Source organism: Oncorhynchus tshawytscha, linkage group LG05, assembly GCF_018296145.1.
Source record: "Oncorhynchus tshawytscha isolate Ot180627B linkage group LG05, Otsh_v2.0, whole genome shotgun sequence".
Taxonomy (NCBI): domain Eukaryota; kingdom Metazoa; phylum Chordata; class Actinopteri; order Salmoniformes; family Salmonidae; genus Oncorhynchus; species Oncorhynchus tshawytscha.
In genome coordinates this window covers 42,560,603-42,704,781 of record NC_056433.1, presented here as the reverse complement: position 1 = coordinate 42,704,781, position 144,179 = coordinate 42,560,603, and the positions used below count along the sequence as shown (strand labels likewise).

Sequence of the window (144,179 nt, the reverse complement as noted above, 5' to 3'; positions counted from 1 at the left end):
GAACTAGAAGCACAAGCATTTCGCTACACTCGCATTAACATCTGCTAACCATGTGTATGTGACAAATAACATTTGATTTGATTTGATTTGATTTGAATGCGTCAATGCTCTGACTGCTCTGACTGCTTTAAATAAGACACTCACTGTCTGTAGGAGTGAACCATTTTCATGAACGGGGTGGTGTAATAAACTGGCCACGGAGTATATAAAACACAAGAAAATCATGTTGAGTGCACTGGACATTTAAATTGGACAACTTTGAATAAAAGTTTGACAACCCTATTTGTACGTTTTCAAATGATAAACTGTTGATAAATGGTTGTATAATGGTATAGTGGGTTATGCAAAATGGGTCAACTTCGAGCACCTCCATCTCCTGAATGTTTTGTCATTCAGTTCCAAAAAGTAACTTTCTCAACCCTTCTAGCATGGTGAAACATGTATGGAAGGTTTCGATCAAGTCAAAAGGGGCAGCAGTCAAAAAGTGATAGATTAAGGGTTGTTCATTTGATTGCTAAGATTTCCCTTTCAGAAGAGGCCAGACAGAACAATTCTGGTTTAGAAGCAACAGCACATTTAACCTAATAGCGCTTATTGCAGAATGAAAAAGCAAGAATACAGGCAAGAATTGAGAAATAAACTGTCTCTGTGTTTAGTGCAGTTTGGGTGTGAGTGAGAAGCTATATTCAGACTTTTGTGTGGTATGAGGGAGACTGAAACAGGCCCATGAATACACATTTCAGACAGGCCTGGGAAAACTGGCACGTAATCATCCTTACAGTACATTCTATAGGAGGCTGGTGGGATGAGCTATAGGAGGACAGGGTCACTGTAATGGCTGGAATGGAATAAATGGAACAATATCAAATATATAGAAACCACATTTGACTCCGTTCCATTAATTCCATTCCAGCAATTACAATGAGCACGTCCTCCAATAGATCCTCCAACCAGCCGCCACTGGTGAGTTTGGAAGTATTCAGACCCCTTCACTTTTTCACCATTTTGTTACGTTACAGCCTTATTCTAAACTGGATTAGAATGTTATTTTTTTCCTCATCTACACACAATACCCCATAATGACAAAGGAAAAACAGGTTTAGAAATTATTGCGATAAAAAAATAAAAAATAACATTTAAATAAGTATTCAGACCGTTTACTCAGTAATTTGTTGAAGCCGCCTTGGCAGCAATTAAAGCTTTGAGTATTCTTGGGTGTGACGCTCTACAAGCTTGGCACACTTGTATTTGGAGAGTTTCTCCCATCCTTCTCTGCAAGCAGTCCATGCTCTGTCAAGTTGCTGCACAGCTATTTGCAGGTCTCTCCAGAGATGTTTGATCGGGTTCAAGTCCGGGCTCTGGCTGGGCCACTCGAGGACATTCAGAGAGTTGTCCTGAAGCCCCTCCTGTGTTGTCTTGGCTGTGTGCTTAGGGTAGTTGTCTTGTTGGAAGGTGAACCATCGCCCCAGTCTGAGGTCCTGAGCGCTCTAGACAGGTTTTCATCAAGGATCTCTGTACTTTGTTCTGTTCACCTTTCCCTCAATCCTGACTAGTCTCCCGGTCCCTGCTGCTGAAAAACATCCTCACAGCATGATGCTGCCACCACCATGCTTCATCGTAGGGATGGTATTGGCTTAAAAGAGGCCTTCAGGTGCCTTTTGGCAAAACTCCAAGTGGGCTGTCATGTGCATTTTACTGAGGAGTGGCTTCCATCTGGCCCTTCTACCATAAAGACCTGATTGGTGGAGTGCTGCAGAAATGGTTGTCCTTCTGGAAGGTTCTTCCATCTCCACAGGGGAACTCTGGAGCTCTGTTAGAGTGCCCATCGGTTTCTTGGTCACCTCCCTCACCAAGGCCCTTCTCCCTGATTGCTCAGTTTGGCCAAGCGGCCAGCTCTATGAAGAGTCTTGGTGGTTCCACATTTCTTCCATTTAAGAATGGAGGCCACTGTGTTCTTGGAAACCTTCAATGCTGTATAAATGTTTTGTACACTTGCTCTACGGACTATTCCTTCAACCTCATGGCTTGGTTTTTGTTCTGACATGCACTGTCAACTGTGGGACCTTATATAGACAGATGTGTCTTTCCAAATCATGTCCAAAGTATTGAATTTACCACAGGTGGACTACAATCCAGTTGTAGAATCATCAAGGATGATCAATGGAAACAGGATGCATCAGAGCTCAATTTCAAGTCTCATAGCAAAGGGTATGAATACATAAGGTAAATAAGGTATCAGTTTATGAATTTGCTTACATTTCTAAAAACCCATTTTTGATTTGTCATTAGTGTGTAGATTAAAATTGATTAAATAAAAATAATTCTCAGAGTAAGGCTGTAACGCAACAAAATGTGGATAAAGTCAAGGGGTCGGAATACTCCAAATGCACTGTATATACGTATAGCTTGAAATTGGACACCTGTTACAGTGCTATTTGGGCTAATTGGATTATTTCTGGCATTAGATTTTTTTTATTGATTATTTGTGTACTTGTTTGACATTTTACTGCATTGTTAGGAGCCAGTAACAAACATTTTGTTGCACCCGCTAGAACATCTGCTAAACTGTGTACACAACCAATAAACATCGGTTTGATAGTCATGATGAATAGCCTACTGGATAGACTGTTTACATTCGGCCATCCTACTTTCCTATGTCCACACCACAAAGACTCGGACTGAATCAAATGGCCATAATGAAGGTAGACCTACAACGAGTGTACAAACCATTAGGAACACTGACTCATTGAGGGTTTCCAGAGAAAGGCTCTGGCTATTTAACTTACTTTGAGTTTTGTTGGCTATTTGCCAAGAGGGAGTTGTGTGTTATCCTTAGAGTGAGGTAGTTCAAAAGTTTAGGCCTAGTCACACACACACACACACAATGGCCTCCCATGTGGGGACCGGCACAGTGAATCTGAGGCACCAATCTGAGTAGTACTTCAAAACATCTCCCAAATCAAATGCCGTGTTGCACAGCCTCTGCCTGACAACTTGTAAGGACATCAATTTTCTGCAGGATCTTACGAGCCGAGAGTGGGGTTTAAGGGGAAAATTATGATATTCATACTTCTCGATGACGCTCAATAGAAAAGTGCAGAACTAGGCCGAGCCCCTGTGCCGTGGCGTATTTCCTGTCATTGTTAGAGTGGGGATGTGTTGATAGGGGGGGGGTCCCACAAGGGTAAAAAAAAAAAACATTAACAGTACCAGTCAAATGTTTGGACACACCTACTCAATCAAGGGTTGTTGTTTTTTATAGTAGAATAATAGTGAAGATATCAAAAATATGAAAACAAATATGGAATCATGTAGTGATGAAAAAAGTGTTAAACAAATCAAAATATATTTTATACTTGAGATTCTTCAAAGTAGCCACCCATTGACTTGATGACAGCTTTGCAAACTCTTGGCATTCTCTCAACCAGCTTCATGAGGTAGTCACCTGGAATGCATTTCAATTAACATGTGCCTTCTTACCTTCTTAATGTGCTTGAGCCAATCAGTTGTGTTGTGACAAGGTAGGGGTGGTATACAGAGGATAGCCCTATTTGGAAAAAGACCAAGTCCATATTATGCCAAGAACAGCTCAAATAAGCCAAGAGAAATGACAGTCCATCATTACTTTAAGACATGAAGGTCAGTCAATCAGGAAAATGTCAAGAACTTTGAAAGTGTCTTCAAGTGCAGTCACAAAAACCATCAAGCGCTATGATGAACCTGCTTTCATGAAGACCGCCACAGGAAAGGAAGACCCAGAGTTACCTCTACTGCAGAGGATAAGTTAATTAGTTACCAGCCTCAGAAATGTCAGCCCAAATAAATGCTTCACAGAGTAACAGACTCATCAACATCAACTGTTCAGAAGAGACTGCGTGAAATCAGGCCTTCATGGTACAATTGCTGCAAAGAAACCACTACTAAAGGACACCAATAAGAGACTTGCTTAGGCCAAGAAACACAAGAAATTGACTTTTGGTCCTTTGGTTTGATGAGTTAAAATTTGAGATTTTTGGTTCTAACCGGTGTCTTTGTGAGACACAGGGTAGGTGAACGGATGATCTTCACATGTGTGGCTCCCACCATGAAGCATGGAGGACTTGGTGTGATGGTGCTTTGCTGGTGACGGAGTTATCGCGAGTCTATTTGTAATGCGTTTACACATTGGGAAATGCATTAGTATTTTCTTTTCACTATGATCAACTTTTTTTAGGATATGTTGCTTTGTTAACATGACAGCTCATTTTGGGGGGGGGGGATTGAGGAGCCATTTAGGTTAGGCTATTTGATCTGAGAAACCTGCATGATGTAAAAAGTGTCTGTGTCATTACATTGCCATTCATTTTATCTCCAGCCTGTATGCTACAGAAAAGACTACATACTCTTTCTACCATTTCCTATATCTGCTACATGATAGATAATTTTTTATTGAACGTTGGTGGATTGCTGCAGAGATGCATCTCTCCAACAGCACCCTGGAGAGGCATGCAGGGAACGGACAAGCAAAATATTTTGCACCCCTGCCTTTGACAAAGTGGGCACTGCTTATCAATGGGTGGCATCAGCACTCACCTAAAAAGCCCATATGCCACTGGTTGAGAGAAATTGTCATTGTTTTTGGGCAGATTTACGTGAGGTTGTGTGTGTTGGAGGTGCGCCTTGGTCAATTTAGCTCAGAAAATGCCACCCTTGTCAATCGCCTAATCATGCCTAATAAGCGGGCAAGCCGTGCTTATAGCATATCATATTCACATTAATAAATTGGTTATAAACTCTAAACACTAACACGTGACAGCAAAATGGATGCAGAGGACGTGACAAAAAAAACTGGAAACAGAGGAATATTTATAGGTCACTCAGGAGGTAATGGGAAAGTCAAATGTGCAGAATAAATGTGACTAGTTGTGGAAAATACTGGAGATCGAGAAAAAGGTAAGGAGCAAGTGCTGAGTGCATACTATGTGTGCCAAACAGGTGCTGTATTTTTTTTGTACCTTTATTTAACTAGGCAAGTCAGTTAAGAACAAATTCTTATTTTCAATAATGGCCTGTTCAGGGGCAGAACGACAGATTTGTACCTTGTCAACCTTCCGGTTACTAGTCCAACGCTCTAACCACTAGGCTACCCTGCCACCCTAGGATTACAATATAATTTTTCTGACCGTTTGGAACAATGTAAACCTTAAGTAAAGTATAAGCGTACCAGAAAGTCTTGTAAATAAAGGCTTAAAAAATGTTTTTACATCAAAGACTAAAAACAGTCACGCTCATTTGTGAATGCAACTCCCAAAATTAAACAGTTATTATATTGTTTCAGCAAATTATTCAAGGCGAGCTGTGCCATCCCCACAGCCTCCACAATGGATCAGGCCACTCAGCGCAAATCAGACAAGTGTCAGACAAATTCCGATCGACCAAACAATCGACCAGTCGACGTAATTGGGAACACCACAAGCGTGATTCAGTTACAGTAACTAGGGAGCCAGTTCAAGAGTGAAACAATGTGTATGTTAGTGCTTCACAATGGACCATAATAGATGCTCAATGCACATAGGGTAGAAAACAAAACAATTCTGCATCAAAAAAAAATCACAATACTTCAAGCCAATACAAAATAGTTTAAGCAGATCAAACATTCAAAGATCGCTTGAATAGACTACCATGTCCTCTGACCCCACCCAGAACTCTCCGATGAGGATTCCACCTCTTGTAATAGTGTAATAGGCTGACAGACAGCAATGTCTCAAGAAATCTGCTCAACTGTAGGCTATATCCAGAGGCACACCCAAAAGTCAGTCATATCCACATAAACCGCCACCTTGATAACACCCTTTTTAAAAAGGTTAGTGAAAGATGAATAAGCTACTGTACTCAGTAGTGTCCCAGCTGCTAAGTCTTAAAAAATATGTTGTGTGTGTTCATTGAACTAAGATGGAATTATCTGGCACTGTCCTCTGCATTATCAAGGCTAGTGATGAGGTGCCAGCTGTGGGGTCGTCAATGAGGCAGAACAAATTGCTACCACTATCGAGTGGCCTATGACATCATGTAGGTGGCGCACTGCCAAGCTTGGTTTCTGAATGACTTTCAATTACACCGCATGTTAACAGGGTAAAGAGGAGAGAGAGAACATAAAAGGACAATCCATAATTGCTAAATGAAAGACAACCTCAAGTGCTTGATATAGGCCGAAATGAATGGGTGCAAAACCAAACAGTCACAAAAATTACTTAAATTCTCAACCATTTTTACTGTGCTTTTAATTTCTTTAAAGCCTTAAATGTGGTTCAAAGTCAGTCATAACTGACACATTGTCTAGTCTAGGCCCAACTAGGGGGCGGCAGGGTAGCCTAGTGGTTAGAGTGTTGGACTAGTAACCGGAAGGTTGCAAGTTCAAATCCCCGAGCTGACATGGTACAAATCTGTCGTTCTGCCCCTGAACAGGCAGTTAACCCACTGTTCCTAGGCCGTCATTGAAAATAAGAATTTGTTCTGAACTGACTTGCCTAGTAAAATAAAGGTAACAAAAAAAAAAAAACTGTCATTGCCACTGTACTGTGGGTGAAGGGGCACAACTTTAATAATGACTTCGTAGGAAAGTTACGTTGTGTTTAGCTTAATCTGTAAAGCAGATAAGAACCAAATTCCACAGTTCAGAGAAAAGATGACTTAGGCCTACTCTTCAGGGAATAACAAGTTGCATATTTGAAGAGGAGCCAGTATAACTGCAGTGAAAAGCTTTCAGTGAGCAATAGGCTGCTAGAGTTGATATTTCAGCAATCTCATAGCGTAATGCAAATTACAGTAGGTCTACAGAATCAGCAGAATTTGCATCCGAGTCCCAGACCAGTCGTTGAAAACAGGTTTCAGGGCTACATGATAACTTTTGCTACATCTAAAAAGAGACCTTAGAGAGAGGGAATATGGGGTGTAGCCTACCGACTTGGGGGAAAAAAACATCCCACATTTGGGGGCTCCACATTCACTGGCAGAGTTGAAAGCACACACACAAATGGAAACAGATGTCAAGAGACAGAGTTATTCCTCGCTGGTCTGCATCCGTTTTCATCTATTACTCTCCAGCTCTCTCTGTGTCCTCTTCTCTGCCAATTCAAAGACAATGGAAAAATGAGAGTGATGCAATGGTGGTCAAAGTGGAAAGAATGTATGTTGTTTAAGGATCTATGGTAAATCCTTAACCACAATGAACCCCAGCGGTGCTGAGGTTAAGGGCTTATGGAAACGATAACCCTCAGTAGAAACCTGGTGGAAAGAGAATCACTGTAGGTAATGATTGTTTGTGGGTCAGTGAGGGAGTGTAGGCATCATTCACAGATGATTCACAGTCATATTATATAGCCTAGTTTGCCTAAGAGAAAGATAGGGCAAGGATTTTAAATCACAAGTCTTGTGAAGGAGCCAAACGAAAGCACAGGTGCCACCACCACGACAAGTGCCAACCAGAGTTTGTGCCAGTCATCGTTCCACGCTCAGCTGATTGGAAGGCTTTTGTTCATCCCACAAGCTGATCCTTGATGAAAAAAGAAAGCCTCTTTCCAAGTTTATTGCAAACAACTGGTTAACATCTGCTCCTCATTTTGTTAGAATAATGTTCAGCGCAGAGGGAGGGAGAGGGGACAGAGGGGAGGGTTGACCCTTTCCCAAAGCTTGGAAAGCCCAACCTTGACTGAATAGGATGAAATAACACTTAATTTGAGCAAAGTTTACATTAGGCAATAGGGCAAGAGTATGCATTGGGAAAAAAGCAAAAAAATTAGACTACATCAGGTGTCAATCCCTTTAATAGCTGCATGGCAGGCAAGGCACACATGTACATCTCCTTCGAAGCAAGCACAGTGCATTAGCCTATATCAATTGTCAACTGCCTATATCTTTCAAGAACAATGAGATCAATGACAACACTGTTGAAAACCTAGAACCAAGCTGCAATGTTAGCTAAAACGTTCTACTTTATTGTGGCCAGTTGAGGCATCTCTCTGAATGTTTATCTTGATATTGCCTTGTTGGCACTTGGCATGACAACATCCCATCCCATGACCCAAGTCAAAGAAAATACGGGCTTGTGATACTGAGGTGACAATGCAGGTACAACTGGGAGTTGACCCTGACAGTGGAAATTAATAGGACAATCATTTTCACTTAGCCCTACGAAGCTTGCTGTCACGTATACAGTTAACATTAAGTACAGTTATCTTAACAGTAGGCCGTTACATTGAAGCTTGCAAGATTAGTACTCGGCCAGTGATTGTACCGGTTATAGCAGCACATGTCCTGCGTTGGACGGTATCCATAATCGGTAGATTGTTCTGGTGGAAAGGCAATGCCAAAGAATGTATTCAATCCAATTGTTTGATGTTACCACACCCCTCCAAATCAAAACCAAAAATAGATTTCAATGTTTGCGCGAACACGCTCGGTCAGTGCCGTCCGGAATCCTTAGAAAGTCCCTACCCTAAAATCTTTCCTCAAAAAGCTAAACAATTGTACATACATTTTTACAATATAGACAATTTTGCTTTTGTGGCTGTGCAACATAGTGGAAACCCAATTGACCTTTCACTAAGCCCCGCCACAGAATTTTGAGAAATCAATTGCAGCGCTCCAATGGATAGCAATTGTCTTCGAGTCCGACATCTCAGATAAGCTCATGTTTAAAATCACATGAAAGCCAGTGAGTGCTATGACAAAAACTGAATTCCTTGTCTGAAAATAAATGTTTAAAATTGTCTTCGAGTTCGACATCTCGGATAAGCTCATGTTTAAAATCACATGAAAGCCAGTGAGTGCTATGACAAAAACTGAATTCCTTGTCTGAAAATAAATGTTTAAATGGCTAAATAATTTAACTTGCTTCTGTGATTGCTGAAATGTAGAGCCTGTTGAGAGTATTTTACAAATCCTAAATTATACTTGTTATATTGTTTGCTAGCTCAGGTGGTTAGCTAGCCCTCAGACTCATTGACTACCAAACGTTGCTAACGCTAACTAGCCACTTAATATAACTTGCATGTATGTTAGCTAGCATTATTATGAATACAACTCCCATCTGCTGTTAACATCAGGATACAGTGGGGCAAAAAAGTATTTAGTCAGCCACCAATTGTGCAAGTTCTCCCACTTAAAAAGATGAGGCCTGTAATAGAGAAAATGTTGTTATTGACCCAATACTTGTTTTCCACCATAATTGGCAAATAAATTCATAAAAAATCCTACAATGTGATTTTCTGGATTTATTTTTTTCTAATTTTGTCTCAGGTCAGACTTGGCCATTCTAACACCTGGATATGTTTATTTTGAACCATTCCATTGTAGATTTTTGCTTTTATGTTTTTGGATCATTGTCTTGTTGGAAGACAGGTCTTTTTGCAGACTTAGTTGAAGTGTACCTATGATGAAAATTACAGGCCTCTCTTCTTTTTAAGTGGGAGAACTTGCCACCACCAATTGGTGGCTGACTAAATACAATTTTTTTAAAAGCTTTTAAGCTTTCTTCTTGCCACTCTTCCATAAAGGCCAGATTTGTGCAATATACGACTGATTGTTGTCCTATGGACAGAGTCTCCCACCTCAGCTGTAGATCTCTGCAGTTCATCCAGAGTGATCATGGGCCTCTTGGCTGCATCTCTGATCAGTCTTCTCCTTGTATGAGCTGAAAGTTTAGAGGGACGGCCAGGTCTTGGTAGATTTGCAGTAGTCTGATACTCCTTCCATTTCAATATTATCGCTTGCACAGTGCTCCTTGGGATGTTTAAAGCTTGGGAAATCTTTTTGTATCCAAATCCGGCTTTAAACTTCTTCACAACAGTATCTCGGACCTGCCTGGTGTGTTCCTTGTTCTTCATGATGCTCTCTGCGCTTTTAACGGACCTCTGAGACTATCACAGTGCAGGTGCATTTATACGGAGACTTGATTACACACAGGTGGATTGTATTTATCATCATTAGTCATTTAGGTCAACATTGGATCATTCAGAGATCCTCACTGAACTTCTGGAGAGAGTTTGCTGCACTGAAAGTAAAGGGGCTGAATAATTTTGCACGCCCAATTTTTCAGTTTTTGATTTGTTAAAAAAGTTTGAAATATCCAATAAATGTCGTTCCACTTCATGATTGTGTCCCACTTGTTGATTCTTCACCAAAAAATACAGAATACTTTCGCAAGGCACTGTATATTAAGTGGCTAGTTAGCGTTAGCAACGTTTGGTAGTCAATAAGTCTGAGGGCTAGCTAACCACCTGAGCTAGCAAACAATAACAAAAGTATAATTTAGGATTTGTAAAATACTCTCAACAGGCTCTACATTTCAGCAATCACAGAAGCAAGTTAAATTATTTAGCCATTTTAACATTTATTTTCAGACAAGGAATTCAGTTTTTGTCATAGCACTCACTGGCTTTCATGTGATTTTAAACATGAGCTTATCCGAGTTGTCAGACTCGACGACAATTGCTATCCATTGGAGCGCTGCAATTGATTTCCCAAAAATCTGTGGCGGGGCTTAGTGAAAGGTCAATTGGTTTTCCACTATGTTGCACAGCCACAAAAGCAAAATTGTCTATATTGTAAAAATGTATGTACAATTGTTTAGCTTTTTGAGGAAAGATTTTAGGGCTGACTAAATACTTTTTTAGCCCCACTGTATGATTGAGAGAACTAGTTAGTTCCAAAGATGGTTAGAGCTAAAGCCTCGACTGCATGCTGATTGGCCTCAGAATTCACTGTCAACATTCAGAAGTTACACTAAAAACAATTTTACCAGGTTCCTGTGAAGGAATTGACAGTTCACCACAACATACCCAAGAGTTTCCTTTTTAGCAAGGGGTAGTCTGTGTTCAATTTCATTGTGTATTAGAAACACCGTTTGAGATCTTTGTGAGGGGATTTCGCTAGTGGTTGAATAGGGCTTCCCTATTCAAAAAAAAATTTGTCCAAGGTTGCAACAGTAACCAAGGGGGGCGGGGCTTAGCGGAAGGTCAATTGTGAGGCCGATAAGCGTGAAACTCCTGAAAAAGTATACTGGAATTCTAAACATTAAAACCTCTTAAGGATCTAACCCCTTTTTTCAATTTTCACCTAACATCATACACCCAAATCTAACTGCCGGTAGATCAGGACCTGAAGCCAAGGATGTGCCTATTCTTGACACCATTTGAAAAGAAACACTTCGAAGTTTGTGGAAACATGAAATTAATGCAGGAGAATTTGGCACATTAGAACTGGTAATAGACAATCCAAAGAAAAAAAAAGAAAAATTGTACCATCTTTGAAACGCAAGAGAAAGGCCATAATGTATTATTCCAGCCTAGGCACAATTTAGATTTTGGCCACTACATGGCAGCAGTGTATGTGCAAAGTTTTAGACTGATCCAATGAACCATTGCATTTCTGTTCAAAATGCAATATCAAGACTGCCTAAATGTGCCTAATTGGTTTATTAAATAACTTTAAATTCATAACTGTGCACTCTCAAACAATAGCATGGTATTCTTTCACTGTAACAGCTACTGTAAATTGGACAGTGCAGTTAGATTACCAAGAATTTAAGCTTTCTGCCAATATCAGATGTGTCGACGTCCTGGGAAATGTTCTTGTTACTTAGAACCTCACACTAATCCCCATTAGCTCAACCGTCCCGGCGGGGGACCCACGTAACCTGTAGAGGTTTTAACATTAATTTGAATGCTGAATGGGATTGAAAAATAAAAGAATTGTCACTAACAAAGTCTGAAGTGTTAATTATTATTCAGTTAACCAGGCAGGTACTGTCAAGATTCAAAATAGATGTGTGTTGTCAAATTGAAAAATAAACTAGTAATTTATTGTATTTGCACCAAGATAGTTTCAGACAGATCTTGGGACCGCATTTTTTTATAATTATTCATTTTTTTTAAATACCGTACATTGAACAGAATTAACCAGAACATAGAACAGAACAGAAGTCTCTTAGACTTGCTTTCACTGACAATAAATGTGTTTAAATTTGGTGGGTTTGCTCAAAGTTACTTATTGCAGCTTTAATATTGGTGAATGCATACATTTGAAAATGGTTGTCCAAAGCTAATCCTAAAATGCCTGTGAAGCCTTAAAAAGCTACGCATTTTGGTTTAAATGTGTATAAACTTCGGTTTTGTATACTGTGTAAGAATACAAAAAAATATGACCAGGTGTTCGCGACATGCGAGACTAGATGGAATCCATGTGTAAGATTTTTTTTTTTTTTACCTTTAACTAGGCGAGTCAGTTAAATTATTATTTTCAATGACGGCCTAGGAACAGTGAGTTAACTGCCTTGTTCAGGGGCAGAACGACAGATTTTTACCTTGAGGTGAGGTGGTAGCGTCAAACGATTACGGGGGTCGTTTTGGACTGGGAACACATGCTGCTAGCAGGTACCGTCATAAAACCATGACTTGTCGTGTGGGAACAAAGATGAGGTCACTTCGCCTACCTGAATCTTGGAGAGTCTTTGAGACATTCCTCGAATTCAACCGTTATCTTCATTTTCTTTAACAAGTAAAAACAGGGGTTAAAAGCAGTTGCTGTATACCCTGGACTTGGCTACCCGCTACCAGCTAACGCTAGCTGGGCTATCAATCTACAAGACCTCGGCTATCTAGCCTGTATGGCTGGCTAGCTAATAATTGGCTCGCGACAAATGTAACCATAAACAAGTAAAATAAATACTTAAATATAAAACGTTAGACCAAAAATGTAATATTTTAGTCAAATTCAAAATGAAAAAAATGAAAAACACTTCACTAGCTAGGTGATAGAAACGCCTCCCACTGGCTCTTTTCACACAAAACAATACAAACTGAATCGACATATTATATAATCGTGTCAAGACAAGTGCTACTGCTTCCCGGTCCATGAAAAACGCACGTGAGTGATACTTGAAACAACCAATGAGAACGCTTTCTTCAGGATTAGAGGCTGGACTTTGTTTTTTTTCCCGCACGTTCTCTACTCCTACTCCTTTGACAACTTGATTTAGCCAATATAGAAAAATGTAACAATTAGTGATGAGGATTAGTGGTACACACACAGTGCATATTTAGCTTTCAATTAAATATATGTATTCTACCCTTAATTGCTGTATCTGCAAATATATTATGCAAATGACAAACTAGAGAATATGAAGCCAGAGAACTAGAAACCTTTACACTCAGCAGTTCCCCTTATATTATTACAGTCAACATGAAAGTTAGATTTATTGTAGACTACTGCCATCTAGTGGCCACACAGAAGTACTGGGCATTTCTGCAAAAGGTACCTGGTTCAAAAACAGAGTAAATAATAAACAAAGGGCCAAAGTTCCACATTAAACAAGACAAAAAAAAGCAAATGGGTCCATAAAACAACATTTTAATGTGAGACAAAAATAAAACACTTAAGAACATGCCCATTTAAGAGCTAAACAAAAAAAACAAGTCCCCATTATTTGGGGACAGATAAATGATCATGTGAGACAGAATCTTAGTCCACTGTCCCTAGTAAAGAAAGGGAAAGCGGCTGGGATACCTAGTCAGTTCAACTGAATGCATTCAACTGAAATGTGTCAAGAAAACATGGTAAAAATTAAGCTAAACAACAAATAGGCAGGGGAATCCAAGCCGTTGAACTGCACAGGTAAAATTGAGTGTAGCCTATTCACTTAGACATGTACATAAATACATTATATAGGCACATATGCCTTGTAATATCGACCAATAGTTAGTATCATACAAGTTGTTTTTTACAAAAAGCTAGTCATAAGTTAAGATAATTACTCAAATTAACTTGTTGGTTTTTGTCAATAAATCTTCCCTTAACATAGACATGATAAAAAATATCTAAAAAACAAAGTGGGAACAGTCATGCAGTGTATCAGTCAGTATTTCCTGTGGGTGTTGTATTTTCCAAAAGGATCCAGTAGTTAGCTTTTGAGATTGTAAGGACAGAATCCAATGGATAGCCTCTTATGGCCATTTAGACAGGTGAAACGAAAGGGCTCAAGTCTAGTTCTGAGAAGAAAATGAGTCTGTACCAAATCCTACAGTGGGCGTAAATATGTGTAGGACTGAGTCGAATGCTGGTCACCTTAGATATCGAGATGCCCCGTGGGCTGGTTAAAAATGCAGTCTGACGTTCCTATATCCATTCCAGATAACACCAAATCCAAGATTGGAACGGAGGAGGAAATTGTGAAGAAAAAGAAAACAGCAGCTAGCTCATCAAGGTTTCAGATTTCTCCAATGAAGGTTCTGGTGATAGTTAAAACAAATTAAAAAATTAAACAAAAACAGGTATGGGGACAGAAGGAACAAGACAAAAATCAAGAGACCAAAACCCTCCTACCTCCCTACCACCAGCAGAAAAAGATTCTACTACTTTCATTCAATGAGAAATCCAATGGGTGCTGCTGTTCTTTCTGACAGCATTCGACCAGATGCTCAGGAGTAGCCGGGACAAAGAGATGGACAGAGAGCGAGCAAGGCAGGAGTCCTCACTGATAATAACAGTCTTTAGGTCTCAGTTCCTTGAGGTCTGGTTCCTTTGAGGCAATGACAACTTTTTGTGAGGGACTCTTGGCAATGAAGAGAAGCAACCAGCAGGGTCAAAATGCTTTGCATTTCAGTGTTACTGGGAAATATACACACGCATGAACAGGGGTTGTTTGAGGGAAGATTGTGAAGCGGTGTCCGTCTGCTCTATGGCCCGGCACTGTGTGGGCAAGTTTCTCTTAAATGTGTCAGAAGCCGAGACAGGCTGGGGACAGGAGAGGTGGCGCGTCCTCCTCTAGGAATCCAGAGCTGTAAATCCAAAGAGAGCTATGTGAGTGAAATCACCTTAAGTGTTAATTAATACAACATCAAATCTATCAGAGGAACAGGTGAAACGCTAATATTTTAGTAGTCTTATAGGAGTGGGAACAGCTCTCATTTCAGACTGTTCTATCAACAACTTTGCTGAGTCCAGTATTAAGACTTTCAACATTATCCACAGTTTACCACACCAATCCCTAGCTGAGGACTGTTTGACCTCTGACATTTTGATGGCCTACTAAATCAGGGCCCAGTAACCTTCTGTGTGGAGCTTACACTTATCTAACCCTCCAAGTATCAACTTGACTTTATGCTTAAATGTCTTCTTAAGCCATTTACGTTGTTTTTATTCTTATCTTATATTTCTTATTGTTGCATTGTCAAGAAGGAACCTGCAAGTAAGCATTTAGTTGGAGTGTATCCTGTACATACAACTAGTAAAAACTTGAAAGCTGAACATTAAATAAGGGAAATACCTAGTTAGTTGTGCAGCTGAATGCATTCAACTGAAATGTGTCTTCCGCATTTAACCCAACCCCTCTGAATCAGGGAGGTGCAGAGGGCTGCCTTAATTGACATCCACGTCTTCGGCGCCCAGGGAACAGTTGGTTAACTGCCTTGCTCAGGGGTAGAACGACAGATTTTTAACTTGTCAGCTCTGGGATTTGATCCAGCCATTGTGCACATGCTTGGCGATATGATGGGGCGAATGGCCAATTGAGGCTCGCTATAGCTTCCAGCCCGTGCCGAATTGGCTGTTGATACCCATCAATACCTTGCATGCGGTCGGCTTGCTGCTCAAAAAAAAAAACACACAAAAAAAAACACAAAAAAAACTCAGTGTCGATGACCAACCGTTGGTGAATCAAGCATTTTATCGGCATCAATGGATTTAACTGGTGAGAGCTCCTGATTTGTCACCATGGGAAATGCCCTGCCATTATAAGATTTCTGAGTACCCCCATTTCTCTTACCGTCTTGCGGCGAGTCTACGTTGATGTCCTCCGTTTCGTCTCTCATCTCTTCGTCCTCGCCTTCCGCCAATTCGTTAGCTATGAGTTGCCTGGCCATCCTGATGTTGAGGCCCTCGTTGTAATGCATCTTCCTCATCATTTGAAACTGCTTCTTTTTCGCTGAGGGGGAGATAGTAAGTATGAGGGGGAGAGAGAGAGAAAGCTAGAGAAAGACAGAGAGAAGACAGAGGGTATGTGGTGCAGAGGGAGGCTAGGAGAGCCACAACTCAGATGTGTAAACATCACGATTCCTCCGTGTGGAGGAAATAGAGCGATAGAGCTACATTAGGGGAGGCTCAGATGGAGCGTTCAAAAGCTAAAAGGGGGGTTTCAGATTAAAGAGAAGGGAGAGAGTTAACACGCTCATCCTCAAATGGTGCTTCAAGGACGAATACATCAAACTATTTTTATGAGGATCCTGGCTGAACAGTTCCAGTAGAATCTAATCTACTTTCAAGGACATGGTTCAGAAATTAAAAACTTAAAAAATATATATTAATAATAATTGCTTTCCAATTCAAGGGAATATAGCATCAAACTACTACACAGAGATTTTCAAAGCGGACTTGAAGACGCACACAGTGCTGTAAGAGGCGGGCAAGGCCTATTTTTTAGTAAACAATTACTACTAGACATCAAGGTCACTGCAATCAATTCCCCAGTTTGTTCCAAGCACACATTTTATCCAACTAATTTTAAAGTAAAGTTATGTCTGATCAAAACTAAAAGCAACACCATTCAGGTAGAATTCTAAACCAACTCCATTCCAGTGCTTGCAGCATAAATAAAATATGGGTCTGTGCTTATTTACTGAGAGTTGGTCAACTGGAAAAAGGATTGAAGCAAAGGGTCTGTCCTGCGTGCTAGCCTGTAAGGGCACCACTATACTGGAAGATTCACACTGGAGGGAATAACTACTTCAAATTCAGGTCACTCATGCTTTTACAAATCTTTTAAAAAATGATCTAATATTAAATACATTTTATATAAGTTGATGGCCCATCTAACGCTAATGAATAGTATGGGGGAGTGCTTTTTACCATGTCTCATACCCTATACACACACAAAAGTATGTGGACACCCCTTCAAATTAGAGGATTTATCCATTTCAGCCACACTCGTTGCTGACAGATGTATAAAATCAAGCACACAGCCATGCAATCTCCATAGCAAAAACATTGGCAGTAGAATGGTTTTATAGGATGCCACCTTCCCAACAAGTCAGTTTGTCTAATTTCTGCCCTGCTAGGCTGACCCAGTCAACTGAAGTGGAAACATTTGGAGCAACAACAGCTCAGCTGCGAAGTGGTAGGCCACACAAGCTCACAAAACAACTGCCGAGTGCTGAAGCGCATAAAAATTCTGTCTGTCCTCAGTTGCAACACCCACTACTGAGTTCAAAACTGCCTCTGGAAGCAACGTCAGAACTGTTCTTCAGGAGCTTCATGAAATGAGTTTCCATGGCTGAGCAGCCACACACAAACCTAAGATCACCATGCACAATGCTAAGCATCGGCTGGAGAGGTAAAGCTCGCCGCCGTTGGACTCTGGAGCAGTGGAAACGCGTGCTCTGTAGTTATGAAACAAGCTTCACCATCTGGCAGTCAGAGGGACGAATGTGGGTTTGGCGGATTCCAGAAGAACGCTACCTGCCCAAATGCATAAAGTTTGGTGAAGGAAGGAATAATGTTCTGGAGCTGTTTTTCAAGGTTCAGGCTAGGCCCCTTAGTTCCAGTGAAGGGAAATGTTAACGCTACAGCATACAATGACATTCTAGACAATTCTGTGTTTCCAACTTTGTGGCAACAGTTTGAGGAAGGTCCTTTCCTGTTTCAGCATGACAATGCCCCCATGCACAAAGCGAGGTCCATACAAAAATGGTTTGTCGAGATCGATGTGGAAGAACTTGACTAGTCTGCACAGATCCCTGACCTCAACCTCATCGAACACCTTTGGGATGAATTGGAACAGACTGCGAGCCAGACCTAATCGCCCAACATCAGTGCCCAACCTCACTAATGCTCATGGCTGAATGGAAGCAAGTCCCTGCAGCAATGTTCCAACATCTAGTGTAAAGCCTTCCCAGAAGAGTGGAGGCTGTTATAGCAGCAAAGAGGGGAGCAACTCCATATTAATGCCCATGATTTTGTAATGAGATGTATGTGGACAACTGCTCATCGAACTTTTGGTAATGTAGTGTATACAAGGTTGCTATTACAGGTGCAAAAAAGCACCATATTTGCAATGTTCTATGGTATTGAACGTCCTATTAAAGTTATGACGTGTCTGTCTGGACACCTAGTGAAGCACTATAACCTACATGGTGATGACATCGACATCAACGTACCACACACACATTTCAGTATTTTGGGAGAATTTATATTTTCGGCTCTTGCTTTTCCCTGTACTGCAGAGATAAAAATGTGGGAAAGGGCAGAGGGAGACGTGTGGGTCTGGAGCCAAAATGGACCAGAGTCAACTGGAACAGTCTCCGGGAGTGAGCTCCGTTTGGACCATTGGCCGTGCTCGTGGCCACTGAGCTGTGAGAATCCATTATTAGAGCACACAGGGCTTGACATGACAACACATGGAGATGTCAGGGAAATGTCAGGGCCAGACACCCAATGGGAATAGAGACATGGTGGGGATGAGAGGAAGTCAACAAAGAGGGAGACAGCCCACCTTGATCCTCTGGGGTTAGTTCATCTTCTTCACTACTCTCCTCCTCCTCCTCTCTCATGAAGCGCGGTTCCTTTCCCTCTGCTGCTGCCAATCTGGGGGGGAAGAGAGGAGAGAGAAAGTGAACCGAGCGAAGGAGCAATAGAAAGTGAGTGATTCAGTTTACATCTCTACTGTAAACTCAACTGGTTCGAAGGTCAACAGAGGGCTCCTTAGAGTGAAATTCCATCTAGGCCTATACTCCATGTTAACGGCGGGAGATCAAATGCCCTTTACCTCAAATAGTTCAAATCCAGATAATATACAAAGAGTACATTCTGTTATACAGTATATCCAAGCCATAAACCATAGTGAGAGTCCCCACCTTCAGTCTCATAAGGCCCAGATCACTGCATAACTTCCCTCCTCCTATAGCAGGGGTGGGAAACATAGGCATTCAATCTGACCCAGGGGAGGTTTGAGTAAAAAACTAGATAGAAATTATAATGGACCTATAAGTTTAAAAATAACTGCCCTTTCTCTGGTGGGAAAATTTCTTTTGACAAACAAATTATCCAGAAAATCTCTCGGCCCTCCGCTTAAATTTGAAATTCTGATGTGGCTCTCGATAAGTGTCAGAACCTTCCAAACCTTTGAGGAAGAATATCCTCCTCTCTCCCAGACCTATCCAGTCAGTGATGTTGACTTACTTCGAGGCCAGGTCGTCCACGTTGGGCACGTTGCCCTCTGAGTCGCTGTGCGCCCCTTCGTCCTCCACCATCCTGAAGAAGAGGGAGAGAGAAAAAAAGAGAATGAGTGAGGTAAAGTGAGAGGGGGAGGGAGAGAAGGACAGGACAGTGTCACAGGGGTGACCTATGCAGCAGCCTTGGCAGATTGCAGCGGGGGCTCATAACCCAGACAGGGCTAGGGCCCTATGAAACCTTAATATTTTCACCCAAATTCCATTTCTGAATTCTGCGATTTCCGATTCACACTAATTTTATCAGAAAGTGTGTCTAATAATGTGAATTAATAAAAAGTCAGCCATTTAATAAGATATAACAGTACATTTATAATGAAGCAACACATTGCACTTTTTTATAAAGGCAAGTGTTTCATTATAAATTAAATCTATAGTATGTTGACAGAATTTGCAAAACAGCTTATCGCCTGACTCATAATAGTCCCTTGGGTATTGCTCTGCTCTGAATTTTGGGGTTCGGGTAAAAATATAAAAAAATTGAGGACTTGGCCCTCTCAGACAGCCTCTTCGACATGTTTCTCAAAGTGACAGCCAAGTTGTGAGGAAAGGTATGGGTCCCACGCACGACCGACCCCCTCTCAAAATACCCCAATCGAAAACGGAATTATTTCTTTAGGCCTACTTCTGTGTAATTTTACAATTATGAAATCATTTAGGTTCCTACAATAATTACGACTACATATACACATATCTTTCAGACAAAATATGGACAAATCTGCAATATTCCACGCTTTACAGTTCATTCCATTTTTATTACCAAATTCTGCGATTCCATCCACGTTTTCCACATCACGGAAAAACTGAGAAGTAGCCTCTATTTACTATTTTACACCTGGGGTTGCTATATATTACTTATACCCATTTTATAAAGAGACTCACCAAAATTGAAAAAAATCAAATAAAATTATAAATAAAATAAAATTCAGTCTTACTTTATCAAAGGCCTTTTTTTAAATCCGCTATAAATTTTATTTTTTATTTAACCTTTATTTAACTAGGCAAGTCAGTTAAGAACAAATTCTTATTTTCAATGACGGCCTAGGAACAGTGGGTTAACTGCCTGTTCAAGGGCAGAACGACAGATTTTGTACCTTGTCAGCTCGGGGATTCGAACTTGCAACCTTTCGGTTACTAGTCCAACGCCAGGCCTGGCTTTTTAGATGTTTTGTTCTGTTCTATATTATCTCCAATGTATCGTCCATGTAAAAAAAAAACTTCCGATCAGGATGAACAATAACTGGTAAAAACCTTTTTAATTCTGAGTGCTATGCAGCTTGTATTTTTCGCTAGCCAATACTCCCGGTCGGTATTCAAGAGCATGTTGTGTCTTAACCAATGGTGGGCACAACACTAAAACCTCAGATGCTGTAAAATAGAGTCGAAGCTACAACATATGAGAATCCAGAGACAGCAGCAGGGTCAAACTGTTCGAACTCAGTTCCTACATTTGAATTTTTTTTTTAATTAAAAATTCCAAACAAACTACACATTTTATCTCTGGGATCCTCAGGATGACAAATCAGAGAAATATTACTGAATGAGAGTGCATTATTTACCTTCAGAGTTGAATGTATCAAACCAGTTGCCATGATAAGTGTTTTGTTGTTGTGCACTATCCTCAAACAATAGCAAAGTCTTTTTGTTGTAACAGCTACTGTAAATTGGACAATAATAATAATTTAAGCTTTCTGCCCACATAAGACATGTCTATGTCCCGGGAATTGGCTGTTTACAACGTCATTCTAGTCACATTATCGCAATTTGAGCAACACCTGCCCCGGTTTAGGGACACTGAGCCATAGAGCTAAAAAAAAATGTCAATTTGTTTTATTAGAAAAACAGTTGGAAAAAAGTTATCTTTTCCAGTGATTAGGACAAAGATTTCTCATGGTATGGTGGTATATGCAAAACAGGTGAACACCTTTATCTCTTGAATGGTTTTGGCATTCAGGTCCAAAAAGTAACCTTGAGTACTTCTACAATGGGCAAATATTTATGGAAGGTTTCGTTCAAAGGGGTGCTGTCAAAAAGTGATTGAATTCAAATGGATTTACCCGCTAACATGAATCCAAAACACTTTTCGGTAACTATGTCCTTACCTGTTCATGAGAATGAATGGAGCAACTCACCTGTTGTAGGGTGTGCTAGGCTCATCGATCTTCATCATCCCGTAGTCCTTGTCTGCTGGGTGGTACGTTGCCAGTATGTTCATCTCGTCCCATTTCTGTGACTTCTTCCTGAAAGAATGGGACCAGAGAGGAGAGCTCAGGGTGGCATTTAAAACCAACCAAAGATATTACACTAGAGACCTGTCACATTTAATATAGGACTCCACTGTGCCCCAGTTCTCACTCCCGTTGTGTATTTTGGAAACAAACAAACATGGCAATTAAATAAAAAGGGTCTTATTCTCTGCAATTTAATTAGTAATTGTTCGGAAATTTACGATGGCCTTGTACAGAGGAGGTTCACATCACCTTCAGGATAATGCTGAGGGTGACTGAATGAGTGGGTTTGTGGGGGAAGTGCTTTTCCTTCAGGTGCGAATGAGGTCAGGAGACTAGTCTATTCTGACACTGAACTCAAGGTACATTTTTGGGGAAAGGACAAGAAGAAGTTGTGGCCCTAGGAGAAGGTAGAAGTTGGCACTACCCGAACATACAGGGTCAGACATTTAATGGTTAAGGTTAGGACTAAGCAACTAAGGGTAGTGTATTCTGACCCTAGATCTGTGGTTAAAGGTAACTTCTTCCTCGTGTGCACCTAGCTGTCCTGCTAAGGAATGTACTTTCCGAGGTACAAATTGTAGGGCTCTCTGGGATTCTGGTTGGGGTCCTCTTTATCATCACAGTCTGGACTCAGAGACTGTGCCAAATACAGCCGTTAAACTGTCTCTGCTGGCGCTCCCCTCTTCTGTCATAAAGTAGCCTCACGGGCATGTTTATGGAGGGAGAGGCCTTCCATCATGAGAGAGAAAGGCAGGGGGGAGAGGGCAATAATTCTACTACCTGCTGCAGTAATCCTGTAGAGCTTCCCCTAGCTGCTAACTCACACAGACACCTCTCCCACATGCGCACACAGGTTCTCAATAAGTCAGGCGCACAGCAGGCAGTTTGACTGTGTCGATGGCACTGGGGACATGCCCTGTCCTGCTGTGTCTCAGACTAACATGTCAAATCATTGGATATGGCACATATACATACTGCTCAGTTAGGCTATTGTACCTCAGCAAGCCTGACTCTAAAAGGGGATACCTAGTCAGTTGTACAACAACGCATTCAACTGAAATGTGTCTTCCACATTTAACCCAACCCCTCTGAATCAGAGGTGCTGGGGCCTGCTATAATCAACATTCATGTCTTCAGCGCCCGGGGAACAGTGGGTTGCTCAGGGGCAGGGCGACAGATTTTTACTTTGTCAGCTCGGTGATTCAATCCAGCAACCTTTCGGTTACTAGTCCAACACTCTAACCACTAGGCTAAGCAATGTTTCATATGTAGGCCTATATCCCATGGGATGCATGACAGGAAAAACACTTTCACTACACAATAGATTGTCAGACTTATCAGATCTATATCTGGGCGATTACAGCAGTATGGGTGTTACATTTGCACTCAAAATCACAACTTTGACATACAAAATAGAAACAAAACGTTTGATGTGTATTGTACCACTTGGGGGGGGGGAGGTGTATACCCCAAAAAGGGGACTTCTACATATGGGCATGTTGGAGAAATAAAGCTTAAATGGACAGATGTTTCATGACATGGGCAAGCTTTTTGGGGGAAACTGAACATGTGACTCGTTTCAGGAAAACAGGCATATGTCGTGCGTCATTGCTTCACAGGAGCACCATTTGAAAGTAAACTTTTTTTAAATTTAAATGCATTTTTGGGCAGAAATGCCTTCTGGAAAATGTGAACATGTGCCTTGAGAACAAACTTGTATGCCGTCTGTAAATATGAATAAAATTGTTAAATGACGAGCCTAGTTGGTTTAGCCATGGAAAAAGTCAGCAACCTTCTCGCTAACCATGATTGGCTGAGATAATGAGTGGGCTGGATATGCCGAGAGAGGAGTTCGGATTCATCTGCCATGTAGCACACGTCGGTCTATAATAGGAGCTGGTCAGTATGTTTAGGTAATCCTCTCTAAGGCTGCTTTTTTGAAAGATTTCACCATAGTAGAACTGCATAAGTGTTGCGCTCCACTTTCAGGAGGACCGAGTTTTGAAATCAGTGGAATTAGAGTATAAGAGTATGATAATTCTGCCGTTTGATTGCAAATATGCAGACAGAGTCGAAAAGAGAACACTGGTGTTGTATAAAACACTTTTATCCAGATTATATCTTCAAACTAAGGGCAATCATGAAATCTGTGACAGAGGGAGAAGCATCCATCCAAGTAAAACAGGTAAGAGAGTCTAGCTAGCTACATTTTCAGATATTACATGTTTCTAAACGTCAGTTAGTATACCGTTAGCTAGCTAACGTTAGCTGGGTGACTAGCTAACATTAGGTGTATGATCTGTGTAGTAATATTATTCGTATCTCAGCGCTATTTGCATTGCTAGTTATAGCCTAATGTTAGCTAGCTAACATTGAACCTGGTTGGTTAGCTGCCTGCAGATTCAGGCAAGGTATTAACAATATGAGTTGTGATTAATTATTTTGCTAGACGTATATAGACGTAGCTGGTAAATTCGCTCTGGCTAGCTACTCCGATTTCAGAGCCCTCTCGTCTGAGCGTGCCCGAGCGCAGAATAACTAACGAATTTACAAATGCTCAACACCCATTGAATATGGCCAGTGTCAGTAAACGTTGCCCAAAAAAAAGGGTCATTATTAAAAATTGTTGCCAGCAGCACAGTTGCAGTCACCAACACTCTGGTTAATATAAAAACAGCCTAACCAGCTCTGCTAGGGCAAGTAAAATGGTCAGTGTGAGCGGTTCTCTCATTTGTGTCTGGATGTAGCTATCAAGTTAGCCAATGTTAGCTTGGGTGCTTGACTGTTGTTAGGTCAGAGCGCTCGGATCAACCCTATGTTTCAGCCAGAGCATCCAGTGTGCACTTCGAGAGCGAAACGCTCTGAATTTACTAACAGACAATCTGACAACGCTCTGATTTTACAAAACGCCCAGAGCACACTCTGGCATTCCAGATTAAAAATGTACGAACACAACCGTAGTATAAACCAGCCTTTAGTCTTGGAATCTGTGGTTGTTTAGTACATAGCCTCACATGTAAAGCCTTAAAGAGATTGGTGGGGCTAAAGCTTAGGAGGGTGTGAACGAAGCTGAATGGGTGTTGACAAAGAGCTCTCCAGTAGGTACCAAAACATTCTAGGGCCATTTTCTCAAACATTTACATGTAACAAATATGAAATACAAAACAATTGTGAAATTGAATTAAACAATGTTGATGCTAATATGATATACAATATTAAATGATGTTTCTATATGAAAACCTAATATATTTAATATGCCATAAAAAAAAAGTTTCACAAATTCATTTTAATTAACTTAATCATTATGACACACCTCACTATTGTCATTGGTTGCACTAATTGCACTGTTTGTCTTCATAACCTGGTTCAAGTAATCATGACATTACCCTGGGAAAGGCACAGTGATGCCGAAACATTGGTATATACCCATTCAATTGATGGGAGTTTATACATGATGTGCAACTTTATTTTGACATTTTATTTATCTATCACAAGCAGGGTTCCAGACCGCGACCATTTCGTCACATTTTGCAACCCTTTAACTTGGCTGTGCGATTTACATGTTTTACCAGTTGCACATGTGCAAGCTGCACATTCTACCTGGTCAATTCCAGCAATGTGACAACTAATAAAAAAATACAGGCACAGCTCAAAAACCACATGGAATCTGGCAAAAATTACTTTATCACTCTTTGAGGACAACTCATAGAAGACAGCCAGCTACATTTAAGTGTTGCATTTTCATTAAAGCTGGTCGCCAATGCAGTAAGTGTAATTCACTAGAGGTCGACCGATTATGATTTTAACGCCGATACCGATTACTGGAGGACCCCAAAAAAAAAAAAAAGATACCGATTAATCATATATATATTATATATATATTATATATATATATAAATAACAAAGACAACAATACTGAATGAACACTTATTTTAACTTAATATAATAAATGTACTTTTAAATAAATAATGAAACCTGTTCAATTTGGTTTAAATAATGCAAAAACAAAGTGTTGGAGAACAAAGTAAAAGTGCAATATTTGCCAGGTAAAAAAGCTAACGTTTAAGTTCCTTGCTCAGAACATATGAAAGCTGGTGGTTCCTTTTAACACGAGTCTTCAATATTCCCAGGTAAGACATTTTAGGTTGTAGTTATTATAGGACTCTCTCTCTCTATGCCATGTGTATTTCATATACCTTTGACTATTGGATGTTCTTATAGGCACTATAGTATTCAGCCTAATCTTAGGAGTTGATAGGCTTGAAGTCAAACAGTGCAATGCTTGAAGCACAGCGAAGAGCTGCTGGCAAATGCAGGAAAGTGCTGTTTGAATGAATGCTTACGAGCCTACAGCTGCCATCCACCGCTCAGTAAGAACGCTCTATCAAATATAATCTCCTTTAGTCATTGTCAATTTAGCACAAGGTTCATTGGGCTGTAACAACGAAAAAACAGCATTCAGCATGAATTTTCGTAGTGTGACCTGATAACTATTATGAACATTTTACCGAAACCGATTGTGAACACAAATATGTAACTGATACTAGTGGGGGGATAACACATTGAAAAATATTTTTTTTTGTCTTCAGGAGACTATTTAAATCGGGTCTTTCACAATAGCTGATAGGCCTAGTCATTAGAACAATTCCCATCTCCTACAATGGGCAAAAAAAAATTTGACTAATGCATCTTACCTCAAATTTTCTGTTATGTCATTTTAGCATTGTGCACAAGCTGCTACGCATAAATGCCTTGTCTAAGATGATAGCCACGTTTTGCAAATCAGCCTCAACCACCTATAGATTGATATTAATTTGATTATTCTTGAATGTGGGGTAATTTGCCACATTAACATATTCAAACCACCAGTAGTTGAGAAAAACAGACCAGGGGTTGGTGGCCAAAACGCTTGAAGAACCACCTCTAGGCAGAATTTTCTACAGTCTTAATTTATAGGGATAGTTCACCCAAATAAAGTACATATTTACAACCATTAATATTACCATATTCTAACCAAAAAAACGATGTAATTCAATGTCCCCCATTGAACATACTCTAAATGTCATGCCCAAATAGTAAACACAAAACAAGTCGAGTTGAGTGTGTATAGACAGACGGGTTGGTTGTTTAACAACAATACCAACCCATGCTCAACTATGGGGCAAAACCGACAGGGTTGGCTTAGATTGTAAATTAAATATAGTATACATGTCAACAATGTTTATTGAAAACAAATACATTTGCACAATGAGCACTTGTCTCAAATACATAGTTACAGTTAGAGATTTAAAAAAAAAAAAAGTTTTTAAAAAATCAAGAACAAGTTTTTTTTTTTTTAACTAGCTGAGTCAAACCACCTACGATTCCCCACATGGCAGCTTCTTGTCATTGTTGCTAGCTATCTGGCCATCAAGAAACACAACACATGGGCTTCTGCACCATTGAAGCGTGCGCATCGTTTGTGACATTGTCAGCTAACCCATCTATTCAACTTTAAAAGAATCCTGCTGACCTGTGATTTTAAAAATATGGAATATGCCACCCTGGACATAAGCCATGTGAAAATTAGCTTTAAAAACAGTTTAATAACCGGTCGCTCTAGAAAGAGCTCCTGCAGCAGCCCATTCATTCGACTCCCCCATTCTAAATTAGGGACGTAGTTTTTTTTGCTGGTAAAATGGCTGTACCAAATGCCAACTGCAGGTCAACCAGCCCATTCACCAACCTTTAACAAGTTGCCTGATGACACAGACACATTTACACTTGTTTACAGGTCAGAAGCCGGATAAGATTTTAGATACTTTAGCATTTTCTCAGCTGATAAGCAGACATTGTGCTTGTTGCTAACTATCTAACGTATTGGGCAAAATAACTAGTAAATTGGTTAGCAAATATTAACTGGCACGGTAACGTTATAACAGCCATAGAAAGAACGAGACGAGGAAATCAGAAAAGCAAGCATGACAACTTACTAGCTAACTAGCTAATTATGTGCAACCCCTGGAACATTGCTGACGACGTTAACAAGTCTATACCGTTTTTAGTCAGGGCAGCACCCAAGCCTAACAAACTGGAATAGCTAACTTAGCTAGCCTTAGATACCTAGCCTGACTGTCCGTGTCAAGACTGTAAGCTAGCTAACTGACTATATACTCACTGTGGGTCATCCTCCAGAAGTCCACGCGCCGCTTGTTCTGAAGTCTCTACTGGTACTTCTTCGGACGGGCCCACTTTGATGCCTGTCCCGCTGTTCTTGTTCTTCAGAATACCTTTTACCAGCCGGGAAGCTGCCATTCCACATGCACTAGGTCACTGGCGTGGTTGTCAATGTTCAAAACTGGCTGGTACGCGCAGCACCTCTATTTAGTAAACTTTGCCTTTATGATTCAAAAAGCAGAACCCGACAAAAGCTGCAACTCCGCCTGCACTTCAAACTCCTGGTTAACTTGTAAACACAAGCTATAGCTGTGATAGCTGAAACTACTGGCATGTCCCAGACGCCGCCGGTGCGCTTTTTTGTCTGTGTGTGGCCACTGGCGGTAAAAAAAATATATATATATACAATTGGTGGCTGACTAAATACTTTTTTTGCCCCACTGTATGTATATAATATTTTAGCAAACAAGTTTCATTATTTTTTCTGACATGCTGAAAATGCAGACACTTTGCAGCCATCAGAGTTTGACATGTGACTACAGTTTGCATTGATTTGTGGGTCATATCAACTCCGCAAGTGACCATAGTCGTTCACTCGCTCTCTCAAGCTAAATCAAGGGTTGTATTGGTGTTTACATACTGGAGAGGGAATGCAAAACAACGACGCTGGACAGAGTGGAATCAGGTGTATCAAAAGGCAATTTATTGAGTCAAAGATATTTTGTTATCGTGCACGGACCTAAGGAATGTGACTCTGTTGAGGAGTCAGAATAATTAGGCTCCTCAGCCAGAGTTTACAGCAGAATGTATACACAGAATAATGTAGGTGGAGTCTCTCGTGTTGATCTTCTGACTGGTCCTGAAGAGTTGGAGGCGGGCCTTGCTCTAGCCAGAGCGGGCCCCATTGATGCACAGCAAAGTCCTTTGCTCTTGGCACCCGACCAGTAGGGGGGGGTAGAGTGTGAGTGTACGGTGCTTTATGAGATGTTTGTGTGTCTAGGAACGAAAGATAGGGGAAACTAGCAGTGTCTGCTTTAGGCGCAGGTGTTTCCTGTTTATGCAGGAGTGCATGAAAGGGTCAATGTCAGTGAGATAGCTTGGCACTTCTAAGCTCGTTATTGTTGCAGGCTGCTCTTTGTAGTTTTACAGGGAGTGTATTTGCGTGATGGCAGCTGTGTGTCCTTCGGATAATCATGTTATTGCACACAGGCTCTAGACTTGACTGAGGACACTGGGCCCAGAGTTGTCTGAGGGCATCCGGTTTAACCAGAGTGTTGGTCTACTAGTAACGCTTTATATTAGATTATTTATATAACAGTTGAGGGGGCAATGTTTGTGATTTGGACCGTCCCTTAAGTTGGCAATCAAACTGCATCTGGTTTCGGGACTGGGATTCCCCCGAATCCCCAAGGGAAAGTGGCTAGCACAAGGGCTGAGGGGGTACAAATAACCTGTTTGGACTGCAGTCCGATTTTCTGCCTGCCTCTCTCTTCCTCTCTGGCAGTATGAAGATAAGCAGAAACTGCGGGCCTGTTTGAGTGGTAATGCTGAAAGTAGAGGAGTGAAGTCAGGGAGGTCCATCTACTAGGCTACAGCCGAAAGTCGGACGCAGGTGATTTTTTTTTAACAGCAAGGCACAGTGCAACATGTCAGTGTTGCCATTGTTTATAGACGTTTTTTCTTTGTAATGTCGAAATAAACATGTCTCCAACCCCCATATCACGCACTCAAACTTTAAATATGTGTGTACATTACTTTACTATCAATTTGGGAGAGAGAGACTCAAATTTCACATTCATTTGTACATAATACATATCCACTGTACAGGACCATGCCTCAGGATTACTTGGCCTGACAACTCCTGGCTGTCCTTGTCTCCAGTCCAACTGGTCGTGCTGCTGATCCAGTTTCTGCTGCTCTGCCTTCGGCAAAATGGAACCCTCACCTGTTCATCAGTCATGCTACCCTGTCCCAGACCTGCTGTTTTGACTGACTCTCTCTCTCTCTCTCTCTCTCTCTCTCTCTCTCTCTCTCTATCTCTCTCTCTCTCTCTCTACCGCACCTGCTGTCGCGACCTCTGAATGCTCGGCTATGAAAAGCCAATGGACATTTACTCCTGAGGTGCTGACCTTTTTCACCATCTATAACCACTGTTGTTGTTATTAGCCCTGCTGGTTATCTATGAACGTTTGAACATCTTGAAGAACGTTCTGGCCTATTCTTATAATCTCCACCCGGCACAGACAGAAGAAGATTGGCCACCCCTCAGAGCCTGGTTCCTCTCTAGGTTTCTTCCTAGGTTCCAGCCTTTCTAGGGAGTTTTTCCTAGCCACTGTGCTTCTATGTCTGCATTGCCCAAAACTGATGTCTCTCAAACACAGTATTCCACTGTGGTGCGCAGTAGTTTTCAAATGCTTTCATTGCCTCTGCCAGTTTCTTGTTTTCCGAATCGGCATATGAAATCTCCATCATGTTGTCGATCTCCAGCGCGTCCTCTCCAATGCAGTGTAGCAAAACTGCTATTTACCTATCCTCCGACTTGTAATTTAGCCCACTGACTAAGTAGTACAGGTTCAGTCTTTGTTCCCATTTCTGCCAATTTTCTGAACGGTTTCCATTCAATAACAACGGTGATGGTGATGTAAACGACTGCACTGCTGCTAATCCCAAACTCGATTGCTAATGACATGAAAGTATTTTCATTCACTCATGTCCAAAAGCGTTAGCACTTAGTACGCTAACTAGCCACTTGTCATAGTAGTCTGATGGGAAGGTCAATGTCCTCACTCATGCAGCTAACCTTAGCACTGGAATTTTCTCTCTTTGTTCTTTGATAGATGATAATGTCTGATTACAGCCACTCTTCTGCCACTTCTGACACCATGTTGTGCTCTTAAAAGCAAATGTATTTGCCAATAGAGACTGAACTGATATAGACAGATTAGCTGACAACGTGATGAAAACAATGTGCATGCTTCAATGGGGCAGAAGTATGTGTGTTGCTGTGATTCTGGATGCCCAGATAGCTAGCAACAATGACAGGAAGCTGCCATGTTGGGAATCATAGGTGGCTCGTTTCAGCTACTTTTATCTCGTTCTTGATACCATATCTTGTTTTGAGTTGTTTTGACTGATGTCACTTCTAATGTTAATATGCCTAAAATTTGCTAGCTAGCTAACCAACAACTGTAACAATGTATTTAAGAGACAACAAGTGCTCATTGTGCAAATGCATGTTTTCAATAAACAAACATTGGAGAGGAAATGTAGTTTACATGTTGTCAACAATCTAAGCCAACCCCATCTGTTTTGCCCCATAGTTGCATTTATGCATTTGCCAAATAACAGCCTATTTACAAAAGGGTTTGGTTTGTGAGACTGCTTTGAAATAAATATGAATTACTAAAGCATTACTAAAAGATCATGTTTGGGAGCAGAAAAATAGAGAGTGGACATCCCCTTTTTATCATTATTTTAGCCAGCTCCCATTAATATTTTGGATGTGGGTAAAAGCTTCTATAGTCTACCTTAATATTATATGCCCACGGGAAGCAATTATGGTGCCTTTTAACTGTATTTAGACATAGCCTATTTATCTGTTTTGAGCCATAGTTGCACACGTTAACTCTTTATATCAATACGGAAGCATGGTAAAATAACAGGGTGCATGCAGGCACACTACAAACTACAAGACAGCTGCTATGTTGCTCAATTGCATATCTACTTGATCTTCAACCTCGAGTGATACTGATCAGCTGTTAAACATAAGGGAGTTATGGACTAACATTAAAGTTGTATAGCTCCATATACTACAGACATAGTCCCTTTTAAAACAGTCCTAATAGAAATCTGCTCGTCTAACGTGAACGACGCCATGTGATGAGCGTTCTGAGCAACCTCCACTTCTTCACCCCCAATTGACCTCCTCCTAGAAGAAAACAATTCAAATGTGACCGGTAGGGATTCGTGAACCCCCGTGTCCTGCTTCTCGCCACAAGATGGGATTTGAACACTAATACTTGCCCCACTGAATAAAAGCTGGCAAAGTTATCACACATATATGATCATGTCTTGAAGGAGATAGCCAAGGGAGAATTTAGCTTAATTAATTGTATTTCATGACAGAAAACATGACCATGCTAGTTTAAAGGTGGGATATGTGCGTATGGTCAAATGTGGTAGACATACATCTTCTGAATTTAGGTCACATAGGCTATGTACATAAAACAGAGAACAAAACTGAACACATAGGCCTATAGCCCTGTTGCAGGCTTCTGACTTGAGGTGAAGTGTGGCTGTGATCTAACATGCATAGAAAACAATATGGAAACATGTTTATTGAAAATAGCTTTGTTTTGTTTTAGACTTTGTTTTGAATGTGATACTCACACCTTTATGATTGCATAAATAATGACATGCATACTTTGAGGCAGACTTTATGATACATTTTAATTGGCCTACAAATGCATGTGTGTGTGTGTGTGTGTGTGTATTTGCTCTTAACATGATATTGCCAGAAGGAAGAAAATAATAAGGTATGGGTAAACTGTAACAAGTAGACCGTATAGACTTCTTCAGTGTATTTGGGGAATCCATAGGGAACTCTGGATTCACATTACCATACATTTCCGTTTTTTATTTTTAATACATTTGCAAAAATTCCAAAAACCTGTTTTTGCTTTGTCATTATGGGGTATTGTGTGTAGATTGATGAGGGGAAAAAACTATGTAATCCATTTTAGAATAAGGCTGTAACGTAACAAAATGTAGAAAAGTGAAGGGGTCTGAATACTTTCCTAATGCATTGTATACAGTACCTTCAGAAAGTATTCACACCTCTTGACTTTTTCCACATATTGTTGTGCTACAGCCTAATTTTGTGTCAGTTGCCTACACACAATACCCCATAATGTCAAAGTGGAATTATGTTTTTAGAGTCTTTTACAAATTAATTAAGAATGAAAAGCTGAAATGTAATCAATAAGTCAGTAAGTATTTAACACCTTTGTTATGGCACACCTAAATAAGTTCTCATCTCTGTACCACACATTATCTGTAAGGTAACTAAGGTACCTCAGTCGAGCAGTGAATTTCAAACACAGATTCAACCACAAAGACCAAGGAGGTTTTCCAATGCCTAGCAAAGGGCACCTATTGGTAGATGGGTAAAAATATAAAAAACAGACATTGAATATCCCTTTGAGCATGGTGAAGTTATTAATTACACGTTGGATGGTGTATCAATGCACCCAGTCACAACAAAGATACAGGTGTCCTTCACAACTCAGTTGCCAGAGAGGAAGGAAATCGCTTAGGGATTTCACCATGAGGCCAATGATGAGTTTACAACAGTTACAGAGTTTAATGGCTGTGATAGGAGAGAACTGAGGATGGATCAACAACGTTGTAGTTACTCCACAATACTAACCTAAATGAAAAGAGGGAAGCCTGTCCAGAATACAAATATTCCAAAACATGCATCCTGTTTGCAATAAGGGACTAAAGTAAAACTGTAAATAAAATGTGACAAGTAAATGAACTTTATGTCCTGAATATGAAGTGTTATGTTTGGGGCAAATCTGACACAACACTTCGCTGACTACCATTCTTCATATTTTCAAGCATGCTATCATATTATGGGTATGCTTGTCATCGGCAAAGACTAGGGAGTTGTTAAGGATTAAAGTTTACAGAATAGAGCTAAGCACAGGTAAAATCCTAGAGGAAAACCTGGTTCAGTCTGCTTTTCAACAGACACTGGGAGACAAATTAATCTTTCAGCAGGCCAAATATACACTGGAGTTGCTTTCCAAGACGACATTGAATGATCCTGGGTGGCCTGGTTAGAGTTTTGATTTAAATTGGCTTGAAAATCTATGGTAAGACTTACAAATGTCTGTCTAACAATGATCAACAACCAACTTGACAGAACTAGAATACTTTTTTAAATAACAATGTGCAAATATTGTATGATCTAGGTGTACAAAGCGCTTAGATACTTACCCAGAAAGACTCGGCTGTAATCGCTGCCAAAGTTGATTGTAACATGTATTGACTCAGGAGTGTGAATAATCATGTTTTTCGCTTTGTCATTATGGCGTATTGTGTTTAGATGGGTGAGAATCTATTTAATCCATTTTGAATTCAGGGTGTAACGTGGAATAAGTCAAAGGGTATGAAACATTTCTGATGGCACTGTAGATCTTGAACCCCCCATCCTATTGGGGTAAAACAATAGAGACTAAGCAGGAGGCGTGCATGTGCTTTGCAGATATGTCTGGGTTCTAAACTGGTATATTTGGGGCAACATTTTTAGGAAGCCTGGGTTTTTAAATCCTGGTGAAAGTATAGTTTGTATGTAAAGAGGTTCTATGTATGATAAGGTAGATGTCATGGTTCCCCGGCCCCCTATGTTGACAGAAAATAGGAAATGGAGCTGCTTCTCTTATTAAAAGATTTAGGGGGAAAACATGGTAATGCTCGTGGGTGCATGCATATTAGTCAAACGTAACATCTCCTGAATTAGGGGCTTTCCTTTTTTGGGTGTTAGCCTTGACGACTGCTATAGGGCTTCTGTTTTTTGGGGGGTCAGGGGCTGAGTGGTTGTTGACACTGTTTTGAAACTCAAAACTAAGGATGTTTGCTGCCTTTGGGGCGCTGGATACACAAAAAGCCCCACACAGAGCCCCACACAGTGCTCCGAGATGAGTTTTGTGCTACGGACAATTTTGTCTTGCACATGTCCCGTTACACCGTCGTGGCTCTAAGGAGAAGCAGGGGGGCTACCGTGGCGGCACAGTGGCACCTTTGGTTGACTTTGTCACAGGTTCCGAAGAGAGACGGGCAGTTGTGCTTGAACGAGCCGATTTCTCCTCCAGGGTTGTTCGGCCATGGAGTCTGTGCAGTCTTGTTTTGAGGAGAAAAGAAGCAGGAGGCGACGCTGCACATTGTCCTTCTCGGGAGGAGCTTTGCTGCTGCAGGGGCATTGTCTTATAGAGGGTCTGCAGACAGAGGCCCAGCGGTAAGTGGGCTGTCCCAGCTTCCGGGTCCATCCCCAAATTTGCTCCTGCTTGTCCTGTTCCACAAGATCAGCGCCAGTCTGTTTGGCACAAAACTACCTCTGAATGCTTGGCTATAAAAAGCCAACTGACAATTTCTCCTATAGTGTAAAAAGAAAAGGTTCCTGGAGTATCCTTTAGGGGTTCTTCAAATTGAAACTATGGGGGAACCCCTATAAGATATTCGAAGAAGCACCTCTTATAATGGTTCCTTGAAGAACGTTTTGGGGCTCATTTTTTAAAACTCCCTGTCCACCCTACCTCCATTATTAAAAAATATTTTTATAATAATAATAAAGATATTGACAATATTGATTAAAATAATTCATTGTTTATTTAGAGGCACCACAAATGTGAATTCATATTTACAAAACAATTTACCAAAGAAAACACATTACAAAACTTTTTTTTTTTAAATTACAACAAAAAAAAACTAGGCAAATTAAGAACAAATTCTTATTTACAATGACGGTTTAACCCGGCATATATATATATATATGTATACAGTGGGGAGAACAAGTATTTGATACACTGCCGAATTTGCAGGTTTTCCTACTTACAAAGCATGTAGAGGTCTGTATTTTTTTATCATAGGTACACTTCAACTGTGAGAGACGGAATCTAAAACAAAAATCCAGAAAATCACATTGTATGATTTTTAAGTAATTAATTAGCATTTTATTGCATGACATAAGTATTTGATCTACCAACCAGTAAGGTTTCCGGCTCTCACAGACCTGTTAGTTTTTCTTTAAGAAGCCCCCCTGTTCTCCACTCATTACCTGTATTAACTGCACCTGTTTGAACTCGTTACCTGTATAAAAGACACCTGTCCATACACTCAATCAAACAGACTCCAACCTCTCCATAATGGCCAAGACCAGAGAGCTGTGTAAGGACATCAGGGATACAATTGTAGACCTGCACAAGGCTGGGATGGGCTACAGGACAATAGGCAAGCAGGTTGGTGAGACGGCAACAACTGTTGGCACAATTATTAGAAAATGGAAGAAGTTCAAGATGACGGTCAATCACCCTCGGTCTGGGGCTCCATGCAAGATCTCACGTCGTGGGGCATCAATGATCATGAGGAAGGTGAGGGATCAGCCCAGAACCACACGGCAGGACCTGGTCAATGACCTGAAGAGAGCTGGGACCACAGTCTCAAAGAAAACCATTAGTAACACACTACACCGTCATGGATTAAAATCCTGCAGCACACGCAAGGTCCCCCTGCTCAAGCCAGCGCATGTCCAGGCCCGTCTGAAGTTTGCCAATGACCATCTGGATGATCCAGAGGAGAAATGGGAGAAGGTCATGTGTTCTGATGAGACAAAAATAGAGCTTTTTGGTCTAAACTCCACTCGCCGTGTTTGGAGGAAGAAGAAGGATGAGTACAACCCCAAGAATACCATCCCAACCGTGAAGCATGGAGGTGGAAACATCATTCTCTGGGGATGCTTTTCTGCAAAGGGGACAGGACGACTGCACCGTAATGAGGGGAGGATGGATGGGGCCATGTATCGCGAGATCATGGCCAACAACCTCCTTCCCTCAGTAAGAGCATTGAAGATGGGTCGTGGCTGGGTCTTCCAGCATGACAACGACCCGAAACACACAGCCAGGGCAACTAAAGGGTGGCTCCGTAAGAAGCATCTCAAGGTCCTGGAGTGGCCTAGCCAGTCTCCAGACCTGAACCCAATAGAAAATCTTTGGAGGGAGCTGAAAGTCCGTATTGCCCAGCGACAGCCCCGAAACCCGAAGGATCTGGAGAAGGTCTGTAAGGAGGAGTGGGCCAAAATCCCTGCTGCAGTGTGTGCAAACCTGGTCAAGAACTACAGGAAACGTGTGATCTCTGCAATTGCAAACAAAGGTTTCTGTACCAAATATTAAGTTCTGCTTGTCTGATGTATCAAATACTTATGTTGTGCAATAAAATGCAAATGAATTACTTAAAAATCATACAATGTGATTTTCTGGATTTTTGTTTTAGATTCTCTCTCACAGTTGAAGTGTACCTATGATAAAAAATGACAGACCTCTACATGCTGTAGGAAAAACTGCTAAATTGTCAGTGTATCAAATACTTGTTCTCCCCACGGTATATAATGGTATTATAGTATTTATAGTATTTTTATCGTTACTTTATTGACGAATGCATAAAGATATTGATGAAGAAGCCACATTTGCCTCAGGATCCATCCCAGTAGGTATTCTGTGGAACCATTCGTTTTTTTTGGTGCGGCCCTTTGTCCAGCTCTGTAACGATTCTCGTTGGTGGAAGGAGAGGAGGACCAAAATGCAGCGTGGTAAGTGTTCGTCATATTTTAATTTGAAAAAATTAACACTACACAAAATAACAACGAAGAGAAAACAAAACAGTTCTGCCAGGTGAACAGACACTAAACAGAAATTAAACACCCACAACCAAAATGGGGAAAACAGGCTACCTAAGTATGATTCTCAATCAGAGACCACGAACGACACCTGCCTCTGATTGAGAACCATACTAAGCCAAACACATAGAAATATAACAACATAGAAAAAGAACATAGACTACCCACCTCAACTCACGCCCTGATCAACCTAACACAAAGACATAAAAATGGAACTAAGGTCAGAACGTGACAGTACCCACCCCCAAAGGTGCGGACTCCGGCCGCAAAACCTGAACCGATAGGGGAGGGTCTGGATGGGCGTCTGTCCACGGTGGCGGCTCTGGCACTCCACCATAGTCTTTGCCTGCTTAAGTGGCGCCTTTGGAGAGGCGACCCTCGCCGCCGACCTTGGACTGGGGACCCTTGCAGCGGGCCCCGAATAGATGGGAGACTCCGGCAGCGCTGGACAGGCGGGAGACTCCGGAAGTGCCGTAGTGAAGGGCGACTCCGGAAGCACCGTAGTGAAGGGCGACTCCGGCAGCTCCTGACTGACGGGCGGCTCTGGCAGCTCCTGGCTGAAGGGGGGCTCTGGCAGCTCCTGACTGTCGGGCGGCTCTGGCAGCTCAGGACAGACGGGTGGCTCTGGCAGCTCAGGACAGACAGACGGCTCTGGCAGCTCAGGACAGATGGGCGGCTCTGGCAGCTCAGGACAGACGGGCGGCTCTGGCAGCTCAGGACAGAAGGGCGGCTCTGGCAGCTTAGGACAGACGTGGGAACCTGAAGGGAGGAGACGGATAGACAGCCCAGTGCGTGGGGCTGCCACAGGACCCACCAGGCTGGGGAGACCTGCAGGTGGCCTGGTGCGTGGAGGAGGCACCGGATGGACCGGGCTGTGAGGGACCACTGGAGCTCTGGTGCGCAGCCTTGGCACCACTCCTCCAGGCTGGATGACCACTTTAGCCCGGATCATCCAGAGTGCAGGCACAGCTTGAACCGAGCTGTGGGTGAGCACTGGAGATCTGGTGTATACTACTCGCACCTCTCCCTTAGGCTCAATGCCCACATTCGCCCACACGGGCGGAGCGCAGGCATAGGACGCACTGCACCTTCCCAGCGCCCTGGAGACACAGCATGCAGATCCGGCGCAGGATACCCTGGACCGAAACGGCGTACTGGAGACCAGACACGCTCAGCTGGCAGAACACGCCCTGGCTAGATGCCCACTCTCGCATGGCACTTGCAGGGGGCTGGCCTATAGCGCTCTGGGCTATGAGCACGTACCGGCGACACCGTGCGCTCCCCCGCATAACACGGTGCCTGACCAGTACAACCGCTGCCTTCGGTAAGCACGAGGAGTGGGCTCAGGTCTCCAACCTGACTCTGCCAAACTCCCCGTGTGCTCCCCCCAAAAGTTTTTTTGGGGCTGCCTCTCGTGCCTGTCACACTGCTGTGCTACCTCCTCATATCGCCGCCGCTCAGCTTTCACTGCCTCCAGTTCTTCCTTGGGGAGGCGATATTCCCCAGCCTGTGCCCAAGTTCCCTTGCACTTCAAACGCTCCTCCCAAGTCCAGGAGTCCAGAACCCTCTGCTCCAGGTTACCACGCTTGGTCCTTTTTTGGTGGGTGTTTCTGTAGCGATTCTCGTTGGTGGAAGGAGAGGAGGACCAAAATGCAGCGTGATTAGTGTCCCACTCCGTGAATTAAAAAAACAACAAAATGGTGCCGTCTTTATCGACATAACCTGAAAGGCCGCTCAGCAAGGAAGAAGCCACTGCTCCAAAACTGCCATAAAAAAAGCCAGACTATGGTTTGCAACTGCACATGGGGACAAAGATCGTACTTTTTGGAGAAATGTCCTCTGGTTTGATGAAACAAAAATAGAACTGTTTGGCCATAATGACCATCGTTATGTTTGGAGGAAAAAGGGGGAGGCTTGCAAGCCGAAGAACTCCATCCCAATCGTGAAGAACGGGGGTGGCAGCATCATGTTGTGGGGGTGTTTTGCTGCAGGAGGGACTGGTGCACTTCACAAAATAGATGGCATCATGAGGAGGACAATCATGTGGATATATTGAAGCAACATCTCAAGACATCATTTAGGAAGTTAAAGCTTGGTCACAAATGGGTCTTCCAAATGGACAATGACCCCAAGCATACTTCCAAAGTGGCAAAATGGCTTAAGGACAACAAAGTCAAGGTATTGGAGTGGCCATCACAAAGCCCTGACCTCAATCCTATAGAAAATTTGTGGGCAGAACTTAAAGAAGCGTGTGTGAGCAAGGAGGCCTACAAACCTGACTCAGTTACAGCAGCTCTGTCAGGAGGAATGGGCCAAAATTCACCCAACTTATTGTGGGAAGCTTGTGGAAGGCTACCCAAGTCGTTTGATCCAAGTTAAACAATTTAAAGGCAATGCTACCAAATACTAATTGAGTGTATGTATCTTCTGACCCACTGGGAATGTGATGAAAGAAATAAAAGATGAAATAAATAATTCTCTCTACTAATATTCGGACATTTCACATTCTTCAAATAAAGTGGTGATCTAAACTGACCTTAGACAGGGAATTGTTATTAGAATTAAATGTCAGGAATTGTGAAAAACTGAGTTTAAATGTATTTGGATAAGGTGTATGTAAACTTCCGACCTCAAATGTAGGTCTTCTGGAATATAGGGCCCAGGAAACATAGGTTGAGGGATTATAGCGCCCAGGGAACATAGGGCTGAGGAATATCCTCTCCTTCCATTCTATAGGTAACTGCCAAAATAAAGAAAACACTTGAGTAAATGAGGGATACAAAGTATATTGAAAGCATGCAGTGCTTCCACACAGGAAGTTCCAGACACTTGAAGAATCTATGCCGAGGCAGCTTGTGGTGGTCCAATACCCTATTAAGACACTTTATGTTGGTATTTTCTTTATTTTGGCAGTTACCTGTAGCAGCAGGCTACACAAAGAATGGAAGAGTTGGATAGGTGAAAAAGGAATATAACGTTAACGGATAAAGTCTGGAATAACTCAATTTCATGTGTACAACATCTAAAGAACTGCATCACTATACTGAGAGCTTTGCCATTTCAAAAATACGTATTTGGTTGTAGGATTACAAGTTTGGATCTGGAAAGAATAAACTGATCCTTGATCTGTGCCTATGGGCAATTTCTACCTAGTGCCCCTATTACCAAAGAAGAGATAATGTTTGCAATTGAGAATCTGCTAAATGGTACAGCCCCAGGATGTCGATTTTTTTTTTTTTTAAAGGGTCAGATCCTTGACGCTAGAAACAAATCAGAGGTCCGTGCTATATGAGTTTGTGATCTCCCCCATCTTGTGGCTCAAGCTTGTAACAACATTTTCAAATTCATATCACTGTTGTGCTGTATTGAGCTTTACTCATTCAAATTGAACCGGGTGCTAACTACTCTGGGCGCCAAGATTAAATTGTAAAAAACTGTAAAAAAATTAAATAAATAAAAAACTGAAAACAAATGAATATGTATTTCAAGGAGCCAATAGGGTATACGGCCTCTTTTACAACTACTGTTCAGCGAACACCAGACTGAGGTAAAAGCAGTTACATGGGGAAAGGTCTTATGACTATATGGGTGTTGGGTACAAGGACAATGCTGCATTGGGCCACATTCCAGCTCTATCCCTGGGCAACCATACCCAACTATAGACTTCTACTCTTCTACAACCAGCAAGTGAGAGAGACAGACAGAAGGTCTGGCATTGACTCTTTCAATGACGGGATGTGAACGTAAGGAGTAAAGCACAGAGCACGGAGTCCAACATAGAGGCATAATAATGAAAGAGGGGTGTTAAAAGTGTAATTCGCTACATGCTAACTATAGTTTTGTTACAATTTACAGTTTGAACTAAAAATATAAACAAAAGCCCATGATGGTTAAATTTGCACTTTGTTATGTAACCACTCTCATCTGTTTGAAAACCTTTCACAGATCTTTGTGTAACAGAGTAAGTTCTGTTCCCGAACTGTCCCGAACAATGTTACTTCAAGTCTCAAGGTTGACTTTGACAGCAAGTGAAGCATATAGTATGGTAAGGTCACTGTCTAAAGCAATAACCAGTACACTATTTGTAGTTGTATTTATTAAGGATCCCTATTAGCTGTTGCCAAGACAGCAGCTACTCTTCCTGGGGTCCAGCAACATTAAGGCAGTTATGTGCAATTTTAAATATTACATGACATTACATTTCATAACATTTTTCACAACACATTACATGTGTTCCCTCAGGCCACTACTCAGGCCACTACCACATATTGACAATACAAAATCCATGTGTACGTGTGTGTAGAGTGCGTGTCTTATCATGTGTATGTGAGGGCATGCAAGAACCCTTTTCACAGAGGGTTCTACCTGGAACCCTAATGGCTTTGTCAAAGGGTTCTTCCATGGGCAAGCTGAAGAACTCTTTGGAACCCTTTTTTCTAAGAGTGTACAATTCATGTGACTTAACAAATTGAATCAATTATGGGGTGAATGATTGATCAAATACACCTTTCTCATTCATTAGTGGCCATTTACAAGGATTTATATGTATATCTGTCTGTTGTAATGTGGCTAGAGTTATATGCCTGGCTGGTATCTTTAGTAGGCAGCGGATGGCACTGCCAGGGGTGATGCCCATGTCGGTCAGGGTCCAGCTGTCCTGAGGGATGGCATCCGTTCCAGGAAGTGCCTCGCCTGCTTGTCATCTGACAGTTGTACATGGAAGTAAACTTGCCAGAGAAGGATGGAGTGTCCCGTACAATCAGAGAAAGAGGGCTCAATACTGATGGAATAGTAATGGAGGGTGTCCCACACATACAGAGCCATTATGGAGGGTGTTCCACTCAGACACAGGTCAATGGATGGTATGCCATACAGAGAGAGCCATAATTGGAAAAGATTACACTGGTGTACAATAGTAAAATAGACAACTAAATCTACATAAACATCATTGATCATCATCATTTCAATCCCCATCACATAACCATGCCTCCTACTGTAAGTACTACTCACATAGGGCCTGATTCCGACTTAGGAAACTATGCCTTTCTTACGTACGCCTTTCATACGTACTTCTCAGTAGTTGGTATTCAGACTTACCTTATGAAGGTGTGTAACTGGCTTTACAGATGTGGTTCCCTTGTGTGAGCTGAATAAATGTAATTCAACCTTTGAAAACCCTTCCACTTTCTGGCCAACAGATTTTCTCGTGGAGTTTTCATTCAATAGGGTTTTCAGTACATTTATCTTAAGCCATCCCTCTAAATACGGTGTACCTCTAATTAGAATTTTGTTGACAGACTAGAAGACATCGAAAGAACGGGTTCAGAAAATAGAGATCAATGAAAAAAAGACATCTAAATATATGCATATTCTTCTCAGTTTCAACACCAACTGGTAGATTTAAAAATATTACTACCCTGCCACCCCATAGTAAAATATTACTACCCTGCCACCCCATAGTAAATACTACGCATGATCAAGGGATACTACAGTGTGGAGTATAGTATTATACAGTACACTACAGTTTGCTACAGTTCCCTACATAATTCTATAATGACATCATGGCACAACGCTTCCCCCTTATTTGACCTAGATAGTTTGTATGTATGTACTGACATGTAGGCTACGTGTGCCATTTTTAAATTGATGTAGTTTTGATCTTGGGCTGTTCTTGTCTATTAATGTTCTTTATTATGTCATGTTTCATGTGGACCCCAGGAAGAGTAGCTGCTGCTTTCGCAACAGCTAATGGGCATCCTAATAAAATACCAAATATAGTAAGTACTCTAATATTCTATAGAAAGCTGTTGTATTTTCTTCATGTGGGACGCAAAAACGGTCCCTGGTTAAATATAGTGCTCTACGTAGGGAACAAGGTGTCATTCGGCATGTACATATACAGTTGTTCTTCCTTTAAAATTGTGTTGTACTGCAGCACACCTTGCAGGCTGCCGCAGAATTCTATGGCACGCTATTTAAGTGTCAGCCATTGTTGCAATTAATGCTAGTTAGTGCTAGTTTGACCACCATAGGGCATCTTTGAGAAGCATTTGACTGTTTTTAATATTGGCTGTACTAGAGATTTTTAAACTTTTTTTTGTAAGAACATAGTATATGGGATTGATTTTAAGAAATGTAGCTTAATTAATTAGATTAATATTATGGTGTTTCTATTCCGTTAGGAAAAAATGGTGCTGTACAACGTGACCGGTCGGGAGTAGGCTACTAAGTGATTGCGTGAAGAGCTAACATCCTAACATCCAATCCTAGCATTTCCACACCCTAATTGTAGGCTAACCAATACCCAAATGGAGATTCACTGAAAATAAAAATCTCATTGATTTATCAGGACCCATGCTTATCTCAGAGCAGGTCAAAATGGTGCTGAAATAGTTGATCACACGCGAGTAGGCTTGTCACGTGTGCTCCCTCTCCAACCTCTAGGTCACCAGGCTGCTTGTTATGGCTCAAACCTGTCACCATCTTTACACGCACCTGTGTGTCGTCAGACTCACCTGGACTCCATCACTTCCCTGATTACCTTCCCTATATATGTCACTCCCTTTGGTTCCTTCCCCAGGCATCATTGTTTCTGTTTCTTGTCTGTGTGCTGTTAGTGTTTCTTGTTTTGTACTCACTCCCTGAACTTGCTTCCCGACTCTCAGCGCACATCATTACAAGGCTATTGCTATTGTAATGTCCCAGTAACTTTGGGTGTCCCAGTAAGCAAACATTTTTTGCCTTCATTAGACTACATTATTCCAATATTTCTGTCATTCGGTGATATTTATTCCCATAGTAATTTGTTATGGATACATCCAGATGCAGTTAGAAAACAATGCATTTGGTGGACTCGGTAAGAGTCTATTGTCCTGCTGATAGCCCATCGAGGTTGGATAGGATGATAGAATGATAGAATTGTTCAACAAGCGTTTTGTACTCATGAATTCATATTTCATGTATCTTGGCTTAACAAGTCCGTATAATTCACCCTGTTACTGTCACGTCCTGACCTTAGTTCCTTTTTTATATTTCTCTCTCTATTTTATTTCTATCTCTATTTTAACGAATCATCCAGTGATCATACACTGTTTACCAGGGGGCAGGGCTACCAACGTTAAGGCTAATCTGAAGATGGTGCTGGCTAAAGCTAAAACTGGCGAGTGTAGAGAGTATAGAGATATTGTTATCCACGTCGGCACCAACGATGTTAGGATGAAACAGTCAGAGATCACCAAGCGCCACATAGCTTCAGCGTGTAAATCAACTAGAAAGATGTGTCGGCATCGAGTAATTGTCTCTGGCCCCCTCCCAGTTAGGGGGAGTGATGAGCTCTACAGCAGAGTCTCACAACTCAATCGCTGGTTGAAAACTGTTTTCTGCCCCTCCCAAAAGATAGAATTTGTAGATAATTCACCCTCTTTCTGGGACTCACCCACAAACAGGACCAAGCCTGACCTGCTGAGGAGTGACGGACTCCATGCTAGCTGGAGGGGTGCTCTCATCTTATCTACCAACATAGACAGGGCTCTAACTCCTCTAGCTCCACAATGAAATAGGGTACAGGCTAGGCAGCAGGCTGTTAGCCAGCTTGCCAGCATAGTGGGGTCTGCCACTAGCACAGTCAGTGTAGTCAGCTCAGCTATCCCCATTGAGACCGTGTCTGTGCCTCGACCTAGGTTGGGCAAAACTAAACATGGCGGTGTTCGCCTTAGCAATCTCACTAGGATAAAGACCTCCTCCATTCCTGTCATTATTGAAAGAGATCATGATACCTCACATCTCAAAATAGGGCTACTTAATGTTAGATCCCTTACTTCAAAGGCAATTATGGTCAATGAACTAATCACTGATCACAATCTTGATGTGATTGGCCTGACTGAAACATGGCTTAAGCCTGGTGAATTGACTGTGTTAAATGAGGCCTCACCTCCTGGCTACACTAGTGACCATATCCCCCGTGCATCCCGCAAAGGCGGAGGTGTTGCTAACATTTACGATAGCAAATTTCAATTTACAAAAAAAAAAGACGTTTTCGTCTTTTGAGCTTCTAGTCATGAAATCTATGCAGCCTACTCAATCACTTTTTATAGCTACTGTTTACAGGCCTCCTGGGCCATATACAGTGTTCCTCATTGAGTTCTCTGAATTCCTATCGGACCTTGTAGTCATAGCAGATAATATTCTGATCTTTGGCGACTTTAATGTTCACATGGAGAAGTCCACAGACCCACTCCAAAAGGCTTTCGGAGCCATCATCGACTCAGTGGGTTTTGTCCAACATGTCTCTGGACCCACTCACTGTCACAGTCATACTCTGGACCTAGTTTTGTCCCATGGAATGAATGTTGTGGATCTTAATGTTTTTCCTCATAATCCTGGACTATCTGACCACCATTTTATTACGTTTGCAATTGCAACAAATAATCTGCTCAGACCCCAACCAAGGAACATCAAAAGTCGAGCTATAAATTCATAGACAACACAAAGATTCCTTGATGTCCTTCCAGATTCCCTCTGTCTACCCAAGGACGCCAGAGGACAAAAATCAGTTAACCACCTAACTGAGGAACTCAATTTAACCTTGCGCAATACCCTAGATGCAGTTGCACCCCTAAAAACTAAAAACATTTCTCATAAGAAACTAGCTCCCTGGTACACAGAAAATACCCGAGCTCTGAAGCAAGCTTCCAGAAAATTGGAACGGAAATGGCGCCACACCAAACTGGAAGTCTTCCGACTAGCTTGGAAAGACAGTACCGTGCAGTACCGAATAGCCCTTACTGCTACTCGTTCATCCTATTTTTCCAACTTAATTGAGGAAAATAAGAACAATCCGAAATTCCTTTTTGATACTGTCGCAAAGCTAACTAAAAAGCAGCAATCCCCAAGAGAGGATGGCTTTCACTTCAGCAGTGATAAATTCATGAACTTCTTTTTAAGGAAAAGATCATGATTATTAGAAAGCAAATTACGAACTCCTCTTTAAATCTGCGTATTCCTTCAAAGCTCAGTTGTCCTGAGTCTGCACAACTCTGCCAGGACCTAGGATCAAGAGAGACGCTCAAGTGTTTTAGTACTATATCTCTTGACACAATTATGAAAATAATCATGGCCTCTAAACCTTCACGCTGCATTCCAACTAAACGACTGAAAGAGCTGCTTCCTGTGCTTGGCCCTCCTATGTTGAACATAATAAACGGCTCTCTATCCACCGGATGTGTACCAAACTCACTAAAAGTGGCAGTAATAAAGCCTCTCTTGAAAAAGCCAAACCTTGACCCAGAAAATATAAAAAACTAATCGGCCTATATCGAATCTTCCATTCCTCTCAAAAATTTTAGAAAAGGCTGTTGCGCAGCAACTCACTGCCTTCCTGAAGACAAACAATGTATACGAAATGCTTCAGTCTGGTTTTAAACCCGATCATAGCACTGAGACTGCACTTGTGAACGTGGTAAATTACCTTTTAATGGCATCAGACCGAGGCTCTGCATCTGTCCTCGTGCTCATAGACCTTAGTGCTGCTTTTGATACCATTGATCACCACATTCTTTTGGAGAGATTGGAGAACCCAAATTGGTCTACACGGACAACTTCTGGCCTGGTTTAGATATTATCTGTCGGAAAGATATCAGTTTGTCTCTGTGAATGGTTTGTCCTCTGACAAATCAACTGTACATTTCGGTGTTCCTCAAGGTTCTGTTTTATGACCACTATTGTTTTCACTATATATTTAATCTCTTGGGGATGTCATTCGAAAACATAATGTTAACTTTCACTGCTATGCGGATGACACACAGCTGTACATTTCAATGAAACATGGTGAAGCCCCAAAATTGCCCTCGCTAGAAGCATGTGTTTCAGACATAAGGAAGCGGATGGCTGCAAACTTTCTACTTTTAAATTCAGACAAAACAGAGATGCTTGTTCTAGGTCCCAAGAAACAAAGAGATCTTCTGTTGAATCTGACAATTAATCTTAATGGTTGTACAGTCGTCTCAAATAAAACTGTGAAGGACCTCGGCGTTACTCTGGACCCCAATCTCTCTTTTGAAGAACATATCAAGACCATTTCAAGGACAGCTTTTTTCCATCTACGTAACACTGCAAAAATCTGAAACTTTCTGTCCAAAAATGATGCAGAAAAATTCATCCATGCTTTTGTCACATCTAGGTTAGACTACTGCAATGCTCTACTTTCCGGCTACCCGGATAAAGCACTAAATGAACATCAGTTAGTGCTAAATACGGCTGCTAGAATCCTGACTAGAATCAAAATATTTGATCATATTACTCCAGTGCTAGCCTCCCTACACTGGCTTCCTGTCAAGGCAAAGGCTGATTTCAAGGTTTTACTGCTAACCTACAAAGCATTACATGGGCTTGCTCCTACCTATCTCTCTGATTTGGTCCTGCCGTACATACCTACACGTACGCTACGGTCACAAGACGCAGGCCTCCTAATTGTCCCTAGAATTTCTAAGCAAACAGCTGGAGGCAGGGCTTTCTCCTATAGAGCTCCATTTTTATGGAATGGTCTGCCTACCCATGTAAGAGACGCAAACTCGGTCTCAACCTTTAAGTCTTTACTGAAGACTCATCTCTTGGGCACATGGGGAGATTGGCGGAGTCAGGTAGGAGACCTGAGCCAACTCCCCGTGCTTACCGGGTGGGGCGTCGTACTGGTCAGGCACCGTGTTATGCGATGGAGTGCATGGTGTCTCCAGTGCGTCTCCTCGGCCCGGGTTATCCTGCGCCAGCTCTGCGCACTGTGTCTCCAGTGCGTCTGTACAGCCCAGTGCGTCCTGTGCCTGCACCCCGCACGTGCAGGGCCAAAGTCACCATCCAGCCAGGACAGGTTGTGCAGGACCTTAGTTTGAGACCTCCAGTGCGCCTCCACGGCCCGGTCTGTCCTGTGCCTCCTCCGAGGACCAGGCTGTCTCTCCGTCTCCTCCCTCCAGGCTCTCCCTCCAGTCAGGAGCTGCCAGAGTCTCCCTCCAGTCAGGAGCTGCCAGAGTCTCCCTCCAGTCTCCCTCCAGTCAGGAGCTGCCAGAGTCTCCCTCCAGTCAGGAGCTGCCAGAGTCTCCCTCCAGTCTCCCTCCAGTCAGGAGCTGCCAGAGTCTCCCTTCAGTCAGGAGCTGCCAGAGTCTCCCTCCAGTCAGTCGCCCTTCACTCCGGCACTGCCAGAGTCGCCCGTCAGTCAGGAGCTGCCAGAGTTGCCCTTCACTCCGGCGCTGCCGGAGTCGCCCTTCACCCTTTACTCCCGCCTGTCCGGCGCTGCCGGAGTCTCCCGTCTATTCGGGGCCCGCTGCGAGGGTCCCCAGTCCGAGGTCGGCGGCGAGGGTCGCCGCTTCAAAGGCGCCACTTAAGTGGGCCAAGACTATGGTGGAGTGGGGTCCACGTCCTGCGCCAGAGCCGCCACCGCGGACAGATGCCCACCCAGACCCTCCCCTATGGGTTTAGGTTTTGCGGCCTGAGTCCGCACCTTTTGGGGGGGGGGGGTACTGTCACGTCCTGACCTTAGTTCCTTTTTTTATGTCTCTATTTTAGTTTGGTCAAGGTGTGAGTTGGTGTGGGCATTCTATGTTTTGTGTGCTATGTTTTCTATTTCTTAGTGTTTTTGTTGCACCTTGCAAAACTGTTTGTTTGTCAGTTTGTTGTTTTGTTCAGTATTCATTCTTTATTAAATTATTATGAATACGTACCATGTTGCACTTTGGTCCTCTTCTCCCGACGACAATTGTTACAGTTACAATACATTCACTCTATTACAATAAGCTGCCATGTCTTTAACATGAAACAATAACGCATTACACCATCATTTGATAATTTCCTCATTATTCAGTTGAGGTATTAATCTTTAATTGATGTCGGAGATGCACGGTGCCAAACGCTGCATAAATATTTTACATATGACTATCAACGTGTAACTGTTTTAATCATTGCGGACTGTCGCCAACATTTGACATAGCAAAGATTGTTCAGAAGTCAGTGATATAGGGAAACTGGTTGACAATTACATTGGTAGATGTTTTTATGATTTTTTAATGCTTTTCACAGATGGATTCAAGGACCCAGATAGTGAACGTATAGGAGCTGGTGTTTACAATTCTGAATTTGGTGTACAAATATGTAGAAGACTAACAGATGAACTGTCAACACACTCAGTTGAACTGTTGGCGATAGTAGTTGCCCTCCAGTGGGTGGAGCATGTACAACCTATTAGAATTATAGTGTGCTCAGATTCTCTGTCTGTATTGAAAAGTTTATCATCAGGAAAATCTAATATGAATGATCTACTATTGGAGGTATTAATGTTATTATGGAGAATTGAGACGGAGAAGTAGTGAGATTCTCCTGGGTCCCAGCACATTTGGGTGTTGAAGGGAATGAAATTGTAGACCAGTTAGCCAAAAGAGCTTTGAAACGAGATATAATTGATATTAATGTTCCACTGGGTAAAGGTGAGGCCAAATGTAAAGTTAGAGCCATTTTGATATGTGCAACCAGAGGAAAAGAAACTGTGCAACTGAAAAATACCTCTACACCTCCTTTACGCCACACACAGAGACTCTACCCCACCCTCCATTTGGTAAATCTGCCCATAATTATATACTCCTGAATCCTTCTTACAAGCAAACACTAAAGCAGGAAGTACCAGTGACTTGCTCAATACGGAAGTGGTCAGATGACACAGATGCTATGCTACAGGACTGTTTTGCTAGCACAGACTGTAATATGTTCTGGGATTCATCCAATGGTATTGTGGAGTATACCACCTCAGTCACCAGCTTCATCATCAAATGTCGTACATATCCCAACCAGAAGCCATGGATTAAGTCAACATCTGCAACGAGCTAAAAGCTGCTGCTTTCAATGAGCGGGACACTAATCCGGACACTTATAAGAAATCCCGCTATGCCCTCAGACGAACCATCAAACAGGCAAAGCGTCAATACAGGACTAAGATTGAATCCTACTGCACCGGTTCTGACGGTTGTCAGATGTGGCAGGGCTTGCAAACTTTTATGGACTACAAAGGGAAACCCAGCCACGAGCTTCCCAGTGATGTGAGCCTACCAGACGAGCTAAATGCCTTATATGCTCGTGTCGAGGCAAGCAACACTGAAGCATGCATGAGAGCATCAGCTATTCCAGACAACTGTGTGGTCACACTCTTTGAAGCCGATGTGAGCAAGACCTTTAAACAAGTCAACATTCACAAAGCTGGGGGGCCAGACGGATTACCAGGACGTGTACTCAAATCATGCCCGGACCAACTGGCAAGTGTCTTAACTGACATATTCAACCTCTCCCTGACTGAGTCAGTATAATCCACAGGTTTCAAACAGACCACTGTCCCTGGCCCCAAAAAGTGAATGTAACCTGCTTAAATGATTATCCCTGAAGTGCTTTGAAAGGCTGGTCATGGCTCACATCAACACCATCATGCCAGAAACTCTAGAACCACTCCAATTTGCATACCGCCCCAACAGATCCACAGATGACGCAATCTTAATCGCACTCCACACTGCCCTTTTCCCACCTGGACAAAAGGAATACCTATGTGAGAAAACTGTTCATTGACTACAGCTCAGCGTTCAACACCATATTGCCCACAAAACTCATCACTAAGCTAAGGACCCTGGGACTAAACACCTCCCTCTGCAACTGGACCCTATACTTCCTGACGGGCGGCCCCCAGGTGGTAAGGGTATGCAACAACACATCTGCCAAGCTGATCCTCAACACTGGGGGCCCTCAGGGGTGTGTGCTTAGTCCCATCCTGTACTCCCTGTTCACCCACGACCACGTGGCCAAGCATGACTGATCACCGACAACGATGAGACAGACTATGGGGAGGAGGTCAGAGACCTGGCAGTGTGGTTTCAGGACAACAACCTCTCCTTCAATGTGAGCAAGAGAAAAGGGCTGATCGTGGACAATAGGAAAAGGAGGGATGTCCTTGTCCCATCACACTCTAGCGATTCCTGTTACGGGCTGGGCGCATTCACAGTGACTTTGGTCGCCAGTTGTACGGTGTTTCCTCTGACACATTGGTGCGTCTCGCTTCCGGGTTAAGGGAGCCGTGTGTGAAGAAGCAGTGCGGCTTGGCAGGGCCGTGTTTCGACCTTTGTCTCTCCAGAGTCCATACGGGAGTTGCATTACTGCCTGGTATGGCAACTGCTCGGCATCTGACCATAAGGCGCTACAGAGGGTAGTGCGTACGGCCCAGTACATCATTGCGGCCAAGCTTCCTGCCATCCAGGACCTACAGTTGAAGTCGGAGGTTTACATACACCTTAGCCAACTACATTTAAACTCAGTTTTCACAATTCCTGACATTTAAACCTAGCAAAAATGCGCTGTCTTAGGTCAGTTACCACTGTATTTTAAGAATGTAAAATGTCAGAATAATAGTAGAGAGAATGATTTATTTCAGCTTTTATTTCTTTCATCACATTTACAGTGGGTCAGAAGTTTACAAACACTCAATTAGTATTTGGTAGCATTGCCCTTAAATTGTTTAACTTGGGTCAAACGTTTCAGGTAGCCTTCCACAAGCTTCCCACAATAAATTGGGTGAATTTTGGCCTGTTCCTCCTGACAGAGCTGGTGTAACTGAGTCAGGTTGGTAGGCCTCCTTGCTTGCACATGCTTTTCCAGTTATGCCCACAAATGTTCTATAGGATTGAGGTCAGGGCTTTGTGATGGTCACTCCAATACCTTGACTTTGTTGTCCTTAAACCATTTTGCCACAACTTTGGAAGTACGCTTGGGGTCATTGTCCATTTGCGACCAAGCTTGAACTTCCTGACTGATGTCTTGAGATGTTGCTTCAATATATCCACATCATTTTACTGCCTCATGATGCCATCTATTTCGTGAAGTGCACCAGCCCCTCCTGCAGCAAAGTTAAACTGTGATTTACCACACACTCCAGCACAGTTGGTGACGATATGCACCTTTAACTTTTGTTTGCGGACCACCATTATATCATAGAAGAAGAACAAGAAGAGGAAGCTAGCTAGGGATTATTGTTGACATTCTGTCGTACTTTCATGTCTAACTAACGGAATTAAATTATTGGAAATTATTGCGATTCTATTGATAGATAGTAAATAATTCTAATATCCATATTAGTAGCATCTTTTTTTTTTTTTAAACAGATGAAACTTCGGTCTGATTTAAAGGTAAGGATCCACGATCTAGCTAACTGTTATAGCATGTGTAGCTAGCGTTGATTGCTAGCTAACGTTAGCAACGCAAACTATGCTTGTGGCTAGACTCGAGGCATGTCATGATGTAACGTTAGCCAGTAAAGATTCCGACCCGTACGCTTGTTTATAGCTGCATTGGGGTCGGGTAGATTTCCTGTTTAGATTAAGACACCACGGAGTCGGCGCGAGATATGACTCGGAAAACGTAATTTGAGAAATAGCCTTCTCATCCCTGGATTACAATTTGCAATTGGGATAGTGGGACAATTCTGTGTACAACGCGATTTCTCATCCCTGGATTGAGGTACGTTTTGTGAGCCACATCTCACGCCATCTCTGCAGTGTTTGAAACTAAGGAAGTATGTCCAAACCCAGTGCAATTTTAAGCAAGTGTAGAGTCAAAATATATTCTGGCTTCAAATGTAACAGTTGCCTAATTGTATTTTAGCGTGCTAATAATGGCAGTTTGCTTCATTGGGTATGTTTAGAAGGCTTGCAATAGTTTGCGAAACAGGGTTGGACCAGATTTTCCACTTTGCCACTGTGTTTATGTTAGCAAGATAGAGGATTTGTGACTAGCATAACATTAGCTCGTAAATTCTCACTTGCCAAATGAAGATCACCAAAGGCAAATTATAGTTTGGCTAATTTAATAGGTTGTCATCCAAGAAGGCCATGTGCAGTGTTGGGGTTAAAGCGTTACAGTAATAATATAACTTAGTTATTGTTCCAGTTTGAGTAATAACACTGATAAAAAATGCTACTCTTATCATTCCCTTCCTATTACAGTTATTGTGATATTTGTGATTAATATTCCCTCTCTGTTGGAGCAATATTTAAAAATCCCCTTGCCCCAGATTCTAATTGTTTTCGTCCTCACCAAGTTCCTGATTACGCAGGCACGCACTACTAGTGAGGGAGATGAAAAATGGCAGAAGCATCGAAAACATTGACTTTATCAGCATGGAAGTACTCCCATTACTTCAATTTGGTAGGACAAAGTGACAAGAATATTACTGTAAACTGTGCCCAGGTGAGAAACTACTTGAAACACAATTTCCAATATCTTGAAGCACCTGTAAAGGCAACACGCCAACACATAATGTATAGTGAAAGACCCCTGAGACCTGACCACTGTTGCTGAAGATGATTGTAGGCATCCCTTCATCCAAACAGTTAAGGCTTGATTTTAATCTTTCAGTAGGACAGGCTGTAACCCTTGGAGAGCTGAACAAGCTTGTAACTGGGTATGTATTAAGGGAAATGCTGCCCTTATCCATGTTAATTTAAGCTACTTGTGCTGGTGTATAGGCCTACATAATTTTGACATTGTTTTACTCCCAGGGAGTAATATGTAAAGGTATTATAAACTGGGTGGTTTGAGGACAGAATGCTGATTGGCTGACAGCTGTGGTATATCAGACCATATACCACAGGTATGACAAAACATTTATTTTTACTGTTCTGTTTACATTGGTAACCAGTTGATAATAGCAATAAGGCACCTCGGGGGTTTTGTGATATATTGCCAATATACCACAGCTCATGGCTGTGTCCAGGCACTCCTCGTTGCATCGTTCATAAGAACAGCCCTTAGCCGTGGTAAATTGGCCCTCCCTCGGGCCTTATTGCTTAAATATATAACGCTTTTTGAGTGCACATGATAGCATATTTCATGGGCATTAATTACTATTTATTGCACGACTGCTATTTTCATGCTAGCAGTCGTGCATGTCACAGTCACACAGTACAGTAGCAACATAATTTGATAAACTACAACAAGACAAGATTTCAGTCATTCAGAGCGTACATTTTCTTCTGCATTTTGCCTTATTTTACTGTTAAAGTATCCTGTCATTGTTATACATAGATGCCAGTTTTGTAAATTTGACATTTATCTCAGGTGGGCTTAAAGGGTACAGTAGCACCAAAAACACTACCTCTATACAGAATGTAAATGTCAATAGAAGCATTGTTCAATAGGATCAATACTAACTTTGCATTATATTTTAGTCTATAGTGTGTATTTAAACCTCAAACCATTGGTTTCCAAATATTTTATGAGTAGACTTTGTTATTCTGACTTTTTTTCCACCATAAATCACTGTTGTTCTAATTAAACCCAGTATGCACCTATTAAGCCTGGTTTGCATTGAAACACATGGGGATAGTGTGTTGATATCTCTAATATTCAATGAACCTGAGCGTAAAAAAATAAACCTGAGGAATAGCAATGATCAGTCTTTTAAAATCACTTTAGGGGAGATTAATATAAATCTAATTTTACATAAGAAATGACAGTTTATAAATTTTAACATTTTGGAAATGAATTGAAATAGATTATTTAAGAGGTCAGCTTATTTGTAACACCCATGGGATAAAAGGAAAGACAAAGTACGAAAGGCAGGGCCTGAAGTTATTTATAAGACTCTTCTCAAGACTCTTTTGATGAAGATTTTAAACATGTATCTTGGTCTGATGTGTATAAGGAGCAGAATCCAGATGCATGGAGTATTTGTAAAATATTCTTGCCAATTGTTGACAAACAGTCTCTTAACAGGTGCATAACTGTGAGAACTGTTAGAGAGCCCCCTGGATCGATGATGAATTGAAAAATTGTATGGTTCAAAGAAATTATGCTAAAAATCAGGCAAACAAGTCAGGCTGCTCAGCTGATTGGTTGAAATACTGTCAATTGAGAAATGTTGTGAAAAGACTTTGGAGCATCTTAAATGATATTATGGGCAGAAAACCCAATTAATCTCCATCGTTCATTAAAGTTAATGGGCCATTTATAACAAAACCTTTTTGATATAGCTAAAATCTCAATGATTATTTCACAGGTAAAGTAGACAAACTGAGAAGTGAAATGACATTGAACTGTGAACCATCATATTTGCGTATTGAAGGTCTAATAATGAAAGAGAGGGATTGTGTTGAATTTGTCCAAGTTTGTGTGGAACAGGTGGAAAAACTATTGTTATCCATCAGTAATATACAGTAAGCTACCAGGTCTAGACAACCTAGATGGGAAACTATTGAGAATGGTAGCAGGCTATTGCCACCCTATTTTCCACGCATTTAACTAACATCTAAAGGAGAACGGGTGTTCACAGGCGTGGAAGGAAGCTGAAATAATTTCACAATCTAAAAATAGTAAAGCATCCTTTTCTGTCTCTAACAGCCAACCAACCAGTTTTCTGCCTGTTCTTAGTAAATTGATGGAGAAAGTTGTGTTTAAAAAAAAATGCAGTGCTATTTTTCAAAGAAGTTAACTGCTGACTTTCATCATGCATATAGGGAAGGGCTCTCAACTTGTATTGCACTGACTCAGATGACTGATGATTGGCTAAATAAATGGTTAATAAGATGATACCAGTTACTCAGGAGGGAAAGGGGAAGTCAGATCTGTGGAAGACATTTGATGTTGTTATGGAAACTACTGGGGATCAAGAAAAAGGAGGGTATAGGAGCAAGTGCTGCATGATTATTGTGTGCCGAACAGGTTTGTGTGCCGAACCCAAAAAAATTTTTTGGGGGGACCATTTGGAACAGTGCAAACGACACTAAATAAATTATAAGTATTAGAGAGTCTGTTCTATTGAAAATTTAAAAAAACATATAAATCCATTACAGCAAAGACTTTAAAAAAAGTTCCATGCCATTTTATTTATTGTTTAGGCTAAAAAGCTCCCTTTTATTTCATTTTAAAACTAAAATGCTGGATTGCATTTCAAAGCATGAATGACTTGTATGCTGTGTGATGACATGAACGAATGATTGACTGATTGATTGATACAGTAGTCTATATATTGAAATCTAGACCTAAGTAAGTTACGATATTAAGACTAAACATGACACACTCTTAGGCCTACAGCTCGATGGTGGTTATACAAGGCTACGACTATAATAGTTATAGTTGCCATGGCGCCCTAGTTGCAGCCTAAGCACAGAGCTCCTGTAAATGTGTAGATATTTTAAGTGTTTTTAATTGTTTTTTAATCAGCTATTTTGTTTTTGATAACATTGAGGTTTTATTGCATTTAGCTGGCGTTTTTGAGCCATGTATTTTAACAGACAGGTTAACACTTAGGCTTGGCTAGCTAGCTTGCATCTGGACAGTACAATCTTTTTTGTTTCACTTGGCTGCCAATTCCTGATCCTTTGAGAACATAATTTTAGGAGTCACGCATGCTGCCAAACATACCCACGTAAAACTGACTATCCTAACGATCCTTGACTTCGGCGATGTCATTTACAAAATTGCCTCCAACACTCTACTCAGCAAATTGGATGTAGTCTATCACAGTGCCATCTGTTTTGTAACCAAAGCCCCATATACTACCCACCACTGCGACCTGTATGCTCTCGTTGGCTGGCCCTCGCTTCATATTCATCGCCAAACCCACTGGCTCCAGGTCATCTATAAATCTTTGCTTGGTAAAGCCCCGCCTTATCTCAGCTCACTGGTCACCAAAGCAGCACCCACCCGTTGCACGCGCTCCAGCAGGTATGTCTCACTAGTCACCCCCAAAGCCAATTCCTCCTTTGGCCGGCTTTCCTTCCAGTTCACTGCTGCCAATGACTGGAACGAACTGCAAAAATTACTGAAGCTGGGGACTCATATCTCCCTCACTAAATTTAAGCACAAGCTGCCAGAGCAGCTCACAGATTACTGCACCTGTACATAGCCCATCTGTAAATAGCTGATCCAACTACCTCATTCCCCATACTATTATTTATTTGATTTATTTTCCTTTGCACCCCAGTATCTCTACTTGAACACTCATCTTCTGCACATCTATCACTCCAGTGTTTAATTGCTATATTGTAATTATTTCGCCACTATGGCCTATTTATTTTACATTCGGTACCCATTAAATCCAATCCAGACTTTTCAAATATTTTATAATAAAAAGTGTAGCTCCCTCCAGTAACCACAAGCACAACTGTTCCATGATTTTAACTGGCAGTTTTATTCTGTAATTTTAGTCAGAAATGTCACCTTCCGTGAGAACTATAAAGTAAATGACAATACAGTTAAGCACACTCTTACAACTTTCTTGTCTTATGAGTAACTTATTAGCTTGATGTAACTCTGAAGTGCTTACATACATAAAAACAGTTTAGCCAGAGGTATAACAGTATCAGATTAAACGCATGAATAAAGAAAATACCTCATTGGCTGCTTATTACAGAAGGGAGGAAATCAAAAACAACACACTTCTTATTCCTGGCATGAATTCACGCTTCATCCTTAATTATTATAATGTTACCATCCTAACATACACGCTTCAACCTTTACGAACTACTCTCGAAGACACAAAAAACCTAGCTGTGTGGGATTGCCGTCATTCCAAAAGTGTGTTGCTATGATAATAATCCCCGTTACAACAGTTCTTAGCCATGTAGTTCCGCTTGTCTTACCATTCCCCCCGCATAGTGAACACGTAAAGAATTCAAACAAAAAACAACAACATAGACTGACAGGTTAATTGTCAGTTACAAAAAGTAGTCGTACAACATGAGATACATTTTCCATTTTAGCTTCACTTTTCCTATAAAAATAGGGCAGTATATGTTAGAAATGTCTAATCCTTCCAATTGTTACATGACTGTTCAGAATCTGCAGAATATAACGATCCAATAGGCTGAATTAAGAAAGGTGTCGTTAAATGATTTGCTCCATCACACAAACACATAAAAGTACACACACCAACAGAATAAAGAATGTTTATTCAAATAGTCATTAATTGATAGAAAAGCTAAAACCAACTACATTAATCTGAGACATACTCTGGCAGTGTGCAGTATTAATAACCAGTAAGGTCAGACAATATCCATAATGACTATAGAAAGTACGAACACTTCAAGACCCTATGGTCAGATGTCTTTTCCTAAAGGCGGCATGGTAAGTAATGGAATTGAAGTTTCTGGGTGTGTGGGAATAATAAATAGTGTTGCTGTGGACACTGGATAATCTGGCTAACACACACACACATATTTAACATAGCTGTGATACTGCACTTATGTTACTCAGTTCAGGTAGCATTCAATGTCCTGCGTTTGTGTTAACCAGCATTGCAGATAAAGACATTCGTAGAACGATAATCAACCTCTTTCTGTGGATCCTTTCCCCTTAATGTAATTTTCATGTCAGCCAGGCCAATCTTTTAATATAAACACAATTTATTTCGCGCTTTAGTTGAGCAAAATAAGTAGTGTTGCTCGGTTGACAAGGCAATTGAAAGAGTGCCTGAGTCGTGCAGAAAAATATCAATGCTTTATCCTCGAGAGAACAAGTTGTTGTTTCCCTGACTGCTACCTACAGTATGGCTGCTACTCAGAAATGCTATAGCCTAACAGTAAATGAATAGATGACATTCACTACAATTATAAACCTGTCTCCAGTATAACGCTACATACACAGACAGACCCACTGTGGATCTTTGTAAAATAAATCTGTATGAAAAGGCATCCCAGGTCTGTTTTGTCAACGGGCACAACTTTGACCCTTTTCAGGAAACTAGGCGTATGTTACGGGTCACTACTTCACAGGAGAGCCATTTGAACGTAAACTTATTTTTATTTATCAAAATTGTTTTTTGGGCAGAAATGCCTTCTGTAAATGTGAATAAAATGGTTAAATTATGAGCCTAGTTAGTTTAGCCACAGAAAAAGGGAGCAACCTTCCCACTAGCCATGATTGGCTGAGATAATGAGTGGGATGGACATGCCAAGAGATGAGTTTGGATTTGTCTGCCATATAGCACGCTTCTGTCTATTTGAGCTGGTCAGTATGTGTAGGTAATCCTGTCTAATGCGACTTTATTTTTTTTATTTTTTTTATTGTGTAGTAAAACTTAACAAAAGACTTCTATGTAAGTGTCCATTTCAATAGAATGTCACTGCAAAAACTGTTTCAGAGCACTCTTGTCTGAGTGGGACAGAGCGCAGAATACCTGATTCATTTACCAATGCTCAACACCCGTTGAATACGGCTGGTGTCAGTAAACATCGGCAAAAAAGCATAATTAAATTGTTGCCAGGAGCACAGTTAGTCACCAACACTCTGGATAACATAAAAACAGCCTAACCAGCTCTGCTAGGGTGAGTAAAATGGTCAGAGTTTGGGTGTGGGCTAAAGCTTAAGATGATTCTCATGGCATTGCACACGGTCAGTGTGAACCAGAGTGACTTGACACAACAACGGGCCAAGCAAGCTGTACCAACAAAACGGAAACAACACAGGACGTCTTATTTAACGAAAGGGGTTGCAGTCTGCCGTGAAGTGTCCATCCATGTAGACAGGTAAGAGTCTAGCTACAGTTTCAGATATTATACGTTTCTAATTTTGTCAAAGTTGTTTTCATTGCAAGTTAAAGCTTACTGTTAGCTAGCTAGCTGACGTTATAGATGGCTGGCTCGCAAGCTAACATTCCGTTTATGATCTGTGTGTAGTAATGTTATCTCAGAATGCCATTTCGCATTACTAGTTATAGCCTAACTAGCTAACATTGAACCTATTTGGTTAACCTTTAGCTAGCTATGACAATCGGATTGTATTGCTAGTACTCTATGGATTAGGATTATGGTTCATTGTTTAGCTTGCATGTCTAAGCAAAAGACTCCACTTCGCCAGATGATTACATGACCCATCAAGTTAGCCATAATCACCGTCAGTCACACCTGGCTATCTATTGTATAATAATACCAAAATATTTGTATCTGGAATTTGTCTTTCAGCATCAGTAGAACACACCTGACTCTCCTCCACCAGTCATACAAGGAGAATGGTCTAATGCCTCCCATCAAAAAGAGAGCTGGTCCAAGCAAGCACAGGTTACAGCTGAAGCATGAGGACTTGCAGCAAGTTGTGAACTTCATCAACAACTACACAGAGGACAATGCAATAGTATTACCAGGATGCCACCCAGGACGCAAACGGTGGAAAGCTGCTGACATCCCATCCCATGTGACAAAAGCAGTGACGTGGCGTCTCTACACGGAATCGATGACAACACTTGGTATGTAAAGCATAAACAACACGTTTTGATTATTTAATTTATCTCCAACATGATTGGCACTACTTTTATTGATCTCACATAATTTTTTGGGTTATTTCCTGTTTTACAGCTTCGGTGCTCTGGAACCTGGTGTTGTCACCAAGGAGCGTTTGTACTCCGTCGGGAACATGTTTCAGCTGCTGCACAACGCTGACATCCCTCCTCCCATAGATGGTCTGCCTGTACAAGCACCACCTGGACTGGACACAGCTAGACAAACTTATCTTTTTGAGAAGATCAGGGAGTTTTGTGACTAAGAGGCTATTGACATCACACGCCCTGCACCAAAGTCAAGGGCAGGACAGAATCGGGCTCTCCGAATATAGATTCCCTTGTTCATGCGTGGTTCGGACGGATTCCCAGTCATCAGCACTATCTGCAGTGCCTCTATTCAAATGACTGTGATAAGAAGAATGGCGCCGGAGAGGATGGTTGATGTTTTACGTGCTCCTAACCAACTGTGTTATTTTATTCGTCTTTTTGCATTGTTTGTAACTTGTTTTTTAAACTTATTTTGTACATAATGTTTCTGCTACCATTTCTTATGACCGAAAATAACTTCTGGACATCAAAACAGCGATTACTCACCACCAACTGGTAGAAGCTTTATCCTTTAATGAGTCCGACGAGAATGAAATACTTCTTTCCCGGGAACGGGCCCAAATCCCCGTCATTTGCATGAAGAGAAGAAAAAAAAGAGGGCTTATCACAGTCTGCCTTCTGAGAATTCGTAGGCAAGTAACGCTGAAACATGCATGTGTGATCACGCTCTTCGCAGCTGATGTGAGTAAGAACAGGTCAACATTCACAAGGCCGCAGGGCCAGACGGATTACCAGGACGTGTACTCCGAGCATGCGCAGACCAACTGTCAAGTGTCTTCACTGACATTTTCAACCTCTCCCTGTCTAAGTCTGTAATACCAACATGTTTCAAGCAGACCACCATAGTCCCTGTGCCCATGAACACTAAGGTAACCTGCCTAAATGACTACCAACCCGTAGCACTCACGTCTGTAGCCATGAAGTGCACACTATTATCCCAGAAACCCTAGACCATCTCCAATTTGCATACCACCCTAACAGGTCCACAGATGATGCAATCTCTTGCACTCCACATTGCCCTTTCCCACCTGACATAAGGAACACCTATGTGGGAATGCTATTCATTGACTACTACACCTGAGACTTAGTGAACAGCTCTATCTGTTGTATTCAGCACATGTGACAAATAACATTAGATTTGTTTGATGTTAATAGTTAACAATTAATAATTAACAAATGGTAGGACATTTCTGTTCTGTTTAATTCTGTGTTTCTGTAAAGAGATGGTTTCCTGCAGTTAGTCTGGGCGTATGGTCAAGTAAATGCGTTTAGCTAGAGATAGCTTGGGCTGACAATGACTTGGTGATAATTACCTAAAGTTGGCATTCTATAGACAAGATGTGGTATGTGTGTGACCCGAGATAGCCTGGAAGAGTTTCGAACAATGCCTCATTGTCTGATCATCCTGGCATCTGGGAAACTAAGCCGGGTTGGAAGAATAACAATATCCTCTGTAGATAACCAGGTGATGAACAAGGTGGCTTATGGGAGTTGGAACCAGCCTGACTAAGCATTTTTAGGTCCTATATAACATCAGTTTTTTTCATTATCAGTTAAGCACTCGGCAACGCGTGTGGGGTCGACGGTTTCATTATTGCAATAATTAATTGATATTAAATAAAAATGATTGTTTTTCAGGAAATGACTGTCTCTCTCAATACTGAATTTCCACGAGATGATTCTCCTAACACACATTGCTGCTACTATTATATATATTTTTATCCTGCTGCTCAGGGACTTTACCCCTGATTGTATGCTTAGAACTACCTCATCTATCACTGATATTGTTCTTGTACATACTGTATATTATTTTCTTTATATTGACACTGTTTCTGATATTGCTACTATGCAAGTAAGCATTTGACTGTAGCATTTACCCCTTCTGTAGAGACCCATCCACTTAGCAAGATGTGGCTGGGGGTTATAGCATTTTTTTCACATTACCCATTAATTTAGACAAGTGTGTCTGGGTAAGCGTGATATATACTTATAAAATATTTTATCTGGACACTTTGTTTACCTGTAATTTTTCCTTATTGTAGGCTACTACTTTAACCACTTTTAGTCTTAATCTTTACTACACTACTCTCTGTTTAGCACATGACCTCACGTGTGAATCCTTAAAGAGATGGGTGTGAACAATGCTGAATGGATGTAGATAAAGGAGAGCTCTCCAGTAGGTACCAAAACTTTAAAAGGCCATTTTCTCAAAAGTGAGGTTACAAGTTTATCAAACTTCAAAGCAGAATTAATTTCTCATTGTTTCTCAAATGCAGTGGATGAGATTCCAGTTTGTAGCTTTGTGTCTCAGCTTTTATCCAATGTAAAAAACACAATTTCAAATGTTCCTACATACCACCGAATCAAGGCGGTCGGTCACAATTTATTCGAAACACTGGTAGTAACCAGATAATCCAAAGAATTTAGGTAGTAAACAATGCCCCCCTCAGGCAGAATATTTTCTCATGCGAACTGTCTGCGACTCTACAATATTTTACTTATCAAGTCGAAGACAAAATTAACTGCAATACAGTTGTCTCAAATATATTAGCATAACTACGCAGAACCACCATAAAATGAGGCCTATCTCCGTATTAAAATGTGTCCCAGTGCAACATGCCTTGATCCGTCCCACTGGACGTGGTTTATGGAGTGCTCTTTGAAATAGATGGATTGGCTGACAACGTCTCAAATGATGCACTCGCATCAATGTGACCGGAGTACACAAGGGGGCGCCACAAAAAGGCAAAAACCCCATTGGGCATTTTTTACCAAAATGCTAACAAAATTAGCACAAGTAATAGCGCATCTCAAGAGGCTGCTAGCTACATATGCTAACGAGATGAAAATAAACTAATTGCAAAGACAGGCAATACAGCTCATAAAGTTATACATATATAGAAGCTACTGAATGTCATGTCATTTTTGGTCATCAATCAAATCAAATTTATTTATATAGCCCTTTGTACATCAGCTGATATCTCAAAGTGCTGTACAGAAACCCAGCCTAAAACCCCAAACAGCAAGCAATGCAGGTGTAGAAGCACGGTGGCTAGGAAAAACTCCCTAGAGTTTGGACATTTACAAGCGAATGTGAACGAGAGACATACAAATGAAAAAGGTTTTGACATGCTTGTCTGAAGGAAGAGCAGTACTGGCTCTGGAGCAGCATGTGTAGGATACAGTTGATAGTGCAAAGGACATGCCTGCTCTGCTCAGAGAAGAAGGCTGTGGAGAATGGAGAGGAGAAAAAACGCAAGGAAATCAAGATCGTGGCAGCTGTACAAATAACTAATCCTTTGACTTCTTAAACATGGAAGAAAGCTAACAATATATGATGCCCCGTCACCTTATTAATTCAGCCTATTACTTAGATTAACTAGCAAGTTAAATTTAAGGGTCACGTTAATGCAGAATTCAGATTTTTGTCATGCAAAAAAAGAAAAAAAAAGTAATCTTGCTGCGTTTTGTAGACTTGCCTAGTTAAATAAAGGTTAACTTTGTAAATGCAGATTTAAAATGTGTCTTATTGTAATTTCTGCTTGGCATCAGTCTAATTTCATGCTTCATTTGCACTTCTCCACTCAGAATGACCTTAACTGTATTCTCATGTGAAGCTACCTTTTCCAGTACTTTTCTCAGTATATCCAGCTACTTTTCTCAGCTAAAATGTAAGATTAACTTTAAACAAAACAGGAAATGTAGCTGGCTAAATTATTTCTATGATAAACTTTTAGAAATATGATTGCCATGCATCGTTTTTGCAAAAAATACCTTGCTTTTTCATTGTAAGCTAATTTACTTGTGTGGCTGCCAGCCAAATAGCATTACACTTCTGTTGTCATCTGATGAAAAGCAATTTTCTGCTGAATGTGTTGCATTAATGTATTTTCTGGGAAGGAAACTATAGTTGCACATCTCTGATAACTTTATTGAAGCATAAAAACACTTGACTTTCAATATAAAACTCGACCCCGTCAATACACAGCTGGACTCACCTGCTCCGGTTGTGCTATTTAGAAACAAACAGGTGACTGACTCAACTGGTCTGGGGAACTACGATAAGCTTCATAATGTAAAATTATGTGACTGGTGAAATTAAGAATGCAGTCTGCTTTATCTCCTAATGTATTGCACAAGTTGATTGCATGTATTTACTTAAAAAGTATCTACAAATATTAAAATGTATGGGGAAAAACGTCATAGTTTGAATGGTATTGAAAAATCATCCAGTGGCTATTTCCAAATACCTCGGTATACCGCCAAAGCCAAATTTGATGTCAATGCTAATATGCCAAAAAATCTGTACAGTTGAAGTCGGAAGTTTACATACACTTAGGTTGGAGTCATTAACTCGTTTTTCAACCACTCCACAAATTTCTTGTTACAAACTATATTTTTGGCAAATCGGTTAGGACATCTACTTTGTGCATGACAAGTAATTTTTCCAATAATTGTTTACAGACAGATTATTTCACTTATAATTCACTGTATCACAATTCCAGTGGGTCAGAAGTTTACATACACTAAGTTGGCTGTGCCTTTAAACAGCTTGGGAAATTCCAGAAAATGATGTCATGGCTTTAGAAGCTTCTGATAGGCTAATTGACATCATTTGAGTCAATTTGAGATGTACCTGTGGGTGTATTTCAAGGCCTACCTTCAAACTCAGTACCTCTTTGCTTGACATCATGGGAAAATCTAAAGAAATCAGCCAAGACCTCAGAAAACAAATTGTAGACCTCCACAAGTCTGGTTCATCCTTGGGAGCAATTTCCAAATGCCTGAAGGTACCATGTTCATCTGCTCAAACAATAGTACGCAAGTATAAACACCATGGGACCATGCAGCCGTCATACTGCTCAGGAAGAAGACACGTTCTGTCTCCTAGAGATGAACATACTTTGGTGCGAAAAGCAAAGGACCTTTTGTACCTGTTTCCTCCAGCATCTTCAAAATTATCTACAGTGCTGTGAAAAAGTATTTGCCCCCTTCCGGATTTATTTTTTTGCACATTTGCTATACTTAAATGTTTCAGATCATCAAACAAATTTTAATATTACACAAAGATAACCCAAGTAAACACAAATGCAGTTAAGTGATTATTTGATTAAGGGAAAAAAGCTATCCGAACCTTCATGGACCTATGTGAAAAAGTAATTGCCCCCTAGACCTAATAACCGGTTGTGCCACACTCCGCAGCAACAACTGCAATCAAGCGTTTGCGATAACTGGCAATGAGTCTTTCACATCGCTGTGGAGGAATTTTGGCCCACTTTTCTTTGCAGAATTGTTTTAATCCAGCCACATTGGAGGGTTTTCGAGCATGAACCGCCTTTTTAAGGTCACGCCACAGCATCTCAATCGGATTCAAGTCCGGACTTTGACTAGGCCACTCCAAAACCTTCATTTTGTTTTTTTAAGCCATTCAGAGGTGGACTTGCTGGTGTGTTTTGGATCAATGTCCTGCTGCAGAACCCAAGTTCCCAAACTTTTGTCTTGTCAGTCCACAGAATATTTTCCCAAAAGTCTTGAATCATCAAGATGTTTTTTTGCCAAAAGTGAGATGAGCCTTTATGTTATTTTTGGTCAGCAGTGGTTTTCGCCTTGGAACTCTGCCATGGATGCCATTTTTGCACAGTCTTTCTTATGGTTGACTCATGAACACTGACCTTAACTGACGCAAGTGAGGCCTGCAGTTCTTTAGATGTTGTTGTGGGGTAATTTTGGTAGGCCGGCCACTCCTGGGAAGGTTCACCACTGTTCCAAATTTTCTCCATTTGTGGATAATGGCTCTCACCATGGTTCGCTGGAGTGCCAAAGCTTTAGAAATGGCTTTGTAACCCTTTCCAGACTGATAGATGTCAATTACTTTGTTTCTCATCTGTTCCTGAATTTCTTTGGATCACGGCATGATGTCTTGCTTTTTGAGATCTTTTGGCCTACTTCACTTTGTCAGACAGGTTCTATTTAAGTGATTTCTTGATTCAACAGGTCTGGCAGTAATCACGCCTGGGTGTGGCTAGTGAAATTGAACTCAGCTTTCAAAAAAATGTGATTAACCACAGTAAATTCATGATTTAACAAGGGGAGGCAATTACTTTTTCACATAGGGCCATGAAGATTTGGATAGCTTTTTTCCCTTAATAAATAAAATTATCACTTAACTGCATTTTGTCTTTACTTGGGTTATCTTTGTGTAATATTTAAATTTGTTTGATGATCTGAAACATTTAAGTGTGACAAATGTGTAAAAAATATAAGAAATCAAGAAGAAGGCAAAGACTTTTTCACTGCACTGTATATCCACAGTAAAACGAGTCCTATATTGACATAACCTGAAAGGCCGCTCAGCAAGGAAGAAGCCACTGCTCCAAAACCGCCATAAAAAAGCTAGACTACGGTTTGCAACTGCACATGGGGACAAATATGGTACTTTTTGGAGAAATGTCCTCTGGTCTAATGAAACAAAAATAGAACTGTTACACACTACAAACGTATTTCCTCCAACGTTATAATGAAAAGGCTCCCCTCTGTCCCAAAACATGTTTTCTGGAGACTTGTGAGTGGAGTGCTGATGACATCGCCCACTGTATGCACTTTCGGTAACCTGATTGTGTCCAGACTGAGGAGAAATCCGCACACAATGCATCCCTGACCAACTCCTGAAGTGGTCAGCCAGATCGGAACACAATCAGACCACAAAGCGACTTTTGTGCATCTAGACCAGGCCTGGGAAATGGCCAGCCCGGGGCCATATGCGGCCCGCAGAATCATGCTCAGATCACATAAAGAATTTGCGATAGTAAAGTTTTGAAAACGTATTTGTTAATCAAATTAAAAGCCCAATGAATACTCTCCTTTGTGTAATGATTTAACTCCCACCGCTTGCGGGACATTTATTTTGAATGCACGTATAAATAACAACTGCACAAGGACAGACAGTGACTGACAGGCTGACACACACGTCACAGTTAGTAGCTAGCTAGAAATTGCGCAAAAGTGAGTTTTTCAGAAATTTCAAAGGAAAGTAGACAATGAATATAGGATGTTCCATTAAGAGTGGACATTTTATTATTGATATTTATTGAGGTATCAGGGAAAGCTGTGTGCTTAATGTGCAAAGAGAGCATCGCTGTCTTGAAAGACTACAACTTGTCCTGACACTTCCAGACGAAGCATGCAGAAAAATATAGGAATATGTCTTCTGAGCAGAGGGCAAGTGCATCCAAAGAGTTTCTTTCTCAGTTGCAAAAGAATCAATGACTTTTCACAAAACTGCATTCAGCAAACAACGGAATTGCAATAGCTAGCTATGTACTGTCCCACAAAATTGCTAAACATAGCAAGCCATTCGCTGAGGGCGAATTGATTAAATAATGTTAAATTGACTCTGCAGCAAGACTTTGCTCCGACAAGAAAGATCTGTTTGAAAATGTTTCCCTGTCAAGACGAACAGTGACACGGTTTGTTGAGGACATCTTAGAGAACATGGAACAACAGTTGAAAGACAGGGTAAAGGATTTCACATATTTCTCCTTGGCCCTGGATGAGAGCAGGTGACAAGACGCAGTTGTTGATATTCTTACGAGGCATAACCCCAGACTTTGAAATTTCAGAGGAGCTTGCTTCAGTGCAGTCAATGAAGAGCACAACCGCAGGGAAACATTTATTGGGGGAGGTTAATAAGTGTGTGGCAAAGCTGGGACTGAGTTTTGAAAACGTATCCAGTGTTACCACTGATGGGTGCCCAAACTTGACAGGAAAAAATGTGGCCTTTTGAAAAGGATACAAGATCAAGTAAATGAGCTGATCCCAGATCAGAAAATAATTTTCCTGCATTGCATTATTCATCAGGAGATGCTCGGTAAATGTGTTCTGAAAATGAGCCATGTTGTAGATACAGTCACTAAAGTGGTAAACTTCATAAGAGCAAAATCTTTAAACCGGGTCATGCAGATCTCCCCTACCACACAAAGGTGAGATGGCTGAGTTTGAGGAAGGTGCATAAAAGGGTGTGGGACCTGAAGTCGGAGATTGCTGAGTTATTGCAAATGAAAGGAAAATATGTGGATTTCCCTCAACTGCAAGATAAAGAATGGTTGGCTGATTTTTGCCTTCACTGTGGACATCATGGCCCTCATGAATGAACTGAATTCCCAACTACAAGGGAAGGGCCTTTTTGCACATTCGATGTACAGCCTTGTCAAAGCCTTCAAGGGAAAATTGCTCCTCCTGACCCGCCAAGGAGGGGCCAATGAACGCACCCACCTTCTGACACTACTAGTCTGTTCCCTATCAGATGACCAACGGGAGAAGTATACATTGCTGATACGTGCTTTGAATGGTGAGTTTTCTCATCGTTTTTAGGATTTCAAAGTGTTGGAATATGACATGCTGTTGGTTTCCCCTCCTTTCACCTTCAATGTGGATAACGCTCCCACTGACCTGCAACTTGAGCTTATCGATCTTCAGTCTGATGCAGCGATTGGAGAACTATTCAAAACAATGTCACTGACGAGGTTCTATGCATTTCCAAAGATTAGGAGTAATGCTCAGAAGATGTTTGTACTGTTTGGGTCAACCTATGTATGTGAACAGACATTTTCAGTGATGAAATATAACAAGTCAAGGCACAGATCATCTCTTACTTACCTCTCAGCAATCCTGCGCATAGCGACATCAGAAACTATACCGGACTTCACTGCTCTAGTCAATGCCCATCAGAGACTTCACTCCTCACACTGATTGAGTAGTTTAAATGTAATGTTGAGCTCTCTTTCTTGTGTTTTTGTGCATACCCGTTAACAAGAGTTCTGTCCGTGGTGCTGAATGCACAGTGTACTTTTCCCTCCGTGTAGTTCATTGCATGTTTAATAATGAATGTAAGTGCCAAGTGTAGACAAAACTTAGGAGAGGAGAGGTAGTCTATAGGATACTGAATCTGAAGCAGCAAGAATGATGAGAGAGCGGATACTTGCACTTTCTCTTCAGTTACATTTTGCCTACCTTTTAGGAGTGGGACAATTTGCAGGCAGAGACAATAAATGGGTTATCAGTATTTATTTCCAGAAAATGTAGTAGGCCTAAATATAAACTATCAACTAGGTGAATACCATTGGTGTTTCATATGAGGGTTTCAACATGAGATATCCTTTTTTTTTTTTTTACACACTTTTATTTATATAAATTTGTCTTTTTTGTAAGTGTTTTGGCGCCAAACTGGTGGTAGTTGTGAAAAAAGTAAAAAGTTGGAAAGTTGAAAGTAAATAGTTGGAGTTCATGGAAAATTATTCCATTGTTTATTAGAGAAAACAAATCATTAATTAGGCAATTTTTTTTCTTAAATCACATGGTGTATCCACTGGAAACTAATAGACATTATGGACACAGATATAAAAATGAATACTATATATCTGAAAAAAAGGTTATTAAAGTATAAATTACCAAAGTTAACATAGATTGCCAGAAATGACCTAGGTATTTGAACCCAGGTGTGGTGTGTTTGTTTTATGTTCTGTGGGAGGCTGGGATAGCAGATGTAGGCCTACAGACAGTGACAAACCTGTGTTTCTGCGTGTGTGTACACTCTGCAGGTGTGAGAGCCGCCAGCACTGGGACAGTCCATCTGTGTGTCAGTCTGTGCATGTGTGTGTCAGTCGACTGGCACAGCTCGGAATGCAAGATGCTGTTCTCCCTGGGGATGCTGATGCTGTCCGCCACACAGATCTACACCATCTTTACCGTGCAGCTCTTTGCCTTCCTCAACCTGCTGCCCGTCGAGGCCGACATCTCTGCCGTGAGTCCCGCAGACTGAGAGACGGGCGGGCGCGTGGGTGGGTGGGTGGGTGGGCAGGCAGGCATGCATGCAGGAAGGCAGATAGACGGACAGATACACAAACAGACAGACGTGGTCTACAGACATTCAGACAGACTGACTGACTGACTGACTCACTGGTTTACAGAAAACATATTTTGTCTCTGTGCTTGGAGCTTCTAGTTATTAACACCACCAAGTAGTTCATGATACGATTTGTATTCTTATTTCTCTTTCAGTACACATTTGACAACAAAACGGGAAACTTTGATGACCTGCCTGCACGGTTTGGGTACCGGTTGCCCAGCGATGGACTCAAGGTGGGTACAACAATGGTCCATATGTTGACTGTTTACATACCCAGTCATTTCACTGCCATTGACACAAGTTAAAGTATAACCATCATCAGAATATGAACGATAAGCATGGAATCCAATTTTCGGGGGCATTTTTTCTTGAGATAGTTTTTCTGAGATGGGCATTCTAATGTAAAACAAAAAATGTGTAACAGAGTGAATTGATTATCAAAAATGATCACTAATGCATATACACTGAGTGTACAAAACATTAGGAACTTCCTAATATTGAGTTTAGGGCTGACCTCAATTAGTCGACTGGTCGATTGTTTGGTCATTAGGCTGTTGGTCGACTGAGATTGTTTTAGTCGAACAATAACAAATATATATGTTTTAGTAGAGCAATAACAAATAAATATATATATAAAACAATTTCGGTCGACCAACTGCTTAACGACCAAACAATCGACCAGTCGACTAATATACAGTACCAGTCAAAAGTTTGGACACACCTACTCATTCAAGGGTTTTTCTTTATTTACTATTTTCTACATTGTAGAATAATAGTGAAGACATAAAACTATGAAATAACACACATGGAATCATGTAGTAACCAAAAAAGTGTTAAACACCCCTTTATATTTTTTGGGTAAACAGAATGGCAACCGTATGTTTTTCATGTTATGTTCCTCATTCTAATCGAGTGGCATCCTCTGACTTCCACTCTTCTTAAATATAGACTGAACATCGAAACCAGCGTTTCCTGTGGAAAGTTTATGATGCGACACATGCCCATACAAACCAAGCAAAACTGGTCAAGCCAACCAAAACCAAGCCAAATTGAGGAAGCAAAACTGGTGTTAGACTAGGCCCTGTTTACCTTGGGGGTAGCCTAATCACTGATCTAAAAGAATAGATTGCTGTAGGTTATGCGTTGGAACCCCTGATTTCTCCTATCCAGTCATGTCAGATCTGTGACTAGTCCATGCTCTGGATGCAGGAAGGGGAGTGGCCTGGGAAAGTGGAGGGTGGTAGCTGGATTCAGCCTGCGTCTTTGGAGTGGGGCTGTGGCTATGTACACGTCTTTCCTGTGCGAAACATGGAGGGAGCTGAGGGTGAGGTCTTGATAAAGACTGGGAGCTAAGCTGGACCTAAACGGACTGACTGACTATCTCTGTGTTCTCATAGTCATCCAGTACATAATGACAGATCTCTTTAATGGTGAACTAATGCCCATTGCTCCTGACTATTTTAGGTGGTCTCTGCTTTTCTGAAAACTCGTCAAATAACTTATAAACAAAGTCGTTTTGAATAATTCTGTGCTGGTTTGAGCAAGATCATGCTGACCGATTTCCTGTCCACAGATCTACTGCCAAAATCTATACAACCAATCCATGGTGAAAAGTTACACATTCCTGTAACATTACCTGTGCTTTAGTCAGTGTGTGGGTATTTTCATCCCTTGTTGTTTTTGTCTGAGCCAGTGCTTGCATTTACAAAAGGACATTTTTTGGTAGCCTACTTAGAGACTGAACCCCATGCACTCATATTCTAACCTGGAGCATTACTTACATTTCAGCACAGCCCAGTAGCTGCTATCTATGCCACTGTGTTAGAGCATTGGTGCTGGCACTCCCAGGATACATCCCAAATGACACCCTATTCCCTATATAGTGCACTACTTTTGACCAGTGCCCATAAGGCTCTGGTCTAAAGTAGTGCACTACATAGGAGAAAGAGCCATTTCCTCACAGCAGAGCAGAGCGAGGCCTGAATCCAGATACACTATATATCCAGAAGTATATGGGCACACCTTCAAATTAGAGGATTTGGCCATTTCTGCCACACCCGTTCCTGACAGTTGTCTAAAATCGAGCACACAGCTATGCAATTTCATGGACAAAGATTGGCAGTAGAATGGCCTTACTGAAGAGCTCAGTGACTTTCAACATTGCACCGTCATAGGATGCCACCTTTCCATCAAATCAAATTGTATTTGTCACACGCGCCAAATACAACAGGTGTAGTAGACCTTACCGTGAAATGCTTACTTACAAGCCCCTAACCAACAATGCAGTTCAAGAAATAGAGTTAAGAAAATATTTACTAAATAAACTAAAGTAAAAAATATAATAAAAAGTTACATAACAATAATGAGGCTATATGTCACGTTCGTTGTATGGATGAGACCAAGGCGCAGCGTGATGTGAATACATCTTCTATTTTAATGAAACGAAGAACACTTCAACAAATTTACAAAACAACAAAACAAACTTGACAGCTATATAGAATAAGTGCAGACACAGGCAACTAATACATAGACAATCACCCACGAATTACCCAAGGAATATGGCTGCCTAAATATGGTTCCCAATCAGAGACAACGATAAACAGCTGCCTCTAATTGAGAACCAATCCAGGCAACCATAGACATACAAAACACCTAGACTAGTAAACAACCCCAAAAACATACAAAAACCCTAGATGGACAAAAACACAACAAACCACCCCATGTCACACCCTGACCTAACCAAAATAATAAAGAAAACAAAGATAACTAAGGTCAGGGCGTGACACTATATTCAGGGGGGTGCCGGTACCGAGTCAATGTGCAGGCGTACAGGTTAGTCGAGGTAATTTGTAGATATAGGTAGGGGTAAAGTGACTATGCATAGATAATAAACAGCGAGTGGCAGCAGTGTAAAAACAAAGGTGGGGGGTGTTCAATGTTAACAGTCCGGGTGGCCATTTGATTAATTGTTCTTATAGTTTGGGGGTAGAAGCTGTTAAGGAGCCTTTTGGACCTAGACTTGGAGCTCCAGTACCGCTTACCGTGCGGTAGCAGACTGTTCTCTCTATGACTTGTGTGACTGGAGTCTTTTACAATTTTTTGTGGCCTTCCTCTGACGCCGCCTAGTATATAGGTCCTGGATGGCAGGAACCTTGGCCCCAGTGATGTATTGGGCCGTACGCACTACCTTCTGCAGCACATTACGGTCGGATGCCGAGCAGTTGCCATACCAGGCGGTGATGCAATGGTGCAGGATCTGGGGATCTGGGGATCCATGCCAAATCTTTTCAGTCTCCTTGGGGGACAAAGGTGTTATCGTGCCCTCTTCACAACTGTCTTGGTGTGTTTGGACTAGAGGTCGACCGATTATGATTTTTCAACGGCAATACCGATACCGATTATTGGAGGACCAAAAAAAGCCGATACCGATTAATCGGACGATTTTCTAAATGTTTTATTTATTTGTAATAATGACAATTACAACAACATTGAATGAACACTAATTTTAACTTAGTATATTAATATAATACATCAATAAAATCAATTTAGCCTCAAATAAATAATGCAAAAACAGTGTTGGAGAAGAAAGTAAAAGTGCAATATGTGCCATGTAAGAAAGTTCCTTGCTCAGAACATGGTTCCTTTTAACATGAGTCTTCAATCTTCCCAGGTAAGAAGTTTTAGGTTGTAGTTATTATAGGAATTATAGGACTATTTCTCTCTATACCATTTGTATTTCATATACCTTTGACTATTGGATGTTCTTATAGGCACTTTAGTATTGCCAGTGTAACAGTATAGATTCCATCCCTCTCCTCGCCCCTACCTGGGCTCGAACCAGGAACACATCGACAACAGCCATCCTCGAAGCATCGTTACCCATGCAGAGCAAGGGGAATAACTACTCCAAGTCTCAGAGCGAGTGATGTTTGAAACGCTATTAGGGCGCACCCCGCTAACTAGCTAGCCATTTCACATCGGTTACATCAGCCTAATCTCGGGAGTTGATAGGCTTGAAGTCATAACCAGCGCAATGCTTGAAGCACAACGAAGAGATGCTGGCAAAACGCACAAAAGTGCTGTTTGAATGAATGCTTACAAGCCTGCTGGTGCCTACCTTCGCTCAGTCAGACTGCTCTATCAAATCATAGACTTAATTATAATATAGTAACACACAAAACTGCGAGCCTGAGGTCATTAATATGGTCAAATATGGAAACTATCATTTAGAAAACAAGACGTTTATTCTTTTGTGAAATACGGAACCGTTCCGTATTTTATCTAACGGGTGGCATCCATAAGTCTAAATATTCCTGTTACATTGCACAACCTTCAATGTTATGTCATAATTACGTAAAATTGTGGCAAATTAGGTGGCCCAAACTGATGCATATACCCTGACTCTGCGTGCAATGAACGCAAGAGAAGTGACACAATTTCACCTGGTTAAAATTGCCTGCTAACCTGGATTTCTTTTAGCTAAATATGCAGGTTTAAAAATATATACTTCTGTGTATTGATTTCAAGAAAGGCATTGATGTTTATGGTTAGATACGCATTGGAGCAAGGACAGTCCTTTTTCGCGAATACGCACCGCATCGATTATATGCAACGCAGGACACGCTAGATAAACTAGTAATATCATCAACCATGTGTAGTTAACTAGTGATTATGATTGATTGATTGATTTTTGTAAGATAAGTTTAATGCTAGCTAGCAACTTACCTTGGCTTACTGCATTCGCGTAACAGGAAGACTCCTCGTGGAGTGCCATGAGAGGCAGGTGGCATCCCGATTAATCGGTCGACCTCTAGTTTGGACCATGATAGTTTGTTGGTGATGTGGACACCAAGGAATATGAAACTCTCGACTCATTCCACTACAGCTTCGTCAATGTTAATGGGGGCCTGTTCGGCCATCCTTTTCCTGTAGTCCACGATCAACTCCTTTGTCTTGCTCACATTGAGGGAGAGGTTCTTTACCTGGCACCACACTGCCAGGTCTCTGACCTCCTCCCTATAGGCTGTCTCGTCGTTGTCGGTGATCAGACCTACCACTGTTGTATCGTCAACAAACCTAATGATGGTGTTGGAGTCGTGCTTGGCCACGCAGTTGTGGGTGAACAGCGAGTACAGGAGGGGACTAAGCACGCACTCCCAAGGGGCCCCATTGTTGAGGATCAGCGTGGCAGATGTGTTGTTGCCAACCCTTACCACCTGGAGGTGACCCGTAAGGAAGTCCAAGATCCAGCTGCAGAGGGAGGTGTTTAGTCCCAGGGTCCTTAGCTTAGTGATGAGCTTTGTGGGCACTATGGTGTTGAATGCTGAGCTGTAGTCAGTGAACAGCATTCTCACATAGGTGTTCCTTTTATCCAGGTGGGAAAGGGCAGTGTGGAGTCCAATTGAGATTGCATCATCTGTGGATCTGTTGAGGTATGCGAATTGGAGTGGGTCTAGAGTTTCCGGCATTGATGTGTTGATGTGAGCCATGGCCAGCCTGTCAAAGCACTTCATGGTTACCAATGTGAGTGCTACTGGGCGGTAGTCATTTAGGCAGATTACCTTCACATTCTTGGGCACAGGGACTATGGTGGTCTGCTTGAAACGTGGGTATTACAGACTCTGTCAGGGAGAGGTTGAAAATGTCAGGGAAGACAGTTACCAGTTTGTCCGCACATGCTCTGAGTACACTGCCTGGTAATCCGGCTGGCCCCGCGGCCTTGTGAATGTTGGCCTCTTTAAAGGTCTTGCTCACATCGGCTACAGAGAGCGTGATCACACAGTCGTCCGGAACAGCTGGTGCTCTCATGCATACTTCAATGTTGCTTGCCTCAAAGCAGGCATAAAAGGAATTTAGATCGTCTTGTGGCTCGTGTCACTGGGAAGCTTGCGGCTGGGTTTCCCTTTGTAGTCTGTAATAGTTTTCAAGCCCTGCCACATCCAAAGAGCATCAGAGCCGGTGTAGTAGGATTCAATCTTAGTCCTGTATTGACGCTTTGCCTGTTTTTATGGTTTGTTTGAGGGCATAGCAGGATTTTTTATAAGCGTCCAGAATAGTGTCCCGCTCCTTGAAAACGGCAGCTCTAGCCTTTAGCGCGGTGCAGATGTTGCTTGTAATCCATGGCTTCTGGTAGGGATATGTCACTGTGGGGACGACGTCGTCAATGCACGTGTTGATGAAGCCGGTGACTGAGGTGGTATACTCCTCAATGCCATTGAATGAATCACGGAACATATTCCAGTAGGTGCTAGCAAATCTGTCCTGTAGCGTAGCATCCGCATCAACTGACCACTTCCGTATTGAGCGAGTCGCTGGTGCTTGCTTCTTTAGTTTTTGCTTGTAAGCAGGAATCAAGAGGATATAATTATAGTCAGATTTGCCAAATGGAGGGCGAGGGAGAGCCTTGTATGCGTCTCTGTGTGTGGATTAAAGGTGGTCTAGGTTTTATTTCTCCTCTGGTTGCACATGTGACATGCTGATGGAAATTAGGAAAACTGATTTAAGTTTACCTGCATTTCACCAAAGATTAACGAGACGTCTCTGGCCACTAGGAGCGCCACTTCTGGATGAGCATTTTCTTGATTGCTTATGACTTTATAGCTTGTTTTATGCGGTCTTAGTGCCAGCATCGGTTTGTGGTGGTAAATAGACAGCAATGAATAATATCGTTTAGAACTCTCTTGGTAAATAGTGTGGTATACAGCTTATCATGATGTACACTACCTCAGGCGAGCAATACCTCGAGACCTCCTTAATATTAGACATCACACACCAGCTGTTATTGACAAATAGACAAGACAGCAGCTCCCCTCATCTTACCAGACATAGCTGTTCTGTCCTGCCGATTCACAGAAAACCCAGCCAACTGTATATTATCCGTGTCGTCGTTCAGCCACGACTTAGGATAGTCTCGACCATAGATCATCGAGTTTGTTTTCCAGTGATTGCACTTTGTCCAATAGAACCCATAGTAAAGGCAATTTACTTACTCGCTTACGAATCCTAACAAGGCACCCCGACCTACTCCTTTGGTATCTCTACCTTTTCTTCACGGTAATGACAGGGAGTGGGCCTGTTCTCCGGAAAGCAGTACATCCTTCGTGTCAGACTCGTTAAAGTAAACATTTTGTTCAGTTCAAGGAGAGTAATCGCTGTTATGATGTCCAGAAGCTCTTTTCGGTCATAAGAGCCAGTAGCAGCAACTTTATGTATAAAATAAAAAGTTACCTTTTTTTTTTTTTTAAACTAAGAAAATAGCACAGTAGGCATCCCCTCCTGCCCCATTATTATTAACAAGTCACTTCATCAAATTTCTGCCCTGCTAGAGCTGCACGGGTCAACTGTAAGTGCTGTTATTGTGAAGAGGAAACGTCTAGGAGCAACAACGGCTCAGCCGCAAAGTGGAATGCCACACAAGCTCACAGAACGGGACCGCTGAAGCGCGTAGCGCGTTAAAATCATCTGACACTTACTTCCATGTTCCAAACTACCTCTGGAAGCAACGTCAGCACAAGAACTGTTCGTCGGGAGCTTCATGGCCCGAGCAAGCCAAAGATCACCATGCTCAATGCCAAGCGTCGGCTGGAGTGGTGTAAAGCTTGCCGCCATTTGACTCTGGAGTAGAGGTCGACCGATTAATCGGAATGGCAGATTAATTAGGGCCGATTTCAAGTTTTCATAACAATCGGAAATCTGTATTTTTGGGCACCGATTTTGCAGATTTTTTTATTTTTTATACCTTATACCTTATTTAACTAGGCAAGTCAGTTAAGAACAAATTCTTATTTTCAATGGCCTAGGAACGGTGGATTAACTGCCTTGTTCAGGGGCAGAACGACAGATCTTCACCGTGTCAGCTCGGGAGATTCAATCTTGCAACCTTACAGTTAACTAGTCCAACGCTCTAACCACCTGCCTCTCATTGCACGCCACGAGGAGCCTGCCTGTTACGCGAATGCAGTAGAAGCCAAGGTAAGTTGCTAGCTTGCAGTAAACTTATCTTATAAAAAACAATCAGTCAATCATAATCACTAGTTATAACTACACATGGTTGATGATATTACTATTATTATTGACTGTATGTTTGTTTTACTCCATGTGTAACTCTGTGTCGTTGTATGTGTCGAACTGCTTTGCTTTATCTTGGCCAGGTCGCAATTGTAAATGAGAACTTGTTCTCAACTTGCCTACCTGGTTAAATAAAGGTGAAATAAAAGAAAATACAAAAATTACTAGTTTATCTAGCGTGTCCTGCGTTGCATATAATCGATGCAACGCTGGGGGATGATTTAACAAAAGCGCATTTGTGAAAAAAGCACAATCGTTTGACGACTGTACCTAACCATAAACACCAATGCCTTTCTTAAAATCAATACACAGAAGTATATATTTTTAAACCTGCATATTTAGCTAAAAGAAATTCAGGTTAGCAGGCAATATTAACCAGGAGAAATTGTGTCACTTCTCTCGCGTCAGGGTATATGCAACAGTTTGGGCAGCCTGGCTCATTGGGAACTAATTTGACCGAATTTGACGTAATTATGACATAACATAGAAGGTTGTGCAATGTAACAAGAATATTTAGACTTAGGGATGCCACCCCTTAGATAAAATACCGAACGGTTCCATATTTCACTGAAATAATAAACATTTTGTTTTCGAAATGATAGTTTCCGGATTCGACCATATTAATGACCAAAGGCGCGTATTTCTGTGTGTTATGTTATAATTAAGTCTATGATTTGATAGAGCAGTCTGACTGAGCAATGGTAGGCAGCAGCAGGCTTGTAAGCATTCATTCAAACAGCACTTTTGTGCGTTTTGCCAGCAGCTCTTCACAAGCACAGCGCTGTTTATGACTTCAAGCCTATCAGCCTAATGGCTGGTGTAACCGATGTGAAATGGCTAGCTAGTTAGCGGGGTGCGAGCTAATAGCGTTTCAAATGTCACTCGCTCTGAGACTTGAAGTAGTTATTCCCCTTGCTCTGCAAGGGCTTCGGCTTTTGTGGAGCGATGGGTAACGCTGTTTCGAGTGTGGCTGTTGTTGATGTGTTCCTGGTTCGAGCCCAGGTAGGGGCGAGGAGAGGGACGGAAGCTATACTGTTACACTGGCAATACTATAGTGCCTATAAGAACATCCAATAGTCAAAGGTATATGAAATACATATGGTATAGCGAGAAATAGTCCTATAAATACTATGTTAACTACAGCCTAAAACCTCTTACTTGGAATATTGAATATATTGTCTCATGTTAAAAAGAACCACCAACTTTCATATGTTCTCATGTTCTGAGCAAGGAACTCAAACATTAGCTTTTTTACATGGCACATATTGCACTTTTACTTCTCCAACACTTTGTTTTTGCATTATTTAAACCAAATTGAACTAAATAGATTTTTATTGATGTATTATATTAAGTTAAAATAAGTGTTCATTCAGTATTGTTGTAATTGTCATTATTACAAATAAAATTAAAAAAATTGGCATCGGCTTTTTTTGGTCCTCCAATAATCGGTTTCGGCGTTGAAAAATCATAATCGGTCGACCTCTACTCTGGAGCAGTGGAAACGCGTTCTCTGGAGTGATGAATCACTCTTCACCATCTGGCAGTCCGACGGACAATCTGGGTTTGGTGGATAACAGGAGAACTATACACCAATGCATAGTGCCAACTGTAAAGTTTGGTGGAGGAGGAATAATGGTCTGGGGCTGTTTTTCACATTTTGGGCTAGGCCCCTTAGTTGAAGGGATATATTAATGGTACAACACAAGGTGAGGTCCATACAGAAATGGTTTGTCGAGATCGGTGTGGAAGAACTTGACTGGCCTACACAGAGCCCTGCCCTCAACCCCATCGAACACCTTTGGGAAGAATTGGAACGCCGACTGCGAGCCAGACCTAATCTCCCAACACCAGTGTCCGACCTCACTAAGCTCTTGTGGCTGAAAGGAAGCAATGTTTAAACATTTAGTGGAAAGCCTACCCAGAAGAGAAGAGGCTGTTATAGCAGCAAAGGGGGCACAAACTCCAAATGAAAGCCTATGATTTTGGAATGAGATGTTCAACGAGCCGGTGTCCACATACTCATGGTCATGTAGTGTACATCAGAAGTCACATGAGCTGTTTTTTTTCCAGCTTTCTCCCTTCTGCAGGGAGGGAGAGAGCAAACTCCACTGAACTAGTTTCAATGTATGCAATCTGATTTGGTTCTGGGTGCCAAGACTACTTGATTTCCTAGATGAGATATGTTTGGCTCTACTAGCCTAGATACCATTTTTTTGTGCTGTCTAAAATGAACCTTACTTGTGAGATTATTGTTGCGTGTCATGCTTAGTTGTTATGTTCTTGATAGTTTCATTGTATCATATGACATCATGGGATTGAAGGGGCCTAGACATTGTCCAGTACAGTTGAAACAGTGTAGTTGCTACACCTTTGTGTGCAGTGTGTCTATGAAACCTACTCTATTACTCTGACTCTCGATTCATTTGTTTTAATCTAACCCAACACAGCACAAGCTGGAGGCAAATGAATTATTCCTGTGTTTTCTTCTGTCGATACCAGGGAAAATCTGTGTTATGCTCTGCATTTGTGACATTTCCCACTTGGATTAGGTAGAGATATGTGAAGAAAGAAGGATATTTGAAATAATATGACATCTTAATCTGTGCTCGATTAAACTTTTTTTTTGTTTGTTTTTGTTGACTTTTTACCCCTTTTTCTCCCCCATTTCGTGGTGTCCAATTGTTGTAGTAGCTACTATCTTGTCTCATCACTACAACTCCCGTATGGGCTCGGGAGAGACGAAGGTTGAAAGTCCTCCGATACACAACCCAACCTAGCCGCACTGCTTCTTAACACAGCGCGCATACAAACCGGAAGCCAGCCGCACCAATGTGTCGGAGGAAACACCGTGCACCTGGCAACCTTGGTTAGCGCGCACTGCGCCCGGCCCGCCACAGGAGTCGCTGCGCGATGAGACAAGGACATCCCTACCGACCAAGCCATCCCTAACCCGGACGACGCTAGGCCAATTGTGCGTCGCCCCATGGACCTCCCGGTCGCGGCCGGTTACGACAGAGCCTGGGGCGCGAACCCAGAGTCTCTGATGGCACAGCTGAGGCTGCAGTACAGCACCCTTAACCACTGCGCCACCCGGGAGGCCCTGTGCTCGATTAAACTTAGGTAGGCTAGAGCAAACACTCAAAGTATTTGAAAGATTTCAAATAGTATGAACCGAAGTCTGATTAGGTATCACGACCACCATGCAATGCCACAGTGCAGGAGGAAGATTACTTTATTGTCCAATGTTCATGAATGGCCAAGAGATATTAGTATTTTGCTGTATCCCAAACCCTTCGAAAGACACACAGTTTGGTGAGGGTGTACAGTAGCAGAGGGCAGCCATACTACAGCACCCCTGGAGGAGGTGTTGGTGGTGGTTTAGGAGGGGGGTAAAGGCTTAATCGGTGGCATAATCTAGTCATGCTCTCCCCTAGAGTGGAAAGTCACTGAACACTCAATCACTATGCTAAAGCGAAAACCCACCCCTGGAATTGAATATGTTTAGGGAATGATTCACCAACATTGGCCCCGTATTCAAAATCTGGAACTAACAGTTGGTTGTTGAACTTGAAGGTGTTTTATTGAATTCCTTCTCAATTATACAATGCTCTGTACAGTTGTGGTTAGGGATTTCCCTCTGGGTTTCTTTGTGGGTCCATTGCCAACAGGGGGAGCTATTGTAGCTTGTTTTGAACCATGTGAAAATGTGAGACAGTGGCATTGTCATTGCAGGCTTTGCGGAAGGTATCCAGGGAGATTTCTTGCCTGTTTTCCTTTTGAAAACAGGAGTCCAGATAAAGTAGATAACAGCTTCCAGTGCCAGTTCTTCACCATCTCTTTGTATGAAATCAAGAATGTAACAACAAAAGCTTTTGGAGTTTCTATCCATCCTATTGAAAAGTGATGGTATGCTTTATACATTTTACTGTTTCATTTTCCATTCCTGTCATTTGGAGAGAATGGCAGCTTGCAATAGGTGTGTAGGTACCATTTAGACATACGTACACACACACACACACACACACACACACACACACACACACACACACACACACACACACACACACACACACACACACACACACACACACACACACACACACACACACACACACAGGTCTTTCTAATGTTCCTCCTCTTGAGGGACACTTACCAGTCTCAGCATTGTGTGCGTGTCAACGTGCATTGTGTTCACACAGAAATGAAAAGGGCTGATGATCCGGAAAGGCTGGGTCCTTTTTGAAGCGCTCTGTACTGGCACTGCTCCAGAGAGCGAACTCTAGCTCCTCCACTAAAATGAACTCATCACTTTCACAGCTGACTGTAGCTGCCGAGTCATGGGCCCACCCCCACCAAATCCCGCAGCAATTTACACCTTGTTTGTGTCCTGAATGGCACCCAATTGCCTACATAGTGCACTACTTTTGACCAGGCCCCATAGGGCTAAAAAAAAAATAGTTGTGAACTATAAAGGGAATATGGTGCCATTTGGGACATAGGCCTCATCTTTATCTCTGACTAGCCTACCACCCCTGACTACAATCTGACTACCATCTGCACCTGATAGGATATGAAGACGCTGGATTTAATAGTACAAGGAAACGGGACAAATATGATAAAATCAACATATCCCCACATAACACGGTTATCGTTTAATCTGGAGCTAATTAATTATATCAGCTCTATTTATTACATTTCTGTCTGCAATGTTATGAACGTTTCACTCACTCGGGACACCTCTCCCTACATGGAAACACTTGAACAGAACCTCAGTCATTGGACAGCAGCAGGCCCTCAAATTCAGGAAGTATGCTTGTGATTGGACAGTATCTCTGTCATTCTCAGCTGGCCTGCGGGTGATTGGCTTCGGCCTTGGGCCTGCCCCTTTGGCTGTGTTCTGACAGGCCGAGTCATGCCCGAGGCGGGTCCCAGACTCCCAGAGCTGTAGGACCTGCTAGGTTTCATTGATGCAGTGCTCTGTGTGGACTCCACAGTCCATGTTGGCACCGTTATTCTGTTGAAAATAGCATTCTGACACAAGTACTTCAGGTGCCAATATGGTTAGCTATCTAAAACAGTACCAGCCAAACTCTGAGCAGTCTCTGGCTTTTGGGCTGATCCTACACTCTCTGTCTTTCCCTTTTGCTCTCTCTCGCTCTCTCTCCTCTCTGTCTCTCCCGTCCTGCAGCACAGGACATTTTAGGCAACCAGAAGAATTCAATGCCAAGATATGATCTCTTGTTTGGGTTTGTTTCATCTGTGGATTTTACCGTGTATTTGATCAGTCTTAGGGAACCATTTGGGACTTAGATATCTCGTGCACTACTTTTGAACCCGTGGGCCCTGGTCAAAAATAATGCACTAAATAAGGAATTGGGTGCCATTTGGAACATTACCTTACTACTCTCGTGGCAAGGGAGGGTTTGAATAAAGCATTATGTTTCTTAACTTAAACATAATTCTGGCTCCGTGCTGTTATCGCTGTAGTTGTAGCCATTTTAAATTGTTTAGCCTATTTCTAAATTCTTATTTCTGTGCTCTTTGTTCAGTGTCTCACTAGCCTGCAGATTCACCATTTCTCTCTAGATTCCATTCCAAATCCATTCCAATGGATTTAATTTTTAGATGTTTGACCTTCCAGTGGATTTTTATTTAGGTTCCAGTTTCTGCTGAGGAGAGCCAACTATGAATATGCACACCACCACATTTCCTCTGTTTGTGGTGATGATTCTAAACTTGACCTGTTTTGTGGGTGTTGTTCAATTGAGTGATAGTCACATAACTGATGCTCTAACTGTGCTGTGATGTCACATCCACAGGGCTTTCTGATTGGTGCACGGCCCCAAAATGCCTGCGAACCCATTGACCCGCCCCCTATTCGGGACAACCTCACTGGTGCCTTCATCGTGCTCATCAAGCGCTTCGACTGCAACTTTGACATCAAGGTAGGGTGCATCGCAATCACACAAACCTCTCCATGTGGTATATAATTTGTTGCCCCGAAGTTGCTAACTACGTACACAAGATTAGACATTTTGGCATCCGTCTAATGGTTAGGGTCATCTGATCCTAGATCTGTGGTTAAAGGTAGTTCCTACCTAAAGGCTCCCTTATGGTCTATAATGAAGTTGCCTGTAATTTAAAAAATATATATATTTTATTGAACCTTTATTTAACTAAGAAAGTAAGTTAAGGACAAATTCTTATTTACAATGACGGCCAAACCAGGACGACGCTTGGCCAATTGTGCGCTGCCCTATGGGACTCCCTATCACAGCCGGATGTGATGCATCCTGGAATCGAACCAGGGACTCTCTTGCACTGAGATGCAGTGCTTTAGACCGCTGCGCCACTCGGGAGCCCTGAGTACTGATCCAAAGTCAGGTTCCTTTTTTACCTCCTGATGGAAATGGTTAGGGATGGGATTGGGAAAGCTGATCCTAGATCTATACTTAGGCACAACTTCTACCTCGAGCCCTTCTTACATGCAGCACCAGTACACAGGAAATAGCTGTTGCCCAGTCAGGACTTCCTGTGCTGGCACTGAACCATATCTCCCTCTTTCCAATCCCCCCTTCCCTCCCTCCGCTCATCCCCAACTTCTCTGGTTCGTCTACTGATGTGGTGCATTAACTGGGTGCCCTCAGCAGCTCGCTGCAGAAATGCAAAAGCATTGTTGTCGTTTTAACATGGTATGGAAAAGACACCTTTACCTTGCGCCAACATCACAACCAAAGAGAGAGGAGGGCATGGTTCTTTCCCTTTATTAAGAAGGGGGCATAATTTGTTATTACCAAGTTACAACATTTTATGCATGGCAAATCCACGAAGACTTGAGTGTAGCGGGATATTAGGCCTATTTTCTTCTTCTCAGCAACAAAGGAGCCATTTCATTTTTACGGTGTGGCGTGCTCAAAGTCGAGAGGAGGAGTTGTTTTCCTAATAAATCCCAGGAGCTGTGGAGAGCACCACTCGATCCATCCAACCTTGAAGTGAGGCCGTGTGCAGCGAACAGGAGTAGAGCGAGGCGTAGAGAGCGAGGAAGTTTGGAATGGAGCAAGAGGGGGAAGTGGAAGGATACAAGGAGAGGGACAGTGCATTTGGAAAGTATTCAGACCCCTGGAGTTTTCCACATTTTGTTATGTTACAGCCTTTTTCTAAAATGGATTAAATTGTTTTTTCCCCCTCATCAATCTACACACAATACCCCATAATCAGAGTTGGGGAGTAACGGATTACATGTAATCCGTTACATGTAAGGGATTACAAAAAACCGGTAACTGTAATCCGTTACTTTACCAGCAAAAATATTGTAAACAGATACTTTTGAAAAACTAGATGATTACTTTGAGGATTACTTTTAATCCAAGCCTATGGAATTAAAGGGGGGCTTTTATTGCTCAATCTAATTCATTATGATAAAAATAAATAAATCCATAGGTTTAATGGACACATGCTTAAACTTGTATACTTTTGATAGACATGAAGGGGCAATCTGTAGTTGCTACATCCATTTTGGGATTTATATACACTTAGGGTTAGCCCTAACCCTATTTATATATACATATCTCCCATTGATTCTTGAAGAATATAATTTATAAATCCCACATGAGCTTAGTTTAACTGTCACACTCCATGAGAACCCAAAATATAAGCTTGTTTTACAGTAATAACAAACAATTATTTTTATATAATGGATGGTCTGTCCTTGCATCCATAGCTCTGTCTATTTATCTGAGAGTGGTTACATTTCTCCAGGCCCATCCCTCAGCTTTTTACCAAAACAGAGGCAGGGCGACCATTTTGTTATTGTTTCATCTGTGGATTTACCCTTTAAACAGCTGCATATTATCAAGACATCAAAGTGTCACCAACAAAAAGGTCAACAATAGGCCTTTAGCAAATTCAGCATATGGCATTCATTTTTTACACGTAAATCACACTTTTCAGTAGTGCTCAAAGAATGCCATTCCTTGAGCTCATAATTTATTTTTCAACTCCAATCAATGAGTCCAATCAGTCCTCCATGACAACAAAATCATAAACAACAGAGTAGGGCTGGATAATAAAGTCCTTAGCTTTGGGGTCATGCTCGGGTAAAACAATTTGGCTAATCTATACTTCCATATTTCCAAGTGGGGTATAACATTTATTGGAATGACTGGAATTCTGATAGGCTTTGGTTTTTTAATGTAAAGATATCATTTAATCGTATTATTATATGTAGTAGAAAGCGATGGGTTAGAAGAAGCCTACATACAGTGCCTTGCGAAAGTATTCGGCCCCCTTGAACTTTGCGACCTTTTGCCACATTTCAGGCTTCAAACATAAAGATATAAAACTGTATTTTTTGGTGAAGAATCAACAACAAGTGGGACACAATCATGAAGTGGAACGACATTTATTGGATATTTCAAACTTTTTTAACAAATCAAAAACTGAAAAATTGGGCGTGCAAAATTATTCAGCCCCCTTAAGTTAATACTTTGTAGCGCCACCTTTTGCTGCGATTTCAGCTGTAAGTCGCTTGGGGTATGTCTCTATCAGTTTTGCACATCGAGAGACTGAAATATAAAAAATAAAAATAAAAACTTCCTCGCTCTCTACGCCTCACAAAAAAATACAGTTTCATATCTTTATGTTTGAAGCCTGAAATGTGGCAAAAGGTCGCAAAGTTCAAGGGGGCCGAATACTTTCGCAAGGCACTGTATCTAACCCATAAAGTAAAATTTAACATCCATATATGGCCAGCTATGTAAACTTTAACATTGATTTATCCTGCAATAGATGTCATTCAGTTGGTAACATACATTTTTGTCTTCTACTAATGCCTCTTAAGGTGAGAGTAATCTAAAAGTAACCGAATGTAATTAGATTACGTTACTTTTTGCTCGGACATGCACTGTCAACTGTGGGACCTTTATATAGACAGATGTGTGCCTTGTGGAATAGATGTGTGGAAAAAGTCTAGGGGTATGAATACTTTCCGAATGCACTGTAAATGAGTATATATGGATTGATGGAGGGAAGAGGTGGGGGAGGGGGTATGAGATGTAAGGAGTAATGGATTCTGTGATAGATGTCAAGAGAGATGGAAGAGAGTGAGTGGGAGAGAATGAAAGCTAGAGGGAGATTAATTGATTTGATCTCTAGAACAGGTAGTATGGCTGTAGTGTGTGGGGCTTTCTCTCCCTTGTCCCTCTCCCGCTCCATGCCTTATAAGGCCTTTCTGCATCACACACACACCACACAGCGAGGTGTTCCCGAGGCAGGACTGAAACCGGATGCCCCCCTGCCCTCTCCAGCTCGCCGTGCCGTGCGTCAGCCAGAGACAAACACGCTAGCACACACACTAGGCCTGACCTCAGATCAGCCTGTTCCATGATACAAACTGAACCCCTTATCAGTCAGCATTTCAGACAAACTGATCTAAGAACAGCCGATACCACACTCGGCCAGACATTGGATCACTTAAAGGGACAGTTCAGTCCCAAATCAAAGTGAGTTACTCTCCCACTCTTCCCCTGGACCACAGAACAGCAGATGTCAAAGTTTTACAAAGCATTAGCAGAGAGTCTAGCTCTAAGATCTGATGTAGAATCAGTCCTTGAATTTCAACTCCTACCTATAGTCAAACAGCACAGAGCCACCGATCCTGACTCAGGATCAGCCAGACAGACGTGTTCTCTACAGCAGTTGAGTTACCGAAGAGCTGGGGAGGAACTAGCAGGCGCAAGAGAATGTGTTCAGGAAAGGGCAGGGATATAATGTAGGGGGGGGACGGACGGACGGACGGACGGACGGACGGAGACGGACGGACGGACGGACGGACGGACGGACGGACGGACGGACGGACGGACGGAGAGACGAGAGAGAGGAGAGAGAGAGAGGAGAGAGAGAGAGAGAGAGAGAGAGAGAGAGAGAGAGAGAGAGAGAGAGAGAGAGAGAGAGAGAGAGAGAGAGAGAGAGAGAGAGAGAGAGAGAGAGAGAGAGAGAGAGAGAGAGAGAGAGAGAGAGAGAGAGAGAGAGAGAGAGAGAGAGAGCTAGGAATCGATTTTGGCTCAAAATAGGGGAGCAGAGGGAGATAAAAAAAAAAATGGCTGGAAATGTTTCGCAGCAAATGTGTTTTTTTTTTAGCATTGCGCTAAACAGTACCGTGTGATCAAGTGAATGAAAATGGATTGTTTCTGAGTACCATCAGACATAATGGGAGTTACAGTAATGCACGCTCTGTTGAGTGTCCGGGGCAGTCTGAGAGCTTGTGAGTGTTGGGTTTGATGTGCCGGGGAAGACATGCCACTCTGGGGGAGTGTATGGTGGTGTGGGATGGGGAGCAAGAGAGCAGGTGATCAAGTGAGGGGACTTCTAGCGTTAATGGGTGAACTGGAGAGAGTACAGTACATTTGGAAAGTATTCAGTCCCCATCCCTTTATCCAAATGCTTTTACCTTACAGCCTTATTCTAACTCATCAATCTACACACAATACCCCTTAATGACTAAGCGAAAACAGGTTTTTAAAAATGGTAGCAAATGTATAAAAAAAATTCAACGCGTACCTTATTTACATACAGTGGGGCAAAAAAGTATTTAGTCAGCCACCAATTGTGCAAGTTCTCCCACTTAAAAAGATGAGAGAGGCCTGTAATTTTTATCATAGGTACACTTCAACTATGACAGACAAAATGAGAAAAAAAATCCAGAAAATCAGTAGGATTTTTAATGAATTTATTTGCAAATTATGGTGGAAAATAAGTATTTGGTCACCTACAAACAAGCAAGATTTCTGGCTCTCACAGACCTGTAAGAGGCTCCTCTGTCCTCCACTCGTTACCTGTATTAATGGCACCTGTTTGAACTTGTTATCAGTATAAAAGACACCTGTCCACAACCTCAAACAGTCACACTCCAAACTCCACTATAGCCAAGACCAAAGGACACCAGAAACAAAATTGTAGACCTGCACCAGGCTGGGAAGACTGAATCTGCAATAGGCAAGCAGCTTGGTTTGAAGAAATCAACTGTGGGAGCAATTATTAGGAAAGGGAAGACATACAAGACCACTGATAATCTCCCTCGATCTGGGGCTCCACGCAAGATCTCACCCCATGGGGACAAAATGATCACAAGAACGGTGAGCAAAAATCCCAGAACCACACGGGGGGACCTAGTGAATGACCTGCAGAGAGCTGGGACCAAAGTAACAAAGCCTACCATCAGTAACACACTACGCCGCCAGGGACTCAAATCCTGCAGTGACAGACGTGTCCCTCTGCTTAAGCCAGTACATGTCCAGGCCCGTCTGAAGTTTGCAAGAGAGCATTTGGATGATCCAGAAGAAGATTGGGAGAATGTCATATGGTCAGATGAAACTAAAATAGAACTTTTTGGTAAAAACTGAACTCATCGTGTTTGGAGGACAAAAAATGCTGAGTTGCATCCAAAGAACACCATACCTACTGTGAAGCATGGGGGTGGAAACATCATGCTTTGGGGCTGTTTTTCTGCAAAGGGACCAGGACGACTGATCCGTGTAAAGGAAAGAATGAATGGCCATGTATCGTGAGATTTTGAGTGAATACCTCCTTCCATCAGCAAGGGCATTGAAGATGAAACGTGGCTGGGTCTTTCAGCATGACAATGATCCCAAACACACCGCCCGGGCAACGAAGGATTGGCTTCGTAAGAAGCATTTCAAGGTCCTATAGTGGCCTAGCCAGTCTCCAGATCTCAATGCCATAGAAAATCTTTGGCGGGAGTTGAAAGTCTGTGTTGCCCAGCAACAGCCCCAAAACATCACTGCTCTAGAGGAGATCTGCATGGAGGAATGGGCCAAAATACCAGCAACAGTGTGTGAAAACCTTGTGAAGACTTACAGAAAACGTTTGACCTCTGTCATTGCCAAGGGTATATAACAAAGTATTGAGATAAACTTTTGTTATTGACCAAATACTTATTTTCCACCACAATTTGCAAATAAATTCATTAAAAATCCTACAATGTGATTTTCTGGATTTTTTTTCTCATTTTGTCCATCATAGTTGAAGTGTACCTGTGATGAAAATTACAGGCATCTCTCATCTTTTTAAGTGGGAGAACTTGCACAATTGTTGGCTGACTAAATACTTTTTTGCCCCACTGTACAGTTGAAGTCAGAAGTTTACATACACTTAGGTTGGAGTCATTAAAACTCATTTTTCAACCACTCCACAAATTTCTGGTTAACAAACTATAGTTTTGTCAAGTCGGTTAGGACATCTACTTTGTGCATGACACAAGTATTTTTTCCAACAATTGTTTACAAACACATTATTTCACTGTATCACAATTCCAGTGGGTCAGAAGTTTACATACTGTGTTGACTGTGCCTTTTAAACAGCTTGGAAAATTCCAGAAAATGATGTCATGGCTTTAGAAGCTTCTGATAGGCTAATTGATATCATTTGAGTCAATTGGAAGTGCACATGTGAATGTATTTCAACGCCTACCTTCAAATTTAGTGCCTCTTTGGTTGACATCATTGGAAAATCAAAAGAAATCAGCCAAGACCTCAGGAAAACAATTGTGGACCTCCACAAGTCTGGTTCGTCCTTGGGAGCAATTTCCAAACGCCTGAAGGTACCACGTTCATCAGTACAAACAATAATACGCAAGTATAAACACCATGTGACCACGAAGCCGTCATACCACTCAGGAAGGAGGCGCGTTCTGTCTCCTAGAGATGAACGTACTTTGGTGCGAAAAGTGCAAATCAATCCCAGAACAACAGTAAAGAATCTTGTGAAGATGCTGGAGGAAACAGATAAAAAGTATCTATATCCACAGTAAAACGAGTCCTATATCGACATAACCTGAAAGGCCGCTCAGCAAGGAAGAAGCCACTGCTCCAAAACCGCCATAAAAAAGCCAGACTAAAAAAGCCAGACTACGGTTTGCAACTGTACATGGGGATAGCATCATGTTGTGGGGGTGCTTTGCTGCAGGAGGGACTGGTGCACATCACAAAATAGATGGCATCATGAGGAGGTAAAATTATGTGGATATATTGAAGCAACATCTCAAGACATCAGTCAGCAAGTTTAAGCTTGGTCGCAAATTGGTCTTCCAAATGGACAATGACCCTAAGCATACTTCCAAAGTTGGGGCAAAAATGGCTTAAGACAACAAAGTCAAGGTATTGGAGTGGCCATCACACAGCCCTGACCTCAATCCTATAGAAATTTTGTTGTTAGAACTGAAAAAGCGTGTGCGAGCAAGGAGGCCTACAAGCCTGACTCAGTTACACCAACTCTGTCAGGAGGAATGGGCCAAAATTCACCCAACTTATTGTGGGAAGCTTGTAGAAGGCTACCCAAAACGTTTGACCCAAGTTAAACAGTTTAAAGGCAATGCTACCAAATACTAATTGAGTGTATGTAAACTTCTGACCCACTGGGAATGTGATGAAAGAAATACAAGCTGAAATAAATCATTCTCTCTACTATCATTCTGACATTTCACATTCTTAAAAAGTGGTGATCCTAACTGACCTAAGACAGGGAATTTTTACTTGGATTAAATGTAAGGAACTGTGAAAAACTGAGCCCGGACTTGAACCTGATCGAACATCTCTGGAGAGACCTGAAAATAGGTGTGTAGCGACGCTCCCAATCCAACCTGACAGAGCCTGAGAGGATCTCCTGAGAAGAATGGGAGAAACTCCCCAAATATAGGGTGCCAAGCTTGTAGCGTCGTACACAAGGAGACTCGAGGCTGTAGTCACTGCCAAAGGTGCTTTCAGAAAGTACTTAGTAAAGGATTTGAATACTTATGTAAATGTCATATTTCATTTTTTATACATTCGCAAACATTTCCAATAACCTGTTTTTGCTTTGTCATTATGGGGTATTGTGTGTAGATTGATGAGGGAAAAAAGTGTGGAAAATGTCAAGGGGTCTGAATATTTGATGAATGCACTGTATGTGTGTGTGCGTGTGGGATGCGAAAGGGATTCCAGCACTGCTGCTCTTTTTAGAACTCCAGCCTCCCGAGGGAGAGGGCTCGCAGCTAAAGGGGAAGTGGGGAAGAAGTGAGAGGAGGAGGAGGGGGTACGGTTAACACTTCCTGCTTGCTGGGCCTCTGAAATAGGAGAGGGAGGGGGGGGGGCTCGCTAGCTGTGGGGGAAGGAGGCTGGGAAGGAAACCTGACACTACACCCCCCCCACACACACACACACCGCCCCCTTTCTCCGACCCCCTCACCCCTGTCCGCCTGTGTCAAAAGAGTCCCTCCATCCTCCCTCCAGCCGGCGAACCAACCCTTTTCCTGCCACTCTCTTGACACACACAACACATTACACACTCATACACTCAATATACATTCACGCTGGCACACAATGGTTGTGTTATATAATTACATGCTCTCGCACGCTCTCTCTGGTTACCGTGACACACACACACACACACACACACACACACACACACACACACACACACGTGTTTGCCTAATCCACAATGGCAGAGTAGCCCTGTTGTCCCTTTGTCTCCCTCTCTCATTTCATTAAACCTATAGAGAGAATGACAACGGGATTCCCCTTTAGCCTACTCTACTAGCCTGACATCTATTGTGTTTTATGACAGTTTGGGACAGTTTCCCATTAACATATAAAAGTACACATAGCCTATGTGTATGACTAGTCTGGATCAGGGGAGCGCGAGCCAGGATGTGGCTTATCTCCTGTTGTGTCCCTGTTGTTATGTATCCGTGCTGTTTGGTATCAACACAGTCTGCGCTGCTGCTCTGCTCCCCTGACCTTAATGACATGTGGCCTTGTGATGTCATCTCCACGGAGTGGCGGACAAACACACACACACTTGCACGGTTGTTTCAGTGCTGTAGTATTATCAGTTGCAAAGCCACTACTTGCAGTTTGAATAGCTCTTATCTAGTCAGACATCTGAACCTTGAAACCAAGCTCCACTTTGCACCAGAATCTTCCTAAAAGCAAATGAGAAAGAGAGCGAGAGGGCGAGAGAGATGAAGAAAAGTCTAGAGAGGAATTGGCAGGGAAGGCAAAAGGGGTTAATGCAGAGAGAGCGAGAACGGAGAGAGAGGGAGGGGTGGATAAAAGTAGAGGAATTGGCATGGAGGACAAGACGTTGATGCAGGGAAAGGGGGAGAACTAAAGAAGGAGAGAGAGAGAGAGAGAAAAAGTGAGAGATGGCAGACTGAGCAAGAAAGAGAGTGCGAGAGAGATCAAGGAGTGTGAATCCAGCCTAGTGAAGAGAGGAACTGATGTGTAGCTGCTGTATAAACAGTAGGGGGAGGGTGATGGGGACGGAGAAAGCCTCAGTTGGCCAGGAGAGGAGAGGCTGACAATTTGTTTGTTGCCTGCACCACCGTTGGAGGAGCTATGATTCAGCAGTGCTGGCTTACAACGCAGCAACACACAGTAACACACACACACACTGATGCGGCAGTAATTACTGATGCTATCGGCTGTCTCTGTCTCACCACCAAGGCTATGGATCCCACTGTTGTGCCCACTGTCTCGCGTAAGGTCGTGTGGGTGTGTGTTTGACTCATTAGAGCAGTACTTAAACATTCCATATTCTTCATGTACCTTACTCTGAGAGTACTCAAAAAATATATATATATATATAATATTTTTTTAATTTTATTTTTTTATATATATATAATATTTTTTTAGGGGTAGATCAGCTTTAATATTGCAGATAGAGTGTGGCGTCCATCAATGTAATTGTCTGCATCATTTCCAATCCCCCATAAACATTTTTTAAATATTTTTTTAATATATACAGTACCAGTCAAAGGTTTGGACACACCTACTCATCCTAGAGTTGTTCTTTATTTTACTATTTTCTACATTGTAGAATAATAGTGAAGGCTTCACAACTATGAAATAACACATATGGAATCATGTAGTAACCAAAAAAGTAACTACATCAAAATATATTTTAGATTCTTCAAAGTAGCCACCTTTTTCATGAGTCAGCCAACCAGCTTCATGAGGAATGTTTTTCCAACCGTCTTGAAGGAGTTCCCAGATATGCAGAGCACTTGTTAGCTGCTTTTCCTTCACTCTGCGGTCTTAACTCATCCCAAACCATCTCCATTGGGTTGAGGTCGGGTGATTGTGGAGGCCAGGTCATCTGATGCAGCACTCCATCACTCTCCTTCTTGGTCAAATAGCCCTTACACAGCCTGGAGATGTGTTTTGGGTCATTTTCCTGTTGAAAACCAATTATAGTCCCACTAAGCGCAAACCAGATGGGATGGCGTATCGCTGCAGAATGCTGTGGTAGTGTCACGTTCTGACCATAGTTCTTTTGTGTTTTCTTTGTTTATTGTTGGTCAGGACGTGAGCTGAGTGGGCATTCTATGTTTTGTGTTTCTATGTTGGGTTTGTTGTTTGGCCTGATATGGTTCTCAATCAGAGGCAGGTATTTGTCATTGTCTCTGATTGGGAACCATATTTAGGTAGCCTGTTTTGTGTTGGGTTTTGTGGGTGGTTGTCTCCTGTCTTTGTGTCTATGCACCAGATAGGACTGTTTTGGTTTTTCACATTTGTTGTTTTGGTATTTTGTAGTGTTCACGTTTATGGTCTTTATTAAACATGTTGAACTCTAACCACGAGGTGCTTTGGTCCGATCCTTCGTCCACAGAAGAAAACCGTTACAGGTAGCCATGCTGGTTAAGTGTACCTTGAATTCTAAATAAATCACTGACAGTGTCACCAGCAAAGCACCTATACTCCTTCACACCACCTCTCCCATGCTTCATGGGGGGAACTACACATGTTGAGATCATCCGTTCACCTACTCTGCATCTCACAAAGACACAGCGGTTGGAGCCAAAAATCTCAAATTTGGACTCATCAGACCAAAGGAACGATTTCTACTGGTCTAATGTCCATTGCTCGTGTTTCTTGACCCAAGCAAGTCTCTTCTTATTATTGGTGTCCGTTAGTAGGGGTTTCTTTGCAGCAATTCGACCATGAAGGCCTGATTCACACAGTCTCCTCTGAACATTTGATGTGTCTGTTACTTGAACTCTGAAGAATTTATTTGGGCTGCAATCTGAGGCTCTAATGAACTTATCCTCTGTTAGCAGAGGTAACTCTGGGTCTTCCTTTCCTGTGGCGGTCCTCATGAGAGCCAGTTTCATCATAGCGCTTGATGGTTTTTGCGACTGCACTTGAATAAACTTTCAAAGTTCTTGGCAATGTCCGGAGTGACTGATCTTCATATCTTAAATTAATGATGGACTGTCATTTCCCTTTGCTTATTTGAGCTGTTCTTGCCATTAATATGGACTTGGTCTTTTACAAAATTGGGCTATGTTCTGTACACCATCCCTACCTTGTCACAACACAACTTGATTGGCTCAAACGCATTAAGAAGGAAAGAAATTAAACAAAATAACTTTTAACAAGGCACACCTGTTAATTGAAATGTATTCCAGGTGACTACCTCATGAAGCTGGTTGAGAGAATGCCAAGAGTGTGTACAGCTGTCAAGGCAAGGGGTGGCTACTTTGAAGAATCTAAAATATATTTAGATTTTTTTTAAACACTTTTTTGGTTACTACATGATTCCATATGTGCTATTTCATAGTTTTGATGTCTTCACTGTTATTCTACAATGTAGAAAATAGTACAAATAAAGAATAACCTTTGAATGAGTAGGTGTGTCCGAACCTTTGACTGTTTGTGTATAAAATCTATATTAAAATATTTTATGTTTTATTTTCTCCTAACCCTGCCACACTTCCCCCAATTGGAGTAAACTAATGGATAACAACACTTAAGATTCTACTTCCAGCTTATACATACTATATACATTTTACTGACAGAGTATATTTTACATTAGTTGTCGTTTGTTTTTAGTCCCAAACATCAGCTACCCTAAACCCCTCCCATCGGTCTCTGAAGACCATCTAGTTTTGATTTCTATTTGCAATATAAACTCAGCAAAAAAAGAAATGTCCTCTCACTGTCAGCTGCATTTATTTTCAGAAAACTTAACATGTGTAAATATTTGTATGAACATATTAAGATTCAACAACTGAGACATAAACTGAACAAGTTCCACAGACATGTGACTAACAGAAATTGAATAATGTGTCCCTGAACAAAGGTGGGTCAAAATCAATAGTAACAGTCAGTATCTGGTGTGGCCACCAGCTGCATTAAGTACTGCAGTGCATCTCCTCCTCATGGACTGCACCAGATTTGCCATTTCTTGCTGTGAGATGTTACCCCACTCTTCCACCAAGGCACCTGCAAGTTCCTGGACATTTCTGGGGGGCCCTAGCCCTCACCCTCCGATACAACAGGTCCCAGACGTGCTCAATGGGATTGAGATCCGGGCTCTTCGCTGGCCATGACAGAACACTGACATTCCTGTCTTGCAGGAAATCACTCAAAGAATGAGCAGTATGGCTGGTGGCATTGTCATGCTGGAGGGTCATGTCAGGATGAGCCTGCAGGAAGGGGGAGGAGGATGTCTTCCCTGTAACGCGCACAGCATTGAAATTGCCTACAATGAAAACAAGCTTAGTCCGATGATGCTGTGACACACCGTCCCAGACCATGACGGACCCTCCACCTCCAAATTGATCCCGCTCCAGAGTACAGGCCTCGGTGTAACGCTCATTCCTTTGACGATAAACGCGAATCCAACCATCGCCCCTGGTGAGACAAAACTGCGACTCGGCAGTGAAGAGCACTTTTTGCCAGTCTGGTGTCTGGTCCTGTCTGGTCCAGCAACAGTGGGTTTGTGCCCATAGGCGACTTTGTGCCCATAGGTGACGTTGTTGCCGGTGATGTCTGGTGCCTTACAACAGGCCTACATTCCCTCAGTCCCGCCTCACTCAGCCTATTACGCACAGTCTGAGCACTTATGGAGGGATTGTGCATTCCTGGTGTAAGTCAGGTAGTTGTTGTTGCCATCCTGTACCTGTCCCGCAGGTGTGATGTTCAGATGTACCGATCCTGTGCAGGTGTTGTACATGTGTTCTGCCACTGCGAGGACGATCAGCTGTCCGTCCTGTCTCCCTGTAGTGCTGTCTTAGGCGTCCCACAGTACGGACATTGCAATTTATTGCCCTGGCCACATCTGCAGTCCTCATGCCTCCTTGCAACATGCCTAAGGCACGTTCACGCAGATGAGCAAGGACCCTGGGCATCTTTCTTTTGGTGTTTGTCAGTAGAAAGGCCCCTTTAGTGTCCTAAGTTTTCATAACTGTGACCTTAATTGCCTATCGTCTGTAAGCTGTTAGTGTCTTAACGACCATTCCACAGGTGCATGTTCATTAATTGTTAATGGTTCATTGAACAAGCATGGGAAACAGTGTTTAAACTCTTTACAATGAAGGTCTGTGAAGTTACTTGGATTTTTACAAATGATCTTTTAAAGACAGCGTCCTGAAAAAGGGACGTTTCTTTTTTTGCTTCGTTTATTTTTCAACTGTGCTGTTTCACAAATGTTCTGAACCTATATATATTTTACGGAAATGTTTAGTCCCTCCCTTCAGCTCCAGTCAAACCCTCTCATCGATCTCTGAACACCATCCAGATTTGATTACCATTTGCCATATATTTTTCACAACTGTGATGTTTCACAAAAGTTCTGAACCTATATATTCTCATAGTTTCTGCAGTAGTCTTTGATTTTATTATACAACTTTCTGCACGCTCTGCCCTACCCATACACTGTGGCACTCCAAGGGTTAACTGTACTGCACTAGTGAGTCATGAATCTCCAGGTGGCACAGTTTATTCAGTTCCATCAATCCATGACCAATGAGAGAGATGTCTGATAAGCTTCCTCTTAACTCCTCACGCCCTACCTAGCTGCTCCCTCCCCTAAGTTCAACTTTAACATTACATTTGTTACACTTTCTGGTTAGTGTTTTTGGACTATAACATAACCAGATAAATACCTAGGATACTGTTTTGTAGCCACATGGTAATTAAGTAATAAGTGTCAGTAAATGACTACATTTGGGAAATGATTTACTAGTGTTACCTTCTAATTTCTCCCTCATATGTTTTCTCGTATGAGGGAGCACTGAGGCAGAAAAAGCCAGGCACAATTAATGAAATTAGTGTTAATTGCAAAGTTATGTTAATTAGGCTATCTAGTAAACTACATCTTGATCAAATTGGCATTGAAGGTTAAAAGGGTGCACATGTACGATGTATCGCTGTCAGCATGGGTTCGAATCCGTTCCATTGCTCTTTCAGCACTCTCTCTTTCGTACATTTCAGCTTTCTCTCTCTCTATCCAATACACATACAAAATACTTAAAGGGGCTGTGCAGTCAAAAACATGATTTCCTTGTTTAAAAATACAAAAACTCATAGTGTGGAAATATATATATATATATATATATATATACATATATATATTTCCACACTATGAGTTTTTTTTGCCTGGAATTTCAGCCTGTTCAGGTGGGATAGAGTTTGGACATAATATCACAATCTGATCCAGGGATTTTTCTGCAATTGAAATCCTTGGGCGGGCTGGAAAGATGCTTTCAGTGTAAACTTAACTGACTAAAACAAGATTTTAAATATGTAGAGAAGATAATGGACCTATATATTTTTTGAAAATTCCCAAAACAATGAATTTAACCGTATTGATTTTATGTTTGAACAAAAGAACAAAGCATTAGCCATGGCAAAATGCATAGAATTGCAGGAAATTAGCTTTAAAACGGTAACATTTTCTTTCAGCTCCCTGGCAAAATATGTAGAAAATGTCTAACCCACCAAGATGGGGCCTCTAAAATGTACTCTAAAATCCTGTACCCATTGCCATGCCCACCAGTTAAGTGTTTGATCCATAAAAAAACCTGCGATCTGATTATTCTGACCAATGACCATTCATATTTTTATTTGCATAATTATCCTCCCACTTTGACGGGGTAAGCAGGTTAGGCTGTAGACTAGTCTAGATGATCCTATCTGCCCACATGATTTGAATGAGCATTTTAATGGAAAAATTGAGATTCAGAGAAATATATTATAAAAAAAATGATATTTAATCAAATCAAAAAATCGAGTCAAACTTTATTTGTCAAATGCGCCAAATGCAGTGTAGATCTTGCTGTGAAATGCTTACTTACAAGCACTTAACCAACAGTGCCTTTCAAGAAAGAGTTAAGAAAATATTTACCAAATCATCTAAAGTAAAAAATTCTAAAAAGTAACACAATAAATTAACAATAACGAGGCTATATACAGGGGGTACCGGTACCGAGTCAATGTGTGGGGGTACAGGTTAGTCTCAATGTAAATAGTCAGGTGGCCATTTGATTAATTGTTCAGTAGTCTTATGGCTTGGGGGTAGAAGCTGTTAAGGAGCCTTTTGGTCCTTTACTCGGCGCTCCGGTACCGCTTTCCGTGTGGTAGCAGAGAAAACAGTCTGACTTGGGTGACTGGAGTCTTTGACAATTTTTTGATCTTTTCTCTGACACCGCCTAGTATATAGGTCCTGGATGGCAGGAAGCTTGGCCCCAGTGATGTACTGGGCCGTACGCACTACACTCTGTAGTGCCATACGTTCAGATGCCGAGCAGTTGCCATACCAGTCGGTGATGCAACCAGTCAGGATGCTCTCGATGGTGCAGCTGGTTAGGATGCTCTCTGAATGTTGCTCTGTTTAAAGAATTTATATCAGCTAACGAGAGCGTTATCACACAGTCGTCCCGAACAGCTGGTGCTCTCATCATGCATGCTTCAGTGTTGCTTGCCTCAAAGTGAGCATAAAAGGCATTTAGCTCATCTGGTAGGCTCGCGTCACTGGGCAGCTCGCGTCTGGGTTTCCCTTTGTAGTCTATAATAGTTTGCAAGCCGTGCCACATCCTACGAGCATCAGAGCCGGAGTAGTAGGATTTAATCTTAATCCTGTATTAACGTTTTGCTTGTCTGATGGTTCGTCTGAGGGCATAGCGGGATTTCTTACAAGCGTCCAGATTAGTGTCCCGCTCCTTGAAAGCGGCAGCTCTAGCCTTTAGCCCGATGCGGATGTTGCCTGTAATCCATGGCTTCTGGTTAGGATATGTACGTATGGTCACTGTGGGGACGACGTCGTCGATGCACTTATTGATGAAGCCAATGACTGAGGTGGTATACTCCTCAATGTCATAGGATGAATCCCAGAACATATTCTAGTCTGTGTTTTAGCGAAACAGTCCTGTAACGTAGCATCCGCGTCATCTGACCACTTCCGTATTGAGCAAGTCACTGGTACTTCCTGCTTTTAGTTTTTGCTTGTAAGCAGGAATCAGGAGGACGGAATTATGGACAGATTTGCCAAATGGAGGGTGGGGGAGAGCTTTGTATGCATCTCTCTGTGTGGAGTAAAGGTGGTCTAGAGTTTTTTTTGCCTCTGGTTGCACATGTGACATGCTGGTATAAATGAGGTAAAACGGATTTAAGTTTGCCTTTATTAAAGTCCCCGGCCACTAGGAGCGCCGCTTCTGGATGAGCATTTTCTTGTTTGCTTATGGCCGTATACAGCTCATTGAGAGCGGTCTTAGTGACAGCATCGGTTTGTGAGGGTAAATAGACGGCTACGAATAATATAGATGTGAACTCTCTTGGTAGATGGTGTGGTCTACAGGTTATCTTAAGGTACTCTACCTTAGGCGAGCAATACCTCAATACTTCTTTAATATTAGACATCGCCACCGGCTGTTATTGACAAATAGACACACCCCCACCCCTCGTCTTACCAGACGTAGCTTCTCTGTCCTGCCGGTGCATGGAAAATCCCACCAGCTCTGTATTATCCGTGTCGTCATTCAGCCACGACTCGTGAAACATAAGATATTACAGTTTTTAATGTCCCGTTTGTAGGATAATCTTGATCGTAGGTTATCGATTTTATTTTCCAATGATTGCACCTTGGCCAATAGAACGGATGGCAGTGGGGGTTTACTCATTCCGCCCCCTTTTTCTTCATCTTTTCCTCACGCAAATGACAGGGATTTGGGCCTGTTCCCTTAGAAAGCAGTATATTCTTTGCGTCGGACTCGTTAAATTATTTTTCATGAAATAAACACTCACAGTTGTTTATTAGTCATACAGTGATGATTTAAAAATGTCATTAAAAAGACTGCATGGGAACTTAAAAAACATATTTAAATTAGTATTTTTGCTAAATTCAAAAGTTTTAGCTGACTTCACTGCACTGAAAGTCAACCTGGAAATGGGATAAAAAGCAGAGAAGAAAATAATAATTTTGTGAATTTGTCATTTTATCGTCAACAGTCCTCAGTGCACTTAAATGTTTGTGCATGGGAGATGGCTAACAAATTTCTTTGGTGACTAACCAGTGACCACCAATAAATATTTATTGGTTGACCCAGTTACTTGTGATTTATAAATTCACACATCCATTCACAAACACACATGCTGATACTTAACGGAAGCATGTGCAGATGCTTGCCTGAAAGCTCACATTGCACCCCACTGTGTCACCACCACATCAGGACGCTAGAGTCTATATCTGCTACACAGATGGTCCAGACTCTATATTGCATCATACACAGCTTATTAACCCTTCACAAAGACACTATGTCCATTTAGTATTGCAGTTATCCTTTAGACTCAAAGATTTTGTTTCTGCCTATGGACCTCAGTTGAGAGGTATAGACTTCAATAAAGACACTGTCAAGCTAACTGCAATGGAAGTGCATCATTAATGTGCTGTGCTTTTGATTGTGTTACTATTTACATTTTTCAAATCTTTAAAAAAAACTCTGCATCGTTGGGAAGGGATCATAAGCAAGCATTTTACAGTAAAGTCTATACCCCTTATATTCGTAGCATGTGACAAATATATATTTTTTATTTGATATGATTTTTCTTCCGGGGATTACAGTAATTATCAAGCACAACAAGTGCTGTTAAATTGTGATCGAGGATGTTGTTGTTGCTCCGTCGTTAGTTTGCAGACATGCCGTGCCTTCAGTCTGGGATCAAGAAAATAGCAATTTGCTGTGTGTGGTTGTGGTTTCCATCCAAGCATGCGTGCGTATGCATGCTATCGATTTCTCAATGTGAAGGTTTGTGTCTTGGTAGGCTCTGATTTGCACCCCCTCTCTTTTCATCTTCTTTCTTTCTTTCTTTCTTTCTTTCTTTCTTTCTTTCTTTCTTTCTTTCTTTCTTTCTTTCTTTCTTTCTTTCTTTCTTTCTTTCTTTCTTTCTTTCTTTCTTTCTTTCTTTCTTTCTTTCTTTCTTTCTTTCTTTCTTTCCCTCTCTCTCGTCCTGCAGTTTGAGAGGAATGCACTGAATGTCCTTATCTCTGCCCATGCAAACATTCTGTGAGCCAGTAGAGGTTGAATTCCTCTCAGATTGCAGGCAGACCACATGCTGGCTTCAGAGGTGAAGCAGCCTGAGGTGCTTCTCACGATTACACTGAAAAACAAGGACACTTAAAACCCTTAAAGAACATGAAAAAAACACGTATAAGAATACAAAAAACATAAGCCCAAAGTCAAGCTCCTTACTTCCGCCACCATAGAGTTGTCAAAACACTAGCAGCATTCTTAGCTCAAGATATCATACCAAAACAGCGTTTTTGTAACTAACCGCCTACAGTCACAATTTTGAGTACACAAGTCATCTGTTTTCTCAGTTTTTATGTTTGTGACGAATCTCCTGTTGTCACAGTAAAGATAGGATTATGTAGATTCCAGTTTCTTAGCAGGGCCTCAATGGTTTTGCATTTGTCTCCTCTGTGGGGGATGACTTTCTCTCTCATAGGAGACTTTAATGCTGTGGGAATGAAGGGGATGGGGGAGAGACTGCGACAGGAATCATCTGCTGGCTCGCTAGTTCTCTGTCTCTTCTCAAAGACAACCTCATACATATGGAGACACAAACCAAGAAGCACACACACACACAGATGCGACATTCACACACAAACTCACACACAGACGTGTACACACTGTGGCCTGCGGTAGCTCTCAGAACACACAAAAATGATTTATTCCTGCGTTGACACTCGCGGTTGCAGACACATTGTAGTCATTGATGCACACACACACAATACACCCTCACAGGCAAATACTTGGTCTTATACAGCTTTGCCCTCAACACAAACATACACAGAGTGTACACTCACACACACAGAGTGCAGAAAATTCCAGTGACAAACAAAAAGGCAGCCCTGTGCTAATGTCTGCTAGCATCTCGATTCCCTCAAACTACCATCTCTTCTCTCATCCTCTTTGTCTGAATGAACAATACATTTTGTTAGCGTAGCATAGCTACAGAAAATGATACCAGAATAGAGTGTAGCCCTAGCTTAGCCTAGCCTAATCTATAGCCTTAGGTTAATGAGCACTAGGCTAATGCAAGTCCACTGTGGTGCAGTCAATGGATGGGGACACTCTGGGGTCATAGCAAGTCAGAGAGGCAAACTGATTCCTCACCCCTATTCTTTACATAGTATGCTCTTCCCTCTTCATCATCGTCTCACTTTCACCGCCATGGCGGGGTGTAACTTTACTCCAAGAATAACACGCCTTTACCCAAGTTATTTATGAGGGAACTTCCTAAAAGGATTTTACGTGAAGTTGGATTTAGGCATATGATTATAACATCTAAGTGTAACATCCTTTCACTTTACACTACACTAATATCCCTCACTTAGTCTAATTGTAAATGAAATATTTGATTTGGTCTTGATTGAATGTCAAGATTAGGATTAGTGAGAGAGGGGGAGAGAGAGAGAGATGCTACTAACAGCTTACTAAACAACATACACTTAGTGTTCATTTCTTAGTATACATATCTCCCTGGCATATTACTTATGCAGCAACATACATGACATATGTTTGGACTCATTGTTGTTGTGTCGTGCTCACATGAACAGGAAGGTGGCCCGGCAGTCCTGGTTGTGGGCAATCTTCTCAATTACTTTGTCATCAAAGTCTGGTATTCTCTGGATGAAGTCATGCTGGATTGACAGCATGGCCAATTACATTCAACTTTTTCTGGCCCATGGTTTTGCGTGTGAAGTAAAAAATAAAAATAAACATTTTAAGGGTGTAAAAGTTTCTCTCCGACTCAGCGGTTGTCATCGGATTAGTGGTGATAATGATTTTGTGAAAAGAGACCGTCTCAGACAAAGCCTTTTGCAGGTTGTTCTCTTGGAGTGATTTCAATAAAGAAAGTGACATCTTTCTAGTGTGCAACTCAGGATTCTGGTAGGGATGGACAGCACCGTTTTCATGCCGGTAGAGAGCTCCATTTCCCACGGGTCATAGCTTGGTAGAACACTGGAGCTCTGCGGTCGGAAAGGAATGTTCATATTGGGGTAAAAGCTAGTTGTCTACCAACTTTGCCACGATTAAGTGGTCACTTTCAGAAAACCTTTCTTGCACATGAGCAGCGATTGTGTCGCATGCCTCCATCCCAGGTGCAGTGTTAAGGTTTCTCTGCCCTGGTTCAGTGGCATCAACATGTCCTCTTGGCCAGTGCATCAGTTTGCTCGCCAATTTTTTTAATGCTCACCTTGAGGTTGTCGATTGCTCCGGCATTTCCGCTGCATCAATGGTTCGTTTGAGTTGTACTAAAACATCCACCTCAAACATGACCAAAGAAAATAACTTGAGCAGTTGCAGAAATGTGTGATCCTTAAGTTTCATGGCCAGGTCATATGCCTCACTGATGGTGATCTCATTCCAACCAGGGGGCCAGTGCCTCACGGTCCTCCCACACAACATTGACGGTTCTGCTTTTGAAGTTCCATTGTGTATCCGGTGGCCTGGGGACCCGTCTGTTCGCTGACTCCGCGAGAGTGGAGAGTCTTTTAGGTGAGAGCGAGAAAAAGGTGAAAAAGTAGGATAGGTCTGCAAAAAAAAAACTTTGTATGTACACTTACTCGCCCTGCACAGAGTTGGTGAAGTGTTAGATTCTGTTGGTGTGCATAACAGTACACAAACTGCGCGTTTGGGTAAGTCTCCTTAAGTAGCGTTTGGACACCACGTGCATTACCACTCATCACCGCTGACCCATCGTAAGTTTGTGCAACCAGCTTCTCCTTCATGTTCAGTGGCGCTAGGACTTGTTTGATGGTGTTGGAGAGACAAACACCAGTTTTGTTTGTCCTTCACCTCTACAAACTCCAAAAAGCTCACACACACACTGTGGTCTGATAACATGTAGCGCAGCACTATTACCATATGTGATTTACAGGAGACAGCAGTGGTCTCGTCCTTAACTATTAAAAGCATAGCCATAACATGATGCAGCCACCACTATGACTGAAAATATCGAGTGTGGTACTCAGTAATGTGTTGTATTGGATTTTCCCAAAACATAACACTTTGTATTGTACAGATGCAAAAGGATTCTCCGACACGTTAGCTATAGCTTCTCTGTACACTTCATACATACAATCCAAAGGTTTGTTTTGGATCGTGCTTAATGTACCCTTAAGAAGGGGTTGGTCGTCATAATGGCTTTGTAGCCAGTAATCTCCTTCACGCATGCTCTCAAAAATACACCTGAAAATGCCCTTGTGCTGACTCACAATTACCACACAATTTAATGCATGCTATAATTCTGGCAAGCACGTACCTATTCTCCTCCGATTGTTGGTTGTGAAGGACATGGCGCGTCTATATGTCTAGCTGAGCCACAATGTTTGATTTTCCCAGTAATCCCAGGTTAACAGCATTGTCTACATGTGATGCACAATTCTCATGTTTTGAGAGACTTTCAGATGTTTTAAATCCTTAAACCCAGACCTGGACCACACACCCTCTCCACCGAAAAGCAGGCAGGGGAAGCAACACTCACAGTCAGCCACTGCTTCCTTCCAAACCTCTCATTGTTGAATTTGCGATTTCCGACTTGTTGTGTGACGTTTATGTCCAATGGCACAGAGACATTTTATCTCTAATTTCTCGTCATATGACAAAGATTGTAGATCGTCAAGACAGTAGATCGTCAAGTGATTCATGATGATGACTGCTTATCTAGCTAGCTAATTTGCTAGCTAAGATTTTGAAAGTATGATGTTGACATGATCAGTCCAATCACAGCTACGGGAGATCTAATGTGATTTGATGTAATTTTATATGTGGCCAATGACCTTAAGCCTTCTTGGAAGGGCACTTTTACTGTAAATCCATGGCAGCACACAAGCGGGGTTGAACTGCCTCTCTCTCCAGTAGATTCTGTGGTGACGTAGTGTCCCCATGAGTGACAGAACCCTGAGCCAATCACGGCACAACCAGATAAGATTAACAACGCCTATGCTCGGTGCTTTTGCTGGCTGCTCCTCCACCACAGAAAGCACTGAGCTAGGCTGAAATCAATGCATTTTGGAGCTGCCTTACTCAAGAAATAGACCAAGTTTGTATGCTGCTTTATTAACTCAAGGATTGTTTTTTTTTTTTCCATTGTATGCTGAACTGATATTTGACACGAATTAATGCAAGAATAACACTTTATAATTTAACAAAACAGGTTGGCCTCTGCTCTGCCCCACCTGCCCTGAATGATGGGTCACCACTGATTACATACAAGCTACTATGTCAAATAAGTTATTTTAGCCATTGATTTCTTTCAGAATGCTGTGTGTTAAGCTACATTACATGCTATGCAAATTCTTGCCTTGTTCTCCTTCATGTGGTGGTGTGTCCATGTAGCATGTCATTATCATTATAAGCACATAGTATACAAATGCATGGACATTGACAAATATTCAACTGAACCACACACTCCCTGTCCTGAAGTGATGTCAGTTACAAAATAGTTACGGAAATATCTGTCACAGAATGGATACAGTATAAAGATACTTAGATATTTGGGTGGGATGGGCTGGCTGAACACACACTGATCCATAGGAACCACACACACACACAATGAACACAAAGGTTTTGTCTCCCGCAGGTCCTTAACGCCCAGAAGGCCGGGTACAAGGCGGCGATTGTTCACAACGTGGACTCTGATGACTTAATCAGCATGGGATCCAATGATCGTAAGTTTCCCCCCTCTTCCAATCCTTCTCTTCTGCACTGCACACACAAACACAAACGTGCAGCAGCACTGCACACAGTTGTCTGTTCATGTGTCTCCTCATTCGAGGTCAATACAGCTTTGATTCCCAAAACCTGAGCCTAGAGGACCTTTCGGACTCGCTGAGACTTAGAGATACTGCAGCCATAGCGCCAATTCCGACTCTTAATGTCGTTGTGGAGGAATGTGGTGCTCTGGTTTTCAGTACGTCGCCAAACAGTTCAACCCTGTCCAAACGGCTCGATCGGCCTGGAAATTCACAGTGCCCTATTTACCATCAAATTAAGTTTTTGGGAGGAGGGATATCTGTGCAGTTTCTCTTTTCTCAACAGGTTACTCTTCACATAGTTTGTCGCTTGTCTCCCGCCTCTTGCTCTGGGGTGTATGACTATGTATCATGAACAATCAAGACAGCACCTCATGCTGGTAATTGCCTAGGACGGATCATCCATTTGGATGGGTTCTTTTCAAACGTTGGTCAGCGAGCCATTTGTTAACTTATCAGCCATCCAAGAGATTTATGTCACTGGGGTTCTGTGGGCCCTACCAACTAGTAATATACCCACAATATGCCCACAGTCGTGCATGAGCAGAATCATATATAAGATGGTGGCACAAGTGGGCATCAGCCTCAACGCAGGGGCAGACTGGAATCATAAATCAGCGCACCAGGGGCAAATTGTCCGTTCTACTAAACTACTTTGGGCTTGTGTCTGAATGGTAACAGCAGCCCATTAGCCAAAATGGTAATTCTGCCCCAAAAAATTATGATACAATTTCTTAACATACTCATTATAAAAAAAAACAATACCCATTGGCCTAAAGATGGATCAGGCCACCAGGCATTTGCCCCAAATTCCCTATGCCAGTCCGTTTCATGCTCAGAGGGTCCCATAGACCCTGGAAATTACCCCATCTAACAGCTTTAAAGATCTGTGGTTCACCATAGTTATGGTCTGTCTAAATAAAGGATTTCAGAAATGCCAGATGTTTTACTATAGTGCCTCGACAAACATACCGTTCTTTCTATTTTTGTATCTTTCACCGATAAGTGAATCGAATCTTAATTTCTTCCTTCGAACGTGTTGTTATTTCATGATGGTTTAGATTTTATTTTATGATGGGCATCAATATGTGGCCACCTCATGTATAAATATATTTTCCTTCTCTTTTCCCTTTTAGTGGATATTTTGAAGCAGATTGACATTCCATCAGTGTTTGTGAGCGAAGAGACTGCCGACTCCCTGAAAAAGGACTACGCATATGACAAGGGGTGAGTCGCGGACCAAGATCTAATTTCCATGTCTATCAACATCAAGGCTAATTCAAGCCGGAGACATCCAAACTGGCGTGCTCTATCCATACTGTCTAAGAATCCTGTCCAAATAAATCTGTCAGCGTTATTAAAAAAAAAAATATATATATATATATATATATATATATATTTATTTATTCTATGAATGCAGTGGAAAGACGACGTAAAATGATATTTTTCTCTTTGTGCTACATTACTCTGTCATAATGGCCTCAATTGACGTGCTGGCATCGTAAAGCAGATCTGCCTCATGCTGTCATCACATTCCCAGAGCTATGCAGAGAACAGTGGATAATCAGGGAATGACTGTTTTTTCTTCCCACCATGCTGTCAGTAATAGACCTCTTTCTTTGCTCTGATATCAATCATACATTCGGGTTAGTACCTCTTTTGTCCTGGCATGCAGACATACCAAAATAGTATATTTCCAGTCAATTGCCTGGAAATATTGCAATGTTCTTTACAAAATGTTATTATAGAAACGTCTTATCCATTATTTCACTGTGTGAAATTACATTAGTCAGATGGGAGGGCGTTTCTGTGACAGGACGTCATGAGGTGTAAAATGAAAACGAGTCGCCTCATGTGACATGCTATAGATGATGGGCCATAACGACACGCTCCAATCGTAAGGACTCCTTGTAGGTCACTATTGGAGTGTATCTAATTGTCAGTCATAAACACTTAATTAAATCTCCATAATGGCGCTGTTGTTGTTTTTCAGGGGTCATGTGGTCCTCATGCCGGACTTCAGCCTGCCTCTGGAATACTACCTGATCCCCTTCCTCATCATCGTGGGAATCTGCCTCATCCTCATCGTCGTTTTCATGGTAGACAAATGCACTATCTTCTCAACATGTCAATAAAGTTTAGTCATTCATTCATGTACACTGAGAATACAAAACATTAAGACCATCGGCTCTTTCCATGAAATAGACTGACCACGTAAATCAATGTGAAAGCTATGATCCCTTATTATTGTCCCTTGTTAAGTCCACTTCAATCAGTGTAGATAAAGGGGAGACAGACAGACTAAAGAATGATTTTCAAGCCCTGAGACAATGGAGACATGAATTGTGCATGAGTTCCATTCAGAGGATGAATGGTCAAGACAAAAGATTTACAATGCATTCGGAAAGTATTCGGACCCCTTGACTTTTTCCACATTTTGTTACGTTACAGCCGTATTCTACAAAAACAAATCTCATCAATACCCCATAATGACAAAGTGAAAAACATTTTTTTTGAAATTTTTACAAATGTATAAAAAATTAAAAGACATACCTTATTTACAGAAGTATTAAGACCCTTGCTATGTCATTCGACATTGATCTTAGGTGCATCCTATTTCCATTGATCATCCTTGAGAGGTTTCTATAACTTGATTGGAGTCCACCTGTGGTAAATTCAATTGATTGGACATGGTTTGGAAAGGCACACACCTGTCTACATAAGGTCCTGCAGTTCACAGTGCATGTCAGAGCAAAAACCAAGCCATGAGGTCGAAGGAATTGTCCGTGGCGCTCCAAGACAGGATTGTGTCAAAGTACAGATTTGGGGAAGGTCACCAAAAAATATTTGCAGCATTTAAGGTCTCCAAGAACACAGTGGCCTCCATCATTCTTAAATGGAAGAAGTTTGGAGCCACCAAGACTCTTCCGAGAGCTGGCCATCCGGCCAAACTGAGTAACCATCTCTGCAGCATTCCACCAATCAGGCCTTTATGGTAGAGTGGCCAGGCGGAAGCCACTCCTCAGTAAAAGGCAAATGACAGCCCGCTTGGACTTTGCCAAAATGCACCTAAAGGACTCTCAGACCATGAGAAACAAGATTCTCTGGTCTGATGAAACCAAGATTGAACTCTTTGGCCTGAATGCCAAGCGTCACGTCTGGAGTAAACATGGCACCATCCTTACGGTGAAGCATGGTGGTGGCAGCATCATACTGTGGGGATGTTTTTCAGCGGCAGGGCCTGGGAGACTAGTCCGGATCGAGGGAAGGATTAGCGGAGCAAAGTACAGAGAGATCCTTGATGAAAACCTCTGGGACTCAGACTGGGGCGAAGGTTCAAACAGGACAACAACCCTAAGCACACAGTCAAGACTTTATTTAACTAGGCAAGTCAGTTAAGAACAAATTCTTATTTACTACCCCACCAAATCCTAACCCGGACGACACAGGGCCAATTGTGCGCTACTCTATGGGACTCCCAATCACGGCTGGTTGTGATACAGCCTGGAATCGAACCAGGGTCTGTAATGACGCCTCTAGCACTGAGATGCAGTGCCTTAGACTGCTGCACCACTCAGGAGCCCCAAAGCAGGAGTGGCTTCGGGACAAGTCTCTGAATATCCTTGAGTGGCCCAACCAGAGCCTGAACTTGAACCTGATTGAACATCTCTGGAGAGACACTCCCCATCTAACCTGACAGAGCTTGAGAGTATCTGCAGAGAATTGGAGAAACTCCCCAAATACAGGTGTGCCAAGCTTTGTAGCGTCATACCCAAGAAGACTTGAGGCTGTAATCGCTGCCAAAGGTGCTTCAACAAAGTACTGAGTAAAGGGTCTGAATACATTGCAAAAATGTCTAAAAACCTGTTTTTGCTTTGTCATTATGGGGTATTGTGTGTAGATTGATGAGGAAAATGTTTTATTTAATCAACTTTAGAATAAGGTTGTATCGTAAAAAGTCAAGGGGTCTGAATACTTTCCGAATGCACTGTATATGCCTTTGAACGGGGTATGGTAGTAGGTGCCAGGTGCACTTGTTTGTGTCAAGAACTGCAACGCTGCTGGGTTTTTCACGCTCAACAGTTTCCCGTGTGTATGAAGATGATATCATCAAGCCTGCTACAACAACAAAACATTTTATTTTTTATTTAAGTAGGCAACAAATAACAGATAACTTGCTCATTAGATTTGTCTGATTAGTTAAAAAGCAGTCTCAGTTACCCAAATCATCCCACTTCCCAAAGAATTGACACAAGAACGTGATAAATGTAATTATTTTAAATGCCCATACAATTATTTTGAGTACTGGTTGAGGTATGTTTTAACTCTAGAGAATACTTATTTCGGAAATAACTATCAATGAAATGGTGACGTCAGACTTTTGGAAAGAGGGTGCATGGTTGAAGTACAAGAGCGTTGCCCGGTTCAAAAAAACTGTTTGGGGTATTCATCAGGATTTTCGGGTAAGGTTAAGTGACTCACAACTCCCCAACTTACTTGACTTTTCCCTTCTCGCTCAGATCACCAAGTTTGTCCAGGGCAGACACAGGGCTCGGAGAAGCCGTCTGCGCAAGGACCAGCTGAAGAAACTTCCCATTCACAAGTACAATAAAGGTAGGGAGGGATATAGCTATCAACAAAGCTATCTTGACATCAGCATTGAGAAGTGAGATGGGCCAATAGTTTTGTGTTTGGTTCGTAAGCATTGACAACACTGATCTTTTAGTAATGTCGTTCGGGGATGTAAGGTATCCCCGTATGTTTTCCTCACTTAGTGTGAATGTATGGATTACTGTCAAAGCTGGTTGCTTCAACACAGGTTCAAGTTGAGGGAGTATCTGTGTATATTGGAATTTGTCATTGGAGAACAGAGTCTAAAAATGGTTTTGTGTCAGTTTGTTTGCCCGACTATGTGTCAACAACACAAAGATTGAAACCTGGCTATGTGATCGGAAGGCACACTTACCCTTGTATGAGATCATTTAGAATGGTATTATGACTCACTCACAGATCTATCGACCTTTGTCCTCAATGAACAGTTGACCCTAAACGCTCACCCTAACCCTCGACCTAGATGAGAACTCCAAACTGACCGTATATCTCCACCGGTCTAGCCATGCTATGCCTTGTGTCATACGACTGGGCCACAATGCGGGTGACATTTTGAACGAGTTATGACACCTCAATCTGCTCCAGCGCTTCGTGCCATGAGCTAATGAGATGAATACAGCTTGATTTTCCACAGAGCCTGCTCCCCAGATTAAGAATGCCGTTATCTCAGATATGAGAAGGCCCTATATAAATACATATTCTGTTTACCTCGAGGGAGGTAGATTTGAAACTCCTTAATTGGAAGTCATGGACTTGAAGAGGGTTTCTCCATTTTGTGTTTCTCCCCTCGGTCAGCTCAGGAGGTTTTATAGCCCTGCTTTTGCATTGCAAATACTGTTTTTCTGACATCTGCACCTGGTCACATGTCAGTCCTGAGTAGAATGTTGGCTGTATTCACACTTGGAAGGAGTTTAGAGGCTTGGTTTGGGGTAGAAAGCCCCTTGTTCAAAAATCAGCTGCGCAGGGGACACTGAGGAGATCTTGACAGAATCTAGGTGATGCATATTAACTAGCTCCCTATGTGGTTGTGTGAGACGGTGTGTGTGAGTGGCTGTGCGACAACCCTTGTCTGACTGACAGATTCCACAGGCATTAGAGGGAGTTCATAAATTCAGGGAATGGTTCCATCAGCTGCAGTTAAAATATTTGTTATTATTATTGGCCCAACCACTACAGCCTCCTCTTCTGAGGACAAAAATAAACGTTGTTTTTACAGCTTTTTCTTTTTTTGTTACATGTACATTCTAAACACACATTTGACATACATGGCACTTCTCACTTTTCTTCACAGTAGTTACATGGCATGAGTATAGTTACTTGACATGCATCACATTCGGATAGATTATATCCAAACACATACTGTACCAGTCAAAAGTTTGGACACACCTACTTATTCAAGGGTTTTTCTTTATTTTTACTATTTTCTACATTGAAGAATAATTGTGAAGACATCTAAACTATGACATAACATATACAGAATCATGTAGTAGCCAAAAAAGTTTAAAAAATCTAAATATGATTTATATTTTAGATTCTTCAAAGAAGCCACCCTTTGCCTTTGGTTTGGACACACCTACTCATCCTAGAGTTGTTCTTTATTTTACTATTTTCTACATTGTAGAATAATAGTGAAGGCTTCACAACTATGAAATAACACATATGGAATCATGTAGTAACTAAAAAAGTAACATCAAAATATATTTTAGATTCTTCAAAGTAGCCACCTTTTGTCTTGATGACAGCTTTGCACTCTCTTGGCATTCTCTCAACCCACTTCACCTGGAATGCTTTTCCAACAGTCTTGAAGGATTTCCCACATATACTGAGCACTTGTTGGCTGCTTTTACTTCACTCTGCGGTCCAATTCATCCCAAACCATCTCAATTTGTTTGAGGTCGGGTGATTGTGGAGGCCATCTGATGCAGCACTCCATCACTCTCCTTCTTGGTCAAATAGCCCTTACACAGCCTGGAGGTGTGTTGGGTCATTGTCTTGTTGAAAAACAAATGATAGCCCCACTAAGCGCAAACCAGATGGGATGGCGTATTGCTGCAGAATGCTGTGGTAGCTATGCTGGTTAAGTGTGCCTTGAATTGAAAATAAATCACAGACAGTGTCACCAGCAAAGCACACCCACACCATCACATATCCTCCTCCATGCTTCATGGTGGGAACCACACATGCGCATATCATCCGTTCACCTACTCTGTGTCTCACAAAGACACAGCGGTTGGAACCAAAAATCTCAAATTTGGACTCATCAGACTAAAGGACAGATTTCCACCGTGTTTCTTTACCCAAGCAAGTCTCTTTTTCTTATTGGTGTTAGTAGGGATTTCTTTGCAGCAATTCAACCATGAAGGCCTGATTCACGCAGTCTCCTCTGAACAGTTGATGTTGAGATGTGTCTGTTACTTGAACTCTGTGAAGCATTCATTTGGGCTGCAATTACTGAAGCTGGTTACTCCTCTGAACTTATCCTCTGCAGCAGACGTAACTCTGGTTCTTCCTTTCCTGTGGTGGTCCTCATGAGAGCCAGTGTCATCCCAGTGCGGTTTTTGCGACTGCACTTGAATAAACTTTAAAAGTTCTTGAAATTTTCCCAATTGACTGACCTTCATGTCTTCAAGTAATGATGGACTACTGTTTGTCTTTGCTTATTTGAGCTGTTCTTGCCACAATATGGACTTGGTCCCTACCTTGTCAGAAGACAACTGATTGGCTCAAACGCATTAAGAAGGAAAGAAATTCCACAAATGAACAAGGCACACCTGTTTAATGAATGAATTTCATGACATTTTATTTTTGTGTCAAATCGCCACTTGGCAACCCATCCCTTATGGGATTAATTGACACATAAACAAACATTACAATAATTCACTATGGTAATTAAATGATCATTCTTCTTCCGGCGTTCTCTGCATTGCGCATCACATAAAGAGTGAAAAAATAAATCAATACATAATAGTAAATAAGGTTATCCAAACAATAATTATATCCCTAGAGCAGTAAAATAGTATACATAAATACAGTGGGGCAAAAAAGTATTTAGTCAGCCACCAATTGTGCAAGTTCTCCCACTTAAAAAGATGAGAGAGGCCTGTAATTTTCATCATAGGTACACTTCAACTATGACAGACAAAACGAGAGAAAAAAATCCAGAAAATCACATTGTAGGATTTTTAATGAATTTATTTGCAAATTATGGTGGAAAATAAGTATTTGGTCACCGACAAACAAGCGAGATTTCTGGCTCTCACAGACCTGTAACTTCTTCTTTAAGAGGCTCCTCTGTCCTCCACACGTTACCTGTGTTAATGGCACCTGTTTGAACTTGTTATCAGTATAAAAGACACCTGTCCACAACCTCAAACAGTCACACTCCAAACTCCACTATGGCCAAGACCAAAGAGCTGTCAAAGGACACCAGAAACAAAATTGTAGACCTGCACCAGGCTGGGAAGACTGAATCTGCAATAGGTAAGCAGCTTGGTTTGAAGAAATCAGCTGTGGGAGCAATTATTAGGAAATGGAAGACATACAAGACCACTGATAATCTCCCTCGATCTGGGGCTTACGCAAGATCTCACCCCGTGGGGTCAAAATGATCACAAGAACGGTGAGCAAAAATCCCAGAACCACACGGGGAACCTAGTGAATGACCTGCAGAGAGCTGGGACCAAAGTAACAAAGCCTACCATCAGTAACACACTACGCCGCCAGGGACTCAAATCCTGCAGTGCCAGACGTGTCCCCCTGCTTAAGCCAGTACATGTCCAGGCCCATCTGAAGTTTGCCAGAGAGCATTTGGATAATCCAGAAGAAGATTGGGAGAATGTCATATGGTCAGATGAAACCAAAATATAACTTTTTGGTAAAAACTGAACTCGACGTGTTTGGAGGACAAAGAATGCTGAGTTGCATCCAAAGAATACCATACCTACTGTGAAGCATGGGGCTGGAAACATCATGCTTTGGGGCTGTTTTTCTGCAAAGGGTCGAGGACGACTGATCCGTGTAAAGGAAAGAATGAATGGGGCCATGTATCGTGAGATTTTGAGTGAAAACCTCCTTCCATCAGCAAGGGCATTGAAGATGAAACGTGGCTGGGTCTTTCAGCATGACAATGATCCCAAACACACCGCCCGGGCAATGAAGGAGTGGCTTCGTAAGACTGGCCTAACCAGTCTCCAGATCTCAACCCCATAGAAAATCTTTGGAGGTAGTTGAAAGTCCATGTTGCCCAGCAACAGCCCCAAAACATCACTGCTCTAGAGGAGATCTGCATGGAGGAATGGGCCAAAATACCAGCAACAGTGTGTGAAAACCTTGTGAAGACTTACAGAAAACGTTTGACCTCTGTCATTGCCAACAAAGGGTATGTAACAAAGTATTAAGATAAACTTTTGTTATTGACCAAATACTTATTTTCCACCAAAAATTACAGGCCTCTCATCTTTTTAAGTGGGAGAACTTGCACAATTGGTGGCTGACTAAATACTTTTTTGCCCCACTGTACAGACAGACAGAGACAGACAAACAAACAGAAGTCACTTGAACCCAGTCTGACACTAAGAGAAGATTCATATGGTAGACAAGCCTATACACAATCTATATACACAAACACCATTAACCACATCGACGCTAAATATTTTTACAATTTAATTATAGGTAGCCCTTTTTCCTTTATTCCAGGCTTTATCTAAATATTCTGCGAACGGAAATACACAATGGACAAAAAAAAACATTTCAATTTCTCCTCATCACTCAGCCACATAATTCCAGGGTATATCTGGTGGGCTTTCTGGAACAAGAGCAAGCGGATATCATGATAGAAAGGGCAATAGAGGATCAAATGAGTTTCATTCTCTATTTCTTCGAGGTCACAATAGTTACATAATTCTACTTCACCACAGTACCGCCCTGTTTCAATACGCAGAGGCAATATCCCTGATCTTACCTGTGCACATAGCAATCTATGGTTTTTAGATAGGTAATACATAATATATCTCTCACACAAAAACTCACTCTTAATCAAACAAAAGGTTCTCAATTTGGGTTTATGATTAATCTCTTCCACCCATTTTTTGTCATATTGCATCAACAGTTGTTTTTTAATCATATCTATGTCTCCCTTAATTTTGTTTTCATACAGATGTTCACAGTTAGACTGTTGAAAAAGGTCAGACATTTCAGTTGCCCAGGATCCCCCTATGGATAGATCCCATTGAAAAACTTGACTAGCTATTCATGGCAGTTGGCATATCCCACAGTCTATTCCAAAGTCTCACCATACACGCCTTCCATCTCACCTCACAGGGTTCCCAGCCCATGTCCCCAGTTATTGCAAGAACAGGTGCAAACTTGTGTACACCTAAAAAGTAACATACTGCTCTGCTATGGACATGTTTGTTTTTAAGACACCTAATGGCACCCCACACTCTTGCTGAATAGTACAGAACAGGACACACGCATGTCTGACACAGTTTGGAATAGGTAGCATAACCAATATCTTTGAGTGTTTTTGTTTTTTCTATTACTATTCTATTTTTTCTATCAAATGTTGCATATAGAAAGGTAATATGTTCATCAATAAAAATACCCAAATATTTATAAATGCTAGTAAACTCAAGAATGTCTTCAACAAAACTGCAAAACACTTCTCTTAGTAGCTGGTTTTCTAAAATGCATTCTGTGTTTTTGTCTGGTTAATCATGAGTCTCCATCTTTTACACCAATTGACTGCGCATAGTAACATGTTCTGCAGGTCTTGTTCAGTTTCTGCCATCAAAATAATATTATCAGCATTTAAAAGGATACTTGGCATTTCATCATCATATCTTACTCCAATATTTAACTGTTTAATTGATTTTGCCAAATAATTTATAAACAAAGCAAACAAAGTTGGTGATAAGGCATCTCCTTGTTGAACACCCGAGGGTGTGGGAAACCAATCTGTACGATATTCATTAACACGCACACAAGCAATTGGTACTTTGTAAAGAGACTGGATTGCTTGATAAAATGTCCCATCAACACCTGTCTTTAACAAACTATAGGCTAAAAGATCCCTATTTACAAAATCAAAAGCTTTCTGGAAATCAATGAAACATGTCAAAGTAGGCTTCTCTTCATGTAATCTATTTCTAATTATTGTACAGACTGAGAAGATATGATCTATACAGGCTCTGGATTTACAAAAAAACATTTTGTTCTTCCACCAGAATGTTGTGGTCCTTCAGGAAGGAGACATGTTCTGTCTCCTAGAGATAAACGTACTTTGGTGCGAAAAGTGCAAATCAATCCCAGAACAACAGCAAAGGACCTTGTGAAGATGCTGGAGGAAACAGGTACAAAAGTATCTATATTGACAGCAAAACGAGTCCTATAATCGACATAACCTGAAAGGCCGCTCAGCAAGGAAGAAGCCACTGCTCCAAAACCGCCATTAAAAACAGCCAGACTACGGTTTGCACATGGGGACAAAGATCGTACTTTTTGGAGAAATGTCCTCTGGTCTGATGAAACAAAATTGGAACTGTTTGGCCATAATGACCATCGTTATGTTTGGAGGAAATAGGGGGAGGCTTGCAAGCCGAAGAACACCATCCCAACCGTGAAGCACGGGAGGGGCATCATGTTGTGGGGGTGCTTTGCTGCAGGAGGGTCTGGTGCACTTCACGAAATAGATGGCATCATGAGGTAGTAAAATTATGTGGATATATTGAAGCAACATCTCAAGACATCAGTCAGGAAGTTAAAGCTTGGTCGCAAATTGGTCTTCCAAATGGACAATGACCCCAAGCATACTTCCAAAGTTGTGGCAAAATGGCTTAAGGACAACAAAGTCAAGGTATAGTGTTGCCATCACAAAGCCCTGACCTCAAACGTATAGAACATTTGTGGGCAGAACTGAAAAAAGTGTGCGAGCAAGGAGGCCTACAAGCCTGACTCGGTTACACCAGCTCTGTCAGGAGGAATGGGCCAAAATTCACCCAACTTATTGTGGGAAGCTTGTGGAAGGTTACCCAAAACATTTGACCCAAGTTAAACAACTTAAAGGCAATGCTACCAAATGCTAATTGAGTGTATGTAAACTTCTGGGAATGTGATGAAAGAAATAAAAGCTGAAATAAATAATTCTCTCTACTATTATTCTGACATTTCACATTCTTAAAATAAAGTGCTGATCCTAACTGACCTAAGACAGGGAATTTTTACTAGGATTAAATGTCAGGAATTGTGAAAAACTGAGTTGAAATCTATTTGGCTGAGGTAAGAAAAATGATCCAGATCATCTATAAGGCTGATCACGGATCAATGTTGCAGATTTAAGAGGTTACTTCAGTCATCAGCGTACTATGACACCTTGGTTTTTAAGCCCTGGATTTCTAGCCCCTCTATATTATTGTTGGATCTGATTTTAATAGCTAACATTCCGATGGCCATAATAAATAGATATGCCGACAGTGGACAACCTTGTTTTACTCCTCTTGACAGTTTATTACTTTCTGAGAAGTAGACATTATTTATTATTTTACACCTGGGGTTACTATACATAACTTTAAGCCATTGTATAAGAGATTCTCCTAAATTAAAAAAGTCCAGACATTTATATACAGGGGTGAAAACTGGTGAGGGCCAAAAAAGGTGGTATATTTTTTTTGCACTGAAACATGTAAAAATAAAAATCCCTCCAAGGGGAAAAGCAGGTTTTAACTAATTAAACAAAGAATTTGATATAAATGATCAGTCTCTGTCTGTAAAATAAAAAGTGGTTAATGTGAACCTAACTCACAGCTAAACAAATGTAAAGAAAGCAGTCCAATGTTATTTGTTGCCTAGGCTTTACTAAATGACACTCAAGCCTAGAGAAAAAAACAATACACTAATATTGCAGTTAGCCATGACAGCCTTTATAATAGAACACTTGTTACCACACACATCTAAATATTGCACTTGGGAATATCTTAAGTAGAAATATAATTATTATAGTGGCCACTATAGTAGACGTTGATCAAGTGTACAAGGCTACATGTGTGCAAAAATAACGTTTTATTGAGTAAAAAATGTAATAATCCCCTCTCACTCAACACACCAAAAGCAATATCTTTGGGCTACACTGCATTGTACACTTTCTGCCTGTGGACATCTGTTCTACAATGTGCCAGCAGAGCATGATACCCTTTGTTGGCATAATTGCTCTTTCAGGCAGCGAGTACACCTAACGTAACCCTTTTGTATCCACTGTATTGAAAAAGTGAGAGAGGGAAAGTGTGTGGTGTTCCTTTCACCTAGTGGCATCCAGCTTAAGCCAGGCCCAGCTCCAGCTACACTTGTTTAACAAGCAATGTCTCATTTTCACCTAATTCTCTCATTCTGAAAGTTAACCACATACTGTAAAGTGAAAACTTGAGGAATGGAAAGGAGTCGTATAACGTTACCAGTTAATATTATAACGAATTGGTTAGGTTACTAACGTTAGCTCATCTGATGTTGTAACGTTAGCTAGCTCACCCCCGTTTCCGTGGTCAGGCTTATCACCTGTCTCTTCGATATCGTTCAGGGGACGCACTGCTGTAAGTTAACTGGTAAACTGCCTTTCAACTCTCCCGCTGTCTTTCCAGAGCACGCGCTGATGCTGTAACAAGCCATTCTCTTCTCTCTTCAATCTCATGCTGCATTCTGTTATGTGAACGATTTGGCTGAGCCTTGGATACAGCCAGTATTGCTCCAAATGCACATCACTAGTTCGCATACAGCCAGTAGTCTCCCCGCCCAAACTTTTCTCGTCGGATCTACACGAATCACGTAGGTCACCTATTTTGGATTCAAAACGATGAATTTTGCCGAAAGGTGACTAGTTTGCATCCCTGCATATATCAATTCTTGCCTTTTCAAAATCTACTATGAATACCAGACCTGAGCTGTGTTCGAATCCACATACTAACCGTACTATTTGTGGCGTAAATTGAGTATATAGCATGCTTTTTGGTCATAGTATGATATAGTTAGTATTCCAAAAGTTCCGGATGTCGTACTAAATTTAACAAAATATGAAGTATACACGCAGAGGACACTCTTTCCGTACTTAGGGTCCATAATGCAATTCTTCAGGAAATGGGCATGGCTTCATCTTTTTCAGATTTGAAGAAAATGGCGGAAAATATGCAGCCGAAGTCCAACAAGAGAAATTCATTTCTTTAACTAATTATGACAAATGTTTAGAAAATGTTGAGCAATGTAATAAAGTAATGACTTTTCAAATAAGTTAACTTACATGTTATGTTGGCTGACAATTTGTTAGCTACGCTGTCCTTATGAACCGCATATCATTACAACAGTATGTACCGGTATGTTAGCTAGCTACCTAACGTTAGTTGGCTACTTATACATCCAATTTGCCAGTATATTAACTATAGGCTATCCTACTAACTACCAAATGTTTATTGACTTGATTATTCCCGTCATTCCGAGCTTAGCTAAATTGTATAGTCGTTGTGCGTTCTCAATGTACATGCTGGTGCTTTTGTAAATTCGCTCTGGCTATATACTCCGATTTCAAAGCACTCTCTGAGTGTACCAGAGCGCAGAATAATTCATTTAATTTAACCTGTTGAATATGGCTGGTGCCAGTAAACGTTAGAAAAAACCCACAATTCAGTGGCACAGTTACAGTCACCAACGCTCTGGATAACATAAACTGCCTAACCAGCTCTGCTAGGGTGAGTAAAATGGTCAGAGTGGTCTCATTTGTGTCTGGAAGTAGCTAGCATGCTAGCCAACATTAGCTTCGGTGCTTGACTGCCATTGTAAGGCAGCCCTACTGTAAATCAACCCTACTCCTCGGCTCGAGCATCCAGTGTGCGAAACGGTCTGAATGTCAGTATGGGTATTCGAACACAGCTCTGGTTTCTCAATTTTTCATGGTGTGTTCTATTGTTTCAAGTACTTGTCTTATATTATCTCCAATGTATCATTCATGTAAAAAACCTGTCTGATCAGGATGAATTATCTCCAACAACACCTTTTTAATTATATGTGCTATGCATTTTGCTAGGATTTTGCATCACAACACTGAAGTGTAAAGGGGCCTCCAGTTTTTTAGTTGGACTGGATCTTCATACTTAGCACATGGGTCCTGTTTCAGTATTAGTGAAATCAGACCTTCTTGCTGAGATACTGATAGTACCATTTTATAGGAGTGGTTAAAACATGCTAATAATGGATCTTTAAGTACATTTGAAAAATGTTTGATATACAGTGCATTCGGAAAGAATTCAGACCCCTTCCCTTTTGCCACAGCCTTATTCTAAAATTCTTTACATCGTTTTCTTCCCTCATCAATCTACACACAATACCCCATAATGACAAATTGAAAACAGGGTTTTAGACAATTTTGCAAATGTATTAACTTAAAACATACCTTATTTACATAAGTATTCAGACCCTTTGCTATTAGACTCGAAATTGAGCTCAAGTGCATCCTGTTTCCATTGATCATCCTTGAGATGTTTCTACAACTTGATTGGAGTCCAGCTGTGGTAAATTTAATTGACTGGACATGATTTGGAAAGGCACACACCTGTCTATATAAGGTCTCACAGTTGACAGTGCATGTCAGAGCAAAAACCAAGCCATGAGGTCGAAGGAATTGTCCGTAGAGCTCCGAGACAGGATTATGTCGAGGCACAGATCTAGGGAAGAGTACCAAAAAAGGTCTGCCACATTGAAGATCCCAAAGAACATAGTGACCTCCATCATTCTTAAATGGAATTAATTTGGAACCTCCAAGACTCTTCCTAGAGCTGGCTGTCCGGCCAAACTGGACAGCCGTGGTCAGGGAGGTAACCAAGAACCAGATGGTCACACTGACAGAGCTCCGGAGTTCCTCTGTGGAGATGGAAGAACCTTCCAGAAGGACAACCATCTCTGTAGCACTCCACCAATCAGGCCTTTATGGTAGAGTGGCCAGACAGAAGCCACTCCTCAGTAAAAGGCACATAACAGCCCGCTTGGAGTTTGCCAAAATGCACCTAAAGGACTCTCAGATCATGAGAAACAAGATTCTCTGGTCTGATGAAACCAAGACTCAACTCTTTGGCCCGAATGCCAAGCGTCACATCTGGAGGAAACCTGGCACCATCCCTACGGTTAAGCATGGTGGTGGCAGCATCATGCTGTGGGGATGTTTTTCAGCGGCAGGGACTGCAAGACTAGTCAGGATCGAGGGAAAGATGAACGTAGCAAAGTACAGAGAGATCCTTGATAACAACCCTTACCAGATTGCTCAGGACCTCAGACTGGGGTGAAGGTTTACCTTCCATCAGGACAACAACTCTAAGCACACAGCCAAGACAATGCACGAGTGGATTCGGGACAAGTCTCTGAATGTCCTTGAGTGGCCCAGCCAGAGCCCGGACTTGAACCCGATCTAACATCTCTGGAGAGACCTGAAAATAGCTGTGCAGCGACGCTCCCCATTCAACCTGACAGAGCTTGAGAGGATCTCCAGAGAAGAATGGGAGAAACTCACCAACTACAGGTGTGCCAAGCTTGGTGTGCCAGACAGGTGTGCCAAGCTCGTCATACCCAAGAAGACTCAAGGCTGTAATCGCTGCCAACGGTGCTTAAACAAAGTACTGAGTAAAGGGTCTGAATACTTATGTAAATGTGATATTTAAGTTTTTTATTTGTTATAAATTTGCATAGAAATGATATAAACCTGTTTTTGCTTTGTCAGTAAGGGGGATTGTGTGTAGATTGATGAGGGGAAAAATATTTGATCCATTGTAGAATATGGCTGCAACGTAACTCCATCCCTCTGTGTTCCTGCTTGCTCTTTTTAGTTATTTTTATTTCACCTTTATTTAACCAGCACAGAGTTACACATGGGATAAACAAACGTACAGCCAATAACACAATAGAAAAATCTATATACAGTGTGTGCAGATGTCGTAAGATTAAGGAGGTAAGGCAATAAATAGGCCATATTGGCAAAATAATTACAATTTAGCAATTAAACACTGGAGGGATAGATGTGCAGAAGATGAATGTGCAAGTAGAGATACTGGGAAGCAAAGGAGCATAAAAATAAATAACAATATGGGGATAAGGTAGTTGGGTGGGCTATTTACAGATGCAATGATCAGTAAGCTGCTCTGACAGCTGATGCTTGAAGTTAGTGAGGGAGATCTAAGACTCCAGCTTCAGTGATTTTTTTTGCAATTCGTTCCAGTCATTGGCAGCAGATAACTGGAAGGAAAGGCGGCCAATGAGGAGTTACTTACGTACTTACTTACTTACTTTATTGTCCCCATGGGGAAATGTTGTTGCAGTGTCATGTACACGTTTAAAGTGGCATTTAAATACAAAACAAAATTGACACTACAACTTTCATAACAGTTACATAGCAATATATATATATATTTTTTAAAGACTAGCCTGCTGGCCTTACTGAGTCGATTGGAACATGAGCCCGAGCTATTTAGAAGGGATATCACACCTGGCACAAATTATTGTCTAGTTCTGTTTTTCCTGCTGAGGGGTGCCCTATACCTGCGTCCAGAGGGGAGTAGTTCAAAGTCCGGGTACAGGGGGTGGCTTGGATCTAAAATGATTTTGTGATCCTTGCGGAGGGCCTGACCTTAAAGATCTCATCCAGGCCTGTCTGTTTGACTCCAAGTACGTTGCTTGCTGTGGTGATAATCCTTCTCAGCATATTTCTCTGGCTGACAGTGTCATTGACCAGTGAAATATACCTGCTGGAGCGCGTGCTACGGGTAGGTGCTGCTATGGTGACCAGTGAGCTGAGATAAGGCGGCGCTTCACTAAGCAAAGACTTATAGATGACCTGGAGCCAGTGGGTTTTGCGATGAATATGAAGCGAAGACCAGCCAACGAGAGCATATAGGTTGCAGTGGTGGGTAGTATATGGGGCTTTGGTGACAAAGCGGATGGCACTGTGATAAGACTACATCCAATTTGCTGAGTAGAGTGTTGGAGGCTATTTTGTAAATGACATCGCCGAAGTTAAGGATCGGTAAGATAGTCAGTTTTACTAGGATATGTTTGGCAGCATGGGTGAAGGATGCTTTGTGGTGAAATAGGGAGCCGATTTTAGATTTAATTTTTGATTGGAGATGCTTAATGTGAGTCTGGAAGGAGAGTTTACAGTCTAACCAGACACCTAGGTGTTTGTAGTTGTCCACATATTCTAAGTCAGAACCGTCCAGAGCAGTGATGCTAGATGGGCATGTGCGGGCAGCGATCGGTTGAAGAGCATGCATTTAGTTTTACTTGCTTTTAAGAACAGTTGGAGGCCACGGAAGTAGTATTGTATGGCATTGAAGCTCATCTGGGGCCAGAAGTATACAGAATGGTGGATCAGAGAATCACCAGTAGCAAGAGAGACATCATTGATGGATACAGAGAAAAGAGTCGGCCCGAGAATTGAACCCTGTGGCACCCCCATAGAGACTGCCAGAGGTCTGGACAACAGGCCCTCCGATTTGACACGCGGAACTCTATCTGAGAAGTAGTTGGTGAACCAGGCGAGGCAGTCATTTGAGAAACCAAGGCTGTTGAGTCTGCCAATAAGAATGCGGTGATTAACAGAGTCAAAAGCCTTGGCCAGGTTGATGAAGACACCTGCACAGTGTTGTATTTTATCGATGGTGGTTATGATATCATTTAGGACCAGTAGCGTGGCTGAGGTGCACCCATGACCAGCTCTGAAACCAGATTGCATATCGGAGAAGGTACGGTGGGATTCGAAATGTTCAGTGATCTGTTTCTTAACTTGGCTTTCAAAGGTTTTAGAAAGGCAGGGTAGGATAGATATAGGTCTAGAGTGTCTCCCCCTTTGAAGAGGGGGATGACCGCGGCAGCTTTCCAATCTTTAGAGATCTCAGACGATACGAAAGGGAGGTTGAACAGGCTAGTAATAGGGGTTGCAACAATTATGGCGGATCATTTTTAGAAAGAAAGGGTCCAGATTGTCTAGCCCAGCTGATTTGTCGGGGTCCAGTTTTTGCAGCTCTTTCAGAACATCAGCTATCCAGGATACCCGGGCCAGGTCGATTAGAAAGGCCTGCTCGCTGACGTGTTTTAGGGAGCGTTTGACAGTGATGAGGGGTGGTCGTTTGACAGCGGACCCAATACGGACGCAGGCAATGAGGCAGTGATTACTGAGATCCTGGTTGAAGACAGCAGAGGTGTATTTAGAGGGCAGGTTGGTCAGGATGATGGCTCTGTCAGACTGTTTGGCGATACCAAGCGGGGACACCAAAGCTCTACCTAATCACCCTTTAAGCCCAGCACACCGGATCTCTGCTTGCATTGCGTGGAATAGGCCTGTGGAGAGTCCGGAATGCCTGTACCTCGCCGTCTTATGGAGAATGAATAAGTACTGGTAGGTAAGGCTAGGAAGTGTAGTCAATGACCGAGATTGGACAATTTATCATTTAAAGCAATGATCTGAGCGTTTCCTTGCTTTTTGATTGGCCTATTAGGCCTGAGGGGGAGTATACCAAACCTTGTTAGTTGATCCTAATAGGCTGGAGCGAGTTTGCCAGCTTGGCGCCATTTCAACATGGAAGGTGAGGTAGCTGGATAGCTAGGCTGACAGTGCTGTGTTCCGGGATGGAATGGCATCCCAGATACACACTCGTCCGAGGCCGAGTCTTGCAGCCGTCCCATACATCTCTCTACATGGAGTGGGCGATGACAAACGTGAATCACGGAGCCACCTTTTAGATCACTCGTTGGACACGTTCTGCGCTAATTGTTTACAGTGTGCCAACACGAACGGACCTCTTTTTATACCTTTTATGCAGAACTCAGAGCTCACGTTCTCCAGCCCAGGGTATTTTTAGCTGTCTCTAACACCACTGTGTGACCGCAGCAAGGCAAAGCTGAGTGCTTCTGTCTGCTGCTTCTCTTTCTCCATGACCTCACTCTCTTCCACTTGTCTATTCTCCCGGCGGGCTGTGTTTGGGCAGGGTGCCCGTAACCAGGGGTCAGTGTGTGTGTGTGGGAATGGTGCCCTTAGTCACCATCCTCAGCTAAACCTGATGCTGAGTCTGGTTTTTAACTGAACCTACAGTAAGTGGATGCCTGGTCTTCACTGGCACTGTGTGTGCTTGTCTACATATGTGCGTGGACAATTGAAAGAGAAGGCCTATCACTAAGGGCTTTGGATTGGAACCAGTCTGTGCCCACTGAAAAATGTTACACGAAGATGAGAACCATGCGCCACAATGGTTTAATCGCATCATCTCCCAGAAGTGCCTACAAGTCACAGACAATTAGAAGCAACTTCTCTCTACACTGGCCTCTATGTCCTCTGGCTGTAGGTTAGTTGTGTTATTATCAGCAGTGTTAGCGATGCTAATCTAATGGTATCACATTGTAGTGTTAGCGCACTAGGCCTTTTAGTTGTTTTCCCTGTCATTCCAGGCTTGGTTTTATGGACTCGTCACAACTCTAGGCTAATCCCAGAGGAGTGCAGTGTGTGCTGATGCAATTATATCTCTGGTGGCGTGAATAAAGCATGTATTCATTCCCTTAATTGAGCGATGCAGGCTTCTCTGGGCAGGGGGATGACATGGGGGAGATGCTAGCTGATTAGCCGGCCTACCGTATTGTCTGTGCGTTGAGGTGTGGTGCTTCTAGCCTGCGGCGCTAATGAGGAATTTGGCAGGAAGGGGGGTCTGAATAGGCTTAGAGTACCTATCTCAATGCAATGTACAATAAGCAGCGTAATTAGCACACAATACCAGTCTGAGGAGTATTACCGTGCCTTCAGAAAGTATTCACAACCTTTGACTTTTTCCACATTTTGTTGTGTTACAAACAATACCCCATAATGTCAAAGTGGAATTATGTTTTTGACTTTGTTGCAGCCTTGTTGCTAGCCCTTGCATAATCCATATGAAGTTAGCCTCATATACAGTGCATTCGGAAAGTATTCAGACACCTTGACTTTTTCCACATTTTGTTACTATTTTTGCTTAGTCAATATGGGGTATTGTGTGTAGATTGATGAGGGAAGAAAAACGATTGAATCCATTTTAGAATACAGCTGTAACGTAACAAAAAGTGTAAAAGTGGAAGGGGTCTGAATACTTCCCGAATGAACTGTAAGCTTACCATGTGACTGTGCGCTTTTTGTCTGGCTTTCTGGCTCTGGTTAAGACTGAGGGGCCCAGCTGTGTGTGTGGTTTCGCCACCAGACGGAGAGCAGACACAGAAATCTCAAAACCAGCAGTTCCAGAGAAACAGAGGAAGCCAGGGAGATTAATTTTCCCTTGCTCCAGTTCACCCTCTAAAACCACTGAACCTAAGATGGTACCCCATCGCCCCGTTTATGAGATGGACCGGGCTCTCCCTCTGACCCCTGCCCTCCCGTCTCTCCCCAGGGCTCTCCAACTGATGAGTCACTGTGTGTGCTCCTCCCCTCCCTCTGCTCTGTTCCAGCCCTGGGCTGAGTACACATACACTCACACAGAGCGAAAGCAGCTGCGGAGGCTCTGACACTGTGTGAACAGTGAGGCAGGAGTATTGTGATACAGTCCCTTCTCGTACCTTCACAGATCACAGCAAGTAGCCTTACCACAGCCATGTTGGCTCTAGCTGTAGGTAGCTGTGCAGATCTGTGCGCATCACACACACTCTTGTCTCCTCGCTCTGATTAGTTTAGTAAGGGAGCGTGATTCCTCCTGAGATCCAGGAATGCTGGCTGGCTGACTGGAGCAATTCATTGACATTCTGGCTCTTTTTAAACTACTGGTCCCCAAAGGCCCTTAGGGGCCACTTCAACACAATGTCAGATAAGGGTAGTGTTGAAAAGAGTCTGTCGCAATCAGTGATAATGGGATAATAACCAGCCAATCAAACCATATAGAGTTTGATTAACATTATTGTCTAAAGATAGAATCTTACAAACATGGTTGAAGGTTGGATGAAAATTCTTCAATAATTAGTTTTATGCTGCTGTGTAAGAACAGTTTTTTCATTCTCGGATGACATGGTCATGCATGGTCTGTTCCGACATTTGTTGAAGTGATGTATGTGAAGTAATTAGTAATGTCATTACTAACTTTGCCCAGTAGAAAGTTCCAGGAAATGGAGTTAGTGATTAATGTGCCCACACCAGCTCCTTTGATCAGCCTGAGTAGTTTAATTCCATGCTTTCATGAAAAGAGATGACCAGACCGTGAATTCTGCTCAACCAGAGAATTCTGCTGCCGTGCTTCTCTCTGACCAACAAACACAAAAAAACTTGAACTGCTTGATATGGGCATTTGACTGGAAGATTACAAAATCTAATAAGGCTCTCGTAGTAATGTAATTTAGAAATCAGAAAATTAAGAACGGTTAATAATAAACGGTTAATAATAATCTCAATGGAATAGTAAAGAACACAAGTTTTAAAAAATTATATATGCAAAAGCATGTGGACACCCCTTCAAATTAGTGAATTCTGCTATTTCAGCCACACCCGTTACTGACAGGTTTATAAAATTGAGCACTCCGCCATGCAATCTCCATAGACAAACAAGTGCTCAGTGACTTTCAAAATGGCACCGTCATAGGATGACACTTTTCCAACAAGTCAGTTTGTAAAATTTCTGCTCTACTAGTGCTGCCCTGGACAACTGTAAGTGCTGTTATTGTGAAGTGGAAACATCTAGGAGCAACAACGGTTCAGCTGCGATGTGGTAGGCCACACAAGCTCACAGCGGGACCCCCGAGTGCTGAAGCACGTAGAACATAAAAATCGTCTGTCCTTGGTTGCAGCACACACTACCGAGTTTCAAACTGCCTCTGGAAGCAACATCAGCACAAGAACTGTTAGTCAGGATCTTCACGAAGTGGGTTTCCATGGCCGAGCAGCCGCACACAAGCCTAAAATCACCATGCGTGATGCCATGCGTCGGCTGGAGTGGTGTAAAGCTCGCCGCCATTGGACTCTGGAGCAGTGGAAACGACAAATCAGATACCTGCCCCAATGCATAGTGCCAACTGTAAAGTTTGATGGAGAAAGAATAATGGTCTGGGGCTATTTTTCATGGTCGGGCTCAGCCCCCTAGTTCCAGTGAAGGGAAATCTTAATGCGACAACATACAATGACATTCTAGACAATTCTGGTCTTCCAACTTTGTGGCAACAGTTTGGGGAAGGCCCTTCCCTGTTTCAGAATGACAATGCACAAAGCGAGCTCCATACAGAAATGGTTTGTCAAGATTGCTGTAGAAGAACTTGACTGGCCTGCGCAGAGTCATGACCTCAACTCCATCAAACACCTTTGGGATGAATTGGAAAGCCGACTGCGAGCCAGGCTTAATCGCTCAAAATCAGTGTCCGACCTCACTAATGCTCTTGTGGCTGAATGGAAGCAAGTCCCCGCAGCAATGTTTCCGACATCTAGTGAAAAGCCTTCCCAGAAGAGTGGAGGCTGTTATAGCAGCAAAGGATGGACCAACTCCATATTAATGCCATGATTTTGGAATGTGATGTTCGACGAGCAGGTGTCCACATACCTTTGGTCATGTAGTGTATGATACTTGTGTTTTTGCTTACTTGGCTATATCAGGTTGTTAAATTGAGTTATGCTGCTGGAGAACTTCTCGGAACAAGTGAGGAACAAGTCTTACATGTCACTGTTAGTGAATGTGCCTTTGTGCTATTCCGTATGTCTTACTTAGCAGTGTACACACCCTTTGAGTTTGTGGTGTCAAAGTATTTTTCTGCTTAGTGCTCAACTTCACTCAGAACAGCCCAGTGCCACAGTTCAGCATTTTCTGAGTTTGTGCTGGAGCCATGCCTTTATAAATGCTCCCCCCCCATCCAGCACTGGGTTCAAGTTCAGACAGAGAGAGGAGGAGAGAGAGGGAGAAATGAGAAATGGATAAAGACAAGAAGTGACAATGACAGACAGAGAGAAAAAAAGAAAGTTGGAGACAGGCAACAAAGACAGTCTGAGAAAAAGAGAGCACGAGACAGAGGAAAGAGAGAGGGGCAGAGACAAGTAAAAAAGAGGGAGAGATTGAGTCTGTGACTTTAGTGAAGTGGGGGTGGACATGACTCCCCATCCTTATACGGTTACATGCAATCCTGGCACGGGTACTGAGGAGCAGCAAAACATGCTCATTTAAAGCTTAAATAAACACTGGCCCACATATCCGGCACCCTCCACAGCACAGCACCTCGTCCTCCCCACAAGGGAAGGGGCAGGAAAGAATGCTGTGGAATTTGAAAGGGAGTGATTTTGATTTTTTTTTACTTTTATTTAACTAGGCAAGTCAGTTAAGGTTTGGCCCAGTTTGGTAGCCACATACATGGCGGGAATGTTCTTGGAGTGGAATTTTAGAAAGAGTGAGAACTTAGTCTGAAACAAATGTAGGGAAATTACTTGAAAGCGGAGGTACAGTGGCTTGCAAAAGTATTCACCCCCTTGGCACTTTTCCTATTTTGTTGCCTGACAACCTGGAATTAAATTTGATTTTTGGGGGTTTGTATCATTTGATTTACACAACATGCCTACCACTTTGAAGATGCAAAATATTTTTTTATTGTGAAACAAACAAGACAAAAAAACAGAACTTGAGCGTGCATAACTATTCACCCCCCGCCCCCCCAAACATAAAAGTCAATACTTTGTAGAGCCACCTTTTGCAGCAATTACAGCTGCAAGTCTCTTGGGGTATGTCTCTATAAGCTTGGCACATCTAGCCACTGATTTTTGCCCATTCTTCGAGGCAAAACTGCTCCAGCTCCTTCAAGTTGGATGGGTTCCGCTGGTGTACAGCAATCTTTAAGTCATACCACAGATTCTCAATTGGATTGAGGTCTGGGCTTTGACTAGGCCATTCCAAGACATTTAAATGTTTCCTCTTCAACCACTCAAGTGTTGCTTTAGCAGTATGCTTAGGGTCATTGTCCTGCTGGAAGGTGAACCTCCGTCCCAGTCTCAAATCTCTTGAAGACTGAAACAGGTTTCCCTCAAGAATTTCCCTGTATTTAGCGGCATTCATCATTCCTTCAATTCTGACCAGTTTCCCAGTCCCTGCTGATGAAAAACATCCCCACAGCATGATGCTGCCACCACCACTCTTCACTGTGGGGATGATATTCTCGGAGTGATGAGAGGTGTTGGGTTTACGCCAGACATAGCGTTTTCCTTGATTGCCAAAAAGCTACATTTTAGTCTCATCTAACCAGATTACCTCCTTCTATATGTTTTTTTCTGGCCACTCTTCCTTAAAGCCCAGCTCTGTGGAGTGTACGGCTTAAAGTGGTCCTATCGACAGATACTCCAATCTCCGCTGTGGAGCTTTGCAGCTCCTTCAGGGTTATCTTTGGTCTCTTTGTTGCCTCTCTGATTAATGCCCTCCTTGCCTGGTCTGTGAGTTTTGGTGGGCTGCCCTCTCTCAATCTGATACACGTCAAATCAGTTTTCTTGATCTTTTGATCTTGTGTGAAGGTAATGTTCTATACACTGATCTTTACAGGAACCTACTAATCGTAACATTTTGTTGAGGGCTGATAGTTGTCATCCACTTCCCTTGAAAAACAGTTTGCCCTACAGCCAATTCTATCGAATCAAAAGAATTTGTTAAAAAAAACAATCAGATTTCGAAAGAAATATGGCTGAGACGCAAAGAAAATTCAAGGAGAGGGGGTATAAAAATGGTCAGATTAATACTGCCATTGAGAAAATTCAAAACAAAACATGACCTTTTTCAAGGTAAGTCTCGCAAAAATAAGCATTCTTGCGTTCTAACTACCCACTATTCAAAGTGCTCGGAACAAATTAAGGGAATCGTTCACAAACATTGGCACATTCTAAGAGCCGATGATAGTATCGGTAATGTGTTTTCAGACCTTCCCTTAGTCGTATTCTCGCGGGGCAGAAACCTCAGTGATCAATTGGTAAACTCTGATTTACCACCCCAAGATATCGCTGCACAACATATATTTGCACCCCTACTGGATGGAAACTACAAATGTAATGGCTGTGCTCAATGCAATGGCACTTATAAATGTAGATCCTTCAAACACCCCCAAACAGGGAAACAGACCCCAATCAAAGGTGTTATCACGTGCTCCACTAAGGCAGTTATTTATCTTATAACTTGTCCTTGTGGTAAAAATGATGTGGGTACAACAAAGAGCAAATTAAAAGTACATATCTCGGAGCATCGTAACACCATTAGGTGCAAAAACTCGACTTACCCAGTTGCGGCCCACTTTTTGGAAGAAAACCACTCGATTTCGTCTCTAGGTTATATTGGCATCGAACATGTCATGCCTCCCTTAGAGAGGGGGTGACCTCGACAATTTATTGTTAAAACGAGAGGCTGCCTGGATCTTTAATTTAAGGACCCTTGCTCCCTTCCCTTTGATCTGAAGCCATTCTTGTGATTTTGCTATTGTAAATGTTTGTAGGCTTATGTAGCCAAATTTGATCTATGATCGTACGCTATCCATTTATGTTTTTTGTATGAGAATTAACCAATGATATCAGGTCACACCCAGCGATGATTACAGACACCTGTGTGTGTCTTTTGACACTATATAAATGAGTCATCCCGCAGTGTTTATCATTATACCCTGATGAAGACAGCTTGTCTGTCGAAACATTGGACATAAATATTTTTGCATCTGAGCTCCTAGAGTGTGCGACTCTCTTTTATTTTTTTAAGGGTGGCCCTCTCTTGGCAGGTTTGTTGTGGTGCCATATTCTTTCCATTTTTTAATAGGATCCATTTATTGGTGCTCGATGGGATGTTCAAAGTTCTGATATTTTTTTAGAACCCAACCCTGATCTGTACTTCTCCACAACTTTGTCCCTGACCTGTTCAGAGAGCTCCTTGGTCTTCATGGTGCCACTTGCTTGGTGGTGCCCCTTGCTTAATGGTGTTGCAGATTCTGGGGCCTTTCTGAACAGGTGTATATATACTGAGATCATGTGACACTTAGATTGCACACAGGTGGACTTTATTTAAATAATTATGTGACTTGTAAAGGTAATTGGTTGCACCAGATCTTATTTAGGGGCTTCATAGCAAAAGGGGTGAATACATATACATACACCACTTTTATTTTTTTGAATTTTTTGAAACAAGTCATTTTTTTCACTTCACCAATTTGGATTATTTTGTGTATGTCCATTACATGAAATTAAATTTAAATTACAGGTTGTAATGCAACAAAATATGAAAAATGCCAAGGGGGTGAATACTTTTGCAAGGCACTCTGAGTCAGTTGACAGTAGTTTGAATCAGCTCGTCATTTAAATAAATACGGGCTACACAATTGAGTAAATTAAAATGTCTTTATTAAGAGGACTTTTCTGTATTTTGTTCTACCATTGAACCGTGTTTCTTTTGTACCTAGGGGACGCCTACGATGTGTGTGCCATATGCCTGGATGAGTACGAGGAGGGAGACAAGCTCCGGGTCCTGCCCTGCTCTCACGGTGAGGCTTGGCCTGCCATGCCCTCTACCCCCTCCTGACACACACACAACAACCTACTACCCTAAACCCATCGACTTGCCACCTGTGCTCCTCCACTGCAGTCCTCTAGATCAGTGTTTTCCAACTCTAGTCCTCAAGTACCCCCAAAAGTACACATTTTTGTTGTAGCCCCAGACAAGCACACCTAATTTAAATGAGTCAACTAATCACTAAGTCCTCAATGAGTTGAATCGGGTGTTTTTGTCCAGGGCTACAACAAAAATGTGTGCTGTTGGAAGACTAGAGTTGGGAAACACTGCTCTAGATACACAAAAGTATGTGAACACCCATTCAAATGAGTGGATTCAGCTATTTCATCCACACCCATTGCTGACAGGTGTATAAAATCAAGCACACAGCCATGCAATCTCCATAGACAAACATTGGCAGTAGAATGGCCTTACTGAAGAGCTCAGTGACTTTCAATGTGGCATCGTCATAGAATGCCACCTTTCTAACAAGTATGTTCTTCAAATTTCTGCCTTGCTAGAGCTGCCCCGGTCAACTGTAAGTGCTGTTATTGTGAAGTGGAAATGTCTAGGAGCAACAACGGCTCAGCCGCAAATGGTAGACCACACAAGCTCACAGAACAGGACCGCCGAGTGCTGAAGCGCATAAAATTTGTCTGTCCTAAAGTTGCAACACTCACTACCAAGTTCCAAACGGCCTCTAGAAGCAACGTCTACACAAGAACTGTTCATCGGGAGCTTCATTAAATGGGTTTCCATGGCCGATCAGCCACACACAAGCCTAAGATCACCATGCGCAATGCCAAGCGTCAGCTGGAGTGGTGTAAAGTTCACCGCAATTGGACTCTGGAGCTGTGGAAACACGTTCTCTAGAGTGAGGAGCAGTGTTTTCTGGAGTGAGGAATCATGCTTCACCATCTGGCAGTCCAACGGACGAATCTGGGTTTGGCGGCTGCCAGGAGAACGCTACCTGCCCTAATGCATAGTGCCAACTATAAAGTTTTGTGGAGGAGGAATAATGGTCTTGGGCTGTTTTTCATGGTTTGGGCTAGGCCCATTAGTTCCAGTGAAGAGAAATCTTAACGCTACAGCATACTGTGCTTCCAACTTGGTAGCAACAGTTTGGGTAAGGCCCTATCCTGTTTCAGCATGACAATCCCCATTTGCACAAAGCAAGGTCCATACAGAAATGGTTTGTCGAGATTGGTGTGGAAGAACTTGACTGGCCTGCACAGAGCCCTGACCTCTACCCCATCGTACACCTTTGGGATGCATTGGAACGCCGACTGCGAGCCAGGCATAATCGCCCAACATCAGTGCCCAACCTCACTAATGTGCATGGCTAAATGGAAGCAAGTCCCTGCAGCAATGTTTTCCAACCATCTAGTGGAAATAGTGGAGGCAGCAAAGGGGGGACTAACTCCATATTAATGCCCATGATTTTGGAATGAGCAGGTGTCCACATACTTTTGGCGATGTAGTATTAAACACCAGGTCATGTGTTGATGTCTCAGTGGGAGACAGTCTGAAGGGCTCTACTGCACCCTGAGCTGTTCCTTGAACCATGCCTGTCTGTATCATCCCAGAAAATCATCTATTTGGCTCCAGCTCACTTTGCTGCATCTAATATGCAGCTGGCCTGACCGCTACTGTTCTTAGAAAACCGCCGTAGCTTCTGGACACTGTCAAGCTATACTAATACTGTATACAGTACTGGTAATGTAGAAGTTAAATAGACTAAATGCCATTTTCTTGTTGAAAATTTTTAAAGCATTTTTAAAGCATTATTTCCTGAAATGTCCACAATCCCCTATTTGTAAACCTATTAAGCTTAAATCCTAGTATTCTAATACATTAAGCTAGGTTTGCCTTTGAAATTCCCCATTACCCTGTCCAGGTGTTGTAGGCAAACCTAATCAAAATTGTCCACCCTTATATAGTCAGTAGATAACAAGCACACCCTTAGGATTACCTTGTGTGTTGTACCTTTGCTTTACAACCCTAGAAAAAACCTACATGCTGCCTATGATTGTGAGTGTCATGACCTTTTTCCCTGTCCTCTCCCTCCCTGCAGCTTACCACAACAAGTGTGTGGACCCCTGGCTGACCAAGACCAGGAAGACGTGTCCTGTGTGCAAGCAGAAGGTGGTCCCCTCTGCGGGCGACTCAGACTCCGATTCGGAGGAGGGCGACAGCGGGCCCGATGAGAACGAGGTGTCAGAGAGCACCCCGCTGCTGCGCTCCATGGCCTCCACCAGCGGCCACTCTTTTGGCACCATGTCGGGCGCCTCACGTTCCGAGCCCGATCAGGAGTCCTCCGAGTATGAAGACGACCACCTGGACACCAGCGACGACAGCGAGGTCACCGTGGAGACAGTGGTGCAGCTGCAGGAGCCTCGTCCTGACGACCACGACCCGGTCCGCGCCTGATTGGTTGGCCTGAGTTGACAGACAGGTGGCCGGTCCCCCGCCCCTCTCTCCCACTCACCCTGTGGGGTTGCAGAGACTCACGCTGGTGGCGTGGTCAAGAGGATTTGTTTCATTTTTACATCTCTGTTTAATAGAAATCTATTTTATCTCCCTCCAAGTTTAGAATGCAAATCACCTTAATTCTCCATTTGTTGTATTTTTAACCTGATTACTGAAGGGTGGGACAATGTGCAGATGGTGTCGTCATGTGTTTTGGGCTAAACGGCGTCGATTTCACAGGAATGTTGCCGTACAGTAGACTGTATTTTACTCTGGTTTGTCAGTATGGGGTGGTTTTCTGCAGACATCCTCCGACTAGGGTTATACTCTATTCACTGTGAGAAAGGGCTCAATGCTCTCGTGTGCACGAGCATACTTGACACCAACTGTGAAGGAATGCATTGAGTATATAAACAATGTATAGATCACCATAATTAACATTGATTATTTTGTAGCCTGTATATCTGTAGTCTGGGGAAGCAAAAAAATATGTTATATTGTATATATTTCTGCTGTATAGAAATATCTAAATCAAAGTACTATACAGCAGCCTTTTATAAAATCGATTGAACTGACCTTTTCCATGTGAATATATAAAAACAATTGGCCATGGGAACTGGGTTTTGACAATCGGTCTCTACCCTGAGATCCGGGAGCCAGTCGCTCATCTCAGAGTATGATTTTGATGATATGACTGATATGTTACGTTGACCTACACAGACAAAATTAAGCCAAACCGGTTATGCATTCAGCCAAAGGAAGATAGGTTTGCTGTGTGTTTGCCCAATGTTATGGGTAACCTCTCAGCAGTCGTGTAATACAAGCAGAGGGGGTGGGGAGAAACAGTTTTGTTCAGGTAGTACCCGCATCTACACTGCTACAAGCAGCCTGCTGTAGACTTCATTTGGCTAATCTAGACCCATCACATGCCACTTCTCTGAAATGCATGATGCCATTGGTGGATAGGTCTTGCAACATGTATTTGGTTTCACGTCATATTGTATGTACGTAGGACGTTCTACAAGTAAAAATAGTTTTTTTAATATGACTTGAACTGTTCTATGTTGAGTCCTGTTGCCTTTTTATTTGATGTCTTGTAAACATCCTATGCTCACACATGCCTGTATTCAATTTAATTCCACTTCAATAAAGACACTGTTTGTCAACAGAATGCTGAGGCCTTCCATCCATTTCAAGAGTTTTGTGATCAAGGCACAAAGCTACAGTGATTTAATGAAGTGTGTTCTTCATCGTCAAGACGTTTTATGATGGATCAATTTTAGAATAAGGCTGTAACGTAACAAAATGTGGAAAAAGTCGAGTCTGAATACTTTCCGAATGCACTGTATAGCCTAGTTGATTTCATTAAAACACATAGGGTGTTTCTATATATGGATAAATACAAGTTTTAAAATTTGGTTGGTCAAAAGAAGACTGCTCTTGGTCAACCAAGATCATTTTTTGTCAGGGTCAGCCCAAGTAGAAATGCAGGAAATGAACTTAAGATGCTCCAAAAACTTCTGAGGGAGAACCACCAGACCAGTCGCCAGTTGACACCCCACTTCTAAAACCAAAGTTAAGCCACTGGTAATGATCATGCTGTTTAATCAGTTTCTTGATATGCCATACCTGTCAGGTGGCTGGATTATCTTGGCAATGGAAAAATGCTCATTAACAGGGATGTAAACAAACTTGTACCAACAATTTGAGAAAAATATGTTTTTTGTACATAAGGAAAATTTCTTGGATCTTCTATTTCAGCGCATTAAACATGGGACCAACACGTCACATGTTGCATTCATATTTCTGCTCAGTATAATGCAAATTGATTTTAGGGAAAGTTTAGCTTCCCCTAGATTTATGGACGCACCACCTATGCTTACATATTAAAAACATAGCCCCACATAACATCCATTTGCTATTCAAGTGCAGGCTACGGATTACAAGTTTTTGTTTGTGGGCTATTCGAAAATAGTTCCACACATATTAGTAGGCTATATGTAACATAAATTAAATTAAGAATAGTCTAATAGGTGAGAATATTATCAAGTGCTTGTCAGTGTGTGTGCAGACTTTGCAAGAAATAGAGCTGAGCTCATGCCTATCATGAGACTTCTTTCAAATCGTCATTAGAGGCGCATCATGCAGCCTTAGAATGTATTAAAAATCTAAATTTATAGCCTAACATTTATATTACAATTTAAGTTGCATAAATTAAATTAAGCATATACAGTTGAAGTCGAAAGTTTACATACTTAGGTTGGAGTCATTAAAACTTGGTAGGGTAGCCTAGTGGTTAGAGCGTTGGACTAGTAACCGGAAGGTTGCAAGTTCAAATCCCCGAGCTGACAAGGTACAAATCTGTTGTTCTGCCCCTGAACAGGCAGATAACCCACAGTTCCTAGGCCGTCATTGAAAATAAGAATTTGTTCTTAACTGACTTGCCTAGTTAAATAAAGGTAAAATACAATTTAAAAAACCACTCCACAAATTTCTTGTTAACAAACTACAGTTTTGGCAAGTCGGTTAGGACATCTACTTTGTGCATGACAAGTAATTTTTCCAACAATTGTTTACAGACAGATTATTTCACTTATAATTCACTGTATCACAATTCCAGTGGGTCAGAAGTTTACATACACTAAGTTGACTGTGCCTTTAAACAGCTTGGAAAATTCCAGAAAATGATGTCATGGCTTTAGAAGCTTCTGATAGGCTAATTGACATCATTTGAGTCAATTAGAGGTGTACCTGTGAAAGTATTTCAATGCCTACCTTCAAACTCAGTGCCTCTTTGCTTGACATCATGGGAAAATCAAAAGAAATCAGCCAAGACCTAAGGAAAAAAAATGGTAGACCTCCACAAGTCCGGTTCATCCTTGGGTGCAATATCCAAACACCTGAAGGTACCACGTTCATCTGTACAAACAATAGTACGCAAGTATAAACACCATGGGACCACACAGCCGTCATACCGCTCAGGAAGGAGGCGCGTTCTGTCTCCTAGAGATAAATGTTCTTTGGGGAGAAAAGTGCAAATCAATCCCAGAACAGCAGCAAAGGACCTTGTGAAGATGCTGGAGGAAACAGGTAAAAAAGTATATCCACAGTAAAATGAGTCCTGTATCAACATAACCTGAAAGGCTGCTCAGCAAGGAAGAAGCCACTGCTCCAAAACCTCCATTAAAAAAAAGCCAGACTACAGTTTGCAACTGCACATGGGCACAAAGATCGTACTTTTTGGAGAAATGTCCTCTGGTCTGATGAAACAAAAATAGAACTGTTTGGCCATAATGACCATCGTTAAGTTTGGAGGAAAAAGGGGGGGGCTTGCAAGCCCGAAGAACACTATCCCAACCGTGAAGCACAGGGGTGACAGCATCATGTTGTGGGGCTACTTTGCTGCAGGAGGGACTGGTGCACTTCACAAAATAGATGGCATTATGAGGAGGTAAAATTATGTGGATATATTGAAGCAACATCAAGACATCAGTCAGGAAGTTAAAGCTTGGTCGCAAATGGTCTTCCAAATGGACAATGACCCCAAGCATACTTCCAAAGTGGCAAAATGGCTTAAGGACAACAAAGTCAAGGTATTGGAGTGGCCATCATAAAGCCCTGACCTCAATCCTATAGAACATTTGTGGGCAGAACTTTTTAAAAAGCGTGTGCGAGCAAGGAGGCCTGCACAAGCTTTTTTATTTTTTACACCTTTATTTAACTAGGCAAGTCAGTTAAGAACAAATTCTTATTTTCAATGACGGAGGAATGGGCCAAAAGTCACCCAATTTATTGTGGGAAGTTTGTGGAAGGCCACCCGAAATTTAATTTTCAACGCTGATACCGATTATTGGAGGACGAAAAAACCCGATACCGATTAAATCGGACGATTTTTATATACATATATTTGTAATAATGACAATTACAAATACCTTAATTTCTTTGTTTGACATGGGATTTTTATGCATCTGTAAAACGTAATATGCAAGAAATGGCAGTGGAAACACCTATGTGCAAATATTGATATAAAAACCATATCGAAGTAAACTTGGGAGTCACACGATTATATGGTGTGTGCTACTCCCACTATGCCCCAGGAAACCATGCAGTTTATTAGTCTACAGATTCAATCAATTATGAACATCACAGGATGGTGAAAGTGCACGATGATCTTAACACTCCTTTCCAATAAATATCGATGGTCTGATTTGACTGCCGTTTGACAAATACAAATATTCTCGTTTATCCAATCTCATGTAGACCAGCCCACCCCCACAGTATTTGTGAGATGTTGGCTAGTGTACATGCCAAGACCAGAGTACGCATATTTGCTATTCAACCCAACAGTTTGTGACAAAACTAATGGCAGAGTTAAAAATGCGATGAAAACACTGAACTTCAGATTTTTATTCGGTACATGAAAACATATGCGAAAAAGTACATTGTCTGCACTACATCACACTAATTTTTAGTCAGTTTGGGGTTAACTCTACTGGTGGGAAAATGTGCATTAATTATTTATATAGATTTGAATATTCACAAAATCTGTCACCAATAGGATGTAAACATAGCTATAGTTAAGACTTCATAACTGTGCATTGAAATAGCATAGGAACTGAACACACTTAGGGAGGCCTGTAGCTACTTGGAGACACCAGTCAGTGTTTTCATTGAAACCCTTGTACTTTTGTTAATCTCATGTTGCACCTACCCCACATTTTCCAGGAAGTCGTATGTAAAAGGAACGTATCCAGAGTATGTTCTATTATATACAAATGCGGTGAAAAGTATAGTAAATTTAACAGTAATGTAACAAATCAACAGTAATGTTTGGATTCAGTCTCGTGTCAGGCGAATTTTGTACGCTCACCTTTGGTCTAATAATTTATCTCCAAACTGTTTCCTTTCAGTTGCTACCATGGTTATGCATATGCTCTTCATATTTCTGTAAAACTAGAGCCCTACCAATGGGTTTGTCAGATTACATTTTTTGCCCCGCCCCCCCCAAAAAATACATACGATAGCTGCCAATATACTGTTTGTCAGGAAATAGTGTTCCACAATGAATTCTCATAAATTGCCATCCAAAATAGCAACCCAATAAACTATGCTTAATGTTGATTTCATACATTGTGACAAGATGTCAACAAGCATTCAGATAAACATGAGATTCCCTTCCATTAAATTTAAACCTATGCATATAGACCAATTCCCAAAAGTGTAAAGTGTTAATGGAACGCTGTGAAACCAATAAAAATCACTTGTCAAGTTGTTGCAGTGATAGTCTAAATTCCCCCAGTTTGGATACTGCTACAGAAACCAAGACGTTAACTAGATTTGACACATTTACCATCAGGTTGTCATTTTGAAATATAAAGTCTTCAATAGTCTACTACAAAGAAAGTCATTTTTTGGGACCCTCTATATATGGTGACGGGATGAAGACGCACACCCCGAATTAGTCCGGGATGCAATCCGACCACAGGTTGTGAAAATGGCTTTAAGAAAATGTTCCCACTTCACGGAAAACTTATTCACTGTAAACGCTGCCTGTTGGCCCGAATCGGAAATTGCCTTCAGAAGCTGCGTTGTCGAGAATTTAATCTAGACCAGTTTAATAATAGTTGCTTCCCCGATTCTGAGACAAAAGGTCAGGCCTAAGCCAGTGTTTGACAATCTAGCCCAGTGGTTTTCAAACCTCTCCTTGGGAACCACCATTCCATGTATTTGAGCTATTTCAGAGCTAGCACACTGTATTCAACTAATTACAAAGCCCTGTATTAGGCCATCAGGTGAGCTAGTTAAAGGCTACAGCAACATTTTGCAACATCTGGGTGTCCCACAGGAGGTTTGAAAACCACTGATCTAGCCAATAAACACCCACTGTCAAGGAAATGCACATTTTGGTATGTTACCATCAGGCCCTGTGGGGGTTCTCAGGCCTAATTCTGCCACACTGACTCAGCCAACATCCTCATACCCCTCTACAAAAGTAATATCTCCATGTTTACCTGCTACATACCTTTAAAGACTAACCAAGAGCATCCCAGTTTAACTCGTCATCTCCAGGCCACGGTAATAGGAACCTCCAGACCAATTCCAGTTTAATAAAAAATTAAACTGCTGCTCTGGCTCAAACACTTTCCACCAAAAGAGAAAACATTTCAACTTGAGAAGCAAGAAAGTACATACAATCAATCTGGTTGGAATAATTTTATTTGATCGGTCTGTAAACAAGGTGATATATCAATTTATGGCATTTATTGGTTTATGCATATGAAATCCAATGTGTTAGACTATCCCAGGTGTAAGAAAGGTGTAGGGGGAAGAAATGAACAAAAATCAGCTAATAAGATTTATTAGTACACATGCCACAAGGCCTGAACATTGGAGCAGATGCTGAAACACCCCTAAAAAGTGCCAATGAAATTACCCCTTAATGGGCAGCAGTTAAAATCCATCACACAATAGCAACAGATCTCTACATTATGGCACAGGAGACCCATGTTTTGTACTTTAAGTTTCCACAAGACAACCAAAGTGTTCTTATTCCAACCAATCCCATCTCCCATTAAATTGAGTGTCATTTCTAGTGTAAGTTATTTTCAATTGGAGATTACATTAAGTACCGAGCCTGAACAGTTTGATACCACATCTTAGTTGATGACTAGAGAACAAGGCAATTTAGTCCACAGTTGTTTCTTCAAACATGGGTTTTCAAATGCAGTAGTTCATTTTTTTTAATTTTTTTTTTTAAAGAAAAGTTGACAAAATGAGGAAAGATTTCCTCCAATTACTACTCCTCCCCGCAGCTTTATCTGGTGTCATGTGATAGTGTGGTTTTATGTTAGTGTTGTTTTGGCTTCAGCAGAAAGATGAGGCTAGCAGTCGTCCTTCACAATGATAGAGCAACTGTATAAATACCCAAGCTGCAACAAAAGTTGGTCCTATGAAAAATTCAAACTGGACACACTCCAGATTGTTATGCTGGGATATCTACTGTCCAAAATGGCAGCCTTAAAAATAAAATAATTACAGGAGCTGGCAAACAA

The 144,179-nt window shown here is 41.9% G+C and overlaps 4 protein-coding genes across 12 annotated transcripts in view; 1 reads left to right on the top strand and 3 right to left on the bottom strand.

Moving 5' to 3' along the window:
• The window catches only part of acap2b (ArfGAP with coiled-coil, ankyrin repeat and PH domains 2b), a 146,923-nt gene extending 134,063 nt beyond the window's left edge, over positions 1-12,860 (bottom strand). For 3 of the 6 annotated variants that reach the window (XM_042321914.1, XM_042321916.1, XM_042321918.1), the window contains exon 1: positions 12,470-12,859. In XM_042321914.1, coding sequence (XP_042177848.1) covers positions 12,470-12,522 — 53 coding nt within the window. In that variant the 5' untranslated portion in view covers positions 12,523-12,859. Of the gene's footprint in view, positions 1-12,469 lie in introns of all 6 variants that reach the window. The other 3 variants (XM_042321920.1, XM_042321917.1, XM_042321915.1) reach the window with 2 other exon arrangements.
• A 510-nt stretch (positions 12,861-13,370) lies between these two features.
• Positions 13,371-28,152, bottom strand: LOC112235964 (protein phosphatase inhibitor 2). 2 transcript variants are annotated; one of them, XM_024404525.2, is made up of 6 exons: positions 27,645-28,152; positions 21,389-21,496; positions 19,207-19,278; positions 18,521-18,612; positions 15,800-15,958; positions 13,371-14,813 (listed from the first exon to the last, which is right to left on the bottom strand). In XM_024404525.2, the coding sequence occupies exons 1-6, from the start codon at positions 27,779-27,781 to the stop codon at positions 14,800-14,802; spliced, it is 582 nt and encodes a 193-aa protein (XP_024260293.1). In that variant the 5' UTR covers positions 27,782-28,152; the 3' UTR covers positions 13,371-14,799. The 2 variants fall into 2 exon arrangements, with proteins under 2 accessions (XP_024260293.1, XP_024260292.1); XM_024404524.2 differs by lacking the exon at positions 13,371-14,813 and adding an exon at positions 15,374-15,619 and having other exon boundaries at positions 27,645-28,146.
• Positions 28,153-52,087: 23,935 nt separating this feature from the next.
• On the top strand, positions 52,088-138,298 carry LOC112235962 (E3 ubiquitin-protein ligase RNF13). 3 transcript variants are annotated; one of them, XM_024404523.2, is made up of 12 exons: positions 52,088-52,294; positions 53,206-53,354; positions 53,523-53,568; positions 70,086-70,288; positions 70,546-70,626; positions 84,280-84,405; positions 107,383-107,470; positions 108,691-108,781; positions 109,548-109,653; positions 112,075-112,168; positions 134,570-134,650; positions 136,733-138,298. In XM_024404523.2, the coding sequence occupies exons 4-12, from the start codon at positions 70,136-70,138 to the stop codon at positions 137,086-137,088; spliced, it is 1,176 nt and encodes a 391-aa protein (XP_024260291.1). In that variant the 5' UTR covers positions 52,088-52,294; positions 53,206-53,354; positions 53,523-53,568; positions 70,086-70,135; the 3' UTR covers positions 137,089-138,298. The 3 variants fall into 3 exon arrangements, with proteins under 3 accessions (XP_024260291.1, XP_024260289.1, XP_024260290.1); XM_024404521.2 differs by lacking the exons at positions 53,206-53,354; positions 53,523-53,568; XM_024404522.2 differs by lacking the exons at positions 52,088-52,294; positions 53,206-53,354; positions 53,523-53,568 and adding an exon at positions 52,441-52,625.
• Positions 138,299-143,325: 5,027 nt separating this feature from the next.
• The window catches only part of LOC112235961 (profilin-2), a 6,587-nt gene continuing 5,733 nt past the window's right edge, over positions 143,326-144,179 (bottom strand). The window contains exon 3 of the mRNA XM_024404516.1: positions 143,326-144,179. This exon is cut by the window's right edge and continues 924 nt beyond it. The gene's annotated coding sequence lies outside the window, so the exon portion shown is untranslated.

What these genes read in the sequence shown, in the direction of transcription:
- LOC112235964 (XM_024404524.2), bottom strand. Translation starts at nt 27,781, where the DNA reads ATGGCAGCTTCCCGGCTGGTAAAAGGTATTCTGAAGAACAAGAACAGC. An exon ending in CTTCTGGAGGATGACCCACA is followed by an intron (nt 21,497 to 27,644) that starts GTGAGTATATAG and finishes CCATTCTTTCAG; the next exon opens with GAAGAAGTCACAGAAATGGG. An exon ending in CCTAGCACACCCTACAACAG is followed by an intron (nt 19,279 to 21,388) that starts GTGAGTTGCTCC and finishes CCTCTTCTTCAG; the next exon opens with GATGGTGGAGGACGAAGGGG.
- LOC112235962 (XM_024404521.2), top strand. Translation starts at nt 70,136, where the DNA reads ATGTGTGTGTCAGTCGACTGGCACAGCTCGGAATGCAAGATGCTGTTC. An exon ending in CAGCATGGGATCCAATGATC is followed by an intron (nt 107,471 to 108,690) that starts GTAAGTTTCCCC and finishes TTTCCCTTTTAG; the next exon opens with TGGATATTTTGAAGCAGATT. An exon ending in GGTCCTGCCCTGCTCTCACG is followed by an intron (nt 134,651 to 136,732) that starts GTGAGGCTTGGC and finishes CCCTCCCTGCAG; the next exon opens with CTTACCACAACAAGTGTGTG.